Source organism: Gymnoscopelus braueri, assembly GCF_963280865.1.
Source record: "Gymnoscopelus braueri genome assembly, chromosome: 17".
Lineage (NCBI taxonomy): Eukaryota > Metazoa > Chordata > Actinopteri > Myctophiformes > Myctophidae > Gymnoscopelus > Gymnoscopelus braueri.
In genome coordinates this window covers 41,647,748-41,791,926 of record NC_137617.1, presented here as the reverse complement: position 1 = coordinate 41,791,926, position 144,179 = coordinate 41,647,748, and the positions used below count along the sequence as shown (strand labels likewise).

Sequence of the window (144,179 nt, the reverse complement as noted above, 5' to 3'; positions counted from 1 at the left end):
CGTTTGAGACTGAATGCAACAGCAACATCTACAAGCTGGACACCACCACAATGGTCTGGTCTTTGAGTAAGACCAGGGGCACTCCGCCACCTGCTTCATCGAGTCACTCTGCCACCATCATGGGAACAAAGATGTTTGTATTTGGGGGCTGGGGTGACCAGGAGGACTACAACATCAGAGTGTTTGACACAAAGACCAACTGCTGGCTGAGTGTGCCTTCCGCACCGCTTCTTCCAGAGCCACGCTTTGGCCAGTCAGCCTTTGTCTACAATGGAGAGCTGTACATATTTGGCGGCTGCACCTGGAAGCAGACCTTCAATGATCTGTGGAGATTCAACCCAAAGACCTTCATCTGGAAGAAGGTTGAGCCCAAGGGAAAAGGCCCGTCTCGGATGTATGGGATGTGCTGTTGCGTGGTGGGAGATCGTATCATCCTCTTTGGAGGATACAAGGGAGGATACACGGCGGCCGCCGCTGATGACCTGCACATCTTAGACTTCTGTACTGGTCTGAAGACGCTATGCAAGGTAGCTGTCATTCGGTTCCGTCTGAAGCGGTCGGAGCTCCCACACAACATCAGGTGGGAACTGGCGGCCATGACTAACAACAAGCGTGTGCTCGCTGCCAACAAGCCCGCTAATAAAAGGAAAAAGGAAACGGCAAGCCCACTGGACAACGTCGAGACCACTAAAAGACGAAGACTAAACTAGATGGGGTCTAATAATGACGTGGATTCCATGTGGATCTTGGACTTCCTGTGGCCAGGCTATGCCCTCAGTCCTGTACTGTATGGTCGGTACTATGATGTCTGTCATCTCCATAGCTGGGCAAAGTTTCAGCCCGACCCGACTGCCAGTGATTTCCAGTATTAAAGTTTTTAAAAGTATACTGTATATCCTTCTATAAATTACGCTCTTGGGCGTGTGAGTGAATGAGTGTGTCCCCAGCCCAGCGTACCTCGAGAACCGCCTGACTGATTGAGAAACTCAGTGTCCATATCACAAAGGACCTAATCTCTGAAGACTCTGTCAGCGCCACTGCCCTAAACATGTGTTGTTGTTAGTAGGAATAAACGCAGAAGCACCCGGGAGGAAGTGGAATACGAAAGGGGAAGAGCCAAACCGAATTCCTGTTTCTACACAAAAAAGGAGGTGGTGCCCCCAGAGGCAAAAACAAAGGGGAAACAATATTTCTTTCCTTTTTTTTTACCGAATGGGTTCCCAGATTGCAACGGACCAGAGGAGGGAGTGATACGCCTGATGGGAATTCGGTCAGAATCCTGATGTCATTAATAATATGATGTCATAGTACTGACCTCCATATATGGGCATAAAAGGGACACAGACAGACAAACGGGTATACACCAGGCATCGGCCTAGTCTATCTATAGTATAAATAAAATCTCTGTGTGTGCATACTTGTATCATATTACTGATGTCATAGACTGGTCTGGACTCCATATTTGGGCATGGCCAACAGAGCCCAGACATTTGCATAATATTGTTTGCTATACCCAACGATGAATATAGTATACACAGTAGGGCAGGGGGTTTCAACGTTTTCCAGGCCAAGGACCCCTTAGCTGAGAGAGACAAAGTAGGAAGCCCCACTATACAGTAAACATGTCATTACTTTTTTGTTTTTTAAAGCCTTACATGTTTTTAAGAACATGTCTGTTGACAGCTTGGACTTATTCCACTGTTTTTTCTTTTAAGTGACTATTGTCTCCAAGTGATGCTGCATCTTTGATGGCTTATAAAGTCGTTGACAGCTCTATCATCAGTGAGTGGTTTTTTTTGTTAGTTTCATTTAGTTAATGTGTATTTTCAGACATTCTCTTTTGGGAGGGGACAAAACAAAAGCCCCCTGTTGAGGACCCATGCTTTAGGGCTTCAATAGTTAGTTTTTTGCAGAAATCAATGCATTCACATACATGGTAAAAGTTAGCCTTTGTATATAGTGGATGGACTTACATCCTGCAGTATTACGTTTGAAGCAAGTGAATTTCCTTTGACTTTCTATCTCTTATAGATAGAATTGGTGTTCCATGTTGATATAGACTGGGCATGGGTTAAAGTTGAACTTTAGGTCTGTTTAACCGTTAAACAGACCTGATAATTGCAGTGCATTTCAGCCCATAAATCAGTGATGTTGAGAAGTTGAACCATGTAATTTATTTCTACACAAGAGTTTTAGGTAGAGAATGTGTTGATGATTCAGTTGGTACACTGACTGTACAATACTTGTAATGCTTGTTGGCATAAAAAGTAGCGCTTTTCAATCACACAATATTCTGACAGTTAAGATTACAGGTTATGTATTTTATTAGCGGGTCACACAAGCAGCCAGTAATCAACTTGTCACCGCCCTTGTCATTTGACTTCACACAAAGTGATGTTTGCAAATATCACTGATTTCAGTTCCCATCAAACAATTCAAACCACAAAGATTCATTCATTCAGAATCATTCATTAACCATATGGAAGATCCTGAGATTTTGCACAAGGCTTCCTTCAACCTTTTTTTTCACCAACGATGGCAAATTATCATGGTGTGCCATCATTAACCACTTTTTTGTTGTGTGGAGAATTGTATTATTTAGCACTTCCGTGCTACTCCTCAACATTCCCCGACAGGTGCCACCCCAGCCCGTTGGTGTATGTGCAGCGACAAAGATCTTTAGAAAACTCGGCATAAACAACCGCTGCTATGCAAATTAGAGTCTTCTGGTTGGTGGTCGGTCAGGGATCAATCAGAAGGCTGGCAGACAATGGGTCAATTGTGTTCGTTTTCAACCTTTTTCATATCAAGGTCCATTATTTATTTGGCATTGGAGCCACGGACCACCGTTTGATGAGATTTATCCTCTCAGAACCCAAAACGTAGAATATTTTGTTGTCGTTGGATACGATTTTGTCCACAATTCCATGCTGTATTGATGTTGGTACCATAGGAGAGATAACAGGAAAACGTTGATCAAAATAACAATTATTCTATATTCTCTAATTGTGTAGACGTCTTGTAAATTAAGTAATGCAGATGTTTAACAATTTATGGACCCTTACGGGTCCATTTGGTTTCATTTTACGCTCTCAAGAGTTAAAGATCTATAAGGGTCCATTTGGTTTCCAACTGCCCATCATTTAGTTGGGGACCACCTGGAACCCCCTCAAGGACCACCGGTGGTCCCGGACCACTGGTTGAATAGACGCTTGGCAAGCCAGATGTGTCCGTGGTGCATCATTAAGCCCTATTTTATACTTCGTCGTACGATTGTGTCCTTCCTTAAATGGACATTTTCCCCTATAGTGACATCTATGTTGCCAAAAATAGGGACGTCAGGTTGAAATCAGTTTTAAAGGGAGAAGAACTGTAATTCTTGCTCTGCACCTGTAAAAGAGCGTATGATGCAGGCACACCTGGAGAGCCCTGAAACCAGGTGAGCATGCAGGTTTTCTGTTCATCCCACACTATCACCATCACCACCCATTTCTTCCCTCCTTGCACTGTCCCGTGAGCTACGGCTGGAATTTGGGAGCGGGGGGTGTGAGCATAGGTTTGAGGGGCGTGCATATTTTTTTTTTAAATTATGTTTTTTTTTACTGAGAGCAGCCGAAGTCCTTGTCATGTCTATCTGTCTATCAGTCCCTCCTGGTACTATTATTAAAGAGGTGGTGCCATGGTTTTGCACTTTTTCTGTTTTTCATGTGTCTATTACATTACATTACATTACAGTCATTTAGCAGACGCTTTTATCCAAAGCGACTTACAATAAGTGTATTCAACATAGGTAGGGAACGAAAACTACTAATCACCAGAAGTCTTTAGTGCATTATCTGCAAAAACAAGCAACCAAGAGTATACCTAGCGCTAAGGTAAAAGTGCAATATATCAGCTACCTATTTCCTTAAACAGATGAGACAAAATAGCTAAATCAAATGAGCATGAGCTAAAACAAATAAGTGAATCGACTAAACAAGATCCAATAAACAATCCAATAATCCAATAAACAATACAGCAATAGAAAACAAGCGTTCTATGAGGTCTATGAGGTTGATAGAACTTCATTAAGCCCCCCTGGTGGTGTTTTTATGGTGTTTTATGTCTTCTCTGACTATATTGAGTTTCTTCCTGGAGGCTGAAACCTTGAGGGTCAAACGTGCCAATAGAAAAACAGCACTTTAATGACACAGTTAAAATATACCCTCCCCCTCATTATCATAACACAACAGGTGTGGGCATGAGGAGGAGGAGGGACTAGGACAGGTGGGTGGTGCTAAGGTGGTGCTAAGGTGAGAACCAGGTATACTTAGGGCGCGTTCGAAAATACAGCACTGAGCGCACTGGCCAATACAAACTAATAGGCGAGTGTGCTCCGGTGCGTAATTTCCGAACGCACCCATAATGAACTGGAGGCATGTCCACATAAAACATAATTTTAACACTTTATGTACACTTTTTTTGAAAAAAATCTTCCTCCTAGTATAACCATAATACCTGATGATTATGTTTTAGGGGGGGGGGGGGGGGATCACTGAAAATCACGGCACCCCGTCTTTAATTATTATTAATAGTACCGCTATTAATTAAAAAGTACCAGAAGGTTTGTTTTTTAACTGGCAGTCTTGCCTTAGGGGGCGAGATGGTCCGGTTTGAAGGGGTGACGCCCCGTCATGCACCCCCGTGATGCCGGGCCTGCCCTGTTAATGGCGGCCAATAAAAAACCTCCCATAAAGCAGTGATTCTCAAATTGGGGTCCTTGACGGGGTTCCAGGTGGTCCCCAGCAAAATCATCGATAGTTTGGAACAAAATGCACACGCTTGTAACTCTGACAGTACAATTGGAATGACAGCATAAAGGAAAAAAATCTAAAATCTTCATCACTTTTGAATGAAGATCACAGAGACAGATAGTTTTGATTCAGTTGACTGTGATTGTGATCTTTTTCTCCAATGCAAAATCTTTTTTTTAAAATAGCCCATCTACAAGCACACAGCACCAAGCATTGCCGCGGCTCGTTGGGAGCTTGTAAAGCGGCTATTTTTGGACCAGCCAAAGCATAAAACAGGACTTAGGTGGTTATGCCGTACTGTACTTTCAAGGCTGTCACAATTCCCTCATCCTAGATTTAAAAAATATATAAAATAAAACTATTGTCCATTGACCTTCGATGCTCCGTGTACGTCGACACCACAGTGGCCTAAATTAGAGAGCAATGAAAGCCCTCATCTAGAAGTGACTACGGTAACTCCCAGATGAGCCGGAGAGAGCAGAGAGAGAGAAAGAAAGAGAGAATCACAATGCAATTGTCAACTGGCCACCGTGCGTTTGACATGGCACCGAGTGTAGGCTCAATAAACTCACAGTCTTAAAATAAATGTAAAATTAGAGGGTTATAGACTGAGAAAAAAAAAGCCAGTGGGTTTGGTTCTTGGCCTCTCTCTCTCTCTCTCTCTCTCTCTCTCTCTCTCCCTCTCTTATTATTCCTGGTTCCCTGCCAGGTAGAGCTGAGACACAAAGACAGACAGACAGAGAGACGGAGAGTAGAGAAAGAGAAGAGAGGTGGAAATGAGAGGGCTCACTCTCTCTCTTATTTCCACCAAGGAAGAAGAAAGCGAGGGGGGGTGTAGTGGGAAGGTAGGTAAAAAGAGAGAGAGAGAGAGAGAGAGGTAAAGAGAGAGAGGGTGAGAGAGTGAGAGAGGGAGAGAGAGAGAGAGAGAGATAAAATAGTGGCACACATTGAGTGGGAGACAGACAGACAGACAGACAGACAGACAGACAGACAGACAAAAAGAGAGACAGACAAAAAGAGAGACAGACAAAAAGAGAGACAGACAAAAAGAGAGAGTGAGCAAGAGATTTGTCTGTGGGTGTCTCTGACTCTCTGATCCCATGCTAGTGTTTAAACAGGGAGTTGGATGACAGGGCTTATGTAGGAAATTTGGGAGGTGCAGTACTCCCCTGGTTGAAAGCACAGCCATTTTGTGAGATCTGTATTTGCAAATCTCTGCCTGACAGATCTTTAGCCTTTATAAAGACGGGTTTGATCTGCCTTTCCATCCTTGGAGATGGGAGATGCTGCAGAGATGCTGATGTGAGATCGTTTTTGCAGTTTTTTCCGCTCGAGTTTAACCACATGAACCAACCTAACATGCCTATATATAAGAGATTTGGTGTAGAGGGGAAAAAAGGACCGGACAACTACAGAGCCCTGGGGGACCCCGACCGCGGTAAACTAATAGCTATAGGGTTTAAGTGGTAAAGCATCATAGGGAGCAAAGCTGAGGGAAGCTGATCCCTGCCAGTCTAACATATTAGTTTCATTTGTAAACGTATTACAAATATACGTTATAGAGTTATAATAAATGCGGAAGACCTGAGCACCGAGCAGGCGCACTAGGGTTTCAAACAGTAGATGCACGCACAGTAGCGTTTTAAATGCGGAAGTCTTGGAATCCCAGATTTGACCACCAGGCGACGGCAGCTTCACTGTTCTACCACGGTTCTGGGGGCTCGGGTACAATCCGTGACCGAACCCTTACTTCCTGTTTTTTTAGCTGCTATAACCCTCAGTGGCTGTGACATTGTCCTTATGTTCACTGTGTTTACATCTTTATCTTGATTTCAGAATGAATCACATTGATGTAATGGCAGCCATAGATAGAATTGTAGGCCGGTGCTCTCCCCTCTCACCCCCACCCCGCCCCCAGCGCTCATCATGACCATCTGAGCAGCTATCAGCTGGGTGAGGCTGAAACTCAAATTCCCCGAGTGGGATTTATGGAGGTCTCCCCCTTACCTAGGAACTGGCACTGTGACAGCACGGGAAAAAGGAATTGTCTCTACCAATATGGTTTGTATTGTCAATATTGTTTTTTTGTACTTAAACCAACTTACGCAAACCATCAACAATGAACTGAAAAGCACACCAACAGCGACAATGTTTCCCTTTGAGGCAAACAACCAAACCACCTCCACATTGAGGCCCACACTGAACTTCAACAGCATAAAGTGTCTCTCTCCCTCACATTGGACATGGTGTGCACATAAGGAAATCCTCTCTCGGCGTGTAACTGTTCCAAAACCAGGAGGCAACCCTTCTGACTTAATTTCTTTTCCAGTCACATTCTAGCAAGAGGAGTGAGTGCGCTGGCTGAAGCTCCAAAAAGTGTCCAACAGTGACAAAACCAGATGGCTGTTGGACGCCGGTACTGCAACCTGAGCGAACATCGTCTCTGAGGACCGCAGCCTAGAAATATGATCAATATTCAGGCTGTAACAAGCGTGTGAAGAGATATCTTCTTCTGCTGAGGGAGATACACCTTGTTCAAGTGTGGTGCCGACTAAAGTTTTAGATCAATACTGTGTGTTTCTATCTTAATTGCAGTGTGATGACTGTCTGATCTCTTGCTTAGATATTAGTACAAAGCTGGCAAGAAGTGAATCAACAACGGAAACTTGACTCTGGCATTTGATTTTAAAGACTATTTTCCAACATTTCTGCTTTATTGTGATAGAGGAAAAAGGGCTGGAGAGGGAGGGTTGACATGCATGTGAGCAAAGGGCCTTGAGTTGGTTTTGAAGCTGGAATTTAGACTCAACAGTCCTTTCACATCTGGAGTCTTTACTTTGTGCGATTAATTTGCATTAATTTAAACTGGTGTATGTGTCAAGAGTATATCCACACAGAGCGTAAATATTTCACAGTGACAAAGCTACATAATAATGTTCGAAACAAGGTTGATTTAAAAAATAAAATAAAAGCACCAACCTGTATGAATGAGGCATCACCAAATTAATAGATTGATGTGGAATATTTTTTTATTGTTTATTCATCACGCTCCCATTGACCTTTATTTACTGTATGCGCTCTTACCAGGCGAACCCCACATTTGACTATTTTAAACACGATCACACAATTACCATCATCACACATTACGATCGAATCCTCAACATCCTATATCTGAGAGTTCCGCCATTTTTATCCCTGATCATAAAAATGTATTCTTGTACCTTCGCCATCACAGAGTCCGATCAAACACCTGGCCCTGTTTCTGATTTCCACAGCCGTTTATGAGAGCTGGTTTTAGAGTGGTTGGCCAGGGTCCTCACAGTAGCAGGTCCACCATTAGAGGAGCTAGTTTTGTTCCTTAGTTAGAAGATCAAGGTGTTTTTATTGTGTTCTTGTTGGCGTTCCCTTCGTAGGCCTATTTTACAATAGCCGTTGGTAGCTGTGTTTTAAAACGGAGACAGAAGCAAGCTCGAGGTCCTTGCCAAAAGGCTGAGGTACCCAAAGGCCTCCACAGAGGAAGATATTGAATGTTGAATCACTTTGCTGTCCCGGTGTGTCATGATACTGACCATGATACTGACCATGATACTGACCATGATACTGACATGATACTGACATGTAACTGACCATGACACTGACCATGATACTGAGTATGATACTGACATGATACTCACCATGATACTGACATGATACTCACCATGATACTGACATGATACTGACATGATACTGACCATGATACTGACATGATACTGACCATGATATTGACATGATACTGACCATGATACTGGCCATGATACTGACATGATACTGACATGATACTGACCATGATAATTACATGATACTGACATGATACTGACCATGATACTGACCATGATACTGGCATGTCATGATACTGGTATGATACTGACCATGATACTTGCATGATACTGACCATGATACTGACCATGATACTGACCACGATAGCAGACAGACAAACCAGAGCACCCATGGTCAAATCTCAACTCATTGTTGAGGATGAGAAAGGGTTCAAATATTTTCCCATTTGTTTATTACTGTGTTTTCTGTTTTGCTGATTTGATTGCGTATTTTTGGGTGTATAGGCTTTGTATAGCGTAGTGGTTCTAGTTACATGGAGATGTACCTTTACTTTTTTTTGTTGTATTTTTAAAAAGCAATTACTTTTGTACTTTTTGGACTTGTTGAGTAATATTTGACCAGGAGTGTCTACTTTGACTCAAGTACTGGGGTTGAGTACATCGTCCACCACTGTATTTCAGTAGGCCTACGTATGAAAATCAACTTGCAGACTTAAAACTGCCTAGAGATAGGTAATGCAAACACACAAAAGTTAGTTTTGTCAAAGTTTTGTTATCTTTGCCTTTTAATGCAAAAAAGTGTGGATTGATTTGAAAAGTATATCTGCAGTCCATGGATTAAAAACCAGGTTTGAACTTCACATGTCCATGACTTCATGCCGATTTGGTCCTGTAAGTGTTGAACGTGTAAATATCATAACATAATGTGATTTTCAATCTTACACTGTAAAACAGATTATCCGGAAAACACCACAGGGCACCCTTCGTAGTTCTATGGAACCGACATCCATATTTTTTGCTGTGCCACACATTTAAAATGCAGGAACTCTGACCTTACTGGCATGAAACGTGCTGAAGTGGCTCCGTTAATTGCGGAAGAAGGTGAATACAAGAGGGGCCTTTCTTTACTACCTGGAGCTAAAGTGTTGATTGTAGCCACGGGGGCATTTGCAGGTAGGTATACTGAGGAGATTTGCCCATAACCCATAGGCCTGGCTCCCTGGCGATATAGGGCTCCATAAAGCAGGTCTGTTTCCCCGTAGCTAATGGATAGCATACGGCAGGTGGAGAGCATTTTATGTACCTGTGTGATGGCGTGGCAGGTCTTACGTATAGCTTCAGAGACTGGCAGACGCCGCGTTTCTCAGTGAAAACTCGATTCTGTAAACTGCACCCCGGCCCCCGCCACCTTTGAGGAACATCTGAGCTAGGAACACCTGCAGAGCACGGTAAACCCTTATTGGCTATTAGTGTTTAATGCTGACAAGACTGCACCTTTACAACCCGTGGATATGAGCTGGTTGGACGAGTGGCTCTCAAAGTGATGTCCGGGGACCCCCAGGGGTCCTTGAGGGAGTTCCAGCTAAATCAATCAATCCTTTTAACCACTTTAACCATTTGAAAATAGCCAATATACAAGATCACAACGCGCCTCGATGTGTAGCATTGTGAGCTTGTAGATCTGCTATTTTCAAAACATCTTGAATTTTTTTTTGAAGCATTTTAATCCCAACACAAGTCTTGTATGGAGGCCCCTGGCCTCACATTTTCTTCAGATGGGCGGTCTGTGGCCAAATACATATTAATTCGGGGGTCTATGACATGAAATTGTTTTGAGAACCACTGCAGTAGCTACTGCAGGGATTTCAATTTCTAACAGAAAAAAATAATCCTGATTTACCGTATTTGCTTGGACGGCCGGGCCGTTCAACTTAATATAAATCAGCCTTGAGGATGAAACATGATCGAAACTATGGTTGGAGGATTAGGCGATATGGCAGGTGGGACGGTTCCTGAAACATGCATAGTTTGAAACAGATGCACACTCTCTCTCTTTCCCTGTGCTGCAGCACTCATTCCAAGAGCTGGCAGTACAGAACAATCTGATGATCAAGTACTGTATGTTGATGCTGGAATTCAGCTGAGCTCACTATAGAGAGGGGCAGAGAGAGAGCGAGAGAGAGAGAGAGAGAGAGAGAGGTGTACACAGTAGAGACAGAATGGGAGGATCTACAGTATGTGAGAGAGAGTTAGGGAGAGGGAGAAGACTTTATTTGGTTTCTCCACGAAACTTGTCCCCCGTCCAAACGAATAAACATTTGAGCAAGTTGAAAGTTCGAAACGCCTTCTGTCGGCGCAGAAGGGTAATACACATGGCTCACGTGCTGAAAGCAGTCAGGGGGTGGGCTCTGAGCATCAGCTGGTTAGATTGCACACATTAGAATGCACACATTCAGAAGAAGGTTAGAATCCACGTCATAGTTTTTTCTTGTTTGTTTGTTTTCTTCAAAGCACACTGATATTATAAGGGTTTGTTTGGCTGGGAAGGCGACCTCTGAGCTTAATTGTTTCAAGAAATCTGGTGCCGCTACGTTTCTGTCTCCGCGCAGGAGACACTTCTTCAGTGACTCACTGAAAAAAATTACTACCGTGGCTGGATGAGGGAAAGAATGAGTGTGAAACTTAGTTCAGGTGCAAGAGACTGAGGATTTCTGTGTATTTTCCATTTCACTTCAGGTCGTTGTAACCTTGAGACAACAAGAGATGTATTTCTAGGTCAGTGTCATTGCGACCAGAGCCTGCATGCGGTATACTTTTGTTTCGATGTTGTACTTTCACGATTGCACCTGTTCGTCAGGGATTGCGAACATCTCTCTCTCTCTCTTTGTACACATGCAGGAGCGCTGCACGGTGAACCATTTCTCTGTTCCCGTAAAACCAGCCAGCTTCAGCCTCCAGTGTGTTTCAGCCAGCCAGGGGAACAGAGCGTTGTTCACGGCCTCTTCAGAGGAAATACCAAGGAAGAGATACAGAATCCAGGAGGAGGAGAGAACAGAACTCTGCTCAGCCAAGGGGGAAAGGGCATTTGGTAAGGAGAAACAGCAGTCTCCACGTAACGTTTTCTCTACAATAACGGAACACAGTGGAGGTGGGGGTGGCGGGGTGTTAGTCATCAGCCATGAATCGGGTGTAGGCGGGCTGAACGGATGTCAGGGCTGAGCTCTCATTCGCTCGGCCATATTTAGATAAACCGTTTGTCCCTCCCTACTTGGGTTGTGTTGAGCTATGCTTCGGGATGGAAGGATGATTTCTGGTTCTCTCTCTCTCTCTCTCTCTCTCTCTCTCTCTCTCTCAATGTTTAATTCTCTTTTTTTCCTCTGTCTGCCTCTCTCTGTATCTGCCTGCCTAACCCCCCTCCCCTCCCTGTCTCACTCTATCATTATGTCTTTCCACATCACCTCATGGAAAGTGTTTGACTTTTCCTGCCGGTCCATCCAGAGTACCTCGTTCAGCCATTTAGAATCTGGCTCCCTGTGACAGATTCACATGCTGGACCAATCTGTTTTGAGATAGTGGGTCATGAAATGTTGGAGCACACACCTTGACTAAGGGTGAGAAATTGCTTTGGCTCCTGATGGAGCTGAGAAAAACAACAACGTAACCAGCTGATTTTGGTATCAAGATGTGTGTTTTGTTTTTCTTTTATAAATCACAGCTTGGGCTCCAATTTTGCACAAAATGTTTATCTTTTGAAACACTAAAACTTCAATAGACATGCTGTATAGGTTAGACATGGCGGAATGCAGCATGCTCTGATGCTGGGCTATAGCAACAAAGAGATGCAACTCATCACGCTAGCTAGCCCCATGACTTCAGCTGAATGTCATTCGCTCTGTCTCCCCCATAGTTCTTCCCAGTTTCCAGTAATAAATGTAAAAGAAATCAGTGAAACACATTTCACATTGTTCATTTAACCATCTTTAACTATGGAACCATTTGGTGAGTTAAATCAACACTCATTTTACAGAAGACCTCCTGACAGACAGACACGCACGCACGCACGCACGCGCGCGCGCACACACACACACACACACACACACACACACACACACACACACACACACACACACACACACACACACACACACACACACACACACACACACACACACACACACACACACACACACACACACACACACACACACACACACACACACACACACACACACACACACACACACACACACACACGTGTCAGTCTGCACACACACACACACACACACACATCCTTTGACTTCTTTGAACCATGCTGAAGAAGTCCAGTTTCGTGGACACCTCTCTCTTGAAATGTTGTGTCACTGTCCCATGAGTCACTGTCAGTAATCTCTGTCTGCCTTTGTCCACGTTTGCACACAAAAGATGAAAAAAGAGGAGGTTCTGTTTTCTCTCTCTCTCTCTCTCTCTCTCTCTCTCTTGCCTGACACAAGGCATCGAGCGCTCATTTCCCAGGCCTGCCACATCAACAGAGGGAGTATACTTGGCCGAGACGCAAAGAATACGAAACAACCATGTCCTCACTCCCGAACGAGAGAGGAAGAGAAAAGAGAACGTGAACAATCTACCACAGAGAGATGCAGGGAGAGGCTGTGCTTTGGCAAAACGTTTGAATGTAAATGGTGGATGCATACTGTACATACTGAACACGCACACACAAGCACACATGCACGTGCGCGTGTGCAGCCTACTAATAGTGACTGATATTCTTCTTCTTATTGAGAATCACTCCACTGTGGCCAAGTTAATTTGCTCAAAGAAAGATTTGTGTGTGTGTGACTGTGTGACTGCGTATAAAGCTTACAGTACGTGGCAGTACCTGTGCCATAACTCAGGCGTTATGCTTTGTCTGTGTAAGATGAGGAAACCTGGATGAAAAACAGTAGATAGATGTCTTTATTTGTAAGGGGGGGGCAGTCACATTTTTGTGCAGCCCTGATTAAACAGAATGAGTCATCCGAGCCGTGTACCAGATATTCCCAGTGAATCCAAGCAAGATTCGCTGCGGGACTGAATTGTCTAGCCCAAACTTTTAAATGTCAAGGACCCCCATAACTCATAATGTATGATAATGTACAAATGGAACCAAATGGACCCTTACGGGTTCCATTTGTCCGTTAGTTACAGACCATTTGGAAACCCCTCAAGGAACCCTGAGGGTCCCTGGACCCCACTTTGAGAACCCCTGGCTTGTCCAGCGAGTTAAGAACGTGGAAGGTCAATAGGTTCAATCACATAAACACTTTATTGTCACATCATATGTTTACAGGTCTAACAAAAGAATAGGGGAAAAGAATGGAGAAAAAAAGAAACAAGTAAAACAGACTGTATGTCAAATATTCTAATATGATCGTCAATTATATACATAATGTGCATTTATTATATGCAACATTTAAATAGCAACAGATACAGAAAACTCAGTTCTTAGTGCGTAGGCCTAGTCTCATGTGCAGGTCGTGAGACATCTCTCACAGTAGCAGCAGATATCAAACATGTCAGTGTACATTAGCTATAAGTGACAGAACACAAATACACTAGCTGCAATAAAACTACCTGCTATGCTAACACGCTGACGGTGGTGTGTGTGAGTGGGAGGGGGGGGCTAGCAGACATCGCATACTGTATGTCATTGAGGTTGTCAAGCAGACCCAGCCCGTGACAGATGTTTTGGAGTCATTTCAGCGAGAGGGGAAACGCTCTCTATAGCTGGGGTGTGACGAGCAGTTAAGTCTAATTGTTATACTTGCGTACCTGACAATGACTGTGGTCGTCCACGTTTAAGGCACTTTCCTCACGCACACCCCCTCGCTCTACGATCCAAATAACTACAATTATAAACAGTGAGGCCCACAGACCTCCGCAGAGTCAAGTATAAGTGGATTAGAAATTAGAATATCACCTGTCAAAGAAATTTCATAGACTGCGGTTTCTTTGCAGTGACATAATAATACGGCCAGTTTATCTTATGAAGGACTTTGGCATGAGCACTAAAATAAAACATACAGCAGCATCCAAAAGTTACAAACATATGTGAATACAGAACTATTAAGCCAGATGAGTATTTACACTAAAGTATTACAGCTAATGACAAAGCATCTTTCTCACTAAAACCCAGTAATGTTTGTTTAGCCACAAAACTCTTGACTTCTGCATTTTAAAAGATCAGGGTTAAAACCACATTTAATGAGTTCTCCTGCCTACCAGCGCTCCCCAGAAATGCAGTGCTTTTTTTTAAAATTTTTTATCAACCCCATGCCTAACCACCACAAAGCATGGAATAAAATAATGGAAAGAATTACTCTGATCATAGCTTAGGTGACTCGCAAAGCGGAAAATGTCATTTCTTCCTTTAGTGTTGTTGGGGAATGTTTGTACCTCATGCTGTGTATCAAGTGAAGTAGTTTTCAGACACAGAAGAACCGAGATCACAGTCTCTCATCATGAATCATGAACTGCATGGATGGAGGACATTAAAAGGCTTCGGCGCTGGACTTCCCTCACAGCCCACCTCTCGCTCAACATGTTGAGACACTGAACAGACTGCATTCCTCATCAGAACTAGGCCCTTTTACAAGGTACCATTAGGAAGCAATCCCAAAGCTGATCACTATCTGCTACTGCCTTGACAATATAAAAATAACTATAGTGACTTTTGTAATGAAGGGGGAATTGGTTTGTGTATCTATCTAAGTATTCTTAGGCTCATCTGTTTTTCTGCACAGGCCCTGAGAGCTGCAATCATGACAGGCAGCTAAACATACCGCTAGATGTATTTATGCTCTCTCTCTCTCTCTCTCTCTCTCTCTCTCTCTCGCTCTCTCTCCTCTCTCTCTCTCTCTCGCTCTCTCTCCTCCCATTTACAGTATGTGCCACATCTTCACTCATCCCCCACTTCTTTGAACCCGTGTCTCTTTCCCTCTCCCCCTCTCTCTCTCTCTCGCTCTCTCTCTCTCCCCCCTCATCTCTCGCTGCTAATTTTGGTCCTGTCTCTACCTGTTTTGTGCATTGCTTAAGTTCTTCAATTCAACGAAAGCCCCCCCTACTCCTCCTCTCCTCTGATCCCCTTCCCAGTGGTGCATCCACACAGTGGGAGGGGGAAGCAGCTCCGCTAAAACACTTGAGGCATGCTGACAGTTCAGGGGGCTGGGGGTGCATGCTCTCCTCCAGTCTCCACCCTCTCCCACCCACCAAGCCCATAGACCAGCCCCTCTGGGCACGGCCCAATCCCACTCAGCCACACCCTGCACTTGCCTTGCCCTCGGGGATGTGATTTTTTTTTGTGAGGGGAGAAATCTGGGGCCGCCCCACGGAACTGTCTGTCTGTCAACAGGTTTTGTAGTGGCTACACGCGCGTGGGCACACTGTACTACTGAAGAATGGACACAGGATTCTTTGAATGGCCCGTTATTAACCACTTTAACCCTGGCGTCCCTATTTTGTGCATGTCAGACAGCATAGGTGAAAAATGACATCAAGAATGAGGTCAAGAATTTCAAGAAGCTCCAAAAATCTAACATTTAAAAAAATTCCCAAATTTCTATACATTTCATTAAATATTGAACAATGTTTTAAAAAATAATAATCGCGTCACATTGATATGTGTTGTGAGCTTGAAGATCGGATATACGTATATTTGTTATTTCTGAACTATAAAATGTAATTTTGTCCAATCTGTGTGGTAGAGTATGTTAATACAATATAACTTATACAATTGGGTTGGTTGTATTTTGTCTCCCTGCTCTTCTATTGAGACATTTAGATCGTGTCAAGGGTCATGTCTCACCTAGACACAGGATCTGACACGAATTTTGACCTGATGGGCAAGATTCGATTTATCCCCTGAGCAAGCAGGCCGGTGGTAAAAATGTCAGCACTTAAGCAGGAAACCGGGTTCAAATCCGGGGTAGAAGTGGAAAGTTACATAGTGCAGCTCTAAGTAATTTGTTTAATTGCTTCTATGTAATTAACTTAAACTAGTTTCATGTGTTTCCTATCAGTGTGAGTCCATGATGTCCAGTATTGTTGTTTGATTAAACATAAAACCATTGGATCACAGCAAAGCAACAGTAGAATATTACAATCCCAGCTCTTTTAAGGTACCACCCATTTTTCCAGCCATTGGCTGCCTTTTGCTCCAAATGTTCAACAAGCCACTGTGTCGAACGTTTTTCCACTCCGTTTTAAAGAAACTTGATATCTTTGGCTGGAGAGAATGCTTTTTTTTCACTTCTCTTCATGTCATGGCAGAGACAGCAGTACAGTACAGTAAAGGCCCTGCTGCATGGAGTTCTCAGTGTACCGTGCAAGCAGGTTACAGGAGTACAGTACAGTACTGGACAGCAAGCAGAGCAAGGATTGATGACTTGAAGCCTGATTTATACTTCGTCGTATGACAACGTCACAGACCGAAAATAGCAGATCTGTAAGCTCACAAGCAGTGGTGGAAAAAGTACTCAAATTCTTTGAGTAACGTCCTTTGTCTATCATGCACAGTATAAGTATAACATGCACAGTATACAATACATTGCTGCTATGCTCAGGCACCTTAGTTTAGTTTTTTAGTTTTTTTTATTATCTCAGGTAATTTGTAAATATGTAGATAACTTGTCTGGCCTTCTGTTGCTCTCTTGTTTTTGATCTCCTTCCCACCTGCCCCCCACCCTCTTCTTCTCCCCCCCCCCCTCTTCTTTCTATGGAAACTAACGTTGCGATGGGAACGATGTACAAAAAAGAATTTCACCCACTTTTTTACCTTGTAAACCTGTGATGTGACAATAAAACTGATTCTGATTCTGATTCTGATTTACTTACTGTAAGTAAAAGTACCAATACTGCAATGTAGAAGTACTCTGTTACAAGTAAAAGTCCGGAATTAAAAATGTACTTGAGTAAAAGTACAAAAGTATTGATATCAAAATGTACTTAAAGTACCAAAAGTAAAAGTACTAAAATGTTTGAAAATAGCAGATCTACAAGCTCACAACGCGTCGCATCGCGACGCGTTGTGAGCTTGTAGATCGGCTATTTTCAAATAGCCTAGGTATAAAATAGGGCTAAAGTGGTTACTGTATGTTTTATAATGTAATAATTTATATCTGCAAAGTAACTAGTAACTAAAGTTTTCAAATAATTGTAGTGGAGTAAAAAGTATAATATTTGCCTCTGAGATGTAGTGGAGTAGAAGTAAAAGTATTGGAAATTGTAAATACTCAAGTAAAGTACAACTATATCAAAATTGTACTTAAGTAAATGTATTTAGTTACTTTCCACCACTGGTGTACTGCAAGCAGGTTACAGGAGTACAGTACTACTGGACAGCAAGCAGAGCAAGGATTGATGACTTGAAGCCTGATTTATACTTGGTTGTATGACAACGTCACAAACCGAAAATAGCCGATCTGTAAGCTCACAACGTGTCGCATCCGCGATGCCTTGTGAGCTTATAGATCGGCCATTTTCGGTCTGCGACGCTGTCATACGACGACGGGGCATGCGTAAGGCATTAGAGAAAGGGGAAACATCTTTTTTTGTTCTCTTTCCTGCACACGAATTCAATTGCTAAAACATCTGGAGTCACTTATGAGGCTGTACTGCTGGGTCTGTGCTGCATTGCTACAGTGCTAACAGTCACTTCAACCTTGGTCACAAAACATTTACAGTACAGCTGAAAAACTGAAACAGAACTGAGTCTTTGTGAAGTATTGTTATTATTTTTTGTTTTTTTATAGGACATATAAACAACTGAAGTTGTCCATGTTCCGGAAAATCTAATAATGTTCCCATGGACATCAAGTTCCATTCAGCACTGTACATTCCAAACTGGAGCATTTTAATATGCTGTTCAATTCATTTGGATTGTCGGCATCCTCATGGAAAGATCAATGAATTCTCTCATCCGGTTGAACTCCAGACCAAAACCAGACCCGCCATCAGTAATAAATGACTTACAAATGTTTGTAATCGTGCAAGAAACAATCCTCAACACAGTACAGTGAGTACACTGTCAAATTTTGAGTTTTTCAGAAAAGCCTCCTGCGGACAGGTGTTGAAAATTATCACTTGTGCTATGTACACTTTTATGCATCTGGTTCGTCCAATGTGACTGATTTCCATTAAAAAAATAAAAATGACATAACATAACTTTGAGAGTGTACAAATGTAACCAATGGATAAATGAGGATTTACTGTGTACAAAATGAGGCCAGTTTGCTTCAACAGCCAGTCAGTTATTTTAGATTCACCTTATTCTATGTTTGAATGACTGATCATTTCTCACCTTATAATTCACAGATAACGTTAGCAATCATGTTTTTCTACTGAATTTGCTTGTTTGCTTGTTTTATTTGCCTTTCTAACCAATTTTTTACTTAGTGGTTTGGCTCGAGAGGTCCCTCTCTACTTCCAGAATCATAAAACACTCACAAAACAGATTATTAAACTATCATTGAGAGGTGGACCCTCATGCAATGGAACAATGTATTGTCTTTGATTCTGACTATAACAAAACCTTGTTTGTGTACAGCACAGTGTAGGACTTGAAATACAGTAGCCTATGTCTGACCCTCAGTCCACTGCTGTCCACTGGTATTTCTTTTGATAAATAGTATACTTAAAGTATACTATGTTAGTTCCATTGATTCAAGCTGGAATGCAATCAGTTGATTGATCATTACATTACATGTGATACTGATCATAATACTGACATAATACTGACATTATACTGACCATAATACTGACCATGATACTGACATGATACTGACATGATACTGACATGATACTCACATGATGCTGACCATGATACAGACCATGATACTGACCATGATACTGACACGGTACTGACCATGATACTGACGTGGTACTGACCATGATACTGACGGGGTACTGACCATGATACTGACTATTATACTGACATTGTGACATAACACTGACCATGATACTGACATGATACTGACCATGATACTGACCATGATACTGACTATTATACTGACATCATGACATGACACTGGCCATGATACTGACAATGATACTGATTGATATGATACTGACATGACAGTGACCATGATACTGACCATGATACAGTATCATGGTCAGTATCATGATACTGACATGACACACTGATCATGATATGACAGCATTTGAGCAGTTTTAGGCAGCAGTCACACTTACGTATTTTCCATGTCATGTACAATTAGGATGACAGTGAAGGGCTGTCGGAGAGTGAATGCTTGTGAATTGTATTTCCTCGAACACAACGCAAAATACTTTAGAAAGTAACTGCAATTCTGATCTCATACAGTATTTACTGCTTGCTTTAATATTGCCTCAAACATGACACAACAGCTAAATAAATTAATAAATTAAAAACAAAAACAAACGACCCACAAAGGTTTCCTCTGCAGTCATCTTCCTTTCCCACCCCCAGATGTTTGGTAAAGGAGAACCTCTTTACAAACATCTGTTTCTTGAAATCCTCTACCATTACTGTCTGTTCTTTTGCCCAAAAGCTGCTCTTTTGTCTACAGTCATTCCTGGTGGAGATCAACTGAGCGTAAAAGTTTCTATTCTTGGAGATCTTCTCCTTTGGTGTCCTGTCTTGTCCTGATGCAGTTCAGTTGTAGAGCTCTCTAGTCTCCTGTGTGATGCTGTTGACTTCCTGGTGGATATCACGGATCACATTCCTTTGCCCTGTTTTCTTTCCCATCGAAATGAAGTGAGCTGTAGTTTTCGCATTAATAAAAATCAAAATATATATTTTTAAATCTGCCTAACGATGACGTCACTGGCAGGCGGTTTTCTGAAGTTTCCACAGCCCTCCTATGAGACACAGACCAAGTAGGAAAAAAAAGGACCATTTTATCATGACTATTAGTGAGGACCAATTATATGAAGATAGGTTGAAAATGGGTGACGTCGTCCTTTAAGGTCACAGTCTTACTGCTATCAAAATAACTTGAGTACAGACTACTGGATTGTCATGAAACTTGGTGTGGATGATCAGTAGAATGCACTAAAGAGATGATTAAAAGTTTTTTGTTGAAAGTGTCAAAGGTCTCAATCGAGAAATGTAGCACACGAGAATAGGGCACGGTTTGCCCCCGAGGTGCATTAGTTGAATTAATGCAAAAGACGTGTGTGTGTGTGTGTGTGTGTGTGTGTGTGTGTGTGTGTGTGTGTGTGTGTGTGTGTGTGTGTGTGTGTGTGTGTGTGTGTGTGTGTGTGTGTGTGTGTGTGTGTGTGTGTGTGTGTGTGTGTGTGTGTGTGTGTGTGTGTGTGTGTGTGTGTGTGTGTGTGTGTGTGCTGACTCGTGTCAGGTGGGCGTGGTTTGTCTGTGTGTGAGGAGAGTGTCATTCCAGCACTTCTATCCACTTGTGAAGTTTTGTCTCCTGTGTATGTGTTTCATTGAATGTGTGTGTGTGTGTGTCATTCTTGCACTTCTCTCCAGAGGTGAAGTAGTGTCTCTCCAGTAACTTCAGGCTGGCACAAGCCATAACAAGTCAGGTAGTGTTTTTAACGTCGCCTGGGGCTATATTCCATCCACCTAAACTTTAACTATAGCCATACAGGAGGTACACACATCTGAAAGCATGCTTTCTCATGGCTTAATGAAGCACTGTGTTATATTACATACAGTATACGCCCACTCTTTAGCAGTGGTTCCCAAACTGGGGGTCGGGGAGATCCCAAAATTATTTTGAGGGGGGGGTCGCCAGATGATTAGCTTAATGTAAACTCAACAGTAAACAAACCAACATACAGTATAAGTGTACAGGGTATCTACACATTTCTAAAGTTCTAAAGAGGCAAACATTGTGAAAATTGCCGATTTACAAGCGTTGTGAGCTTGTAGATCGGCTATTTTCACAATATTTATCTGTGAAACAAGAGTCAAACATAACATAATGCCTCAAGTCCTACAATTCCAAGTGCTTATGCAGGGTGGGGGGTCCCCAGTTCAAATATTAGTATTTTGGGGGGTCGCGGTCAGAAAAGTTTGGGAGCCCTTGACATAATAAGTATACGCCCCCTCTACAGTACCATAACCATAACCACCAACATTTAAAATTAGCTTAAAGTCATTCTTCAGACACCACATAAGAGCCAACAAATAGCTTTTTTTGGCAAACCCGGCACTCCCAAACTCAATTAAAATGTGCTATTTTGGGAAAAGAACGTGAATATTTTTCAGATCATCAAAAGTCAACTTGAAAGTCGGAAAAAAGATGTGCAGTGAATTTATAAAACCATGAGAACAGCATCAGAGACTGTGAAAAGGGGGGAAAAACGGTCCTGAATAATTTTCCTTTGTTATTTTTATACAAATGAGCGGATATGAAGTGGAAGGCTGTTTCCTAGTGTTGGGGCAATAACAAAAAGCACCGCAATGGAAATAAGCTTTCAAGCTTTTAATGTGTTTTATAATTTTGTCGGTTATGTACAAATTATGTTTATGCAATATGGATATGCATTTTTTTTGTCAATAAAGATGTCAAACAATCAACCAATCGAACAACAAATACTCAATCCGATTGAGCCGGGCAGGCCTACAGTATATCAGGGGTCTTCAACGTTTTTCAGGCCAAGGACCCCTTAGCTGAGAGGGGGATGAAGCAGGGACCCCCACTACATATTGTATTCATGTTAAATGTGTGTTTTCAGACATTTAACCACTTAAACCTTCAATACTTTGTAAAGTTGACCGTTGGCTCTGTACTTGGTCTGCTCTTTTCCCCCTCTACACCAAAGCTCTTTGCCAAAAATAGCCGATCTACAAGCTTGCGCTGCGAGGCGTTGTGTGTCTGCTATTTTCGGCTAATGTTCACCTCAGAATAGAGATGATAGGGTTCAGTGTAAAAAAAAACAAACAAGATTTGGCGGCCCCCTGTAGTTACTCTGAGGACCCCCTAGGGGTCCCGGACCCCTTGTTGAAGACCCCTGGTATACTGTAGCTATATTGATAGGCGTGGGTCCATCTGCTCTCTTTGTGTGGCTCCTGTGGCTCGTCCCACTCACAGACAGGGGGCCTGTGAAGCACACTCACCCTGCTCCAAGCCCAAACACTGGAGAGTGGAAAGGGTGAATCATGAGGCTCACTGTCTGTTCCGACGGTTTGTGCTTCAACAATAACCACCCAATGGCCAACGTTTTTACTGCACTGAGTCTGGAAGAGAGAGGACAGAGTCTGGAAGAGAGAGGACAGAGCCTGAAGCGGGTAGACTAAAGAAAACACTTAACGAAAACTCCAGTTCAATGAGTGTCATTGTTAACAATGCCACAAATGGTCTGAAACCACTTTGACTTAAAGGTTCCACGCAAACCCTGTCTCTAGAACTTTTTCTTGTGAGGTAGGGGTGTAACTGTTAATCAAACTAATTGATTTCATCGATCATATATATTAGTTTTTTTTTATTTCTTTAAAAGGACAGGAAATAGCTCAATGTGTCGCAATGCTGCACGTTGTGAGCTTGTACATCCGTTGTACGACACGACAAAGTATAAATTAAGTCACATTTTAATAACTATACAGAGCATTATACAGTACATACAAATACAGTCAAATGCAACAAATAAAAATGTTCACTTATTAGTAACAAACCCCACCCTTCCCTGACTCTGCAGACTCAGTGTTTCGCTTCTAGAGGCTTTACTGTGACATTTGTGGCGGACATCTGCATGGCGGATCCACACATGGCGACTTTTCCGCACGTTGTTTGGTTGAATTCTTCTTGCTCTTCTCCATTCTACTCAGTCGTTTCACTTCCTGATATAGCTTGATATAGCCATAGACATATAAAGGTAGACGCCTCATTCGGCTCTGAAGCGTTTGTATCTCGGGCGCACTTCCTGCTTCCGCAGGGCTGCCGTGTGCGTCACAGACGCGGAAGTTCGGTAGGCCAATCAGAGGCAGGTGGGGGCGGGTCATTTTGTAACCCAGCTTTTAACCCTTTAAGAGGCAGCAGCTGTGCGCAGCATCTAGTTAGTTGGAACTTGGCAAACTCCACACTCTATTTGTGAAATTCAAATAAGAGACATGGTCCTTTTTCATATCAAGGTCCATTATTTATTCAGCATTTGAGTCACGGAACACCGTTTGATAAGCTTTAGCCTCTCACACCCAAAACTTAGAATATGTTATCGTTCGAAAGATGTTGTCAAAATAACAATTCTTTACGTTCTCTAATTGTGTACCTGTATAGTAAGTAATGCAGATGTTTAACAATTTGACTCTTGACAGTGTGAAATGTTATACTCAAGATTTAAAGATCTATAAGGGTCCATTTGGTTATCAACTCTCCATCATTTAGCTGGGTACCACCTGGAACCCCCTCAAGGACCACTGGTGGTTCCCGGACCACTGGTTGAGAACCATTGCACTGACAAGTCCCGGAAAAGACGCACTGTGATTGGCCAGTAGTCAACGCACTGTGAGCGCTGTGATTGGCCAGTAGTCACTTTGAGTGACAGGTTCCCTGCGGAAGACGGAAGAGCCGCCGTGTATTGCGATACAAGTCGCCCCAATGAACTGCAGAGGCCAATGAGGTATCTAGGTTTCTAATATCTATGGATATAGCCCCTATACGTGCTGATGTCACTTCCTGTGTGCCACAGCTTGATTGGCCAGATGCCTCCGCCAGTCGCCATTGGTCATACCCAGAGCCATTTAAGGAGAGTTGCGTCACCTCCTTTCACTTCATCGGGCCAGTCCGAGGAGCCGAATAGTGACAAAGCCCTGAACCGGAAGTCTTCGGAATGCACTGGAGTCTGTGAGCATTTGTCACTATTTCGGGTTTACATGAACCACTTGACCGGCGCTGTTTTCTGCCCCCGTGGTGACGCAACTTTCTAATACTGAGAGGCTGCAAGCAACATCCCAGGCCTGGCTCTGTTACAGCATCTGTTTGCATAGGGAGGAGGGCCTTACATCAAAGACCTTTTTCAATGTTTATGTTTATTATCTCCACTTCATAACTGTAGTCGTGTGAAATGTGAAATTCTTTATTATGTCCATTCACTCGAGGGGAGGAGGGTTCGAACAGCTCGTAACACAAATCTAGGGGTGAAATAACAAACAGTGGAGGCGGAGAAACCCCATCAGGGAACTGATTCTGCCACCTTCTGGTCAAACCCTTTTCCTCGTGTCTGAGTGCTAAGTCCTAAAATAAATACATGGGTTGACTGAAGATCAAGACCAACGCGTGTCTCAGCAGCACTGTGCAAGCTCTCTCTTTTCCAGGACTGACTGATCTAAGCCAGTGGTTCTCAACCTTTTCAGCCATGCGTGACCCCCCAAAATAATCATATTTGAACTGGGGACCCGCCACCCTGACAAGCACTTGGAATTGTAGTAACATTTAGTTTGACTCGGTTCCACAGATAAATATTGTGAAAATAGCCGATCTACAAGCTCACAACGCCTCGCACTTCGAGGCGTTGTGAGCTGGTAGATTGGCTATTTTAACAATGTTTGCCTCTTTCTTAGGTAATATTTGACAATTTGGCCAATGTTTGATTTTTTTAATGGTAGTATAGTTTGTTGGTTACTTTTTTTGACGTAGAGTGGTCTTATTATTATTTAGAGGCATTAAAAATGTCTTTATAAGTCCTTACATTGTCACTTTAGAAATGTGTGGATACCCTGTAGCCTATACACTTATACTGTATGACTGTTTAGTGAGAAAACAATGTTGCACATTAAGCTAGTCATCTGGGGACCAAAATCATGTGGACCCCCAGTTCTGGGAATCACTGGTCTTAAGCTATGGTGATGAGAAGAGGCCGTCGGTCAGGCAGACCTCGAGAAGACATGAAACAAAACTGTTGTTCATGTTAACAGACAAAACAGATGTTTTTCCACTCTGTTTCCATTCCGCCACTTTTTGTGTCACAGCCAGTTGTTAAGAAACGCTCAGTTTAAGCCCCGCAGAAACAGTGCTAACTCTTCCCAGCTATAGTTTTAGTTTTTTAGTTTGTCAGTGGATTTCTCTCTGCTCCGATGGGAAAGGACAATATTTTATTGCCTCTGAGGCAAATAAACTTAGCCAGTCTGGTCTCTCTACCAAAAACTGCACAAGAATGGCTCTCCATGCGAGGTTAGCTGGAATATCACTCCCACAGAAGCCCCTCCCTTGCATACTCTGTCTTCCCCTGCCAATAGTGGACTCGCCCCCAACTTCCCAAGCTGTGTTACCTTGTAAACATGAGCTCACACTAGATACGGACAGGAGGAAAATGATGAATGCGGGGGGTTACTGGGTGGGTGGCACCGCTTGGTGGAGGGGGAGGAGATCGGACGTCTGGGAACGACATCAACACTGAATAGTGAAATGTGAGACGATTCCCAAAATATATACAGTTTATTCAATTGTTGGGCATGAGTACAACCGTTTTGATATAAACACCAGTGTAATTCAGACATGACAGTAAAAGGTGCAACAGTTAACTGTATTGAACTTTATTGGCATTAATTGCATCGTGGTCATTGACAATTTCCTCACTGAATAAACATTTTAAAGAGTTACTGCCCTCACACCAGAATTAATTAAGACTTGATTCATTCACCTGGTTAATTCTGTCTCCCTACAAGATCCTCTTTTTTTAAGTGTTTATTACAGAATCAAGTTTTCCAATCTTCCTCTATATGTCACAAAGATTGCAAATTTGTCGTTTCAAAATGTTCAACTATACTGCATGAATGTCTTCAACACACAATGGTCTTCTGTGTAAAAACCGTGTCAGATAAAAACTCCCACGTATAATCTGCAGAGAACATGAAAATATTGTCCTATATACGCCAAAATCCTTTGAATATTCCCAGGGCTGGAATCGAGCCAGAGGTTCTTATCCTCCATGCAATCCTAAAATACAGTGTAAACTACCATCACACAATAGAGCACAGTTCTGTGGTTTTCCAGGTGGTGATTACTTTTGTTTGAATGATAAATATCTCCCTCTGGCATGAAAGTGGCGCTCCCTGCCATGCTGTCATACACGCCTTGCACCACAACTGTACCAACTGTAGCCTTGTTTATACTTAGTCGTACGATAGTGTCGTGAGCCAAAAATAGCAGATCTGCAAGCCATTTTCCAATAGCTGAAGTACGAAATGTGAGTGGTTAATACTGTGTATACCATAGGTTTTGCAAATTATCTAAATCTGCAAGTTAACTTGTAAGTAAAGTTTTCAAATAATTGTAGCGGAGTAAAAAGTATACAATGATTGCCTCTCTGAGTTGTAGTGGAGTAGAAGTATACATTTTAGAAAAAGTGGACAAACTCAAGCAATAAAAGTACCTCAAAATTGTACTCAAGTACAGAACTTGAGTAAACGTACGTTACTTTCTAGCACTGGGCTGAGGGTTATGAAAACTCATTCAAAACACATTGTATAATTTTCATGGTTGAAGATCTAAAAATAAGCCTGTGTTTCCCTGGTTGTGGCTTGTGTTTTGGTACTGGGTATCCAATTTCTACAAGTTCCAAATATGGGAGTTTGAGGTCACGCAATCTAAACCACAACCATAACTACTTAAGCCCTATGCACACATTTTCAAATGCAGCCGATCTACACGCTTGCATTGCATCGTGATGTGAGCCGTGTTTGAACATTTTCACCTATAATGACATACATGCCCTAAGATATGGATGCTAGGGTGAAAGTGTTTAACCACAGCACACCCACACCCACACCTAAAGACCACCTTTTTAACTTTATACCTGAATTTAGGTCAGCTCTGCTCTGGCTGTTTATGCAATGCATCGTGGGTACTGTATTATACTGCCCGTTCAGGAGCCACACTACCTTCCTCATTTCCGTTGTGAGCTTGTAGATCGTCTATTTTCACTATGGTTGAAAAAGGGCTTTAAGGGTACAGTCACACCGAACTTTGATTCTGTCTATGCGGCAGATTCTGCCAATGTTTTTCCATAGGAATGGAGCGGTTTGTTGCCCTTGCGCAGCTTTCCGTATGCGTTTTATGTGTTCTATGCACCAGGGCTCCTCAAGTAGAGAAAAGGTCTATTTGATGCTTGAGATAGTTACTGCTTTCCCCCTCTGTCCAATCGGATGAGTCGAAGACGGACCGGCCTGGCAACGGCAATGCAGAAGGCACTGCAAACTAGTCATTATTTTCTTTTTCATGGTTCTTGGGTGGGAGCAGTGATATGGGACTGCCATTCCATTCCTGGCATCTCTTTAGAAATGGAAGGTCACAGGTCAACTGTTGGTTGTTGCCAGGTGTCACCTGAGGAGACAATAAAAGCATCAGATAAGAACACACTCCACATTCTCCAGGAGTTGTCTGATACTTCTAGATAATACCCCCCCTCGTACATGGAGGTGTAACCCTTATACTACGCCCCCTCGTACATGGAGGTGTAACCCTAATACTACCCCTCTCGTACATGTTGCCCTAATACTACCCACCTTGTACGCCTACTTTCAAATGCCACTCCTATCAGAGACCACATGTACAAATGGAGCCAAATGGACTCTTAAGGGTCCATTTGGTTCCATTTATACGCTCTCAGAGTCAAAGACCCATATAAGATAGATAGATACTTTATTTGTCCTTGCGGAAATTCATTTTGTACCAAGCAGCCATCAGGATACAAAAAATCACAAAACATAACATAAATACACAATACATAGACAGATCGCACAATACATTGACAGTGCTACACAGCTCCTCTCTTACAGAGTGAAAACTAGAAAAGGCTACCAGTCATAATTCAAGAGGCATCACAATACATTTTATGCACAGAACTGAGATGGGGCCTGTTTGTTCAGGAGTCCTATACTTGTGGGGACAAATGATCAAATGATAAGAGTCCATTTGAACCCCTGGTGGTGACCTGACCCGACATTGAGACCCAGTTGAGTGACTCAAAGATAAAGGGCTATGAAAACGGATTCAACAAAATCCATATAAAAAAAATCGTTCTTGTTGTGAGACATCTACAAAAAGAGGTTGTCTCGGTTTACAGAGCACAAAGCCAAACTCCAAATGTTCTCCTCTTCGTGGGCCTCGCTCGATTCCATACTCTGTCTCTCTACCAAACTCTTACATGCAACATAATTTATAATCAAATGTGCAGAGCAGCCCTACAGGAAATATGGTACACAGCTGAAAAATGGAAAGTTGAACGCTTGCCATGACACATTCCACAAAGCTGAGTCAGCTATCGCACTGATGAAAAGTGTAACTAAGTAATAAGTAAGTATAACTAAGTAACTAAGTGCGTTTACTCAAGTATGCTGTACTTAAGTACAGTTCCAATGGACTTTTTACTTTACTTGAGTATTTCCATTTCTGTTCCACTACATCTCAGAGTTGAATTTTGTTATTTTTACTCCACTACACTTATTTGACAGCTTTAGTTGCTTTGCAAATTTAGATTATTAATACTAATTATGTAATTATTAATAAACAATCTACTAAATATTTCAGAAATAGCAGATCGGCTATTTTTGAATATCCGAAGTGGCTTAAGGGCTTAAAGAGGTTAATGAGCAATAATTACATGATATATTCTGAAACGGGCATTCTGCATAATGAGTACTTTTACTTTTTGTACCTTAGTTTGCTGCTAATACTTTTATACTTTGACTTAAGTAAGATTTTGACTGCAGGACGTTCACTTGTAACAAAGTATTTTTACTCCGTGGTATGGCTACTTGAGTACTTCAGATTCAGAGTCCTTCTTCCACCACTGAGCTATAGCATCGGGCACAGGAGGAGAGTCGCTGGTAATCCACTCCTCCAAGGTGGCAGCATGTCAATTACAGCTCTGTGACACCAGATCATGTTCAGATGTGCCAATAGGAAGAAGGAAAACTGCAGGACCTGGGGCTGAATTCTTATGTAATGTCACTAATCTGAAACAGGATTTCTATGAATGAAAAGTAGTTTCTAAGAATGAAAAGTTGTTGTAAGTTGAAAAAAGTTGGTTTATTGTTCTGTTTTGTATAGGGTGACCATATGTACTATACTATATACTGTACTATACATGTTCATGCACACACATGCACACTCACACACATGCATACGCACTACAGTCAGTGATATCCAAGGCATTTTCTTCAGGATGGGAGCCAATTATCTTCACACTTAGCACACATAGTGACTGCACCTTTCAACAGAACAGAACATGATAAATGTCAATTTAATGCTTTAAAAATTATTTATCTGGACTCTAGACACCCAGTTTGAAACAGTAGTTTTGTACAAAACTAACAAAAAAACATTTGCCCTCTAAAAAACTGAGCCCTGCAACTCATTCCCCAGAATCTCAGCATTCCCAATTGTGAAAGATATTTATAAGTGACTGGGTTTTTCTGGAAGCATGGGTGTAGACCAGACGTAAGGGTCTGCTGGCATGCACCTCCTTCCCAAGGTTTTTTAACAGGGAGTTAAATGGAATCTTCCGATTCCCAACAGCCTACCCCCCCCCCCCTCCAGACCAGAGCAGTAGAAGAGCCTTTGAACATACAAAAATACTTTATGAATTAATCAACTAAGATCTGCTGTTTTCACTACTTTTGAAACTTTCAAAACATTTGTGGAAAGAGTTTATGATGAAAAAAAAGTGAAAAAGGTGTGAAAAGTGTTTATTTTTTAGAAATGTTTGAAAAGCTTTTGAAATAATAATAAAACACACACACACACACACACACACACACACACACACACACACACACACACACACACACACACACTCACTGTATATATATAGGAAATTTGATTTACTCGCGACCCATACAAATGTATCAGTGAACCAAAAATGGGTCACACACACTGTTCTAGACCTAGAGATTCATGGTGAAGATATGGACTACTGGGGAAGGTGGGCGTTCAAGCTCTCTCTCTTTCACCCCAGCGTGTCATATGTTCCACTGATGCAGAACTAACCTAAACAACGTGTGGTAGCCCAAGTGCTGCTCCCATGGCCACATGTGCACACGGCCCTGTATAGACTTCAGGAAGTAATAGTCCACAGTGATTCATATTTTTGTACAAACGTTTGAAACGGGGAGAGAAAATGGTCAGTGAGTTTTCACTGGTATAGTTCTACTGTACTTTCCATTTAGCTAAACAGAAACGTAGCCTGAAGCGGGGCAGTTTTTGGCCAGCATTAAAGCTTTTTGGGGAAAGTCTTAGCGTCTGGTTTGGGGGGTTTAGTTGGCAGTTTATGGGGAAAAAACACTGAAATACTCGGGCACGCTTGGCACTGTGACTGCCACGGGATGCTCCCGAATCTTTTGATAGCGTTCTTTTTTTTGCTTGCGTCTGTAAACCCCATCTTCGTCCAGGTCTCTCCACACTCTCGCTAGACCGCGTCTTCCTCTCTCGCCGGCGCCGTGTACTGCTCGGACTCTCTGATGAGAGCCCTTTACTTTGCAGATTGGAAGCAGCTGTGGGCTGCTGGCGAGCTTCCACCGGTGGGAGGCTCTACAGCTGGGTTCCCCTGCCAAGCACCGGGCCCCATGCACACGGGGGGAGGGGCTCTCTACCACATCTGGAAAAGAAAGAAAGCTGCCTTAAAACAAAGAGTAGAGAGAGAGACCAGCAACACGCCTGGCCTGTCCTATAGCTTTTGTGATTTCAAGGACCCCCAGTTTGGTATGCATCAGCCAGCCCCCCCCCTTCTGACATAAGCTGAGACTAACTTTCACAATATAATGACAAAAAAATGCAAGCTATGATTTTGTTCAATAAAATGTTGGACTACCTCCAATAGCAGTCATGGTCTCACCTGTGGTTTTTGGCGACAGACCCCAGGCTGTGAAACACTGCACTAGGCCACGAGCACTGTCAGAGTTACAGACCTGTAAGGGTCCATTTCCTATAACTATCCATCATTTTGCTGGGGACCCCCTGGAACCAATTCAATTTGAGAGCCACTGTGCTACAGTATCTCTCAACCAATCAACGTGTTGTAGTGGCATTGGCTGGGAGTGGCTGGGGGGAGGGGGGTTCTTCTTCTGACCATTCTTAAAAACACATGTTTTTTTCTGTACGTTAATGTTGTTGGATTATGGAGTGCGGCAGATACCCAGCACACGCCTAATTGTAATTTAACATCCGGCCACACTGATCTACAGTAGGGGGTGTGGTTGGTGTTGAAAGGAAGACTCTAGTGATGAAGAGTAGTAAGGGTAGAGTGGAGTGGAGACAAAGCGAGAGAGATAGTTGAGAGTGGAGTCTGCTTTTAAGAGGCAGCCCTCTGGGCCTCTGCATGCTGACATAAGAGCGTGTGTTAGCATGCCTGAGAAAAGAAAGTGGTGTGTGTGTGTGTGTGTGTGAGTGAGTGTGTGAGTGTGTGTGTGTGTGTGTGTGTGTGTGTGGGGGGCGGGTGTGTGGGCGGGCGGGGGCAGAGTAAGGAGGAGTTTGTGCTGGTCAAAAGGAACTTATCTTCCTCCACAAATCTCCTTGTTGAGCCGAAACAACAAGGAGAAATGACATTGTTTCCTAATGACAAGCACAGAGGTTCCCAACATTTTTCTGGATCAGGGCTCACTTTAAAATCGATTGCGACCCAACCCATCTTGACCACTTAACACTGATCAGATGGGGTGGGCACGCAATTATTTGCGGGCCGACTTGCAATATCCTCACGGCCCTTCAGTAACTCTCCTCACTCACACATATTTTTCTGTCCCTGAGCTTGTGTGTGGGAAAAAAACAACGTAAATAAATCATTCTCTACAAAGTTGATTACTTTTACAGGAGTCTGTAGAAATGTAAAAATTAGTCGCATAGACCAGGTGTTCCCAAGCTTTTTTCAGCTCGAGACCAAAAAGAGAAACAAATACATTATGAATTAACCACTTAAAACCTATTTAATGGTGAAAATAGCACGTCGCATTGCGAGCTTGTAGATTGGCAATTTTCATTGTTTCTTAATTTGTTTTTATTTATTTTGTACATTTATGGAATTGCTTTTTATTTGCTTGACAATTGGGGGGGTCGTAATTAAAAACAAAATGGGTCTGTGAAAAATGGGTCCCAACCCATCGTTTGGCAACCACTGGCATAGACTACACAGCCATGGTGTCTTCATGGCTCTCTGTGAGTCAGTCGGACGGCGGGGCAGGGTAGGAAAGTAAGAGTTAGAAGCTGTGCTGACCTCTATTTTTAGTGGAGTGGTGCACATTATCGAGCCACCGTAATTACATGCTTTGGTCCAGAGAATTTCTAGCCAGGCAGAGTCGGTGTAATTAACTCTCCTCTTCTCTGAAACCAACTTCAGTCTGGCCTTTTTTTTCCTCCATTCCTAACAGGTGCTGCAGTTAACGGTTTAGCAGAGCTATAACTGTTATACTTAAACAAGGCTAAGGTCTGAAAGCCACGCTAGCAGCTCCTTCAGTCTGTGCTGCTGGAAAGTGGCCAAAGTGTGGAGTTTGAGGAAAGGCCATGGGGTTCATCCCCGGAAGCTGCCTATTCGATTACAAGATTATGTGAAAAAGTTGTCATTTTGGCCTTGAGGATGGCGCTAGATAGATGGTGGTCATGAGTAAAATAGTGTTAATTCCAGGGGGCGTAACTGCACTCAGCAAGTTTCATGGCAATACGCTTGTGTGAAAGTGGAAATGGTGGCCTAATGGTGGCGCTATAGAAGAAAGGCCATTGAGTCACCAAAATCAGAGGCCATCCTCTGGGTTTCATTATAGGACATGTCATGGCAATCCAGTCAGCAGCAGTTTTTGAGTTGTGGTGTTTGGGTGAAAGTTTACAGACAGATGGACCAACCAACTGACCAAAACAGCCATCCTGAGATTACTAAACTAAATGAACTAAATTGATTCAAAGGGTCTAACGCTGGGTTCACACTAGATGTTCAAAGCATCATGAATTGCTGTGAAGCGCCAGACGAGTCAGACAGACAGTAGCCTATCCTTTCTACGCCCATGTTAGCCAATTCATCTATTCATACCGCTTGCAACGGCTCCTGGTGTTCAGCAATCGTTTCAGCGTCTGGTCTATTTTTACCGTGGCACTTCTGTAAACCCAGCATAAGAGTTTTTACTTTTGAGGCCAAATTCTGCCATGGATGCACACACTATGGTTGAGTATATCTGTCCTGTGGTATCAACGAAAGGCATGTTTGTTGGTTGTTTCCTTTCTCCTCATTCTGCATTCAACTTTTCAATTCCAAGCAGGGCTTTTTTTTAAATAAAACCTCCAAAGAATTTGATTAGACAGCTCATATTAAACAAGCCTTGTTATCGTCCCATCTGGGAAGCCACTCCTGTGCCAGGAAATAAGAAAAACGCATCAAAGGGGAATCTACTTTCAGTCCTTTAATTTCACCCAGGCTTGTCATTTGAATTTAAGTATAAGTACAAATAAAAAGTGGATATTTTATTACTCACATAAGCTCACTGTGCACCACCAGTGGTGGAAGAAGTACTCTTTCTTTACTTAGGTAAAAGTCTGAGATGTACAAGGCAAGCTCACTACGCGTTGTGAGGCGTCAAATGAACCTCTACTGTAGATCTGCAATTTTCGGATCGAAAGTATAAAATGGGGCTTAATTGGTAAATGTATGTTTTGTTATAATAATCTAAATCTTTAAACAAACTTGTAACTAAAGTTTTCAAATAATTGTGGTAGTACAACATTTGCCTCTGAGATGTAGTGTAGTAAAAGTAAAAAGTAAAAGTACCTCAAAGTTGCACTTCAGTACAGTACTTCAGTAAATATCGTCTCTGTCGGGTGGAAACCTCATGTCCAAAACGCTTCCTGTCCGTGTTTCAAGCTTGTAGATCTGCTATTTTTGATACTTTTGTGTGACGCTGCAGTATGATCAAGCAGGGCATTAATTTACAAAAGAGAAGAGGTTTCTGCCCGACAGCAACGATAGCACTTAGTTACTTTCCACCACTGTGCGCTTTACTGCATTGGTTCTCAAAGTGGGGTCCGGGGACTCCCAGGGGTCCTTGGGGGGACACCAGGGGGTCCCCAGCAAAATTAGTTAATAAAGCATCACAATCATTTTAACCCCTTTATCCATATTTTATACTTTGGCTATTCAAAAATAGCAGATCTACAAGCTCATAGTGCGGCACCGAGTGCGGCACTATGAGCTTGTAGATCTGCTATTTTTGAAAAATCTTGAAAATGTGTGCAAACTTTGAATATATATCTTTTTAAGCGAACATTTGTAACTCAAATCTTTGCTTCTGGGGGTCCCTGGAACAAAATATTTTGAGATGGGGGTCCGCGGCCAAATACATATAATTTTGGGGGTCCTTGACATGAAAAAGTTTGAGAACCACTGCTTTACTGCACAGCAGAACATGCACAGCAGCAGCAGCAGCAGCAGCAGCGGGCCTTCGCAGTAGTGACACACAGAGGGCTTGTACAGGGCTAGTAGTGGTAACACACACACACAGCATCCCACCACCGTGGGCCTGGGAGAGGCTGGGACAGAGGGGGCATTCTTCTCTGCAGATCCCCCTGGTCGTCCCGTTTTAGACCACAGCCCCCGCCAGCCAATCTGTTCGCCGCTTACTGAGGAAATGTTCACTTAGCGCAGGAAGTCTGAGGTTTCCCCCGCTTTACCTTTTGATGCCAGTGCTTAGCCAAACAACACGGGGGTTATTAGCCGGGTCAGAACAACATAGGTGGGAACCGAAGGCCCCGGGAGAGTCTACAAGGTCAATTTAACATAATATAATATTTAAAGAGCTCTAATATTTTTAAGAGTAATGTTTAAAATGCCTATAGGGACTTCTCTGTGGTTTGAGTCCCTCCCTAAGGCATTAGATCAGTGATTCTCACCTGAAAATCTCTACAGCGTTTGTGGCCCACCCATCTGACCACTTAACACGGTAGCCGACATGCTGCCGTGTTAAAGGAGAATTCCGGACTAGCCTTTTTCTTACCTTTATATGATGTTATTATATCCTAGGACGAATGGTACAGTAGAACATTTTCATAACTCCATCCCGAGTCCACCGCAGATAAAAACGTGAGCGGTCCTGGTCCGTGCGCTAAAATATTTTTATTAGATGCGCCCCTCCGGAAGTCTCCGGAGATTTCACCCATGATTTCATCCAAGGCGCTTGTAAACACTACAGTATCATGGTCAGTATATTGTCAGTATAATGGTCAGTATATTATCAGTATCATGGTCAGTATATTGTCAGTATAATGGTCAGTAGCATGGTCAGTATCATGGTCAGTATCGTGGTCAGTATATTGTCAGTATCATGGTCAGTATCATGTCAGTATCATGTCAGTATCATGGTCAGTATCATCTCAGTATCATGGTCAGTATCATGTCAGTATCATGGTCAGTATCATCTCAGTATCATGGTCAGTATCATGTCAGTATCATGTCAGTATCATGTCAGTATCATGGTCAGTATCATGGTCAGTATCATGTCAGTATCATGGTCAGTATCATGTCAGTATATTGTCAGTATATTGTCAGTATCATGTCAGTATCATGTCAGTATCATGGTCAGTATCATGTCAGTATCATGTCAGTATCATGGTCAGTATCATGGTCAGTATCATGTCAGTATCATGTCAGTATCATGGTCAGTATCATGGTCAGTATCATGGTCAGTATCATGGTCAGTATCATGTCAGTATCATGTCAGTATCATGTCAGTATCATGGTCAGTATCATGGTCAGTATCATGGTCAGTATCATGTCAGTATCATGGTCAGTATCATGGTCAGTATCATGGTCAGTATCATGTCAGTATCATGTCAGTATCATGGTCAGTATCATGGTCAGTATCATGGTCAGTATCATGTCAGTATCATGGTCAGTATCATGGTCAGTATCATGTCAGTATCATGGTCAGTATCATGTCAGTATCATGGTCAGTATCATGTCAGTATCATGGTCAGTATCATGGTCAGTATCATGTCAGTATCATGTCAGTATCATGGTCAGTATCATGTCAGTATCATGTCAGTATCATGTCAGTATCATGTCAGTATCATGGTCAGTATATTATCAGTATCATGGTCAGTATATTATCAGTATCATGGTCAGTATCATGGTCAGTATCATGTCAGTATCATGGTCAGTATATTATCAGTATCATGGTCAGTATATTATCAGTATCATGGTCAGTATCATGGTCAGTATCATGGTCAGTAGCATGGTCAGTATCATGTCAGTATCATGGTCAGTATATTATCAGTATCATGTCAGTATCATGTCAGTATCATGGTCAGTAGCATGGTCAGTATCATGGCAGTATCATGGTCAGTATCATGTCAGTATCATGGTCAGTATATTCTCAGTATCATGGTCAGTATATTGTCAGTATCATGGTCAGTAGCATGGTCAGTATCATGTCAGTATCATGGTCAGTATCATGTCAGTATCATGGTCAGTATCATGTCAGTATCATGGTCAGTATATTATCAGTATCATGTCAGTATCATGTCAGTATCATGGTCAGTATCATGTCAGTATCATGGTCAGTAGCATGGTCAGTAGCATGGTCAGTATCATGTCAGTATCATGGTCAGTAGCATGGTCAGTATCATGTCAGTGTCATGGTCAGTATCATGTCAGTATATTGTCAGTATCATGTCAGTATCATGGTCAGCATATTCTCAGTATCATGGTCAGTATATTGTCAGTATCATGGACCAAACAGTCCATTTGGTTCCATTTGTACAGTTTCGGAGTTATGGGAGTCCTACTGATCTAACTTCTCAAAAATGAGATTTTTTATGTTGAACTTGCTCAACTCTGACCTATGTGCTAATACTGAGGAGAAGAATTTGGCCACGTGATTTATTTTCTCCAGTTTCATCAAGACGTCACTGATAGAGAAAAATAACACATTGTTCTGTGAAGTACACTTTGAATGTTGGAAAGGCCAGTTTTAATTTCCCAAATACCTCCTTGTGTTTAAGTTTCTTTGGCAGTATTGTGTAAATTAAGAAAGATTATTTTGCAGCTAGACTCTCATATTCTCATATTTTCAGCACATTTGACAAACCCGTTACTGTTTTAATGGTCATTGAGTTTATTTGGTTTATGCAACAAGATCACAAATCCACATCTGGCTTAACACAAAACCAAACCATAAAATGTGACCGCACAAATATATTCTGTACATTGTGCAGAATGTTGGTAAAAATAAGATGATATAATTCTATGACTGTCAACCAATTGATCATCATCACTAATGTTCATTACAGGATGACACCATTTCTGTCTACTCACTGAAATACGCTATTGTTCTTGCATCAATTAAAAAACAAAAACAATTTAAATATTGTTTGAAATGACCAAACCTGCCTACAGATGATGTCACTAGTAGGCAGGTTTCTGAACTGTCCACAGCCCTCCTCTGAGACACAGAACGAGTAGACAGAAATGGTGACATCTTATAATGAGCATAGGTTGAAAGTGGGTGAAAGACTCCTTTAAACAATAGGCCTACAGCTGTAATATATACGACTAAGACCAAGTGGTGTCTAACTTTCATTGTTATAACAGAATAACACAATCTATTGCATCAATAGATTGTTAATCTAAAATATTCTGCATTGTTTTGCTTTGTTTTGTGAGGCATATACAATTAATAGGCTCCCAACTTTTCAACTTAAAATACTGACACACTCATTATGTGCCAGTAGTACCAGTACTATTGATTTGCCATATCCTCTATTCGACATTTACAAATCAATCTATCATTCATGATTTAATAACAAATTGCACTGCCCCAAAATTTGAAGTTATACTATCTACATTCACTTCCGGTTCTTAAGTTAGACACGTGGAAGCAAAACAAGGGTTGAGATAAAAGAAATAGAAATGTCAACAAGGTACATATAAGTACATTACAGTACAATGTTCTTTCACTTAAAACTAAATATAACGCCTTATATCTCAGTATTCCTCTCAAAGCCAGCAGGCTCAGATACAGCAGACGGCTCTCTGTGTATTTGACCAAAGCTCAAGTACATGATAAATGTCCCCTATCTGTCTACAGATTACACGTCAGGCCAGGGTACCTCCTTGTAATCAAGGGTGCTGTTGCACCATTCTTTCAGAATTCAAAACATTAGCGTGCAGTCCACCACCATTGTCCACCAGGGGGGCTTAAAGAGCTGCGGTTTGGGTTTTCCCCGCCTCACAGCAGCTTCTTCTTGGCCATCTCAGCCAGTTGCTGGGCCTTCCTCCTCTTCAGTTTCTTCTTCAGAAACAGCAGGTCGATGTAGACGATGTGATCCAGCACGGTGGAGGCACACAGCAGACCTCCGTGCAGAGCTCCTGCTATCCCACAGCTGAACACGTCTTGTCCTGGAACAGACACGCACACATATAGGGTTGAACAACCACCTGAAATTCAAATAAGGGACACCCGGCCGGGCGATCTTTGTTTCTAAGAAAGATGAGGGACGCCCAGAAAAAGATCAAATCTCACTGCATATACAGTTGTTTTTTTTGTAATTATTTTAACCACTTGAACCCCAGCATCCACCACCCATTATTTTGGGGGGAACATTAGCCAAAAATAGCAGATCTACAAGCTCAAAAAAGCGACCCAAGTAGCCTACAGAAACAACTCAGGTCCAGTTTACTAAGTCTAGAGGGTTTAAGTGGTTACAACCTGTACTAGTATATGCTGTTTGAACTTGTAAGATGTGTGTCATTGATTGTGTCCTTTATCAGTTCAAAAAGGGGTGGTGGTGGTTCCTGAATTTCTATGAGATGTGCCGAATCTCATTGGCTAACGGCCTATGTTACCTGCATCTCACAGAAACGTCAAGGATAAAAAGACAATAAAGTCAGCGACTTTTCTCCATTGTGATCCTTGGTTTTAGACAAACAACACAATACAATTTTGTTGGGCCATGTCATGCGCTGAAAATAACGTATGTGCAAGCTTACAACGTGTCATATTATCAATTAAGCCTAATTGAATGAATCTGAAGATTTATCTAATCATCTTCTAAGCCCAACTTCACTGAATTGGGATCCACAAAACATTGATTCTGGTGATGTATTTCCACCATACGAGTTGCTGGTCCTGGAGGCAGGCTGTCTTACCAGAGATGTAGAGGTTTTTGACCGGAGTGTCACACCTGTTCTTGGCCACGGCCTCAGCGTGGAAGCGGTCCAGGTTGTGTTCTGCAGAGTACATGGCTCCACGCTGGGCTCCCAGGTAGTGCATGTTGGTGAGAGGGGTGGCTACCTCCTGGAACACCAGCTGAGGACAAGAAGAAAACGAGACTGTGGATGTCTGACACCATGTGGCCAGCCTATGAAGTCAGTATTGTGACTTCAGTACAAACCAATCAGGATAGAAAATGGGAGACCCCTGTTACTGAAGAAACACTCTATTCTAGTCTATAGCAATGATTATTATTCTGAATATCGAGTATTTTGCACTTATTTTAACGATTATACACACACACACACACACACACACACACACACACACACACACACACACACACACACACACACACACACACACACACACACACACACACACACACACACACACACACGGATGAGTTTACAGAGCATGCAACAGAGAAAAGCCTATTCATTTATGACTTAAAACCTCTATTCCAGGGGTCTTCAACATTTTTCAGGTCAAGGACCCCTCTTTTCTAAATATGTTGGATTCATGTTAATGTGTATTTTCAGACATTTCACCATTTAAACCCTCAATATTTAAATATATTTAATATATTTAAACTTGACCTTTGGCTCTGTACTTGGTCTGCGTACGTGTCATGTTGCGACACGTTGTGAGCTTGTAGATGTGCTATTGTTGGTGAAGGTTCTCCACCCACAATAGTGGAAGCTGGGGTTCAAGTGGTTAAATTGGACTGTTGCCTTTGTGAGGGAGAGTTAAGTCAAGTTACCTTGTCTTTGATTTTAGGGAATATAGTGCAGGCCCAGTTGAAGACGTTGTTTGCGAATCTCATCTTGTAGTCGTGGTATTCATCGCCCCTCTTACGCACTGTGGTGTCCGTCCACTCCTCAAACCACTCATAGTTCACCATGGTCAGTATGGTCATGCAAGACTTTCCTGTGGACAGAGAAGACACGAGGTACAGGCTGTATTAGTTTGCCACTAAACACACATGCATGCATGGCACGCACGCACACACACACGCACCCGCGCACACACACACACCAATTTCTATGTTATTTTATAAAGAGCCAGCATGGCTCTTATTATAGGATCTGGTTTACGGTATACAAGTATGTCAATATATATACACTACAAGAGAGTAGTGTAGGCAACAGTGATGGCCTTACTGGGTAATTTAAGCTCAGAACAACATGCATGTGTCTGTGTCTGCCTGGGTATCTAAAGTTGGCCGCCATTTTCGTATTAATTCAAGTTCGTAGGCAGTTTGTAGCTTAAAACAAAGCCTGGTGCAGTTATAGGGTGTGTAGTAGCAGCAGTAGTAGTAGTAGTTGTTGGAATAGTAGTACACAGTAAAATGTGTTCACTGAACTCTAGAAGTGTCAGGTGGTGTTATTAGGGGTGTGTGTGTGTGTGTGTGTGTGTGTGTGTGTGTGTGTGTGTGTGTGTGTGTGTGTGTGTGTGTGTGTGTGTGTGTGTGTGTGTGTGTGTGTGTGTGTGTGTGTGTGTGTGTGTGTGTGTGTGTGTGTGTGTGTGTGTGTGTGTGTGTGTGTGTGTGTGTGCACGCGTGTGCGCGTGTGTGTGTGTGTGTACCTGGGTGTCTGATCTTGGCCTCGGGGTCTTTAGCAGAAGGCATGGTGATGAACATCATGGGAATGTTATCAGGCGCTTCCTCTTTGCTCAGAGCAAAGTAGTCCTCCATCCTGCAAACACAGGAGTTACATCTTGGTCAACAGAGATTTTCACAAGAGTATTATAGTATTTGTTGCTGTTATTATTATTATTATTATTAATATTATTTTGTCTCTTCTGGCAAGATGATACATGTGTGACTCATTTTCATTCTCCAAGCAGAGGCAACAAACAGCAGAGACTGCTCTCTGCCTGTGTAAACGGTTCTTACTATTACTGTTACGTTATACGCTGGCACCACCTTGTGGGCTCTGAGAGCAGCACATTGATGTTAAATTGGCAAATGTTCCTAAAATGTTTTCAAAATACATATACGGTATATTTGTAAAATGGTGTCAAGTAATGTAAAGTACATGATTAGGACATGTTTGAACATTCAACAATTAAGGCCCAATATTTCTACAATTACTACAAATTGCTATAAAACCTGTATAGTCAGTCATAAACAGGAAGTAGAAGGGTAAATTTAGGTCTGATAATGATGCAACCGTGCATGTTCAAATCTGTATAATTTACATTAAGACCATTTTCCAAATTCTTATTTTTTCCTTTTTACATTATGTGCCCACTCTTCCTGCATCCCATTCCCATGTGTGTTGCCATGCTTACGATTGATCCAGATCGTTGTTTTTGAAGAGCCAGAAGTTGGTGGACACCAGGCCCAGCTCCTCCTGGGTCCCCTCAAACCCGGAGAACACCAGGAAGGACCCCCTGCCGTGTTTCATCATGTCCAGCCTCTGTTGAACATCTGTGAGGGAGTAAAAGTAACACATTTACTAAACGGTTAACCTATTAAAACCTGAGGCCGATTCTACAAATGCCCTCTGAATCAGTAGTTCTCAAACTTTCTCGTGCCAAGAACCCCCAAATTGTTATGTATTTGGCCGCGGCCCGCGGACACCCATCTGAAATGGTTTGTGCTGCTTGCTCAGGGGAAAACTTCCCGCATTAAAAAATGCGTGTCAAACCAGAAACAGTATTGTGCGAAAAGTTTGTGTCCAACCTACTGTAGACACAGGATCTAAATGTCTCAATAGAAGAGCAGGGAGACCAAACTGATTAAGTTATATTGTATTAATATACTCTACCATACATATTGGACAGAATAACATTTTATTCACAAAAAAAACTTTAATACTTAAGCAAGAGCTCTACATGGTGTCAGAGGTGAACATAACCAATCTACAAGCTCACTGTCTGTAATGACATGAATTAACTCCTTCCATAACAATTATTATTAAACTAGTCTTGCATAGCCAGAACCGGGCCCGAATTGGGCTGGCCCGAACCATTACCATAATTTTTGGCCCGAGCAGAATTTGTGAACTCCAAGTGTATTAGTATAGTGTACCTACCTGGCTTGTATGTGGCATGAGGAGTATTAGTATAGTGTACCCACACCCATAGAGAGAGAGAGTTACGTCACTAGCATAGACTCCCATAGTAAGAATGGGATGCGGAAGATCTCTTTCTCAATGAGGAAGTTCCAATGTTTGGAACTACAGGAGGTGAATTAGTATAGTACCTACCAGGCTTTGTTCTGACGTGAGGTGGGACCAGTTTCTGGAAGGTGGTGAAGAGGCCACAGTTGGAGACGATGATGGGAGCGTGAATCTCCACTTCCTCGGAGAGGCCCTTCCTCACCTTCACACCTTCATAAACACAACACACAACAGAGACAATTCATACAAGAATGTCGCCCTAATTTAATACCTAGGCTACTAAATAAAAAGAGTGAAACGGGCAATTTACTGTAAGAATATATTTTGATGCCAACAATACTTTTGTACTTTGACTCAAGTGAAAGTTTGAATGCAGAGTAGACCTGTTACTTGTACATTGTGGTAATGCTACTTGTATTTAAGTAAAATACAAAATAAGTAAAAACTAAATGGACCCTTACGGGTCTGTAACTCTGAACTCTGACAGTGTACACATTTGTACATTAAATAAACACTGAGAATTTTTATGTAGTGTAGATTGGGGCGTGGCCTATAATGCATATCAAACTGGGGAAAGTTTGAGAAGCACTGTATTAAACTTATTTTCTTGTATTAAACTGGTCCTGTGCCATAATGAACTGGAGTCAGTCCTTACCGTAGGCCGTGTTGTTGTCGTTGACCAGGATCTTGGTGACGGGGGCCCTGACCAGACAGGTGCCTCCGTGGTTCTGGATGGTACGGATGATGTGATAGGCAATCTCACTGGCGCCCCCCTTGGGATAGTAGGCGCCACGCTTGTAGTGATGAATCAGCAGGGCATTGATGACGATACTGGAGTCCTTTGGTGGCACACCTGGAAGTATACACATAATGTCATATTCACATAATAGTTGTTATTTTAAACATTTGAAATTGAATACATTAAGTATATATGTTAGAACCATGGATTAGTTTTGTTTGTTTGTTTGTTGGTTTTTGTTTATATCCCCCCCTATGGAGATTAATATTTATGTTGTATCCCTACTTCTGGTATACATACACCATACATTAAATACATATACATATATAAGCAGAGCTCAGGAGGAGCAGTTAGGCAGGGACACCTCCACACATCGCTGGGGCCGGGAGTCGAACCTGGGACCTTGTCATATGATTTTTAAGTATATAAATTGAACCCTGTCTTGTACTCTTAGAGGTGTTATGAAGACTTTGGAGACATTGGTAATGTCCAGGCGAACTGACCATAAAACAGATAGGAGAAGATGACGTGGAGGTCCTTGTTGGAGGTCAAGGTGTCGACCAGGCCAGTGGCACCCGTGCCAGTGAGGGTGAAGATTTCTGACACAAAGTGTGCGATGCGGGTCTTGAGCAGGAACAGAGAGAACCAGCGTGGGATCAGCTTCAGGGTTGCCAGGTAGTGGGTCTTCTTGGCAGAGACCTGTTGGAAAACAAAAGGACTTCAGGAATTCACATTAAAATTAACATTTTTGCGAATCGCCATAAAGCTGCAATCCGGAACTTAATATGTTAATGAATAACATTTTATTTCATCCAATCTGTATGGTAGAGCAGTGGTTCTCAACCTTATCTGGCTCAGGGCCCAAAAATCTTGTAAGTTAAGCGGTCAGATGGGTGGGCCACGTGCCTTTTCAGAGCATGTTTATTTTTATGATCAATCAATTGATTATGTTACTGCTTGGATCAATGGCAAAGGTCCTATTTATCTTTATAATAATGAAAACCTAGGCCGATCTATTTTTGGCATGTCATTATACAGTAGCCGATAATAGTAGGCGTTTAAAGATAGCCGATATACAACTTTCGTAGATCGTCTATTTTCACTATTATTGCATGACACTGTTGTGGGACAAAGTATAAAATAACGCTAGGCTAATACCAGATTCAGGGTTTTTTTAAAACCACGTTTCTCTATTAATCGATTAAAAGTAATCGATGGATTAATCGCTAAGAAAATAATGGATAGTTGCAGCGGCCCCAGTCCGTTGTGTACCTTCATGATTTTGAAGAACGTCTCAATGGCGGCCGTGTCGTCTGGGAACTGCTTCTTCAGGTGAGCTTCCATCTCGGTCTTGCCGGTGTAGATGGTGTACTCACGCTTCTCCTCGCCCAGGCCGATCTGGATGGTGTCAAAGTGCTGGGCCAGCTCATGGAACTCCAGCTGGCCCTCGCTGATCTGGTCAAAGGCGATGCGGAGAAGGCTGTTCTCGTGGAGCTGGCCAATGTAGTGAAGCCCTGCGTGATGAATGAGAAGGAACTGATTGAACTCAAGTCAGAAAAAAGAAAATGCATACGTACTGTATGTACTTTTACACTATAGCCAGAAAGCTTGGTTAATTGCCTTCCAGATTCAAATGATGCAACACTCTTACTGTCCCTTTCGGGATTCGGAGACAAATATGCATCATCATCTTACATTATCTTGGAAATATAATTCAGGGAAGGGAAATGGCTTGAGACAAGCTTTCACATGCAGCCACTCTCATCCTAGCCTGGAAACCAGACAAATCTGCCACAGCAAAAAAATGTTTTACCCTGGGCAGATTGGTCTGGCACTCCTCGGTTTGAATAACACTTCGCTCACCCCATAGTTGTGAGTAACCAATCAGAGCCCACTATTCAAAGTGGGAATTGTTTTTTGCTGTGACGTTTGAATCTGTTTATAACCTCCTCTTGGAAATGAATCTTCCACACCGAAGTTCCAGACTAATAACTAGGCAGTGATATTCGTCTGGCCATGCCAGGCTACTCTCATCCTTCTATGATGGATAGTTCAGGAGTTATGCACACTGGCCAATGGCCATTGAGCCCCAAATTCCTCCACATATTAGATATTGAGTTGGAGGAGGTGAAGGTCTAATAATATTAGGCTTCATGCTCTTGTGTTGTAATTTGACAATGATACTGCATTGAGTCATTGCAGGCAGAGAGACTTGCATACAAAGACAGCCAATGTTATTTTTTTATTTTTTTACCTCAACTACATTACATATAACAAGGCATTCCACAAACATGGTTAGTGGAATGTATCCCTTTAGATGATTAGGCGATTTCACCCACACGCCAACACGCCAGTGTTGTGCTCATCAAAATCTACCAGCTCACAACAACGGCTTGTGATGCAACACGTTATGTGAGCTTGTAGATCGGCTATTTCTTTGATATCTGCTGGCTTTAAATAAATTCCCACAGGTTCTCTTACCGACATCAAACTCGAAGCCTTTCTCTATGAAGGTGTGGCAGCAGCCTCCAGCCTGCTCGTGCTGTTCCAGCAGCAGGACCTTCTTGCCCGCCTTGGCCAGTACGGCTGCAGCCGTCAGGCCTCCGATGCCGCTGCCGATGACGATGACGTCCAGGTTCTGGGGCACCTTGTCAACGCTGAAACCTGGACACAGATCATTGGCACACATGCTCATGAACATACATCTATACCAGTGTTTATCAAACGTTTTCATTTCAAGGACCCCCAGTTTCATATTCATCAGGTCACAGACCTAGCCTGACACTCAGCCTGAATTTTCATTTCGTTTCACTTCATTATTCAGTCTGAAAGCCCTCTCAGTGCAGCCGTTTTCTGAGATGGGGGCGCGGGGACTCTTCGTTCATACTGGATTATCCCGATCCTAGATTTTCACCCGAGAAAACCCCGCCTTTGACAGCGTCACCAGACCCTGAATGCGAGGCTATCGATTCAGGGACTGGTGCCAGGCTATCACGGACCACCAATTGATATGATTTATTTCTTTTTTCTTTTTATTAATCTCTGGGACCCCAATTTACGCTGTCATCAGTGTTAATTTAACTCTGACAGTGTACAAATGGAACCGATCTCTTTCTACTCTAAAAATGTTGTAAAACCATTATCATTCTTTGTTTCAATACATTCAAAAGTTATAACTTACAAAACATCAAAACACACACATAAAGTGCATGGTGTCCAAGAGTAGGTGATCTTATTGTGATCATTTAATAGTTTTAACCTCTTTCAAACCGGCTGTCCCTATCTTGGGCATGTCATTAAAAGGCAAACACTTCTTTTCAAAAGTTTCAAAACAATTCCCCCCAAAAACTAAAATAACGGATCCACAGTAAAAGCTCACAATGCGTTGTGATGCAACATTTTGTGAGAAGGTAGATCGCCTATGGGCTTAACAGGATGCACAATACTTTGCAACTTGTCTCGACATAACGTGAGGAATAGAAAAATAAATGTGTTATATGATTTACTGTTGATAAGATTAAAGTCTGAAGGTTGTCTTGCTCGAGTCTGTCGATTGTAAACGCGTAGTTCCTGAACAGGGTTTTCTATTTCGGCAATAAATAGCAGATTAGGGTGTCCCTACAATCTCATGGTCATAATTTAATTAAGATAAACTGCACACATGAAAGATAGCACTCCTAGTACAGTCACTGGTGCATAATTGTATATCTATTGCTGCCTACCTCTTATCTCCAATGTTTCAAAATGTTTATTTTTAATTTTTAATTAATGCCCTTCTAGAGTGTCACACAAAAGCAGTGAAAACCGATCTACAAGCTCACAACACGTTGCACCATAATAATAAAGGAACGGTTTTGGACATACAAGGTTTCCACCTGACAGCAACGCTATGTTATGACACATGGGGAAACTCGTATAATAAAGTCTGAATTACATTAAACTACAACAATTAAAGATAAAACTATTATGTCAGGGCAGCTTGACATAGAAGGGTCCTTTGATTCAACTGATGTGGTCTCTAGTTTCCAAGTGAAGTGTGTGTGTGTGTGTGTGTGTGTGTGTGTGTGTGTGTGTGTGTGTGTGTGTGTGTGTGTGTGTGTGTGTGTGTGTGTGTGTGTGTGTGTGTGTGTGTGTGTGTGTGTGTGTGTGTGTGTGTGTGTGTGTGTGTGTGTGTGTGTGTGTGAGTGTGATTATGGTTATGAAAACATTGTTATGAAACCGCATAGCCACATAATTAAGGACTGTTTTAATCAAATTGGGATTACGCTTTGAAATGTTTCTCCTGCTATTGGATGAAGTGGTTTGGGTGCAGAATAGTAATGGCTTCAACAACAAGTATTGTACAAGTCTCCATGCAGAATATTACATACTGTACTGTTCAGCTCATGTCCTATCTTCAGCTGTAGATATTATGACTGTACTTCACCCATTAAGAGTGGATTGTTAGATTATGTATACTTATGACATCATCAGTGGTAGGGTATCATCAGGGCCGGATTAACCATTTGTGGTGCTATTTATCAACTATATTTCCCTCTGCGAAATTGAAGGTAATGGTCTTTCAGTATTTCTCATTGTTGCCCTTACAGGATAAAACAAACAAACTGACCTACTCATGGCTCAATCAAGTGATGCTTGAGGGTCCATTTGGTTCAATTTGAACACTCTCAGAGTTAAAGTAACACTCCGGATTTTAAAGTGTAATTTTGTATTAGGAAAACAGCAACTGCGTCGACTTTACCACACTGGGTCTCAACGTGGGGTCCGTCGGGGCCGGGGGAACCCCAGGGGTCCGTTAGGGCGTTCGAATGGGTCCCCAGTTGCACGATTGATAGTTTAGTAACCAAATGGTATCCTGAGGGGGTCTGATCATTGTAAAACACTGATTGTCCAGTGTAGATTCAGCTCAGTGGTTGTGTGTGGTCTAATTCAGATCAAACTGGGGGTCCTAGAGCAGTGGTTCTCAACCTTTTCAGGCCGCGACCCCCCAAAATAATCGTATATTTGAACTGGAGACCCCCCCCCCCCACCCTGACAAGCACTTGGAATTGTAGGAGTTGAGGCATTACATTTAGTTTGATTCTGTTCCACAGCAGATAAATATTGTGAAAATAGAAGATCTACAAGCTCACATCGCGAGGCGTTGTGAGCTTGTAGATCGGCTATAAAAAAAAAAAATCCTCTTCCTTATATTATTTGACAATTTGGCCAATGTTTGACCAGTTTTTATAGTATAGTTTGTTGGTTACTTTTGATGCAGTAATGGTCTTTTTTCTTTTCATTTTGTGAGTTATTAAAAAGGTCTTAAAAGTCCTTAAATTGTCACTTCACTGTCATCTGGGGACCCCCCTCCAAAAAAAATCATTTGCCGACCCACAGGTTAAGAACTAGAAAATCTAAAACGGTTGAGAATCACTGCTTTTATTTACCGTTCTTGATGACTTTGTCCCTCTTCCTCTGGTCAAGCTCGCGAGGGGCAGGCGGCCTCACTGACTCCAGCGAGAAGGGACTCTTCTTCCCAAACAGATACCAGTAAGATCCACCGGCCCATACCGCCAGCCACACCAGGAAAATCAACAGCCACATGACGGCAAAAATAAGCCACTACTATACTGTCAGAGTTGGTTGGTTAGCTGTTACTGAAAGATGCTCCCTTGGCCAACTCTCTTTTATACTGCACCCTGTCAATAAGGTCTGTGGGCAAACAGGGGCAAGAGTCAGACATGTAATTCTACTCTTGTTATGACAAGCAGTAAAGATAAAGACGGAGGGTGAAAGACCTTATTTTTCCAGGAGATTATACAGTCAAATAAGTGTTGGCACCATATTCTGTTTCCGGCCTGTAGGTGTCGATCTTTTTTCTGTAGTGTACACTACACACAGTCACATCTGCCGTGTTTGTTTGATTCTGAGTGTAAAATGGACTCAAAAGGGTCCATTGTTACATCATGAGAGTATTAAATAAAATAAAATGACCGGCACACCGTCTACACTTGCACCACAGGGACAACTTTATTTAAGCAACGTTTCGGTCAATAGACCTTCCTCAGGCATCCAAGGTCAGGCAAGGTCTATTGACCGAAACGTTGCTTAAATAAAGTTGTCCCTATTGTGCAAGTGTAGACGGTGTGCGGGTCATTTTATTTTATTATATACGTCTGATCCCTGCCTACGCACCCGTCTCTGAGCTGATCAGGTGTGCATAAGATTGTACAACCTGAGAATAAAAATGCAGATATGACATTATGTACATTGTAGATATGACATCGCAGAGCCTGTTGAGGACACTGATGAGCTTCAGGTCTGACATGCAGCAATGTGGTGATTGTCCTCAAAAGTAACCATCTTTTAACCACTGTGTGTGTGTGTGTGCGCGTGTGTGTGTGTGCGCGTGCGTGCGTGTGTATGTGTGTGTGTGTGTGTGTTTGTGTTTGTTTTTCATAATAGGTTGAAAGTGGTTCATTATCTGTACTGTAGTAAAGACATAAAAGTGCACCACATTATGTTTAAAGTCTACTGTGAATTAGCCACAACATATCCCTTATCTTAATTACCTTATCAGATAAGAGTAAATGAGATATCCCATCCATGCAGCTTGCTGATAAGCTTTCTGAAATGTATGTACTGTATATTGTGTGTGTGCCGTATGCTGCACCTCAGAAAAACAGAATGTCGCAACCTATTATATTAAATACTATACTTACAATACATTATATTTACTACATTATATTATACTACATTATATTATATTATACTACATTATATTATACATTTGATAAGACTGAGACTAAACAAGCTAACTAATTGGATGCTCCTCAAAGCTCAAAAAGCTGTGGAGAAATGAGCTTAAAGTCTTTGACACGGGAAGCTGCAGTGTGTCAGCGGACCAAAGAGCATGGCTAAATAATCCTATTATGAATGATGACTCTATAAGCAGCACCTGACCTGGCACACGACTCAAACGACTTTGTGTCACCGTGCTCTCGTGTCGTAACAGATTGACCCCCCTGCTCTGTGCAGAGATGGCCTATACTGTACAATACTGCTTCTCAATGTTATTCAATATTGTAAAGTTGCATATTTCTGAAAGTTGTTTTATTTTCTTTATTGTACCCGATTCTAGTTTGTATATCGTTTAACTTATTGTCTGTTTGTTGTTGTGTCTATTGTATTGTATGTTGATGTGTATGAGTTGTATCGTGGGTGTGAAGAATAGCCATGCTTAGACAAGTGCTAATGGTGGATCCGTATTAGACTTAAGTAAATGTGGGGTCTTGGGACAGCCAGGGGTCCTTGAGGGGGTCCCCAGATTGATAGCTACTCCAAACTCCGAATGGACCCTTAGGGGGTCTGAGAGCTATAGGTCTCAGAGTTAGATTAACACTGAAGATTTTACCACGTCAATTGGGGTCCCACCGTCCCAGAGATAAAAATGCTATCAAATTCATCCGTGATCTAATGCATATCAAACTGTGTGTGTGTGTGTGTGTGTGTGTGTGTGTGTGTGTGTGTGTGTGTGTGTGTGTGTGTGTGTGTGTGTGTGTGTGTGTGTGTGTGTGTGTGTGTGTGTGTGTGTGTGTGTGTGTGTGTGTGTGTGTGTGTGTGTGTGTGTGTCTGTGTGTGTGTGTCTGTGTGTGTATGACAACAAGCGATCATAAAGTATAAATCAGGTATACTGTACAGCTGTGGTAGGCAACAGGCGGCCCGTGGGCCAGAACTGGCCCGCCATGTTGAATGTTATGTTTTCACTGTCAACTTTCCTTGAGACTTTTGGATGAAAAAATCTCTCACGTTTAAAAAACAAACCAAAGCTGTGTTTCACATGCCTTGAATGATCCATTGTTTCTCTCCATTCTAAGAGACCTTGAACCATGAAAGAGCTCTTGTTCGAAAAGGAGTATGACTCTCTGTCTCCAGATAAAATGAACAAAATATCCTCTAAGTGAAACATTCAAGGATGACGCCTGCACAACAAGGATTACATAAGCATTTCTGTGTGCACCTGTAACATTTGATTCCACATGCTTTTCTATCAATTGTTATACCACATCTTTATGTAGTATCTTTTAAAACAATATAATTATTATTGTATATACGGTTGTTCCAGGTCCTAAATTAGCCATTGATTGTGTTCTAGCCCACAATCTAATGTCTTTGAAAAAGTTTGACCCGAGGCCAAACTTACTTGCCGACCCCTGCTGTACAGACTAACAATAACATCAAACAGCCAGACCCAGGTCAAAGCTTTGTACATCTATTTGTGTTTAATTACAAATTGACCAAGGTACATATCCATATCCATATCAATACACAGTATATAATACAGTGATAGGGGGGAACAGGGAGGTTCTGTGGTTGTACCAATACAACATCACACCAAACAGTCTCCAAGCCTCTTCAAGGCTCTTCCACATGGATTCTACAGGATGGGAGTGACTGATAAAAAAAAAATCCCAAAACGACAACAGCGGACTCTTCCTGTTGCGTCGTTTGTGTGTGTGTTATGTTATCATACAGCCTCCCTTGTCTCCCTTGTAGGGGTTCTTGTCATCTGGAACACCTTTGATCAGGGGGTCATCTGCTGCCAGACCCTCCACAAAGTCAATAGTATCTTGACAGTTTGTACCGACCTGTTAGTCAGAAGAGAAGGGTAGAAAACAACCTTGTATGTTACAGTCAGTTTTTTTAAAGTTTAATATGAGGTTTGGAGAGATTTATATTAAAAAAGAAAAAAGAGAACATATTGCAATTGATTATAATTAAGATAATGACTACTGGTAGGTTAACAGAAATACAATATACTTATTTTTCATTCATAATGCACAGTCTACACTTAATTCAAGCTGTGGAAAGCTGATATTGGAAGGGTTTGTTTTTTCATTGTGTTCTAGTGTCTTTTCTGTTTTCTGTTTTTGTGGGGAAAGCTTTTGCTGAAAATAGCAGATCGACAAATAGCTTGTCGATCTGCTATTTTCTGCGTGGTGGATTTTTTCCACTTAAGTATAAATATCAATATTTCAATGTAGAAATACTCTGTTACAAGTAAAAGTGCGGAATTCTAAATTGACGTAAAAGTACAAAAGTATTGGTATCAAAATGTACTTAAAGTACCAAAAGTAGTGGTCATTATGCAGAATGTCCCGTTTCACACGTTTTCAAATGTATAAATTGTATAAAAATCTTTTGAAGATAGCCGATCTACAAGCTCACAATGCGTCGCATTGTGAGCTTGTAGATCAGCTATTTTCAAATGGCTGAAATATATGTAGGGTTGAAGTGGTTAATGTATGTTTTGTAATAATAATCAAAATCTACAAAGTAACTAAAGTTTTCAAATAATTGAAGTGGAGTAAAAGTACATTATTTGCCTCTGAGATGTGGTGGAGTAGAAGTAAAAGTACTGGAAAATTAAGTGGATTAAGTGGTTAAGAAGAGCAGAGCTTTGAACTCACTGCTGTGCGTGGGGTGTCAACCTCTTTCTTCAACTGCTCCAACTCCATTTGCAGGATTTCCTTATCAGACATGTCCCGAGCCATCCTGGCTGTGGGAGCAAAGACAACATAGTTTGAATTACTACCTGATCATACAACATGCTTAATTACCACCTGATATACAACATGATAAATTACCACCTGATATGCAACATGATAGATTACCACCTGCACACAATGGTTCATAACCCTGAGCCTAACCCAACAAATGCTGGCAAATACTATTATAGAATACTATATTATAGTATTCTATATAGTACAATACTACATTATTAAATATCATAGTATGGTATTCTACAGTATGTAGTATAGCTCTATATTATACTATTCTATATAGTATAATACCACATTATCATTATATTATAGTTTTCAACAGTATGTAGTATAGCTCTATATTATAGTATTCCACATAGTAAATTATTATATTATTATATACAGCATAATATGATACTAAATTCTATTATATTTTTCTATATGGTAAAATACTAGCCTATATTAAAGTGTTCTATAGTAAATTACTGTGTAGCATTCTAGGTAGTATAAAACAATACAATATTCTATTTAGTATAATTCTATATTATAGTATTCTATAGAGTACTATATCAAATAATGTAAACTCTTATTGAGCATTATCTCTCCATGGCATCCTTCCAGTGCACGATGCCACTTGTATTCTGCTGCATTTCATTCAAATTCAGCCTGTGCTTGTCTTGGTGGCTGTATAGTGTGAAGTAAGAAATACCTACTTAATGTAAGACAATGAGACAAACGTCTCCCTTACCTGTTGAATGGTGGGATGCCCCGCTAAACCAGAGAAATGTGTTGAGTTGACGTCTTGGCTTCCCTCACACTGACTGAGGAGCTGATGTGCGCTGTCCGCTCTGCTGCTCTTCGCCAGGGCTGATCCCTGCACGCTCCTTGGCTTTGGGGAAGGGGGGGAGGAGGAGGGGGGGTCGGCACAGGATTTGGCCTCCGGATGTCACCAATCCCCCCCTGATCAGATTAAACAATCAAGAGCCATAATTCCCACAAGCCTCACCTGAGCAAGGAATGGAGGCCAGCACACATACAGTACACACAGCTCTGTGCCATGGCTCTCGTACTTGTGAAGACTAGCTATGCAACAGTTAATCGAACTCATCGATTTAATAATAAGAAGAAGAAATCGAAGATTTAATAAAATAATCGATTATTAATTTATCCCTAATTTGGGTATGTCATTATAGGCGAAAAGTTTCAACAAGTTTCAAAAAGGGTGAAAATCGACTATTTATTATGGGTAAAGATAATAATACTGTGAATTAATAATAATAACGTTTTGTCAGTAGACTAGTGTTTTTTGTTGTTTTTCATGATGTGACCGGCCAGCTTTGTATTTGTTTTAAAATACAGTTGATAAGGATAGGTAGATGGAGAGAGAGAACGGTTTCACCCCCCGGGTTCACTTTTCCTGACCTAGTGATCAGTAAAAGTGAACTTGTCTTCCGACCAGGAGGAAGGAGTCCAATCAATCAGGTGATTGTTTAATCCCCATGTCTATCCAATCAACATGCTGTAAGCCTTCCAACGTCACTCTAGTCACGGGCTTCTCAAAGTGGGTGCCGTGGCACCCTTGGGTGCCTTGACGCAAGTCCAGGGGTGCCTCAGTCAGAATACTTAATAATAATAATATTTGGAATTTATCAATGTCACTTCAGTTTAACCACTTAGACCCTCTATACTTAGTAAAACGGACCTGAGCTAAACTGTACTTTGTGCGTTTTTTTTTTCAGCCTACAGAACACCAAGTCTCTTCACGAAAAATAGCAGCTCTACAAGCTCACAACACGTCACAACGTGACTTTAGTTTACTTTGAAGATTTTGAGTAACATTACAAAACATACACTAACCACTTCAACCCTATATATACTTTGGCTATTTTAAAATAGCCGAACTTCAAGCTTGTAGATCTGCTATTTTCAAAAGATTTTTCTACTAACAAACTTGTGAAATGGGACACACTGCATAACGAGTACTTTACTTTTGGTGCATTAAGTATATTTTGATGCCAATACTTTTGCACTTTTACTCAAGTACATTTTGAATACCAAACTTGTACTTGAACTTGTTCCATCACTGCTCCATATTAAAACGACAGAGCCCCACTACCCTAGTTCCCTTTCAGTGCTACACACACACACACACACACACTCACTCATAAGTGACATTTGCTGTGGGACAGGACATGTTATTGATCCTGTGTTAAGCCCTATTCACACTCGCTTCACCGCTAAGCCATTTTCAGGATCTGGGCTAGTCTCATCTACTCCAGATTAACCCCAGACACGTGACGTCACTGTGGATTAACAGCGGGCAGCGTAGAAAACACAAGAGACAGTTAAAGGGGTAGTTCTACCAAATAAATGCTCTTTTCCCCTATCGATTAGTCACCCCATGGAGACTAGAATTCATGGATTTGTTTTTGTTTTTGTCGCATTCCTAAGCCAATTAAGTTGATGACCAGCAGACCGGTAGGCAGTGGTTCCGGTAGGAGACACAAAGGAGACTCTTTGTGTCTCCTACTGGAACCGCTGTCGGTCATCAAATTATTGGCTTCGGAATGCGTCAAAAACTAAAAAACTATCCATGAATTCAAGTCTCCATGGGGTGACTAATCGATAGAAAAAAAGGTCATTTTGGGAGTGAACTATCCCTTTAAAGTCAAGTAGCAAAACAGACAGAATCACCACAGTTATGTACAGTGGTGGAAAGTAACATTAAGTAAGTACATTTAACTCAAGTACTGTACTTAAGTACACCTTTGAGGCTGTTTTTTTGTTTACTGTACTGTACTATTTCTTTTTTTTTTTAAATCAATACCGGTACTTTAACTTCTACTCCAATACATTTCGGAGTCAAATATTGTACTTTTACTCCACTACATTTATTTACTTTGTGGATTTTCATTATTTTTACAAAACATATATATTAACACTTCTTCAGCCTTCATATATACTTTGGCTTTTCGAAAATAGCCGATCTACAAGCGTATGTGGGTTTGTAGATCTACTATTTTCAAAATATTTTTTGAGGGACAGCGTGAGGGACAGCATGCCGCTGGCGGAAAATGCACTTGAAATGCATTTTGAAAACTTGTGAAATGGGGTCATCCTGCACAATTTTACTTGTAAGAGACAATTTTTTAATTTATTTTTTTTAACAGGGGACCAACTGAGATTTATTTGTGTGTAGAACGGCTTTTACAACGTTAAAAAGAGGACTAACAGTAAGTGCACTGGTGGTTCAGTAGCTCACACACAGTGTTGTCACATTTCACTCACTACTAGGGCTGCTGGGTTGGGATGATGACAAATTGTTCCTCTACTCCTTACATGAATTACTTGAACAAGCCGTTTTGGCATGAGGTCCAACTCCCTCCGTAAATTGCAGAGCTTTACGTTTTATTCCTTTACATTGACAGAAAGTGCTGGTTTCCTTCACAGCTCAATAGACATCGGTCATCAGGACACAACAGTGCTTAGAGTGTAGGATTAAATCTCGAAAACAAATGAAATAACAGGCCACGCCTCTAGAAAGGCTGCAATCCCGCAGAAGGCAAAGGGAGATACGGCCCAAAATCTCTTTCACAGGCCAGAAATAGAACTACTAGTGGTGCCACAGCAAACAGGAGTGTTGTGATATAAATGGTAAATATCAAAAGGAGATGGGTTCAGGCGCACTCCTCAAGGACAATGCATTCTTGTAGGATCCATGCCTAGTGTTACACTCTACAACACATTACAAGTGACAATACTCTCTCCCTTTAGCGCCATAAGTCTCTGCTGCCATAACTGAAGGCAGCAGGGTGATGACATCACAGGAAGCGAATTCCTGCTCCGAACTGGACACCGTCACATATCCTGTCTCCACTCTGCACTCCCATGGGGATACAGTAGTTCAGCTCCAGTCTGGCGATGTTTCCGAGGCGCAGCACAATGCCTGCGCCGTATGACCAGCGAATGCACTCTGCTAGTTTCTGAAGGTGTGCCTGGGGACCATCACCGTAGTTTAGGTTGCAGAGGTTGCCGGCATTGAGGAAGAAATGTGTTCTGAAGAGGTCTCCAAAGCCTCCCTTGCCTGGTCGGAAGGGCAGAGGGGTGTATAAATGGAGTCCACCTGCCCAATACGCCTCCCCACCAAGGTAGTCACCTTCACTCTGTGGGCCAATGCTGTACATCCCAAAGCCTCGGACACTGGTGGGACCCCCAAGGTAGAACCTGTCAGCGATGCAAGAGGGCTGTTCTCCAATGGGGTAGAGCATTCCACCCCAGAGAGAGGCAGATAAGACCGAGTCCCAGAACAGCCGTTTGTTGAGCTGTAGCTCAAAGTCCTCCTTCAGAAAATTAGCGTCTCCACCAGTGTATCCAGCCAGCTCCTGATTGATTCTAAGTAAGGCACCTTTCTTGGGGAAGATTGCAGAATTCCTTGTGTCGATCGACATGGTGTGCGAGAGTGCCGACTTCAGTGAGTGTCCACTCTCCTCTCGCACTGCGAAGGAGGCACTGCGTGCTAGACAGCCCAGTTCCCTCCAGACCCCCTCCCACTTTAACATATGGTTGGTCATCCCTAGAGGAAAGTTTAGCTCTGCTGACATTCCTCTGTCAGTCTCTTTCAGGGAGCTCCATGGAAACTGGCCGGTGACTTTGTACGTGTTGAGAGTGAGGTTGCGTTCAAAGTGTCCAGGCTGAGGCTTGAAGAAGGACAGGCCATAGGACGTCTCCTTGGTCCCATTAGAGAATTGGAAGGTGAGCTTCTCAGCACGACCCAACATGTTAGGTAGCTTCACGCCCAGTACCATACTCCCTTCGTTGTTGCCAACCATGGCGTCATAGCTTCCAGTCAGCCTCTTAACCTCCGTCACCTCAAAAGTTACATCGAGACCGTTGGGCAAAGCATCTGCACCTTCAGATGTATCGATGAGCACCTCCACCTCTTTGAAGATACCCATGCGGAGCAGCCTCTGCCTGGCCACGTGAGACTTCTTCATGACGTCAATGAGGCTTTTGGCGTGGAAGACCTCAGAGATCTCATAGCCGAGCAGATCCTCTTTAGTTCTTCCAAGGCCTTGGATGTTGACGTGTTGGACAACAACATCTTTTTTTTCCAGTATCTCCTGTTTAGTCTGTTGCTCTGTTTCCGGAACCATGTCAACCATGTCATCTGGGTTGACTCCCAAGTTGCGGCCATGCATCGGGAGAGGATCCAAACTCTTGGCATGGACGGCACCCATGGTCTTGCTGTTAGAAGGTCTGTTTTGTTGCAATTAGGGTTTACTTTTTTATTTACTGGTCCTGTTACAACAAATAAATAAATAAATGGCAATGACTCTTAAGAGACTATTTTTACATTGTGGTATTAATGTATTTATATTATTTTCAACCTGCAATTTCTTATTTGGGCAAGGCTGATGTCAGCAATGACCTCATCGAGGCTTGCTAAGTATATAACATATTTGCTGTTTGCTATTATTCATTTTGAGCTACGCACAGTGGAATCACCGAAGCCTCTTTAGACATCATGGCAAAGAAAAAGGAAAAGGGCAAGAAGGGGGGAGGAGGTAAGGGTAAGAAGGTAAGTGGACCCACAACCGAGGAGAAGGTCCAGCAACTTATGGCAAAGTTGCACGAGGAAGAGAAGCTGAGCATTCTCAGCATACAGAAACTGAACTACGATTGGATGGGTGTTCTTCGCAAACAGCTCAAGCTCGATCTGCGCAAAGACATCGATCTATCCAAGGTGATCTTTGAAAAAGTGCTCAAGATTAAGGATAATATTATCCAGTCTTTGGCGGACGACCTCAACAATTCAGAGAAGCAGGCGGCCCAGGCCCAGGTCTCTCACCTGCAGTTTCAAGACAAACTGCAGGACCTGCAGGTGGAAAGACTGGCAGCTCTGGACCAAGACTGGAAAGGCGGTCAGCAAGAGCTGAGCGTCGAGTTGAACTCCGAGAGAGATGAGATGTTGGTGCAGCATCGGGAAGAGATTGACTACTTGAAGGATGTATCTGTGGTGATGCGCAAGCGCGATTGTGACATGAGATTTGATGCCAGCCTGAACTACCAAAGCCTTTGCAACGCGTTGCAAAGGCTGCAGATCACAAAGAGGGACCTCGCGGCGAAGCACCTCGAGGAGCAGAAGAAGAGAGACGAGAGGGACGAGCTCAAGCAGGACGAGGACACTTACGAAAAGGCAGAGGCAGAATTTAAGGTCTCTTTGAAGGCCATGGAAGACCGTTGCTGCACCAAAGGGATTTTAGCTACGGGGAGGAGGCTGCGGGGGCTGCAGAAGATGCGGGACACGATGGTGCTACAGCTACAAGCGGGATCGGGCGATAACGGCAATCAGAGGGAGCGGGAGACCGCGGAAATGAGAGCCACCGTCGGAAAGGTGGCCATGAAGGCGACCAGGGTCAAGGTGAGGATGAGTCGTGAGCGCACCGTGGCAAAGCGGCGGCTTACCAAGCTCGTCATGAACACCAGCTCTGCCGAAAAGAAGCTGCGGGACACTCGCACAAAGGGGGAGAGACTTCTGTTTCGAGCCCAGATGTGTGCCAAGATAGACGGCGAGCAGGTAAAAGTCCTGCAGTCAAGCTCAAAGGAGGAGGGAGCTCACGCAACGGAGCCACCGCCCAGAGCAATAGCAGAGGAAATGGCGGAATATAGGGAATTGGAGCAATTCTGGCAGCGCTATAATAAGGTTCGACTGGAGCAGCTGTATCTGAAGCAGCAGCAAATTGCTCTGACACGAGAGAACAAGCACCTGCATGCTCTTGTGGGGAATTACTTTTGATTAATTCCACTAAAGGCACTAAACCTTTTGAGGGGTTTAGTGCTGCGTCAGTACACAGTATATACAGTATATAAGGCACTAGTTTTCCACGTTGTGTCCGGTGACCGTGACCCCCATGGTCCAAAAGGACTACCCTTACACCGGGCTGTAAACTCAGAGAGTTTACAAAATGGAACCGGCTCCACTCAGATTTACATGATCCGTAAGGGACCATTTGGTTGCTATTCATATTTTAGCTGTGGACCCCCTGGAACGGCCTCAATTACCCCAGGTTTTGAGAGCCACTGGTGCTGATGGATTCCGTCTATTTTCATCCCCACCAGGCAGCTAGCTTTGCACAAGCCTCAAATGTGGTAGAATGAATTCTGCAGAACAGTGCTTCTGAAATGTTTATATATATATATTTCAACTACCCCCATAACTTGATGCTATAAGCAACTGCAAATGTCTGTATTTTATGTAGCTGAGCATAGGGGTGCTAAAAATTAATCAAACTAATCGATTTAATACATTATTAAAAAGATCATCGATAATCAATAATTTAACAAAATAATAGATTAATAATCAATCCCTATTTTGGGTTTGTAATTATATAAGCGAAAATGATGAAAAAATAAATACAAAAAGAAAATAGCAGATTTACAAACTTACAACACGTTGCATCGCGACAAACGTTAAACGTTTATTTTAATGATCAATCTTGCATCAGTGGAAATAACATAGTATACTTTAAGTTTGTATTTATTGGTATCACAAAGAAAACTATTTTTTTTCAAGGTTTTAAATAATAAATACCGTTATAATTTTTTTCACATTATTTTTTTACATTAGTGTTATATTATCATTAACTTCTTAGTGTTTTGCCAATTATTTTGGGTCCCACATACTGTAGGTTGGAAATCGCTGCTCTAGAGGAAGGGCCAGAGCAATCTGTTCTTCCTGAGGAGGCTCAGGTCCTTTGGCATTTGAAGCGTCTGTTGCGGCCAGTCACATCAACACAAGCGCCAACATTGGCGTTACCCATATTCACCTTATACCACCACGGAGGACCCATGGGACTCGGTCAGTCCTTGCAGGTAGCTATGAACCTGTACAATGATGGCGATTGTCGCTCCACTACCAGGTGTTCCGCCTGGTTAGCATGATAATGACAAAGGTATATTTATAATTACATTTGTTTTTATTTTACTTCGTTTTGACTTCATGTTCATCCATTTCAGTAGATAGTTTTCAAACAGGTTTGCTAGTTTAGTTTTTGTTCATTTTTGTGTTACTTTGAGAAAAAATAGTGAACATAGTAGATATTTTCTCTATTTTTTAAGAAACATATTGGATACTGGCGAGACTAAAACTAAGGTGTTTGTAGACACACAATACAGTTTCAGTTATGGGTTTTAATTTTTTTTGCTTAACTAAAATGTTTCTTCAATTCTGGTTTTAGTTATTCTTTAGTTTTAGTTAACTATAATAACCCTAATGACCAATGTGAATCTTGCTCTCGCTTACATTTTTGGCCCTCCTTTTTTTACCTGGCTTGCTATTGATTCTTATCTGCTGTGTTTCTATTATCTGTTCTTGTATTTTTATGATTGTTACAATAGCCATGGCAACTGACTTTCCCTCGTGGGAGCAATAATTATCTATCTATATACACTGTAGCCCCTCTGGTTCTCAAACCTTTTCATGCCATGGACTCCCAAATTAATATGTACTGTATGTGGCTGTGGACCCCCTTACGAAAAGATTTTGCGTCAGGGACCCCCATACAAGATCTGTGTTGTTAAAATGTTTCAAGAATATTCAAATGTTCTCACCTTTTTTTCCAAGATTTTTTTAAAATAGCATCTACAAGCTCACAACGTGGACGCCCAATTGGGTCTCCTAACGCAGCTGACACCGGGTAATTGAATTATTGGCTTAGGAATGCGACAAAAACAAAAACATCCATGAATTCAAGGCTTCATGGGGTGTGTAATTGATCGAAAATAAGCCATTATTTTCAACCTGTAATTCCGTATTTGGGCAAGGCTGAGGTCAGCAATGACCTCATCAAGGTTGGCCATATATTACATTTATATTACATTTACCATTTAATTATTATTCATTAGCTAAGCACAGTGGGATCACTCATACAAATTTATACATTATGCCAAAGGCCAAAAAAGGCCCTGCTGGACCCTCGGCTGAGGAGAAAGTCCAGCTACTTTTGGAAAAACTGAAACAGGAAGAGGAACTCGGCGTTGAGAGCATGCGGAAAGTGAACTTCGACTGGCTGGATGTATTTCGCAGCTCGATCAAGGAGGATCTGCGTCAAGACATTGACCTGTCCAGGCAAGTCTTTGATAAGGTGATCATGAGCAAGAGCAGAATAATAAAGTCCTTGGCGAGTGACCTCAGCGATGCACAGCAGCAGGCAGCCCAGGCCCAGATCTGTCACCTGCAGTTCCAAGACAAGCTGCAGGCTCTGCAGGTGGAAAGACTAAAGGCTGTGGACCAGCTGTGGACAGGCGGTCAGCAAGAGCTGAGCGCCGAGTTCAACTCCGAGAGAGACGAGAGGTTGGAACAGCACTGGGAAGAGATTGACTACTTGAAGGACGTATACGAGGCGATGCGCAAGCGCGATTTTGACTTGAAATACTATGCCAATCTGGACTACGAAAGTGTTAATGACGCATTGGAGAGGATGCAGATCGCAAAGAGGGACTTTGCAACGAGGGACATGATCGCACACCAGAAGAAGTTAGACGAGAAAGCCGCACTCATGCAGGAGGACGAGGATAGTTACCAAAAAGCAATAGTAGAATTTAAGGCCGCTTTGAAGGCTATGGAAGACGTATCAAGTATCAAAAAGATTATAAAGCAGGCGAAGAAGCTGCGGAAGCTGCAGAAGTTACGGGACGTGATGGTGCTTCAGGCGAACTCGGAGGATGTTGGCAATCAGAGGGAGCGTGAGTTCACAGACCTGAGAGTCAACACGGACAAGGTGAAGGTGAAGGGTCGCCAGGTCAAGGTGAAGATGGGTCGTGAGCGCACGGAAACGAAGGATCGGCTCACTAGACTCGTCATGAACACCAGCGCTGCCGAAAAGAAGCTGCGCGACATTCGTACGAAGGGGGAGAGACTTCTGTTTCGCGCCGAGATGTGTGTCAAGCTAGCAAGTGATCAGGGAAGAGTCACGCCCTCGAGCACAACGGAGGAAGGAGTGCATGCAACTGAGCCACTGCCCAGAGAAATAGCAGAGGCAATGGCGGAATATAGGGAAATGGAGCGATTCTGGCAGCGCTATAATAAGGTTCGACTGGAGCAGCTGAATCTGAAGAGGCAGGAAACTGCTCTGACACGAGAGAACCAGTACCTGAATTCTGTTGTGCGGCATTACACAGACTTTTGAGGGGTTTAGTACTACGTCAGTAAACAGCAGTAGTATATAAGGAATTGGTTCTCAACGTCAGGTCCTGGGACCACCATGGGTCCAAAAGAGAGTGCACAAATTGGTTCCATTTGTACACTCTCTGAGTTAAATTAACACTGAGGATTTTACAGAGCAGATTGATGTTCCAACCTATTTCTGTTTGTAAATATTTTTTCAGTGGGCGTGGCGTAAGTAGAGGCAAAACATTAACTGAACACAGTAGGCACGCAATGCATCCATACCAACGCTGCCTATCAATTTAGTTTGTTTTTTTGCCATCCTACCCATAGACATATAAAGGTAGACGCCTCCTTCGGCTCTGAAGCGTTCGTATCTCGGGCGCGCTTCCTTGTTCCGCAGGGCTAGCCCATATAAGGCTTGGGCTAGCCTTCCACTTCCTTCCGCTTCAGCAGGGCAAGCTGGAAACTTCCGTGTGCGTCACAGAAGGGGGCGTTCGGTAGAGGCAGGTGGGGCGGGTCTTTTCTTAAGAGGCAGCCGCGCAGCAACTAGTCAGTTAGACGCGCTGTGATTGGCCAGTAGTTAACACGATGTGATTGGTCAGTAGTCAAACAGCCCTGCGAAAGAGCCTTGTATTGAGATACCAGTGGCTACAATGAACTGCAGAGGCCAATGAGGTATCTAGGTTTCTATATCTATGATCCTCCCATCCATAAGAAAACAATACAGGAAGTCTTGAACACACATGACTCTCATCATGTGCTAATGGGCTGAGTTAAAAGCTTTTCTTACCAGTTCCCCAATCTGTTTCATACAGATTGGGCATGACAAACCTTTAGACATGATACTTTATTTTACCTTAAAACTGATTTGAAGAGTGCGCAAGGAACACAAGAATGTTTGATGATCGCCTCATTCCAATCATTTCGTATTATTACTCGTCTTCATATAGATTTTATTTGAATGGCAGTGGCAGCTGTTATGTGAGTAACAGTGGGATCAATTGGCTTTGCCGGTTGCTGATCTGGTCTGGGTCTATAGCGGATACGGAAACGGTGTGTGCGTATATATGTGTGCGCAAATTACCGAATATACTGATTACTAAATACTGACTACTGCCTCATGGTGCCTTTTTACTGACTCCCTACAGCCTTATGCTGCTTTATTACTGACTCTACTGCCTTATGCTCCATTATTACTGACTCCCTACTGCTTTATGCTGCCTTATTATTGACTCCCTATTGCCTCATGACTCCCTATTACCTTATGATGCCTTACCACTGACTCCCTACTGCCTTATGCTGCCTTATTACTGACTCACTATTGCCTTAGGCTGCCTTATTACTGACTCCCTACTGCCTTATGCTGCCTTATTATTGACTCCTTACTGCCTTATGCTGCCTTATTATTGACTCCTTACTGCCTTATGCTGCCTTAATTACTGACTCCCCACTGCCTTATGCTGCCTTATTGACTCCCTACTGCCTTCTGCTCCCTTATTATTGACTCCCTACTGCCTTATGCTCCCTTATTACTGATTCCCTACTGAATTATGCAGCTTTATTACTGACTCCCTACTGCCTTCTGCTCCCTTATTATTGACTCCCTACTGCCTTATGCTGCCTTATTATTGACTCCCTACTGCCTTCTGCTCCCTTATTACTAACTCCCTACTGCCTTATGCTCCTTATTACTGACTCCCAACTGCTGTATGCTGCCTTATTACTGACTCCCTACTGCCTTATTCAGCTTTATTACTGACTCCCTACTGTCTCATTACTGACTCCCTACTGCTTTATAACTGACTCCCTACTGCCTTAGGCTCCCATAATACTGACTCCCTACTGCCTTATGCTGCCTTACTACTGACTCCCTACTGCCTTATGTTTCCTTATTACTGACACCCAGCCTTATGCTGCCTTATTACCGATTCCCTGCTGCTTATGCTCCCTTATTGTCAAGTGGTACTGCCATCCTGTTTGTGTTCTAATCAGTTGCAGGTGGGGCCTGAGGGGCCCCCCTTGTTTGTTTGTGCATGTGCATGTGCATGTGCATGTGCATGTGCATGTGCATGTGCATGTGCATGTGTGTGTCATGCACACAACGTATTTATGTGGCACGTGTGTGAGGGGTGCACTGTGCCTCCTGTTTGTGTTAAATTCCCTACTGCCTTAGGCTGCCTTATTACTGACTCCCTACTGCCTTATGCTGCCTTATTATTGACTCCTTACTGCCTTATGCTGCCTTAATTACTGAATCCCCACTGCCTTATGCTGCCTTAATTACCGACTCCCTACTGCCTTATGCTGCCTTATTACTGACTCCCTACGGCCTTATTCAGCTTTATTACTGATTACTGACTCCCTGCTGCCTTATGCTGCCTTATTACTGACTCCCTACTGCCTTATTCAGCTTTATTACTGATTACTGACTCCCTACTGCCTTATGCTGCCTCATTACTGACTCCCTACTGCCTCATGCTGCCTCATTACAGACTCCCTACTGCCTCATGCTGCCTCATTACTGACTCCCTACTGCCTCATGCTCCCTTATTACTGACTCCCTACTGCCTCATGCTCCCTTATTACTGACTCCCTACTGCCTTAGGCTCCCTTATTACTGACTCCATACTGCCTTATGCTGCCTTATTACCGATTCCCTGCTGCTTATGCTCCCTTGTTGTCAAGTGGTACTGCCGTTCTGTTTGTGTTGTAATCAGTTGCAGGTGGGGCCTGTGGGGCTCCCCTTGTTTGCATGTGCATGTGCATGTGCATGTGCATGTGCATGTGCATGTGCATGTGCATGTGCATGTGTGTGTCACGCACACAACGTATTTATGTGGCACGTGTGTGAGTGCACTGTGCCTCCTGTTTGTGTTCAATTTGTGTCATTATTTGCAGCTTTGTCTCGCATGCATTCAGTCACAGCTGTTCATGCCGTACTCATACAGACACACAAACATACATACATGCTGTACTTTCGTTTTATTACTTGTCTTCATAGATTTTATTTGACTGTTATGTGAGTAGACTCCCTACTGCCTCATGCTCCCTTATTACTGACTCCCTACTGCATTATGCAGCTTTATTACTGACTGCCTATTGCCTTATGCTGCCTTATTATTGTCTCCCTACTGCCGTATGCTACCTTATTGGTGGTGCCGCGCTATGAGCTTGTATATCTGCTAGTTTTTTGAATAGCCAAAGAGATCTAAAATGACACAGATGTGTTCCCGGATTGAATGGGCTAAACTCCCCTGTGTAGTCAGTTCCTTGTCAGACTGTCATTTAGTGTGAGTTTAGTAGTGTCTGTATTTGAGTTCTTGTTGGTTATTAAACCTTTCTGAGTTGAACCTCGCCTGCCTGCTCGTTCTGCATTTGGGTCCTACTTCACACTCTTACCCTGACAAATATAGGAATGACACAAGTCTCAAATGTGGTTGAATTGAATTCTGCAGAACAGTGATTCTCAAACGTTTTAATTTGAAGGACCCCCCCATAACTCTGAGAGTGTACATCATTTGGTTCCATTTGAACACTCTCAGACTTACAGACCTGTAAGGGTCCATTTAGAACCCCTGAGGGTCCCTGGACCCCACTTTGAGAACCACTGTTGTAGAACAACCGTTTTCCTTTTTTAAACGCCATTCAGCCAAGCAACGTGTCTCACTCATGTTTCCCTTTTTCCCCTCTTTTTTTTTTACAGACGAGGGAAAAGGGGATTTGAGCCCTTCTCCATGTTGGAAGCCACTCCAACATGGAGTGGCCTCTTACTTTACTAGAGTTTGTCAATTTTATCAACACTTTATACTTTTACTACTGTACATCTGTACAAAAACTACATTAATTAAAGGGATATTTCACCTTCAAACATGTTTGGGGTGTATTTTCAATAACCTTTTTCATTTCTTTTTTAGAAAATGTAATAATTAATTTAAAAATAAATGAAAACATTTATTGAAAAACCATGGCCCTCTCACGTATTAGCAGGACAATATCAGTCAGTTGAACCAAGGACTGGTGTTTTCTATTTTGCACACAAGTAAATGTACTTGTGTGCAACACCTTCATGTGATATTATTGTCTCCGCCGGAGGCGGAGAGTATGTTTTCGCTTCGTCCCGCCGTGTGTTCACCTCCCTCCTAGCCAAGCTAACATTGGTCAAACTTCACGTGACACGTGACAATATGTTGTCACCAATGCTTTTGATTGGCTAGCGAGACGCATGACGAAATAAAATCCTATAAATAGGTGTGTCACTTCAAAAAGCCATTTATTTTTTTGGAAGTGAGGTAAGACAGGATCAATCAGTCTTGATTGGAACAGTACCTTCCAGTACAAATCACCCGTCCGTCCGTGCGTGTGTTAGAACACCTAACATTGGTCAAGCAAAGGCGCAGAAGGCCAAAGCTAAGAAAGCATACTCATCTACAACAGTAACACAGAAGAGGACTATAGAGTTGAATTGATCCCACAACAAGGCCGAAGTCTTAATACTGTAACAATTGGCCACCTTGATCAAATACATTATGTAGCACTAGAGAAAACTGACATAGATCAAACACACCAATCAACTGCTGAAACTGTTCAAGACAATGAAGATGAAGAAGACAGACAAGCATTTGAACAAACCAGTCAATTACGAGGACTCCCATATGACACATTGCTTCAAGAAGAACATCTTTTAGATGCAGACACTACATATTCAGTCGCCCCTGCAGAACACCAAAAACCACGCGCATTCTACCAAGACGACCCGTTCTACCAAGACGACCCGTGCTATTAAAATAGCACGGGTCTGCTGGTGGAGACTTGTGCTCCGAGGAGCACATTTTCTACTTACAATTGTTTTTGTTAGGAACACTTTCCATCTGACTCTAGTGAGAGGGAGGATGCTCTTTCACACACAGTGCCTCACATTGCAGTCTACTATCAATGTCACTAGAGGGCAGCAGAGATTTAACTAGCAGAGATTTAACTAGCTCTCTCTTCATCTATGGAATTGGTTCTCAAAGTTTAACCCACTTTAACCCTATTTTATACATCAGTTGTTCAATAACGGCCAATTGAAAAGTCATTAATCATAGTGAAGAATATGGAATAATCTTTTTTTAGGATATCAAGGTTCAAGGTTCAAGGTTCAAGTTTATTAATGTCCCAGAAGAGCAACACAAATCTTCTTTTATGGGGTCCCCAGCACAAAATATGTTCAGATGGGGGTCTGTGGTGGGCACTGGGTGTCTTTTACCTCTCTCTCTCTCTCTCTCTCTCTCTCTCTCTGTGTCCTCTCCTCCATAGATATATATAAAGGCTAGATGGCTCAAGGGGACGGCGCAAGCGTAGCTCAACCGCGGCCATCTTGAAACAGTCATTCATAACATTATGTCTATGGTGCATATACTTTGAAATAACCATAGCGTGCTCAATTTTCATCCGATTTTCAAACGGTTTGGTGTGTTGTAAACACCAAAGATGTAGTTATTATACTGCATACTTATAATTATAATCACGGTTTTTTTTTTTATATAATTTTATAATTTTATTACATCTTTGGTGTTTACAACACACCAAACCGTTTGAAAATCGGATGAAAATTGAGCACGCTATGGTTATTTTAAAGTATATGCACCATAGACATAATGTTATGAATGACTGTTTCAAGATGGCCGCGATCATGTGGCAACGTCGTACTCCATTGGCCAGCAGCGCGGGTGAGTCATCTAGCCTTTATATATATCTATGCTCTCCTCTGTGTGTCTCAAGTTCAGGGTGAACTGCCTCTTCCTGTCTGCAATGAGGAAGAAGCACAATCATGCATTATGTACACATATACTTTTTAAAGTCACACAAACAGGGATTGATCCCCCAGGAATTTATACTTTTTAAAGTCACACAAACAGGGATTGATCCCCCAGGATTTTATAAATGATGTATACTTTTTCAATTTATACTGTGTGTGTGTGTGTGTGTGTGTGTGTGTGTGTACTATAAAGAAGCACAATTATGATATTGATTGAATACATCTGCCAATCAATTAACCACAGCACTGCTCTGATTTGGCCCGCCATGGCCCCACCCACAGCAGTCTTAATTGAGTGAGAGTTCACAACAAATGCAATTGCTTAACACTTTGACAAATTAATCACACTAAAACCATAGTTACTTAACCAACCTTTCACAGTGGTGTCCGGTTCTGGCTTTAATCGCCTCATGGCTGCAGCTGAACCAAGATGTGTGCTGAAAACTGAAAAAGTAACTAGTTACCCATAGCATCTTCATCCAACTGCTGAACACACTGAGCCAGACAACACTTCAATGGGGTCACGAACAGAACACACACACACACACACACACACACACACACACACACACACACACACACACACACACACACACACACACACACACACACACACACACACACACACGACTGTCAGTTTAAATGTTTTTAGGAAAATAATATACTCAAAACTTACACATAGGTCATTACAGTAAGATCCTCACCTCATGTTGTAATTTTACATATTGAAAATGAAATGTCCAAAGCAAAAACAAGCAGATCGACAGTCATCTGCTGTCAGCTATTCTTCTGCCTACACATACGGCATGTCCTAGTATAATAGTCAGGGGATATTAGCAGAAAAAAATCCAATCTTGGAATAAATTCCTTACCAAAAAAAATCTTCACCAATGTGTTTGTAAAAGTGTCTAGTAACACATCTCAAAAGACTGAAATGCAGTTTCCCTAGGGTAATTTTTGACAGCTGCTGAAAGTTGGGGTACCCACCATAACCTTATGCAGGGGAAAAAATCAAAATTGAATTCTGTTTTAAGTAGCATGTGAGGGGGCAAACTAGGGTGCTTTTATGATTCTGAATCCATTGCAAGCATTTGTTTTGCACCAAAACCACTCCTTGGGCTAAAAACGGCCCAATCTCAATGGGCTTTTTACACAAAAAGTATACCTGGAAAAGGATGGCTATGGCCGTTTTTAGCCCAAGGAGTGGTTTTGGTTTCCCGCATAAGGTTATGGTGGGTACCCCAACTTTCAGGAGCTGTCACAAATTCTCCTAGGGAAACTGCATTTCAGTCTTTGTGAGATGTGTTACTAGACACCTTTACAAACACATTGGTGAAGATTTTTTTTGGTAAGGAATTTATTCCAAGATTTTTTTAATATCCCCTGACTATAAGCGAATAGGGCAAGGGGATCAACGTCATGTGATTCCCTTATTTGACCCGGCAAAAACTCGGATGTATCTCTCAAAGAATATGATTATTGGCAGAATCGCGGAAAGTCTAGAATATTTGGCGGTCCTCTTTTAGTTTTTCACATGACCTGCGCTTCAATACTTCACCATATGTTGGCTATGACGAAATAAACCCATAAAATGTGTGTTGTTTTACCAGTTGAAGGAATGTCGGATTTGGCCACGCCCCGAAATACCTGTATGTGTGTCTCAAAGAATAAACTTTATTTGACCAAGTTCAATTACTTTGAGAAATAAAATATACACCCCATGAACTTAAAAAAAAAAAACCATGACACCCATTAACAAAGCAAGAGGAACTAAACATATGCTGCTTTTCATAACAAAAATAACCAGTACAAGAACTAAATAAAACGTTTATTTATAACAAGTTTTATTTGCACAAGTTCAAATTACATATGAATAGGTGCATGTGACACAGTCTAAAACCCTCCGTTGATGTTCATCCCACACTACTGGAGTTCCTCACAGTCTTATTTCTTTTTTTATGAGGACTGTCAGTGTCCACTTGTTGCGGTTGTGGGGTCTTTTGACCCGGAGATTCCTCCTTGCAAAAAGAAAACACCTGATGAGAGAGTCATGCCCACTAAAAATAATCAGATCAGCCAGATCTGACAAATGGGAAAAGGAGTGGATTTGGCAATGACATGATGACACCAGTGCAACGACAAACTCAAAAAACATATCTGTCTTCTTCTAGCTGGAAGTGATCAATCTGTCAATCTATTGATAAAAAAATAATAATTAATGATATTTCACTGTGTGAAGAAACTATTGGTTGTTCCAAGACGAAGATTTTAAACAAAATTTGAAACAACAAAAAACATAAAATGGTGGTTATTCTGTGTCACTAACAAGACTCGGTCAGCCTGACACAAACAGCATTTTGAAAATCCTGTGAACAAACAGAACATGAGACATGGACAAAAAGACTGCACAAAAGCAAGAGGTAACTAAACAAATGCAGCTTTTCATAACAAAAATAAACAGTGAAATAAATAAATAAAAAGTTTCTTTATAAAAATGGAATGACTTCATAACACGTCACCTTCCTAAAATAATGGCTTATTTTTCCAAAAACAGGATAAACTGAACCAAATATATAATATATTTCTTAACCATTTCAACATCAAATGTTTATGACAATATATGAATATTGACATACAAATAACACTGAATGTCAATTCTGTAACATAAGAGGATTAAATTACTTGGGCCAATTTACGACCAAGTGACTTAGGTAAAACAGTGCAAGTTATAAAATTGCCTAAGTCACATTGCCTTGTGGCTTAGGCTAAATAAAATGGCCTAGGTCACACTCTTCACTTAGGCCATTATACTGCTGGGGTGGGAACAACATGATCTTTTCAATAAGGATGTAGGCGATTTTACCAGAGGTGGCCAGCATCATAAAGAGATGATTTTGTGGATGATAAAAAGAACGCTCCTCAAAAAATGACATAGGCCATTATTTTAGGATTTATATTTTATTAATTTTTTATCAACGAATCGACACGAAAAAGTTCTAATACATGTTTATATTCGCTTAATTTATACTCTGTGTAGAACGAATGTACTGCTTGCCGACAGGAACAGATTTTCACAACTTGAGAATGAGAACTTGACGGCACTGTTGTGCGAACCGGGAAACCCATTAGAACCCGGAAAACAGCCGTGTCATTTTAGATTTTAGCGTTGGCTATTCAAAAATAGCAGATATACAAGCTCACAGCGCGTCACCTCGTGCCATGCTACAAGCTTGTACATCTGCTATTTTTGAACACTTTTGAAAAATCTTTGAAAGTGTGAGAACTACTGGTTTAGAAGGCATTTTGTAGAATCGGCCTCAGGTCTTAATGGGGTATAAATAAACCTTAGATGGAGTAAAGTTTGAGCTGCTGTTCCATGTCTCCTTCTGACACCTCCCCGAATGTCTCCTGGTTGTCCCTCAGCAGCTGGAAGATGGCCGCCAGCTGCTCCCGTTGAACTCTGGGGAAGGAAGCAAACATCAAATCAACCATGTGTATGTACATTTGATCAATGGTGCCTATATCACATAGGGCTGCAACTATCCATTATCTTAGCATTTATTCTATCGATTACTTTTTCAATTAATCAAATAATCGAGAGGCGCATGTTTTGGGATTTTTTTATATAGCAGTGAATCGAAATGAAACAATTTCATTATTTTGGCTAATTAGCAAAAAATGGTTCGCAAAAGTCACAACCCGTCGCCAGGTGACACGTTGATTGGCTATTTGCGACCTTGTAGATCGGCTATTTTCACTATTTTTTGTACAATGAAGTATAGGGCATATAGGACATGTAGGTTTAAATTCACTCAAAGACTCCCAAAATATTGTTATTAAATAGTTTTCCACTTAGAACTTGCATTCTTTCATGGGCCTTGTAAATACATACAGGTAAGCGTGTGCAAGATTTGAAATATTTGCAGCTTGACAAAATGCACGGCGAAAGCTTAGAATCCATAACAATGTTGCAGTAAAACAAAAAGGACAACAGACAAGCCAAACCAAGCAAATTTAAATGCCTTTAAATGAGTGATAAAAGTTCAACTTGTATCACTCTGAAAAGGACCCATTTACTAAATTATTACCGTACAACTGAAAAGTCTCATGAGCCAGTTGTTTAGGGTGACAGGGTGATACACGAACAGTGATTAAATAATATACTGTATGTAGACGCTGCATTGGCCACTAGATGGTACGTCAACGTTGTCGCCATATTGGTACAAGAAACCTACCATAACTCCACTGCAGGAGATATTAGGGGTGGGACGATGTGGGTATCTCACGATACGATATCTGTGGCGATATTAGGCCCTCGATAACAATAATATCACGATATTCTATATATTGCTATATCACGATATATTGCATGAAATTTCACCAACAATATATCACGATAGTTCTTGTATTCAATTCATAAACACATAAAATAGCACCAAACAGTTCAAAATCATCATTACACAAATACAGAGTCAGATTTTTTTATAGATATTTTTCGGCAGTATATCGATTATTTATCGCGGGAGAAAGTATCACGATATATCGCGATATCGATATATCGTCCCACCCCTAGGAGATATGCCTGAGTTGTAGTACCTGAGACAAAAGCTTTATTTGTCCTGTTTTATGATCATTATTGTTACTATCTAGGTAAGATATGGTATTTTGGTATGAAAACCCACATTTTTAATTTAACCATTATCCTGTATCACCATTCAGTGAGTGATGCTTATAATTGTGGAGACGAGACCCCCTGCTTCAAAAGACAGACATGCATTATGAGGAGCAGCCAATATCTGTATAATGCTGCCAAAGTGTGCAGCACTGCACATTAATTTCACATTGGGAGCATTCCATACAGTGTGTGGATTCCATCTACTTTCTCTTCTATATGCTGTCTATGGATGACAAACCATAGTTTGGTGAGGCCCCCTAGTGGTGGAATAGAGGAGAGGCCTTGGAGGATTAACAGCACACTGACTAGTCTGACCTTCAGCCAGAGTTAAGTACACAATCATGCAGGCTTGTTTTCAATCAACACCTCCACTCACTGCTATTATACTCTTGAGAAATGGAAAGCTAACTCAGAATAATGGCATAGATAATTGGTTGGAAATGGAAAATCTAAACCAGAATAATGGTTTAGATAATTGGGATGGGTGGGGTGGGGGAGGGGGTGTTAAAAGCCATACGTGAGGGAGGTGAAAAGCCTCTCAGATTACTGCGATGGGACTGTATATGCAGGTCGCTTCCTGGCCACTCTGGGATGAAATTTTACCTAACGGAACAGCTTAAATGCTACAAGTCGGAGCTCATTGGTCAAGATTTGTTTTTTTGTTACATGAGCTTGTTTTTCTTGACCACAATGTTAAAAATGTAATTTAAATGTTATTTAGATGTTATTTAAACAGATGCTAAGTTCATTGTTTACTAGCTCCATTAAGAACCTCTCACTCTGCTATACAGCTCCGAGAAGAGGTTCTATGTCGAGGTCTCCCAGAATTGGTGGAACGGTCGCAAAGGCTCCGCTGTTTACCCTTTTATCTACATCGTATCCAAAAACTACTGGTAGATTCCAGAGCGCACAGATGTTTAAGGTTTGGTCGGGGACAAAATATTTTAGGTCGGAGACGAAACTACCCGTTTAAATCGCTTATTTAGTCAGCCTGTGGCCATGTTTCCCATTCAACCCGGAAAACCCCCCTACGTCCGGTGCCAGTACTGCTCCCGGTTTGGCTACAATGGGAAACATGGCCACAGGCTGACTAAATAAGCGATTTAAACGGGTTAGGGTTAACCCGTTTAAACCGACCTAAGATTTTTTGACAACATCCGTGCGCTCTGGAATCTATCATTAGTTTTTGGATACGATGTAGATAAAAGGGTAAACAGCGGAGCCTTTGCGGCCGTTCCACCGATTCTGGGAGACCTCGACATAGAACCTCCTCTCGGAGCTGTTTTGCGGAGTGAGAGGTTCTTAATGGAGCTAATTGTTTACCTGGTATCCTATAGTTTCAATGTACAGATTATTATTTTGATCGTAAATTGTTTAGACTGACGCTATAGGTTCTTGGTTTACCTGTGATCCTGGTTTACTGAGGCACTACACTGTCTCTCTGCGTTTGATGTATGTGTTTACCTTGCTTAGTCGCTCTGGATAAAAGTGTCTGCTAAATGCCTAAACTGTAAATTGTAAGATTGAACGGATAGATTGCCCTGGAACACTCTTTGTTCAGTGGCCAGAAAGTGACCCACCCTGGGGGATGATGATGGGGGACAATGGTGACTCATACTTTACCACACATGTGCTCCACTCTCTCTGCCAGCCTGTCACAAGGCTCACAGAGAGGTAAAGTCTTTGGTGAATTCTATTCTGCAAGGATGAGAGCAGGATATAATTACAATATAAAATATATTTACTGTATTATTAACCACTTTGAACATGGGAATGCATCCCTATTCTGGGCATGTCTTTGTACTGAAATTTCACAATTATCAGAAATAGCAGATCTACAAGCTTATAGATTTTTGCTGCACGACGCCCTCGTACGACAAGGTATAAAATAGGGCACAATGGTTCTCAAAGTGGGGTCTGGTCACCCCAAGAGGTCCTTGAAGCGGTTCAAGGGGGTCCCCAGCTAAATTAGGTGTGAACAACACACCTTTAGGAGGAGTTTGAGATAATTTTTTTGCTCAGACTTACCTTTGTTCCTCCTCCAACTCGTCTTTAGACATCGTCGTCTGCATCTGTTGGGTTCGCACCGCCCCCGGGCCGTACTTGAATTCTGTGTCATCTGTGAAAATAAAGGAAAAAAATAATGGAAATACTTTAATTATGAATCACTGCCTTACGTTTTAGGACCATAATCCATTAACCTGAGGCCAATTCTACAAATGCCTTCTAAATCAGTAGACCCCCAAAATTATATAAATTTGACCCCCATCTGAAAATGTTTTGTGCCAGGGACCCCCAGAAGAGAAGATTTGTGTTGAGTTTGATGGATTCTGTACTCACTCGATACACTAATGATAATTAATTTATTTGTATAGCACTTTTCCAAACAAGGTCGCAAAGAGCTTTACAGGACACGGTAAAAGAGCAGCATGATAACCCTAAGAATTAAAACAACAAATACAATCAATGGGTAAAATAATTAAAACGAGGATAACAGAGAATAAACACACAAAAAAATGAACAACACAATATAACTGATGAGGCAAAACTAGAGATAATATCAACCCCCCCCTAAAAGGTCTGCATATAGATTGATATCGGAATCGTAAATTAAGTGTATCGGGAAATCGGATATCGGGAAAATAAAGCCAACATCGGACATCCCTAGGCAAAACCACTAAGAGAAGGCCTTGACATAAAAGTATGTTTTCAGAAGTGATTTAAAAGAAGACACAGATTTTAGCCTCAGAGCTTCAGGCAGGGCATTCCAAAGCCTGGGCGCCCGCCCGGAACCGTAAAAGCCTGTTCGTCACGAGTAACAAGGCGAGACTTTAGGGACTACCAGGAGTACTCACCTAGGATGCCCAGGCTCTCTGGGGGTCCGTCGGCCTGGGAGTGAGAGAAAGCACATTTTAGGAGCTCCGAATCAGACAGCCCAATGTATGACCTGTGACCCCTCCCTGACGACGAGGCCCCGGACGGCGGCGAGTCTACGTCTAAACTAGATGCAGGCTCGTGGCCGGAGAGTGTCGATGTGGACTTTTCAACTGTTGTTGTTCCCAATTCTTCAGTGTGAGGGTCGAGATGTGACTCCTTCTGTCAGAGAATTAAGGGTGAGATTGGGAGGGGATTGGGATGTTTTTTTAAGTTTTTTTTTTGGCTTGTTTTTGACTTCTCTTAGTGCCCCTGGTGTCAAAAGCACCAACCTCCTAGTCTCGTGTAGCCAGACGTATCACATCTCCGCTTAGGCGCCTACCAATACTACGTCTGGTGACATTTTTCAATTCCATGTAAGGGGCTAGAACAGCGGAGACAACGGCTGCAAACGAATCTAGTCCCACTGCTTTGAAAACCAATCCTGATAACAACCCAATATGAAGGACTGTCCTAAACCTAAAGTCTTAGCAATGATCCTGCAGTGTACTGTTATTTCTTAAATCTCGTTCACCCAGTTCAAGTACATTAAATTTAAAGATGTGACTCACACCAGACGTATTGGTAGGCGGAGATCTCTAAAATGCCTATAGTACCAACATCCCAAAGTTTCCAATCAAAGGGCTTGCCAACGTTTGAATGGTGTTTCAATTCAGCCCTGCCCTGACCCACATACAGGTTGCAATGCAGTGATTTGATGCCAGGGAAAAGGTAAATCAATGTGTTGTTAGCTCAGGTTACATTTTCATCCCCCATATCTCCTGATGCTGATGTTGCACACGGCTGTGTGGGCAGACCTAGGTCACCTCTCCCTTCCACACACACTCCCCTGGGTGATGATTTGACACCCCGGCCGTGCCAGTGATGTAAAAGAAACTAAGTGCATGTACTCAAGTACTTCACAATTTTGAGGTATTTTTACTTTCTTCAGAATTCTTAAGAAAGTAAAATTGTGATCTACAAGCTCACAATGCGTCGCGATGCGACGCATTGTGAGCTTGTAGATCGGCTATTTTCAAAAGATTTTGATGAGTGCTTTGCTGATACTTTTGTACTTTTACTCAAGTACATTTTGAATATGGGACTTGTAACAGAGTATTATCTACATTGCAGTATTGATACTTTTACTTAAGTAAAAACATGCGAGTACTTCTTCCATCACTGATGATTTGACACCCCCTGCCCTGCACACACCTTCATGGCCCTTACTACTTACTCTCTCGTTGTCTTCTCTTGGCAATGGCAGCCAGCTGTACAATGCTGTATAACTATGTAATATATAATGGGGTATTTGATTACTGAAATGGAGCTAAATTACTTAAAGATTTCTACTTAACAACTTTTAGTACATTACATTACATTACATTACAGTCATTTAGCAGACGCTTTTATCCAAAGCGACTTACAATAAGTGTATTCAACATAGGTAGGGAATGAAAACTACTAATCACCAGAAGTCTTTAGTGCATTTTCTGCAAAAACAAGCAACCAAGAGTATACCTAGCGCTAAGGTAAAAGTGCAATATATCAGCTACCTATTTCCTTAAACAGATGAGACAAAATAGCTAAATCAAATGAGCATGAGCTAAAACAAATAAGTGTATCGACTAAACAAGATCCAATAAACAATCCAATAATCCAATAAACAATACAGCAATAGAAAACAAGCGTTCGTACAACTAGTTAACAACAAGTAGGTCAGGCAGAGAGGAAGGGTAGTGTTTCCTGAAGAGGTGGGTTTTCAGTCTGCGGCGAAATATGGGCAGTGACTCTGCTGTCCTAACATCAGTGGGAAGTTCATTCCACCACTGTGGGGCCAGAACAGAAAAGAGTCGTGACCGTGTGGATCGGCCAGAAGGACCCTTGAGTGAGTACTTTAGGTTATACAAAAAAAATACTTTTCAATGAAATGTTGAAAATGTAAACAGACACATACAGTTAGGGTGTAGTGTACTGAGTATTATAAATGTACCAAGTATCTGTGAGAAAGGGTAGGCTACATTTCAGTCATTGTGTACAGGAGTAGCCTATATGAGTTATTATTATAGCATAATAACCAGGCAGTCAAACCTATATAAACCACACAGATACAGGATAGGTGGGCCTTAGGGACATCTGGGCACCTCGATGTAAAATTGGCTATTTTGTCCAAAGTGTATTAAAAAATGGTCTTTAAGTAATGTAAAGTATACATGATGTGAACATGCAGGTTCATCATATCAGACTTAATTTTATCCTTCAACTTCTTGTTTATGCCCCAAAATGACTGGATATACAGGTATTGTAGCAATTTGTAGCAATTATAGAGATATTAGACCTTAATTGTCAAATGTTTAAGCATGATCTAATCACGTATACTTTACATTACTTACTACTACTTTTCCAAATATTTCATTTTGGACAAAATTGCCAATGTTACATCGATGTGCCCAGATGTCCCTATAAGTGCCCAGCCCACCTACACAACAGACTGACTATACTTACAGACAGATGCTCTTGGGAGGATCTAGCAGTACTTAGTGCTGTACAGTCTTCCACTGTCTGCGCCTTCTTGCCTGGTCGATCTAATCCTCCAGCTTTAGTTTCTCTCGTGGAAGAAGAACCAACATTATAACTCTTTGCAAATAACGATGTTGCCACGACGATGGCGAGGAGAGTGAAGACGATGGCTGACAATATAAAAGTTACATCCATTATTCTATTGTTTCTAGTCGCCGCAGTACGCTGTTGACTTATCTTACATACAGGCCTACAATGCAACCTTTAAATAACATTACAAAAGCGAGTTTTTTTTTTTAAAGGTTTCTCCGCTATTCTTCCAGTGTGTTTATCTTTATAATAGTGCATTCATTCAAGCACAGCTACAGCGCTGCATCCTGCACTTTGTCCTCCTGCAGATAACATCAACACACAGACAGCACACTACTGTATTAGGTGTATGTGTCCCATAGGCTGGACGGACTGCTGCTTGCGCTGTGATTGGATAGCTGGTCGTCAAGGCCCTGCCAAGCCAAAGTGCAGTAACTACGTTTTTGGACATACCGACTTATTTGTGTATCCCAAAGGTCAAATTAGCCTTTGCCTTTGTGATTTTGGGGGATAAACAATTACCTCAAGAACAGATGTACAATTAGTGTAATATCACTTATATGCCGATATCTCATTTGGCTGACCAGTTGAATCATTTTTCAGTGATTCTTTTTTTCGTAGTTACTGCACTTTGCCTTGGCACAAATAATCATATTTGAACTGGGGACCCCCCCCCCCCCCTCCCCAATTTTTTTTTTATCATATTTGAACTGGGAACCCCCCAAAATCATCATATTTGAACTGTGGATGCCCCCACCCTGACAAGCACTTGGACTTAGATCTACAAGCTCACAACGCCTCGCTGCTATTTTCACAAATTTTGCCTCTTTCTTATATTATTTGACAATTTGGCCAATGTTTGACCAGTTTTTAATAGTAGTTTGTTTATTACTTTTGATGCAGTAATGGTCTTTTTCCTTATTTTGTATGAGGTATTAGGTCTTAAAAGTCCTTAAATTGTCACTTCACTGTCATCTGGGGACCCCCCAAAGTTATGTCCCGACCCACAGATTGAGAACCACTGGTCAAGGCAATCTGATTTTGGGACCATAATAATATCAACATATCTCCTTATTGCTTTATTTGTTCATTTACATTTAGGTCTCAAAGCTAAGTCAAGTATGTGGTATTATTTGGTTAGAATAAAACTATATTTACAGGGTCCCCACACATTTTTAGCAATGAATTTCCAAAACTTTTCCAAAACTTTTCCAGAATATTTAGCCCAATTTCCAGGCCTATATAACAATCATTCAGCGCAATAATGTGTCTCTTACTCCTATGTAGAATGCCCAAAGATAGGCAGTGTAGCAAAAATAAAGCATAGAATATAGAATAGTACAATTTCATTCAAAATTTCGTGCAAAATTAGGGCATAGCTCACTGGAAGACTCATTATGGCATCCGTATGACTTATTTTATTTAAATAATATATGCCATCACACAGCCCGTTCGGCAAAAAACTACTTATGTCACATATTTCGTGTAATGTTATACATGTTTATGAAAATGTTTTGTATTAACAAAATCAATAGCCAAAAACAATGCATAGCCAAATATTTTTCCAGGACCCTTGATAAATTCCAGGACCTTTGATCAATTCCCAAACTTTTCCAGTACTGGATTATTTTTTTTTCAATTTCAAAATATTTCCAGGAATTTCATGACCGTGGGGACCCTGTATTTAAGGGTATATTTGTGTTTGTTCATGTGGGACACCAATTAAATTCAATTAGGACTCGAGGGAACCCACTACTTATCAAATTCAAATTTATAGAGTTCGACTGTTCCAATTTTGTGTTTGGATCGCTTCCAATTTCACGTGTAAATAATCTTCTGCTATTGTGCACAACATATTACAACAGTGTCTAATATCTCTCATCGAACTATGCAACTATCTGATGTATTCATATCGATATGTATCAATTTCTTCTTTTTCCATGCGTTGTCCCTGCCAACTATAACAAACCAATCACAGCTCGAGTGTCCCTTCAGGCCATGGCATCTTGGATCTTGGATGCAGGACGTCACATCCTTAAGTTTGGACACACCCCTACAGTCCACCTAACTGCTGTGATCCATCTTCAGTCACGTCCAGTATCCACTGCTAATCTCATCAGTGGGCAATCTGCTGGATGTATTGGTGGACAAGTGTGTGTGCACCAACAGAGATTTAAAGGGTCTAGGACAGCATTATGTTCCTGTAAATAAGATCAAGGCTTTGAGTCGCTGCATGCATTGCATAGGGTTGGGATCCTTTTTAGGACGTTAACGATTCCGGTTCTATAACGCTTCCCTCTTCTCGCTCCGATTCCGTAAGGTTCCTAGGGGTGTCCAAAAGGACACCTTACAGGTCTGTAACTCTGAGTGTACACATGGCACCAAATGAACCCATACGGGTCCTTTTGGTTCCATTTGTACACTCTCAGAATTATGGTTTGAGAAGAACCACCGGTATTGTAATTGTATAGGAGACGTGAAGTCCAAATACCAGCTCTGACAGTGTGGCAACACTGGTTCCGGAAACGGTTCCGGTTCCTCAATGTTGGATCCGGTTCCAACCCTAGAGCGTGCCAAAAATCCTGAATGGGGCGTCAACAAGTGTCTTTTGGTAGCGACGGACATCTTTGAGGGGTAAAAACCAGGTTGACTTAACATCGCCCAATGCCACGCCCAATGCCACGCCTCCCCGTGGTGACGACACGTTGGCACGCTCTATATGCATGCGCTGAGCAGAGCGTTGTTCACTTTTTTACAGACACGTACACTTCTAAAACACATGTCTACACCACAGACAAAACAAATCAAATAACTGGACATGGCTTGGCAATAATCTAACATTAACCGAAACATTTTTTTTTTAAATTACCATACGAATGTACACATTTATAATGGCTACCACAAAAAGAAACCTGAATGAACTGAGATTAACCACACTTTCTGGACCCAAAAGTCAAACATCACACATGTGCCATTAATTTATATAGCAGATTTCCCAAAAGTCATTAGTAAATCCACACAGGCCAAACCTTTACCACAAACAATATTTTATTGGCATTCACATGAAGCGATTAGAGGACATCCTAGGGGGTAAACAGGGTAATGCAATACACAGATTCATTCATTCATTAAGCAGCTGGAACTGCCCTTTTTTCAATCACCAAGTCATAACTAGACTACTTCAACAAATGGGCAGAAACCAGCTCAGCAGCGGACAAACCAGAGGAAAGACAGTAAGACCAATTTATACTTCGTCGAGTGCCATGTCGCTCACCGAAAATAGCAGATCTACAAGCTCACAACACGTAGCATTATGACATGTTGTGAGCTTGTAGATCGGCTATTTTCTGTGTGCAATCAAGTATAAATGACCCGTGAGGAGGGGGGGGGGGTTGGGGTGGGAGAGCATTTGAATAGAACAGTGGTTCTCGAAGTGGGGTCCGGGGATACCCAGGAGTCCTTGGAGGGGTTCCCCCGCAAAATGCGTTACCGTAGCAGATATACAAGCTCACAGCGGGCCACTTCGTGACACGCTGTGAGCTTGTACATCTGCTGGATTTGGAAAATGTTTAATAATTTTGTATTTTAACATAAATCTTCTCTTCTGGGGGGTCCCTGGCACAATGGGGGGTCGGCGGCCAAATGCATATCAATTTGGGGTTCCTTGACGTGAAAAAGTTTTGAGAACCACTGGTATAGAACATGGAGGGGGGAGGGAGAGGGGGGAGTAGTCACAACACATGAAAGGATGAATGATCTGCCACACCTGTGATTATTTTTTTTTACAAACCGGCAAACGGCAGCGGAGGGTCGAGCCCCGGACCAGCACCGGGCGCTCAGCACCGCAACACGCCACACCATCTCACCACCGCACTGCACCGCATCTTAACAGCTAACCAGCATTACTCAACAGCTACACAACTGCGCCTAGTGCACAAAAGATAACACAGGAAAGAGGGTTAGAGTCATAGGGAAAGCAAATTTAACCAGACACAAAGAGGGGGAAAAATGTTTTTGGCTGTTATATGGCTACAAAATGGCTACAATGCCAAATTAAGAAGTTGCTTTCTGAGAATACTCTTTAGAACATTTTGCGCTTATACATTATACACTGTACATTATGCCATATTTGCCTAGAACATTGAGACACATTTATGCAAGGCTGTGTGCACTTCCAAACATGACAATTTTCTACTACGATGACAATTTTCAAATAGTCTCATATAACCTTGATACACGAGTGTCAAAACAAGGGATTTCAATATACATATATAAAGTGGGAAAAAAAAATTCTACATGAATTTACTGAGCAATACAAATGTGCATGCAATTAACTCAAAAGATAGAAGATAAAAGGTAGAAAAGCCTTACAAATCCCTTTCAACATGCTCACCCAAGCATACAATAATACCACATATACAAGCAAGCATACAGAATTAGCTTGGGTACGCAAAGTCAAGGAAGCATTTTCTTTCTTTTTAGACTTCCAATTCCAATAACCTTTTGGTCTGTAATCTGTGGTGGATGTCACGTGGCGTCCACTTCCTCAAAGTTAGCCTCTTCCTGATGACCTCTGCAAAGGTTCAAGCATCTGAGATCTGGAAGGAGAGACAAGACAACGAGTTAACTTACAGCTCAACCACTAGCTGGCTAACCATCTCTTTAGCTGACCTGCATGGTTATGCGTTTCATTTGAATAACATACTTTTTTTCCTGAGACTAAAAGCCTTTATACGTATACTTTGTTGCGGGTGGTGGCGCGCACTGAATAAAAGCAGATATACAAACTCAAAACACGTCGTGCAGCGACGCTCAGTTAACTTCTGTGAGCTTGTAGAGCCGCTATTTTCAGCATGCGACACTGTGCGCAATTAAGTATAAATCAGGGTTATTAAGGAACTATATTTTTCAGATTGTTGGATTGTCCATCATCGGGAATTACCAACTTCCTAGCAGAGGTGGTAATGTAGACTTCACACATTATCCCTCCCAAACCCTAGCGCTAACAAACGTAACTTTTTTTAAAACCTGGGCATTATTTGGAAAAACAAACCTTGGGTCCAACTCCAATCCCCTTTGCGAGAGGCTGGGAGAAAAGCACAGACACAGGCGGGTACAGACAGAGCTCTGTGCGTCTGTGGTCCTGTGAACGTACCTCACCACACCACCTCATACACCAACTGACAGCCCCGCACCAACCGCCATCATGACGACCTGCTTCCATAGCACACACCGTTGCCTTGGTGACCTGCTCCTTAGCAACTGCCATCGCACGCCCAGCAACAGGCAGGTCACATGGGCGGGTCACACACTAACTGCTCTCATACTGCCACACCCCAAACTGCTCCTCTCTTTGCAAACAGGACTCCGCAGCTTGGAGGAAAAGATTCCACATTTAGGTGAACGTTTCGAGTCAAGCAGCCCTCCCCCCACCCCACAAATGCAGTCCCCAGTATGAATTAAAAAATATATTAAGCTATTAATCACTTGAGCTATTAATCACACCACCCATTTCTTATTTGATAAAGCAAAGCAATTGAAAAGAGATCCCCATCCATGTGTGCTCTTAAAAAAATAACATAGGCTCTCAACTCTAGTCCTTGGGGGTCCCTAGCACTGCTGGTCTTCCAACCTACCTGGAGTTAAATGCATTGACATGAATGATGATGATCTGACTGACCGGGGACTAGATGAACCCGGGCAGCATAGTAAATGCAATTAACAACCTGGTAATAGAAAAAAGCAGTACTATGGCTGCTAGGACTGTAGTCGATAGCCAACGCTCACACTGCACTGGATTGTAGGCTACATCAAACCCATCCATGAACCCCATTTGGTACATCTTTTAATACATCTAAACCTCCCTTCTTATCCAAAAGTTGCAGAGTCAGAATTCTGCAGCCTATGTTGCCATCGGTCGTTGAATTTAGTGTATTCAAGACGGCAGAATACGACTCCTTGAAAAAACTACCAATAACAAAACCTAAGTATCACCCGTCCTAAAGGCACTGAAGAGCCCACCCTCCCTCTTATACCGTCTCAGCGTGTCCGGGTTAAGGCTCTGCTTCATGGTCCACTGGGGATTTGGGCCGGCTCTTGGATCTGGACCTGGATTTGGACCCTCTGTTGGAAGGCGGGGTTCGACTCCGGGACTTGTTGGACTTTGACCGGGACCTTGACCTGGAGGGGGACTTGGTTTTGCTCCTCCGGGGGCTCCTGGACTTGGACCTGGAATAGGACCGGGACCTGGAACGGCTGTAGCGGGAACGGCTCCGGGACCGGGAACGACTCCTGCTCCTGGAACGACTGCGCCTGCCGCGTCGACGGGGACTTCCCGAACGACTAGTGGGAGAGAGGGGGGAGATAAATATGAACTCAATTACTCATAAGGACGTGTACGCCAAATAGCTGTTCCTTTGCCTCGCACGAAATCCATCACATGGTTCTCAAACATTTTCATGTCAAGAGCACCCAATTAACACATATTATCTGCCCCTTTGAAAAGATAGTGCCAGGGACTGCCATTAAGAGCAGACTTTTGTTTTTATATTAGATTTAATGCAGAATCGTCTATAGCTAGATAGGTGGGGATTTAACAGTGGGGAGACTGACATCTTAATAGGAATTATTATACATTAAAGATGGTATTGCTACATCCCATGTGCAGCTTGCAGAAGGTATACAAGAGTCAAGTTCTTAGTTTTGATCATACATTCTCTCATTTGGGTTAGCTTCTAGCTCAGTGTGGTGGTGGTGTGAAATGAAGCCCCACTGAGGACCCCTGGGACTGGGAGTATCTGATCAAGATAAAGAACACCCCCCCCCCCCCCCCCATGCAGAGGCATCTCTCGAATGCTGTACGTTTCCAGTGAAAGTCACACCCACGTGCCTATAGAACTACATTTTGCATAATCTTCAAACATTTTGGGAAAACGCCCATGTACTACAAGCTTTTCGCTGCGCAACATCGTCATACGACACTGTTTCTTCAACGTGGGGCCCGGGGACGAACCGGGGACCACCAGGGGTCCAGAATCAGAATTGTGGGCGTGTAACTCAAGAGCGCACAAATGGAACCATTGATTCCACACCATTCACTCTCAGAGTTAAATAAACACTAAGGAGTGTACAATGTAGATTGGGGATCATTAAACACTGTGCCAAATAAATGGGTGGTCCGTTGCCTAAATAAATGCATATGGTCTTTGTTTTGGTGAGTAGCGAAAGTGTATTTATTTTAAATGTTTACTACAGACGAGAGGCTGCGCTACTGCGGGAAACGGCTCTAAAGTAACATAGCATTAAGGAGAACTCCTATGGACCAGATCTAGGGGGGTCCTAGCCTTGGATCAAGACCATCATAGATATATTTTGTATCTTATCTGTCTGTCTGACTTACTTGATATACAAATGTAAACACCGATAAAATACATAATCGATAGTCTTGATCCAAGATTCTAGATATCAAAAAGGTCGAGGATCATTGTCATGCGCAGTGGTGTAAAGTAACTAAGTACATTTACTCAAGTACTGTACTTAAGTACAATTTTTAGGTATTTGTACTTTACTTGAGTATTTCCAATTTCCAAACAAATATTGTACTTTTATTCCACTACAATTATTTGAAAACTTTAGTTACTAGTTACTTTTCAGATATAAACTATGATATAATGAAACATACATTAACCACTTTAGCCCTATTTTATACATAGGCTATTTGAAAATAGCAGATCTACAAGCTCACAACGCGTCGCATCGCGACGCGTTGTGAGCTTGTAGATCGGCTATTTTCAAATATTTAGTACTTCTACTTTTGGTACTTTAAGTACATTTTGATGCCAATACTTTTGTTCTTTTACTCAAGTACTTTTTTTATTTTGGACTTTTACTTGTAACAGAGTATTTTTATATTGCAGTATTGGCACTTTTACTTAAGTAAAGCATTTGAGTACTTTTTCCACCACTGTTGTCATGTGACGTGCGAATATATAATAATATCAATTCACATACCTTCTGCTCCTCCGTCCTCCTCCACCTCCGTACCCTCCGTACCTCCGCGGCGGTCCCCCGCCGCCGCCGCCGCCGCCTCCTCCTCCTCCGCCTCCGCCTCCACCTCCTCCGCCGCCGCCGCCGCTGCCTCCCCTGCGGCCGTAGTGGGAGTCCGGCGGGCGGCCGTAGCGGGCCATCTGCACGCGGAGCTCCCGGCCGTCCAGCAGCGCGCCGTCCATCGCGTCCATGGCGTCCTCGGCGTCGCGCTTGTCGTGGAAGCGCACGAAGGCGAAGCCGCGGCTCTCCTTGGTGTAGCGGTCGCGCGGGATGTACACGTCGCCCACGCGGCCGTACTTCTCGAACACCCGGCGCAGGGTCTCCGGGGAGGTGCGGTACGTCAGGTTGTCCACTTTGAGGGAGGTCATCCCCTCCACGTCGGGCGGAGGCCGTCCGTAGCTCATTTTAAATGAGCTTTCGACTTAAATTACAAACAGCAAATCACTCCCTGTTAACAAAACTACTCCTATATTTGTCCTATAATTTATCTATTTCGTTATAAGTGTGAAAATTCAGGTGGTTTCGGTGAGATCCTCGCTTCTCTCTCTCTTGTGAAATGGCGGCAGAAGAAACAACTCTCCCTTTTTGTTGTTTTCCTCCTCCCCCCAGACTAGTGTTGCCAGATCTTGCGAGAGAAACAAGGAACCAGGCCTATGAAAACAATCCCAAAAGAAGCAACTTAGGCCACATCACATGAGCACTTTTAGACCAAAGCTCACATTGTGACGACGCGTTGTGTGCTTGTAGATCTGCTATTTTTTTTACAATAAAATGTGGAATATTTTTTGAAACATTCTAACAACACAAATGCTCCCTGGCTGGCACAAGACATTTTCATGAACATATTTGAGAACCACTGGTTTAATATTTTAGTAAAAAAAAATTGGGAAGCAAGCCTAAATAAGCAACTACACGTTAGAAACCAGCCCGAAAAACCGCAACCCGCAAAACTACCAATATTGACCAATATTTATTTAAGCAACTTCACAGAAAAACAAGCCCAAAGTCGCTTATAATAAGTGGACATGGCAACCCTGCAACTCTCCCTTTTTGTTTGTCTCCTCCTCCTCCTCCTCGAGCGCCCTCGCTCCAGGCCACACTGCCCCCTGTGTGGCCTGGAGGAGCAATAATAATAAAAAAAATCATAATCATAATAATGATGATGATGATCATAATCATCATCATCATAATCATAGTCATAATCATCATAATAATAATGATGATGATGTTAATAATAATGATAATAATATTCAAAGACGCTTTACAAAAAAAAGTTATTAGAGTAAAAATAAATACATGAAAATAAATCGGAGCTACAATCACAGTAATTCTCTTATAATCGCTGTCCCATTCAGCTCTGTTTGCAAACCCACGTGAAGTCATTATAGTGAGAACGAGCCTCCTCAAAATAATCACTTCAGTAAAGTTTCTCAAAAATAAGTTGACCCTAACTATTACAGTAAAGAAACATTTGGACATTTGTGGAACTTATTCAACAATCTAGTCTGACATATTTATTTTGCTGATTGTACTTCTTCAGAGCCAGTAGGTGGCGCTCGCGCTGCACTGCACTGACTCGACTGCAGTCGGCGCCGTTCACTCGTAGCAAGGTCACGTTCAGGAGTAGTGTCGATCGATCCCATGGCCTAGAAGGTCATGTACATATATACTTGTATATTGCTCCTAATGTTGATGATTTATTGTATGTTATTGTAGGTTTTTAAAAGTCTTGATGAATTGAATATATAGGGCCCACAACGGAAACAAGCCCTCCCCTTGGGGCTTTTTGTGTCCTTATAGCATTATTGTTTAATCGCACTGCCTACTACTACTACAGCCTACTACTGTATTTTCCAATGGTTCACATTTTCATGAAATTGTTCTGTTTTTGTGTTTGCTATTTATGTTTAGCCTAGGATTACAAAAATCCATACTTGGCTCTCCAATAACAAACTGTTATTGCACCTTGGTAAAACAGAATCCATTATTTTTGGGTCCAAACATTCCCTCAGTATATAAGGTAAATGCAAATGATTTCAAGGTCAGAGTTGATAATATAGTAATCTCAAGCAAAGAAGGTTACCTATTTGGCTGTGTTCTTGACAACAAACTGACAGGTCAAAGTATGGCATCAAAGGTGTGATCAAAAAAGTAAATCAAAGAACAAGATTTTTGAGTAGAATTTCCTCTTTTGTCAACAAAAGTGCTCTCAGGACTCTTGCCCGAGCCCTCATTCAATGCCACTTTGGCACCTCTTCCAACATCTAAATGTCACTAAAAGACTAAGCTTCATTAGACTTCCCAAAACAAACTGATTTCGACTACTTCTCGGCCTGGGGCCCACGACCCATCTATTCCCCACACATTTTGCTAGTCTAGGATGGCTCAGGGTAGAAGACAGGGTTAAGCAATAAAAAATGGGATTGGCTTTCAAGATAGTCAAAGGGGCTCTGCCCTCAATGCCCTTAATAATACCCTCATCTGACTAACTGCCTAAAAAAAAGTGAGTGACACCCACAGCCACAATACCAGAGGGAGCGACAACAACGATCTAGTAACACTACCCACAACAAACATGGGTAAATTATCTTTCTAATGCACTGCCACCAAAGTGTGGAATGCCCTGACACAATCCCTCAAAACATGTGGATCTCTGGCTTCCTTCAAAACAGGCCTGAGAATCCATCTTTCAGTAGGCCAAAGGGGGGGGGGGTAAACTCACCTCTCCCATTAGGAAGATGATGGCATACACTGCCAACATTCCCCGAACCCCTTCGCCATCCCCCACACTTTTTTTCCCTTCCCTACTCTGTAGATATAGTGTTTTATATTTGTTGATGATATTGTATTTTGGTGTTATTTTTTATGCTATGATGAATTGAATACATAGGATCTAAGGACCACAATGGAAACAAGTCCCCAGGACTTTTTTGTATTATCCTTTTAGCCTTAATGTGTGATTGTACGCACTGTCCGTGCCGTTTACATTTCTGACTAATAAAGTATTCAATCAATCAATCAATCAATCAATCAATCAATACTGTGAATCCCTTGACTGTATTTTATTTTAACTGTAAAACAATGAGCAGTTGCCCTGGCAACAACAGCCAGACAGAAGACCACCCAATGGCAGCGAGGCGACAGTCAGATCATCCTTCTGGGCTATAGCATCTAAATTGATCTCGCGAGAGCGCCGTTTGACCAAAAAAACAGCAATCGCACAACAACACAGATCTACAAGCTGGTAGCACAGGGAAGCGCTACCTGCTGCAAGCTGGAAGTCTCGCCTAAGCTTGTAGATCTGTGCTCTTTGAGGGGGCGGGGCGAGGAGCGACACCGTGGTACTGCGGACCATATAGACAACACGGCTTTAGGAGATTCTATGGGAGGACTGCGCAAAACCCAGGGTTGCCGTGTCCGTTTATTATAAGTTACTTTTGGCTTGTTTTTCCTAAAATCGCTTGTACATTTTGTTGTTTGGAGGTTGCGGTTTTTTAGAGGCTGGTTTCTAACGTGTAGTTGTTTATTTGGGCTCGTTTCCTAAATCATAATGTTGTTTAAACAGTGGTTCTCAAACATTTACATATAGGACCCCCAAATTAATATTTATTTGTCCACGGCACGGACGGACCCCCATCTAAATATATTTCGTGCCAGGGACCCCATTATACAATATTTGTGTTGTTAAAATTATTTTAAAATTGTCTACATTTAAAAAAAAATAATAGAATATGTATTAGGTTTAAAAGTGTGGCCTATCATAATAGTAGCTTCTTTTGGGCAATGTTTTCATAGGCCCTGTTGCTTGTTTCTCTCACGGAATCTGGCAACACTGTCCGGGATTTATGGCTGACGTCATCATGGGGGAGCGATAGAGTCTGACAGCAGCATCCCGACCCAAACTGGACGCTAAAAGATGCCGCCGATCGGCGTATTATTCTGTGTCATTTACTAGATAACAGGCAAGTCTATAATAACACATCATAACATATGTTGTTGCATCGACCACAACGGTCACAGAGAGAGAGAGGAGAGGAGAGAGAGTCGACGCATCATCATCATCATGAACGCCTCTCAGTATTAAAACGAGTGGTCGCTGCTGGTTAGGTTACTTGGGGTTGTTGTTGCGTTTTTGATCTGCATCAGAACATAAGGATCTTTGTCGATCTGTTTTTGCTTGTGTGTTTTTTTTCCCACCAGAGCAAACAAACGACAATCTAATCCGATCACAAGTACGTTCACAACAACAACAACAGCAAGAAGAGGAAGATATAAAGGCCTTGTTGTGCAGCAAGCAGCAACACATAAATGGACTGTGTGGGATTATAGATGAGAATGACTGTCACTGAGGGGACGTTGTTGAACATGAGCAACAGCAACATACAGTGTTATGTTCTGTAGGGACTCTAATTCTTCTTATTGGGTTTTTTTATCATCGTTATTATTGTTATTATTTTGTATTGTTGGAGATGGGAGCTCTGACCAGCAGGCAGAATGTAGGCGTGGAAGAGGTGGACATCCCGTCCAGTTCTGTGTACCGTTATCCACCCAAATCTGGTGAGTTATGAGGACACGCACACACACACACACACACACACACACACACACACACACACACACACACACACACACACACACACACACACACACACACACACACACACACACACACACACACTGTCACTCACTGTCACTCACTGAGCTGCAGCAGCAGGTCATGGACATGTCACTATACTCACTACAACTGTACATCACTTCACACTGACTGAATATGGGGCTTTATCACAATATGTCTGCGTTTCTGTCTTATGGGAAATAGTAGCCTTGGATCAAGTCTTGATCCATAAAATACATAGATGATGTCAGTTTTGATCATTCAGACCAGTGGTTTTCAACCTTTTTCGCGTCAAGGACCCTCAAATTGACACATATTAGCCCACGGACCCCCATTTGAAAAGATATGCCAGGGACTCAACCATTCTGATTTCTTGGGGGTCCCAGTCTACACTGTATCATCATCATCATTAGTGTTCATTTAACTCTGAGAGTGTACAAATGGAACCAAATGGACCCGTTCCATTTGTACACTCTCAGAGTTACAGACACATGAGGGTCCATTTGGTTCCTAACTATTAATTTGGCTGGGGACTCCCTGGAACCCCCTCAAGGACCACTGGTGGTCCCCGGACCACTGGTTGAGAACCACTGATCCAGACTATCATATCATTTCTTTTATCGATTTTGACATTTGCAGATACGAAAGTAAAAGTCAGACTCGATACAAATACATCTATGATGGTCAGTCTTGATCCAAGGATAAGAAAATATGTCTTTTAAATCACTGGTTCTCAATGTCGGGTCCATGCAGGGAACCACCAGGAGTCCAAATACATGGACCCTTATTATAGGGTCTCACTCTCGACTCTGAGAGAGTGTATACTACATAAATAAACACGAGAACACAGGATTTGTACTGTGTAAATTGGGAGTCCCAGTGATACATGTATACAAAGACAGCAATAAGAATGTTATCAAATCAGGCCAGGGTCTATGTGGCCTAAAAATCTAAATGCATATCAAACTGGGAGCTCCTTGAAATGAAATGGGGAGACAATCACTGGCTTAAAATGAATTAAACTTAAACATCATCATCATCATCATTATCATTGTCATAGTGACATCATCATCATGATGACAAGACATTGTCTGGTGGTGTCCGACTCAGAGGAGTAGAGCCACCTACCTGTGGACAGAGAGAGAGGGGGGGGGGGGCTCCACACTGGAACTGACATAGTGTAAAAAATCCTCATTGTTTATTTTAGCTCAGAGTGTACAAATGGGACCAAATGGACCCATAAGACATTGGTTCTCAAAGTGGTGTCCACTTGGGGGGGTACCAGGGCCCCCCCAGCAAAATATGTTAATACAGCATGACAATTCTAACCACTTCATGATCCATGTTTTATACGTTGGCTATTCAAAAATAGAGACGAGCTAGTATCTGCTATTTTTGGACATTTAAAAGACGTTTTGGAAAATGTTGAATAATTTTGAATATACATGTACATATCAATTATGCACCAAATACATATCAATTTAGGGGTCATTCTTGACATGAAAAAGTTTGAGGGGCACGGCCATAAGGCTCATTTGTTTGTTCACTCAACACTAAGGACTTTGACTGCACAGCCATTTTGGGGGTGGGCGGGCTCCTTAATGTCGAACCCCAGTGAAAGGGTAGTTCAGATTTATTTAAGTTGATTGTCACCAGTGGTTTTCAAAGTGGGGCCCGAGAACCCCCAGGCCAGGGGTCCTTCAGGGGGTTTCCAGGAAAACGAGGAACAGTTAACACTCGAAGCCCTATTTAGTTTTTTCGGCTATTCGAACTGTACTGCAAGCTCGCGATGCATTGTGAGCTTGTAGATCTGTTGCAAAATCTTGACAAATCTTCCCTTATGGAGTAGACTAGGTACAAACAGGTTGATGGACTCTATAGGGCTGAAACTATAATTTCTTAGCGATTACTCTATCGATTAAATTATCGATGAATCAAATAGACCAGATGCTATGGATAATTTTACACAATAAACGAATGTGTCCAGAACATTAGCTGTGTCTAGTTTGTCAACCTGTGGATATTTAGATCAAAATAATATATTTCTAATAGTCAATAACAATGTTATAAGTGTTCTGTTCTTCTAGAAATAAGGTTAATGAATTATATTGCACTAATGTGATGCTGCTCGCGTTACCTACCCGGAAATACAGTTTTGGTTGTGGTGATGTGATGATGATTTGGTATATAATAGTCGAGAAGCGTTTAAAATATATATAGTTTTTATATCAAGGAATCGAGTAACCACTTAGGTGCTATTTTATACTTTGTCACACAACTGTGGCGTGCAGAAATAGTGAAAATAGCAGATCTACAGATCGGCTATTGTCATTATTCGTGAAATTGTTTTTTGCATGCTCAAAATAGGGATCGATTATTTTACGAAATTATTGATGATTTATTGTAACCAATTAAAATCGATTAGTTTGTTTAACTGTTGCACCCCTAGAGGACTCCCCTGTGTCAAATAGCAATTAGGTTTGACTGGTAGCCTGTCATGACCAGTGTTTGCACCGTCGGTTGGCCCTATAACTGCTCTGTCAGCACAGCCATCAATCTGTTTTATGTTTCTTCGAAGAGTGAGTGTGTGTCTGAGATGGGATGGGATGCGTCCTTAATGGACCTTTTCGCGGATGGGTAAATGCAGCTGAAGGTAATTTTGTGTAAAAAAAAATCAGTATATATCATCCTTATCATCAGAGATGATTCCTCTGTGGAAGTTCACCGTAGTTATTTTTATGTCTCAACCCGTTTAGTCCTGAAAAGTTTTCTGAAAAACCTCAAATATTTTATTCAAAAATTACAACAAATGTATGTTGCTATATACTGTACATAGCAACAAGAACCACAAAAGGAGTTCCCGTCCTGAAAGGTGTAGTTACAAATGGGGTTCCCGCCCAAAATGGGTTAAAGGAGTAGTTCACCCAAAACATTACTTATTTTCTATCAATTACACACCTCATGAAGCCTTGAATTCATGGAGATTTCGTTTTTATTTTTGCATTCCTGAGCCAATAATTCGATGATGGTGTGGCTAGTCAGTAGGAGACTCAATTGAGACTCCGCTGTTCAACTACTCCTTTAAAGGAGAAATCCGGACATTTTAAGTGTTATCTTTGATGTGTCGTTACTCACCTACCGACGTAAAAAGTGGCATTGTTTATTTCCAGAGATTCCCCTGTCGTCATATTTTCAACCCCCTCCGTTGTCATAATGGGAGCGCGTGGCATAGGGAAATTCGTCTATTATAACCGATGCAAAGTTATTTTTTTCTCTACTACTACTCATTGTGGAGTCTCATGATAGTCAAACATGCAGTGAAAGTTCCTGAGAGGCTACCGCTAATGACGAACGAGCTAACGCTAGTTGCTTGTTTCTCAACATGGCAACACCAAGTTGCCAGGTTCTGGGAGAGAAACAAGCAACTAGCGTTAGCTCGTTCATCAAATATGACGACAGGGGAATCTCTGGAAATAAACAATGCCACTTTTTACGTCGGTAGGTGAGTAACGACACATCAAAGATAACACTTAAAATGTCCGGATTTCTCCTTTAAGAACTGCATCAGGGATACGAGTGTGAGGCTACTTTTTAGGTCTGTGAAGAAATCTGTGAAATAGTGTTTGCTGCATACAATCATGCAGAGACCAGCCTTTCCAGGGTGGTGAGGTTGAGAACAGAACAGAACAGAACATTCTAATGTTGATTTCACAGTAGCTACTGGCTAGGCCTATAGACTGGTTATATGAAGGCTTACATGTAGAGTTTACAAGAGATGTGCTCATAATTTTTCAAGAAATAATTCATTCAGCACAAAAAAGCATACAAACGCGTAATTAATCAGCTAGCAAAGTCTGAGACCAAACCAACCGAGTAATCAACTCTTAAGCTATGTGGTGACAGCCTTAGTGTGCGGCTTGCTTTGATATATTAAAAAATTCATAACCAGTATCAAATGGCCATTAATGAAGAAAGATCCCCCACACTGCTCTTGCTCAGCAGCATCAAACCGAATCGTCGCCGAAACGTCGGTGTACTTTGAATACATTTCAATGCTGCTGAGCAAGAGTAGTACGTGTGCAGAATTTTTCTTCATTCAAAGTTCACAGTGAAACCATGTTTGATGAGGACGTTTCATTGCCCCCACCCCTCGTCTAGTCACGTCTCAGCTCACCTGACTCAGACCCTTAAAAGGCCTACCCCCCCCCCCCACAAAAAAACGATGTGTCAGCAATTTCCCCTTAAACCATGCAGTCAGCCAGTGGCACTCTGTAAGTCTGTACTGTATATGCTGTCAAAACTGTCATTTTACTTGACGATTTTAATTGCGATTAACGATTCATGCGTTGCTGTCGTTGAACATTGGAACATTATGAATAAAAATTACATTTCTGTTTGGCGTTTTCACAAAAGGTGCACAGGGCAGATGTGACACGTCACTTAAATAATTTAATAGCTTTATACTTTAAGAAAAAAAAACAAAAAAACATGGATAGTGGAAATGGCCAATATACAAGCTCAAAACACGTTTTGAGCTTGTAGACATTTTTTGTTTGTTTTTTTATAACCACAAATTGCAAAGGGCATATATGACGTATAACTTAAAATTATTTACATATTTAATCATTTTATACATGTAAAAATAGCAGAAGTAGCTGATCTACAAACTTACAACGCGTCACTTTGTGACGCATTGTAAGCTTGTAGATCTGCTATTTCTGCTTTTTTTTTAATATTTGAAAATGTGTGAAATTCTTTCAACATGGAAACGATTATGATGATTATGCAAAAAGGCTATTATTTCATAATTGTGACAGCCCTATACATGCAGTCTGTGGACAGAGCAGCACATACTGTCATCATAGCAATGTGTTCAGCTCATTGCCCTGTTTGGACCGGTGACATAACACCATGCTCTAAAAACACAGTCATGCCCTTTAACGCTCACATCCTGAAGGAGACATGAAGGAAGAGTAATGAAGAAGAAGGGTAGAGCTCTGGTCCATGAGCTAGAACAGATGGTTCTCAACCTTTTCAGACTGCGATCTACAAGCTCACAACGACTTTGCACTGCGTTGTGATCTTGCAGATCTGCTATTTTCACTATAGTCCGGGTCCCGGGAAAACGTCTAATTTGTCCTTTTTGGGTCTCGAGCTAAAAAGTTTGGGAACCACTGAGCTAGAAGAAGGGTTTGCACACTGTAACAATGGTGAGTCTCAAGTTCAAAACCCAAGGTGCCTGTCTGTGACCAGGCGAACAAAAAACAACAAAAGGAGCCAAAATATCAACCTTTTCTTCTTCTGGTGGCTATGGGCTACGTTCCAATGCATTGACCCTAATAGCTTCCACCTTGCCTTCACACCACCGGACTCTTTCTTTTCCCGGTGTTTCGCCCAGGTCGACATGGTTTTGAGGTTAGAGTTAAGGTTAGGGTTAGGCATTGTCTTTGTGAGGTTAGGGTTAAGGTTAGGATTAGGCATAGTCTTTGTGAGGTTAGGTTTAAGGTTAGGATTAGGCATAGTCTTTGTGAGGTTAGGGTTAAGGTTAGGATTAGGCATAGTTTCTGTGAGGTTAGGGTTAGGCATAGTGTTTGTGAGGTTAGGGTTAGGGTTAGCTTTAGGCATAGTTTAAAGGTCAGGCTTCAGGCGCCACCTGGGCGACACACCAAAGGAAGAGGAAGTTCCTTCACACCCCACCGGTGACCATCAGTGTTACACAAATCTCCCCTCTGATCAAATGAATCAAAATAAATGAATAAATACAAGGTCAGTTAGAAAAAGCGTGTTAGTTTGATAACAACCTCTCCTACACGTTAAAATCCTGATTGTCAACTTTAACCGAGAGAGTAGAAATGGAACAGATTTGGTACAAATGGTGCAAAATGTGGTTCCATTTGGCACTATAGCTGCTGTTGTCACCCGAGGTGGAAGGAAGGAAGGAGAGGTGGTAGGATGGGAAGGACAGGGCTGACTGGTATTAAAAGTGTTGGCCCTTAAAGGCCGTATTGTGGTGGTGAACCTGATCTGCCAGCCCTTGGTTCCTGTCCCTGAGTCCCTGGGATCTGGTGACACACAGAGCCAGGGCTCAACTCACCTGTCACACCAGCTGTAAGTAATAATAAGGTGGCGAAAGAAGGGAGCCCAGTCATTGAGCTAGTGTCTGCGTGTGTCTATGTACAGTATGTATGTACATATATTTATTTACTCTAGTCTATGTACACACCTATGCACTTATGTAATGTATATGTATGTGTATGTGTGTGTGCCCCCTATATCATCAGTGTTGTTTTGACGGATGCATTATTTGACACAATCTGAATCAGAGTGATGACCCTGCCTGGGTAATATATGGTTGAAGTTATTCCCTTGTTCACTGGCCCATTATTATAGTCTCAGGATAACGGCCAACACTGTGATTACACCCAGAACTTCTAGTTTTATTTAGTCCTGTTGTCCTCAACGCCTTGGTCTCTTCGGTTGAACAAGCACGCAGTCCTTCACGTCACTAACAATCCGAACCGGTCGTCAGTTAGTACTTGGACAAAAGGAAATGCTTTGTTTCAGCTTATGTGGGTGGGGGTTGTGCCTTAGAACAATACAAAGTGTCTGCTGTAACGATTCAATGATATAGATCAAAGGTTTAAAACGGTATAACAAGACAAGATTGAGGAACAAAATAGGATAACACAAAAAGATTGATTGATTTGTTTACTTGGACATTATGTTAAAAGAGAGAAATTACAAGTCAATGTAATGCAATGCAATGCAATCGCTGAAATAACACGTCAAGGATAAAAAGACACAATAGTGTCAAAGACTTATTCCATTGTGGTCCTCAGTCTAGTAGTACAGATAGACATAACAACAGAGCAGACATTGATCCCCAAGCCACTATAAAAACTATATAACTATATCAATCAATCATTCAATCAACTTTATTGTCACAACACAGTTACAGGTAAAAGTGAGGTGAAACTCTTGTTTATGCTGGCTTTCACGTTTGCAGTTCAATATAAACTTTAAAACTGAGACCTTATTCACAGCATAGATAAATGAATTAAACCGACAACCGTGCTAAACTGCAACACTATCTCGAAGCCATGATTTGACCTATTGTATTTACTTATTGTTATGACTACTAAATGCTCTTTATGGACAATGGTAGCATGTTCCAATTAAATGCTCCACTGTGTCTAAAGAAGCATTTACCCCATATTAGTTTTGAACTTTGTCAGTTTCCATTATGGTTCGCTCTATAGACAAAGGCAATGATTCATAGTTGCAGCAGCAGCGCTGTGTCTCAAGCTCATTGTGCAGCGTTTGCAGTGGTTTTTCAGATCTTTGTTATCTGAACAACACGTCTTGTTCTCCTCTGTTCACAGGAAGCTACTTCGCCAGCCATTTCATCATGGGGGGAGAGAAGTTTGATTCGACCCACCCAGAGGGCTACCTGTTTGGGGAGAACACAGACCTCAACTTCCTGGGCACCAGACCAGTAGCGGTAGGTATTCTCACCTGGACAGCTGTCGGGGAGGACTAATGTGTTATTCAAATATTTACACAGAGGAGGTTCTGATTTAGTCACGTCATGTACCGTAGCAGATAAATTAATCAAACAAAAAATGGCGTTAACCACTTGGGGTCTGCATTTGGTCCCCTCCTTTTTGCCCTCTACACCAAAGCTCCTCACCGACAATTGCCGTATGGAATTTAAACTGATTCCAAAGAGGTTTGCAGCTGTATTATGAGTGTTACATAATTTCTGTTGGTCTCGTAGCAGATGGCACAGTAGAGCCATAATAACCCCCCCAGCTAGTGCTACAGTGGTAGCTTCTCTCCAGTGATGGAATGAGTACTCTGATTTAGTAGCAATACCACATTAAAATACTCTTGTTACAAGTACAAGGCCTGCATTTCCTGCCAATGCCGAGAATCAATGTCAACATTGCTGTCATGGTCGATAACCGATATTTACCGATGTCGAATATCTGTATGAAAACAAGTTCAAATGTTGTCCTTTCTGAAAAAGGCATATAAACACTGAATTTGAAAAAGCAATGCCTCTTTATTCCAAGACTAGGGATGCACCGATATTGAAATATTGGCCCATATCCCAACATAAACAACTTGAATGTAGTAATTTTTATTTCAAAATGTTCCAAATTGTTCACCCCTTTGATTGGGTGCTCCTTTGAGTTGTCTGACAGAACTAGCTCTGCAGGCTTCGCATCATAAAATAAAATATCGGCTAAAACTGATTTATTATTTTGATATCGGTTCGATGCCGATATTGCATTTTAAGGCCAACATGACCGAATAATTTCGTACAAAAAGTATTGGCATTAAAATATACTTAAAGTACCAAAGTCAAAGTACTAAAATGTGTCCAAATCTTTCGAAGATAGCAGATCTACAAGCTCTGCTATTTTCGGGTATAAAATAGGGCTTAATTAGTAAATGTATGTTTTGTAATAATAATCTAAATCTACAAAGTAAATAATTGTAGTGGAGTAAAAAGTTAGGGATGGTCTAATTTATTGGATTCTTTCTTTCAGAAATTGCTGGCTGTAGCAAAGGGATGCACCAAATTATTATTTGTTCATTTACTCAAGGACAGTTAGAGTTCAATGCTTTCGATTCATTAAAAAAAAAATCTTTCCAGTTTTTTTCCTCTTTTATTTTTTTTTCGCTTATTGAGTGTGGGGTGTGAGGTGTGTCGGGGGATGTGATAGTGTGCGTGCGTGTGTGTGTGTGTGTGTAGTGTAGATGCAGTCATACTAAGTACAGAGGCTGGTAATAACATGGATTTAAGCCAACAGCTTACCATTCCTGTAACACACAGAATCACTCTCAACCTAGAGGGCTGAGGAGGGGGAGGGGAGGAGAGGAGAAGAGAGCACGGACAGACAGACAGACAGACAGACAGACAGACAGACAGACAGACAGACAGAAAACCAAGTAGAAATCAGGCATAACTCCAACCATAACCCCTGGCCTGAACCTAAACGTTTATTGTCTAATCCTACCCCTGACCCCAACCAAAAACACAAAATGTAAGTGAAAGTGGTTAAGTGTGTCTGTGGGTTTGATAAACGTTGACCTGATGAAAATTATTAACAAGAGCTTTGACGGTCATTGACTAAATAATAACTAGATTGGATCAATTGGTTCTCTTTTTTTTCATCTCCTGAAAAGTAAGGGTTTCCACCCGACATATGAAACAATTTAAAATGTGTGAACCTGGACTGAAGTGTCTCCAGTGTACCTGGGCTGGGTGAGGCTTGGATGTATTGGTTCACAGCTTTACAAGAGCCACACTGTTTGACCCCAGCACTGCTAATGAATGCTGTGTGTGTGTGTGTGTGTGTGTGTGTGTGTGTGTGTGTGTGTGTGTGTGTGTGTGTGTGTGTGTGTGTGTGTGTGTGTGTGTGTGTGTGTGTGTGTGTGTGTGTGTTACCCAGGCAAAACTCCTGCGACGCCCACATGTTTAATGTACTGAATACTGTTCCAATCACTGGTCCATTCATACACACACACCTACCGTGGGGCCAAAATTCCTGTGTGCCCGCTCCTCCCAGCTCAGATGGGGGGGGGGGGGGGGTATCTTTTAACCACATCCTCCTCCCAGGCAGGGAGTAAGTAAAGTAAATGTACCTCAAAATTGTACCTATGGTACTTTCTACCACTGGGTAGTGGTGTGGAGGTACGCATCGTAACCACATCCTCTTCTTCGGGCGGTGTCCTCCTCGCTGCGTTCAAAATCCCAAAACTCAGTGGTAGAGGAAGAAGTGCTTTGATTCTTTTTTTTGTGTTCAGAACCCAAAACCAGCCGGTCTCCCCTTTCACACGGTCAGCAATAGACCTTTTTTTCAAAATGCAGCACAAAGAGCAGCTGGGAACACCACCCTATGGGTTCGAAGGTCGTCGTGCGGTCGCACTGAACTTCGTCAGGTACCTGACGAAGGTCAGTGCGAACAAAACGTTGTATTCTCATTCAATATTTTTGGCTGTAAGGTCATGCAGGTCCTTGATATATAAAAATGTTTGAGGACCACAGATTTAAGCAATATGACCTGCTGTATTGCCCTTTAACATGGCTGTGATTCTGTCCTATAAGCACGAGGCTGCAGGCCGAGCCGTAGGGCTGTCAAGATTACACATTTAAGTTGATGATTAATTGTCACTCAAAGAATTGCGATTAACGATTTAATTTTGTGTTTGTATTGAACTTTGGAACCAACCTTTTAGGCTTCGTAATAAAAAATTGCACACAGCAGATTTATATTACATATATAAAAAAAATAAAGCAGAAATAGCTGATCTACAAGCTCACAGCGCGTCACAAAGAGCTTGTAGATCTGCTATTTCTGCTTTTTTTTTACATTTGAAAATGTGTGAAAATCTTTCAACATGGAAACGATTATGACGATTATGCAAAGAAAATTGACGATTATGTAATAATTGTGACAGGCCTACAGAGTCGCGGCAAAGATGATTTGCCCGTTTGACCCTGCTCTTTTATTTGTACACTCTGTGGTCCATATTATGCGCACAAGAAGCACCAGCAGACACAGACAGTGTGACTGAAGTGTCAGCCCCATTGGCACCAGAAAGGCCCTGGCCGAGCACTTTTTTAGATCCATGCTCAGCACTCGTCAGCAACGGTCTGATACACTGATGTGTTAATGAACCCGGGCCAAGGCCACAGTGTGCAGACCGGCACTTTCTCTGTGGCCAGGAGAGTTCTTTTTTGGGCTTTGTATGCCTTTTATTGATAGTGTAAGTCAGGGGTATTCAACAGGGGGTCCGGGACCACTAGGGGGTCCTCAGAGTTACTACAGGGTGGCCGACAAATCTTTGTGTGATTAGATTTTTTTTTTTTACATTAACCACTTGAACCCTAGCATCCCTTTTCTGAGGAAAACTTTAGCCAAAAATAGCAGATCTACAAGTTCACAACGCCTCGCACTGCGAGGTGTTGTGAACTTGTAGATTGGCTATTTTTGGCAAAGAGGTATAGGAGTAGAGGGAAAAAAGAGCAGAACAAGTAAAACATTTATTTTAATCTGAAACACAATTTTATACAATATAGAGGGTTTCCCTGCTTATCTCTCTCTCAGCTAGGGGGTCCTCCTTGGCCCGAAAACGTTGAAGACTCCTGGCTTGTGTCTATTGTATGTTGATTAAAATGGCCATTTTTTCCTTCAGACAAACAGTAAAGTACTATATATATGTTCTATAATCATATAACATATCTGACCCTGTGCCATTGTTTGCCTTTACAGTTCCCGTATGCGGCCCCACCCCCCCACGAACCAGTGAAGACGCTACGAAGCCTTATAAACATCCGTAAGGACACGCTACGGCTCGTACGGTACGTACCACTAACTCTCCATAGGGCTGGGCTGATATCAAATCAAGTATCACTTGTAGAACGTCTATTTTCGAAACGTTCCGAAAAATCTTGAAAAATCCTGGAAAATTCTGAAAGATTTTGAATAATTCTTCACAAGTCTTCTTTTACAATTTACAATTTAGGCATTTAGCTGACGCTCTTAATCCAGAGCGATTTACAGTAAGCAAGGTAAACACTCTCTCTATTCAAATTCAATTCAAGGGGCTGTATTGACATCAGAAAACATACGATTACTTTGCCAAAGCAAAAGTTCAACAAAACAATCAAAACAAAATAATGTATGTACAATTAAAAGAAAATGAAGAAATGTTAGCTGTGTTACATTGCAACTTAGAAAAAACTATCTTATACAAAACCATAAGAATTGTGCGTTTTCAGTCAGTAATAGTTATACATACACATGGGATAGGTGAGCTTGGGATACACTTTTGAAACTCTCTCTCTCTCTCTCTCTGTCTCTCTCTGTCTCTCTCTGCTGCTCCCTCGCTCCTGCAGGGTCAGTGAGGACCTGAAGTTACCGGTTGATGGTGATGGTGATGATGGTGAGGAGGAGGAGGAGGAGGAGGTGGAAGCAAAGACCAGGGCTTGCTACAACATCGAGTTCACCTTCGACGCGGACACACAGGTGGCCATCACCATTTACTACCAGGCCACCGAAGAGTTCCACAACGGCGTGCCAATGTAAGTGTGTGTGTGTGTGTGTGTGTATATACAGTACATAGGGCATAATTTGATACAAAATTAATGTTATTAAATGATACATTTTCAATTACCGTATCATTTTTTTAATGATTGGATTGACTGTTTTCCCCCTCCATGCAGTTACCATCCCCAGGACAGCTCGCTGCAGTCAGAGACGGTGCACTTCAAGAGAGGAGTGTGCCAGCAGTTCTGTCTGAGCTCACACTCTGTCAACCTGAGCGAGTGGGCCGATGACGAGGTAGGAGGACCAGAAACCATCTCCATATTTCAACTTTTTATGTTTGTTTTTTTTACTTGCCACCGTTCATTGCACAAGAGTGTTACAAAAGTGACAAAAAATAGCCAATCTACATGCTCAACGCGTCGAGCTTTTAGATTGGCTATTTTTTTAATAATAATTATAAAGTAATGACTTTGAACATACAAGGTTTCTACCCGATTTTCAGGATATGAAATCAAAAGTAGCAGATCTACAAGCTCTTTGCGCCGTGTTTCGAGCTTGTAGATCTGCTACTTTTGTGTGACACTGTAGCATGATGATCAAGTAGGGCATTGATTTACGGGACACACACACACACAAAAAGATAAAATATGGACATAAGAAGTTTCTGTCTACTATAGTGATTGTGATTGTTCCTTGTAGCTACTGTTCGACATGGACAAGGAGGTGTTCCCCATGGTGGTGCAGGCTGTGGTCGATGAGGGAGAGGGTGAGTTACTTTCATAAGACCTTTCTGTTTGACTCAAGGTCAAGGCAAAATGACAAATCTTTTATACAAGGCTGTACCCAATGTGTCCTTACCTTGACCTCTCTCTCTCCTCAGACCATATGGGACACTCTCATGTGCTGCTGGCTACATTTGAGAAGGTACGGAACACGCTAACTTCAATAAGCAACTGCAAATGTGTAAATGTACTGGGAATTTGTCAATTGACTGAAATCATTTAAAATACTAACGTGTGTGTGTGTGTGTGTGTGTGTGTGTGTGTGTGTGTGTGCGTGTGTTGTTTTTGACAGCATATGGACGGGAGCTACTGTGTGAAACCTCTGAAGCAAAAACAAGTGGTAACTATAATTACACCTGTCACGTTCTCAAACGACCCCATTTTATCTGGGAAATATTTTGGCGGCCCCACACTTTATTTACACGCAATTTCAACGTGGAAATAAAGAACATCAAAATAAAAGCAGAGATTGTTGACCTTGAATTGGAATATTTATTAGAAAATGAAATTATAGCACTATCTTATCAAGGAAATGCAATATTATCAACAAAAACAAAAAGTCAGTGCCGAAAATCCGGCTTCACAAAGGTACGTCGACGCGAAGGGGACAAGCTTTGTCAGCACAGCATTACTCAACTCTGGGTACTGGTTCCGGACTGATATCCAGAACTTTGCGAGGGACTGTCCAGTGAACTTGACTTCCAACAGCCCGTCACATGAAAGATCAATGAGCGCCTCCTGCTCAGACAGTGGGAGGCTTGGTGCGTCGTGCGTAACAAAAGGATTGCGGATCCAATTGTTGTCCGTGCTCTCTCTTTCGGGGAAATAGTTCCTAAATTGCAAAGTACCGTTCCTCAAGCAGGGTAAATGCCCCAAAATCTCCGCTGATTATCCTGGAGTGCCACAAGCGGAGTTTCTTAATCCAGCTCTCCATTTTATCTGTGAGTCCGAACACGTCTGTTGTCCCGACCTTGTAGTCCCAGATTCAACGTATTGAGGCGGTCAAAGATATCGGCTAGATATACCAGCTGCGCCAGCCATTCATTATCGGTACATCTGTGTGCCAATGGGTTGTTTCTGTCTGCGAGGAAACTGCGCACTTCTTCTCTGAATACAAAAAGGCGATATAATACCCTGCCTTGAGATAAGCACATATGCGGGAAGTGGTTGTGCTAGTTTTCACTGCATTGACAATACAGACTGCATCATCAAGCACCTGTTTAAGACTGGGTGACATTTTGTTCACCATTAGGGCTTGTCGGTGAATGATGTTGTGAGTCCAAACTGCGTGTGGGGCAACAGACTGAACCCCAGCAACCAACCCACTGTTCTTTCCTGTCATTGCACGGGCACCGTCACTGCAGATCCCTACACAGCGCTGCCAGTCCAGACCATTATCAGCCATAAACAAATCCAGTTTTATAAATAGTTCCTCCCCGGTTGCACGATCAGGTAACGCCTGACGAAACAGAAAGTCCTCCTGAAGTTGTCCGTCATGCTCATATCTCACATATGTTAGTAGCTGAGCATCAGAGGAGATGGCCGTCGTCTCGTCAAGTTTAATAGCAAAAAACGGGCTCTGCTTAAGTTTCTCTACTACTTGGCTCTTAACATTGTCAGCCATGCAGTCTATTCGTCTTGAGACATTGTCATCTGACAGCAGTTTTGTACGGAGCTGCTGATCTGCAGAACTTTGTCCAAAAACAACAGATATTACATCCTTGGTACAAGCCTGTAGTCCTTTTTCGTTTACTGTTGTTGCAGTTTTGAGGACAGTTTTCTGTGTTCCCAAATAGTCCCGAAAGAAATCAAGTGGTTGCGTTTTAAATTCACCATGTTTAGTTTCCAAGTGCCGCTGTAATTTATTTGGCTTAAAGCTCTCGTTAGCAAGGATTGCATGACACAGAACACACTTCGGTTTGGGGTCATCTTCGTGGCCGGTCCACGTAAATCCATACGCAAGGAATTTAGGCTCATAAGTTCTTTTGCTCCTTTTCATTTTAGTTGTGCTGGAGTGGCTACTACTAGATTCTGCCTTTCTTTTGCCAGCGTTCGGAACGAGCGCAGGACCGCTTCTGACAACAAACGTATCCATTGCGAGTCTCCAGGTTACAATACCTGACCTGAATGAATCACATCAAATTTATATGCTAGGCCTTGAAAGTAGCCCCTCCACCCCCTCCCTGCGGAAGTGCTTTAGTTACGAGATCATTCAACATGCAACAGGCAGCCAGACACCCATCACACACATCTGAATACACATTGGAACTCACAAAAGACCAGGCGCCTGCAGGTGTCGGCCTCCGCAATTATACATGCAGCAGGATGGAGTGAGAGGTGTATTGTCTGTCTGTTTACCCAGTAAAAAAATACTTACTTTACAAGTATGCACTGCGTAACATTTGTATGCAAGACTGAACAGACATACACACTGACTACCAGATACAAATCAAATGGAAATACCTAAGCTTAAAATCTGAATAAAAACATTAACTGTACAAAACCGAGTAAGTACAATACAATCATATAAATACTATACAACCCTGAAAACGCAAATAAAACCACTCTATGAGCTAAACATCGGCATGCAGGTGCAGCAATTGGTAAGCATCGACTTTACAAATCCAGCATTTTGAGTCTGGATTGAAGGTTGCTCCAAGCCCACGGTCGGAAATATCAAAGGCTTCGTTTGCCAGCCTCAGTGCCCACAGAGGGCACAGGGTGGCGCAGCCAGGCATTGGATCTGAGGTTGTGTGAATTATTGATCAAGATAAACTTGGTTTACAGAGGATAGCTTTATAAATGAACATGTAACCAATGCTGCAGTCGACGTGAAGCTGAAGAAGACCACCCAGCTAGGGCATACACAATTGCAATGGTGGCTCCTGAAAGCAGAATTGGAGATAAATCTCAGAGCAGCATGATAGAGCTGGGGATCCAATTTGGCCAATACTGTGGGGCAAGCAAACCTATACACAATCTCACCATAATCCAGCTGAGATAAGAACAAGCATTGGATCGGAAATTGGGGTCGTCGTTTCCTCCTTTTCCCCCCCTCTTTTCTCATATGTATGATTTTGCTGCCAGTGTAAACATAGTCTTATTCTCTCCATCTCTTGTGTGTGTTTTCCCAGGTGGATGGAGTGAGTTACCTACTGCAGGAGATCTACGGCATTGAGAACAAATACAACAGCCAAGAATCAAAGGTAAAAAATAGACACACACACACACACACACACACACACACACACACACACACACACACACACACACACACACACACACACACACACACACACAGACACACTTAGTACACAGTCAGACACGGTAACCCTCGCACTACCACGCTATTTTCGGCAGAATCTTTCCCCACAATAACAGAAAACAGAAAAGACACTAGTACAGAGAGCCCTGATGGTCAACCATATAGGGTTTAAGTGGTTAATTGTTGTGTTTGTGTGTGTGTGTGCCAGGTGGCGGACGACGAGATCAGCGACAACAGCGCGGAGTGTGTGGTCTGTCTGTCTGACGTGCGGGACACCCTCATCCTGCCCTGCAGACACCTGTGTCTGTGCAACGCCTGTGCAGACACTCTGCGTTACCAGGCCAACTGCTGCCCCATCTGCAGACTGCGTGAGTACTGAAGGGGCTGTCAGGTTTAACCGGAGATTCACGAGCCAAAGTACCCAAATGGACACTTTGCATAACAGGTTTTCAAGTGAGTGTGAGAATGCAGCACAGCATCTTGGCTTCATTAGCCGACTGCTGCCAGTATCCTATCTGCACACAACAGTGCCTCAGCCACCGTCGAAGAAGAGAAAGCAAACTTTTAATTTCAGCTCTATGATTCATGGCATTCCTTGAATTTGTATTAGTTTAAAAAGACTCAAACTAAGCTAAACATTTCCTATACAAACATGTTTCCTACTTTTAAGGTAAAATAAAATGCGCGCGGTGTGCGTGTGCGTGCTTGTGACGTCATTAAAATACCGTCCTGCTGGGACCGTATTCGTTTTACTGGGGTTAAGGTTAGGAATAAGGTTAGGTTCAGGCATAGTTTTTAGGAATAAGGTTAGGTTTATAGGTGTAGTTTTACTGAGGTTAAGGTTAGGAATAAGGTTAGGTTTAGGCATAGTTTTTACTGAGGTTAGGTTAGGAATAAGGTTAGGTTTAGGCATAGTTTTACTGAGGTTAGGTTTAGGAATAAGGTTAGGTTTTAGACATAGTTTTACTGAGGTTAAGTTTAGGAATTAGGTTAAGTTTATTATAGGCATAGTTTTACTGAGGTTGAGTTAAGGAATAACGTTAGGTTTATAGGCATAGTTTTACTGAGGTTAAGTTTAGGAATTAGGTTAGGTTTATAGACATAGTTTTACTGAGCTTAAGTTAAGGAATAAGGTTAGGTTTATAGGCATAGTTTTACTGAGGTTAAGTTAAGGAATAAGGTTAGGTTTATAGGCATAGTTTTACTGAGGTTACGTTTAGGAATACCTGGTGGCGACCGTTGTTATAGCAATATTAATAATAATATTCCATTCAGGTGAAGTTTCAGATCATTTATTAGGAAGATGTCAGCAGAGCGCAACAGCATACACAGATCGGTAGAGCCAGGCCTCCTGGCCTGACCAACAGCCCATTCGGGGCACAAGCCTCCCAAACCTCCTCTACCACAGTTCTTTATACTCCACATTGTACCAAAGAGGCTTTTCTAAATGGTCTTATAAGGTATGGACTAAAGATAAGATAGACACAACCATAGCTACACAAATACACATAGCTGACACAGTGAGAGTAGCATGAAGGATTCAGATCAGCTGTTCCATTTACAGCTGTAGGTGAGTTACATTTAGCACATTCATGTGTAGAGTGGTTGACTAAAGACCCCTGCTGTGAGTTTAAACCTTCTTAGTTCAGATAAAGTTAGATAGTACAGAAATGATAGAAGAACAGGTTGGCATTCTAATTTATCCATTACACCGTTCTGCGGTCGCCGGATTTGACCCGGGGCGAGCGTGCCAATGGGGGTCCGCGGCCCTAATATGTATCATTATGGGGGTATACTTGACATGAAAATGTTTGAGAACCACAGATATAAATAGGGATATAGTCCTCACAGCTGAACCTGCATAGAATTTGACCCGAGGCGCTTTACTCCATGCCACCCCCCTCTCTCTCCTGTCTTTCCTCTCTCTTTCAGTGTATCTGAAACCATTAAATGAGAAAAAACCTAAATAAAACAAACAGACAGACTATTCCACTGTAATTAATTAGGGGTGTCGGAAAAAATCGATTCGAATACGAATCGCGATTCTACTGTTGGACGATTCAGAATCGATTCTCATTTTAAAAAAATCGATAAAAAAAAAAAAAAAAAATTGATCTTGGATTTACCTTTGTGTGTTTACATTATTATCAGTTGATAAAACCTTTACAATTATAAAAGCTACATACATGTACTCTGTTCTCATGCCAGCAGATTGGAGTAGATCCTGATATCCTATGTTTTGAATCAAGAATCGTTTTGAATCGAGAATCGTTTTGAATCGAAAATCGTTTGAATCGAGAATTGTTTGTTTTGAAAAAATCGATAAAAATCGGAATCGTGACCCCAAGAATCGGAATCGAATCGATTCGTGAGATAGCAGACGATTCACAGCCCTATAATTAATATGCCAAATGTTCAAACAGATGGTGATTATTCCACATGAGTAAGCAGCCATAGCAACAAGCAACTGACACGCACACTAACATCAGTTGAAGTTGAAATATGCATGTTCATAATGTAATATTGGCAAGCTTATGCATGACATGTTGTTTGCTGTATAAATACGAATAGCACTGCAAACTGAAGAGTTTAGTGTCAAATTGTGGTTGTGACCAGATTTTAGTTGTTGCGTTGTATCATAAGTTTAATTATTTTTGTGAACCTCTACATACCTCAGGTCTTAAAAACCATTCATACTTGTGAGCTAAAATGCTGGCTTTTCTCCCCCAAAGGAGAATTGTCATTATTGTAAGAATTCCTTCCTTTGTCACAGGTTAGCTGAGAGGAGTGAGCGCAATAATATCAATAACTTGTAGTAGCTTGTAGACCTGCTATTTTCGCTACTCTTCAAAAAAAAATACTTTTATTTTTTATTTCGTTATTTCTGTTGTTTTTATCAGGATAGAGGAGAAGTATTTTAACTGCACCTTTCAACAGAACATAACATGATAAACATCTATGTAAGCACTCAAAACAAGTAGGCCTATATTATTATCTTAATTGTGGTGAAAACTGGGACTCAATTTGGTAGTGAATTTAGAAAAATGGGACATTTTAGGGTTTCAGAGATATTTTGTCAGGACTTGGGACACCTGGTCAGCGTAGAGATACACGATACAGGTAGCAAGCTGCTTGATTTGAGAGTCAAATCACTGATGTCTTTGAATAGAGAGAAGTGTCGAATGAAAGCACATTGTCTCCACTGTTGAGTTTTGATTGCTAGACTATTCTCATGCAAAACTCCTCTCCTACTCCCTCAGTGACTGTAAAAAACATTATCAAGTGAATAGGCAGGTTTCTGGGAGGAAGAAACCAAGGTATGTACAGCTTAGTGGTGCTGCCATTGACACCATAGTGGCTTTCACACATGCACTGAAACCTGGAAGTTAATCCAGACAATAACCGGTGTGTGTGAATAATGCAAATAATCGACTCGGTAGGACCCGGCATGAAACAGATCTCATGCTGCCAGCTTGATTGAATACTTTATTAACAGTTTGCAAAGACAAGCACAGGGAAGTAAAGTTCAATACAAGGTCTGTTAAGATAATTTTAAACCCAAGAAAGCACTATGGCTTGTTTCCATTGGGGTCCTTTGTACTCAATTCATTGAAACATTTAATGACAGACAAATATACACTAGTATGGAAAAACATTATATAAACGGGTAGAAATCGAGCCTAAATCCACCCTAAATCAGATTTTCGTCACATCCAGATTGGAATCAGTCTGAACAGAAAAAAGTCACATGGAATCAGATTTTTACAAATCCTGGTACAGGTGTCACAAAATACTTGGGGGTCTGTCGACAAGTACATATTAATTTGTGGGTCCTTGACATGAAAATGATTGAGAACCACTGGTTTAAATAACATTTTGAAAGCAAGCCCAAAATAAGCAACTACACTTTAAAAACAAGCCCCGAAAAAAACACAACCTTCATCTACCAATATTTACAAGCAACTTTACTGAAGAACAAGCCCAAAGTCACTTATAATAAGCAGACCTGCCAACACTGATCAAAACCAGAAGTGTGGAAACCCCCCACCCCAGCAAATCCAACCCTCCATAAGCCTTTGTCAGCATGTGATTTGATTGCAATTCCTTTGACAGTTGAAAAGGAAGCCTCGGGCTGATTGTCTTGTCCATTATTTTTAAATGATAATAACGAACTGCAGAGCAAACTGCAGAGCAAGTCAAACAAATTAATTGGGTTACAAAGTAGATAGCCCCAGGCCCACATGCAAGCACGCTTCCTTTTTGTAAATTAATTTCATAGTCTTCTGAAGGCTTATTTAAAATAATAATAAAAGAGTCTTAATAAGTGGACAAAGTACTCAATACTCCTGGTCAAATATTACTCAACTACAAGCGATTGTTGCTCTGTCAAATTTGTATTTGTAGATCGGTCCACAATCTTTAGGATTTTTGAGATATTCCCTCCCAACTAGGGACATCACCTTGGTACCATTTTGAATTTGGCTATAAATAATTAACTGATGGTAATTTGACTGATTCAGTCACATTCCTTGAGTAATGAATGAGATATGGCCATTTTAAGCTCCCAGCAGCCATCGCAGACATCATCTTGAAAATGATGCCTTTCCACACTATGATTATTATTTTTTTAGCATGCCCAATAGTAACAGAATCCATTGCAAAATATGTTCTATCAATTATTTGAGGTTTCAGTCACCAAGTGCACAATGTGCTATAAAGAAGGGATGTGACTGTCTGTGAGTATACCAGTAGATGAATCTTTGCGCCATCTAGTGGTGTAAGTAAGTAAGTGGTGTAGTGGTTGGGAGATGAGCCAGTTGGAATAACACAGAAACAGCATAGTATGCAGACAGGGATGGGCTGAAAATCTATTCCTCTGCTTTTGATATCGCCCCCTCCCAGTCATTTATTTTTATGGCCAGTGGGGATATGTTTTATCCCTGCTTGTGGTCTGACTGAACTAAATACATGCATAAATACATGTGATGCCAGAGTGCAGACTAGCCAACACCCACTCGGGACTCCTGAATCACTGCCCTCCACACCCTCCTGTCTAGCATCAGGGTCTTGAGCTCTGCAGTGTTGTCGGCTCCATTGCGCCGCAGTGTATCTACATATTTATAACCACAGCAACACTGGCGTCCCTATTTTGGGGCTTTTTATTTATTTATTCAACAATAGCACAAATGGCAAATCTACCAGCTCTCAACGCGTCACAATGCTACACGCTCTGAGCTTGTAGGATCTGCTATTTTTGTTAGTTGTTAGTTAGAATAGATTTTTCTCCTCTCAAATCTAACTCTGCATAGGCCCACAAAGAAGAAAATAATAGTTTTAACATTGAAATTCTGAAATTCTTTCTATGTGGCCATATCAAAAACATTTAGTGAAGAGTTACAGGAAACAGGGAGAGAGAGACGGGGAGCGACACGCAGCAAAGGTCGACGGGCTCGGGAATTGAACTTGCAACTTGCTGTCGGGCTGCATTAGAGCCTACTAGTGATGTGCGGGTCGGGTTTTTTCATGACCCGCCCCGCCCCGCCCCGCCACGGAACCAAACCCGCCTCAACCCGCCCCGCGAACCCATATATAAATCTATGGCTCAACCCGCCCCGCAACCCGCGGTAAAAAAAAAAATCGGTAAAATCATGAAGGAAAATAATCTTCAAGTATACACCCCAAGTGTATTCAAACTGTTTTATTGTTATTATTCTTATTCTTATTAGAAATAAAGACAAAACAAGAGCATGTGATTTTTCATTTTTTTTGCGTGTGAGAGCGGCTGACCCGCTCACCGGCAGCCCGCATAATTTCCTCTGAAATCCTGACTCGACCCACCCGCGCTGCGGGTTGACCCGCGGGTTACGGGTCGGCCCGCTCATCACTAGAGCCTACTGTATATGTTGAGGCCATCAGCGCCCGTGGAAATTTCTAAGTCCCACTAAAGTGTCTGCGTATGTCAAATGTCTCAAATGTTTGGTTGTTGATGTACTAACGCAGTGGTTCTCAAACCTTTCCATGTCAAGGACCCCCACAATTATATGTATTTTGCTGCGGACCCCCATCTGAAAAATATTTTGTGCCAGGGACTTCTAGAAGCAAAGAAGCAAAAAATTAAACGGGGGGAAAAAAAATTAATATATATATATATATATATATCCAAAGATTTGCACACATTTTCAAGATTTTGTAATAGCCTAAGTATAAAATATGGATAAAGTGGTTAAAATGATTGTGATGATATATTAACTTATTTTGCTGGGGACCCCCTGGTGTCCTCGTCCCAAGGACGCTTGGGGGTCCCCGGACCCCACTTTGAGAACCAATGCACTAACGTATCATGTCCTCTTTTTTTTTTACCTCTTTCCCTTTCTCTTTGTTCATGTCCTTGCGTTCCGACAGCGTTCAGAGCTCTGCTGCAGATCCGAGCCATGAGGAAGAAACTGAGCCCTCTGTCCCCTTCCACCTTCAACCCTGTCATCACCTCACAGACCTCCGACTCAGAGGAACACTCGGTACGGACCACCGCACAGACACACAAAACTCTGTTTAACCCATGAAGACCTGAGGCTGATTCTACAAATGTCTTCTAAATCCTAACAGTTTTCTGAAAAAAAACGTATGTTGCTACAATATCAGTGTTGCTCGCACTTTTTCATGTCAAGGATGTATTTGGCCCGCCAACCCCCAACTCAAAATATGTCTTTCCAGGCACCCCCTGAAGATTTGAGTTAAAAAATATGTATATATATTAAAAGAAGAGACGCGCTATGAGCTTGTAGATCTGCTATTTTTGAATAGCCAACCAATTTGCTATATATATATATAGCTAAAATCTAAAATGACACAAGATGCTTTCCCATTTTTTTATGGGTTAAATCGCCACTGTCGGGTGGGAACCGTGTTTGCTATGTCCAAAAAACATAACTTTTCAGGAATGTTACAATGGACGCCCTTAGGGGTCCCAGACCCACTATTGAAGACCCATGCACTTAAAGTTGTACAATGCAGATTCACAAATAACGATTTTTAGCAACCTCTGCTGGTCACTACCGTCACTGCATACAATTTCCGTAGTCCTCGATTACCCAGAATTCACCGGAAGCCGGAAGCGTTTCAAAAAGCGTTCTTTTAATTGTTTTATACTATCTGCGGATCGTTTCTCTTAGCCAGTGGAGCATTAGTTACCATGAGCTGTGCTTTCTTTTTCTGTTCTTTTTCGATCTTCCAATCCTACATTCTCTTAAAATCAGCGTGAGGTTCCTTTTTGTTATTAGCGCGGTAGTTCCTGGCCAAACAGGAAACCGTTGCGGTAGTTCCTGGCCAAACAGGAAACCAGTGCATTTCCGCCTCCGTTTTCCGGCCAGATGACGTCATTTTCCCGGGGAAAGTCCCCCCCTACACCGTTCAATAGAAAATATATAAATAAAAGGCTTCCGGGGGTGAAATTCATGGAGTGGGTGTTGTGAAACTTTTGCCACTCACAAAAGATATACAATTTAACTTTAGTTTTGTTGAAAACGTTACCTAGTATTACTTTAAAACAGACTTTCTCTCATGTCTTGGTGTCAAAAAGGCGTCGGAGCACATCCCCCCGGGCTACGAGGCGGTGTCTCTGCTGGAGGCGTTGAACGGACCCCTGAGCGCGTCCCTGGTGAACCCGCCCGCGCTCAACTCGGGTCCCAGTCACAACACGGGAGCCCTGCCCCCCTACAGCGGCGAGACCCACCCGGCCCCGGCGCGCTCCATGTCCCCGCTGGACCACTCCAACAACTCCAGCCAGGGACTCAAACTCAAGAAGAGTGGATCCAAGTAAGTTAAAAAATATTAAAGAAAATAAAACTTTGTTTGATTGATTGATTGAATACTGTATTAACACACTCACCGCCAAAGGGGAGAATTCTCCCCTTTTCAGTCAATGGTGTTTACCGCCAAAGGGGAGAATTCTCCCCTTTAAAAACAAAGTTTTAATTTTATTTTTGAATTTCTAAAAGGTTTCTAAATTTTTTTAGTATTTTTTTAGTAATTAATAAAAAGGAAAAAAAAATCCATTCACTTCAATGTTAAAAAATAAACGGACAAATAATTCTATTTTTTTCAACAAAAAAAAATGATTAAAAACCCTGGCAGTGGGTGAGTACATTATGAATAAACTTTGGCAGAAGAGCACAGGAAAGTACGGTTCAATACAAGGTCTGCTAAGAGGATTTTAAACCCAAGAAAGCCTATGGCTTGTTTCCTTTGGGGTCCTTTGTACTCAATTCATCGAAACATTTCATGACAGACAAATATACAATACTATGCAAAACATCATATTAACAGAAAAATATGTACAGTAAACAGTTCAGTGATCTACAAGCTTGTACGAGCTTGTAAATCTGCATTTTTTTGGGCTATATTTAAGCAACAGCATTGTATGACAAAGTATAATATAGAGCAGAGGTCTTCAACAAGGGGTCCGGGACCCCTAGGGGATCCTCAGAGTTACTACTACCAAATCGGCTATTTCCGGCAAAGAGGTTTGGGTCTGTTCTTTTTCCCCCCTAAACTTTAGGGGGGGAAAAGAACAGACCAAGTACAAGTTTTAAGTATATTGAGGTTTTAAGTGGTTAACTGTTTGAAAATACACAACATTAATCCAACACAACACAACACACGGATAGTGCTGTAAGACAAGTCTATGCAGCTATCTATGAAATCATTAAAAAGTTTAATCTGCAACACAATTTTATACAATATGTAGTGGGGGGGTCCCTGCTTCATCTCTCTCTCAGCGAAGGGGTCTTTGGCCTGAAAAACGTTGAAGACCCCTGACCCCTTAAGTAGTTGAATCTGCACTGGAGACCATTCATACTCTGTGTGTTGGCGGCCCCAAGTGGCAGCAAGAGGTAACTGTTTTGTGCGCCACAAAGTAGGACAACAGGTCGGATTCTCAGATATTCAAATATTCCTGATATGAGTAGAGTGAAAAACGCTTACTGTTGTCAGATAACCTACACACAGCTTTGATGAAGCTCATCACTATACTATAAAATGAGGAGACCTCTCAACCTCTGTCTGGCTGTCTGTCTGTCTGTCTGTCTGGCTGGCTGGCTGTCTACATCAATGGTTCTCCTCAGTGGTTTAACCGATCAATCTGAACGTGCACACGGCCGCTGGCCATTGGCCACATGGCATATGAAGAGAGTGACGAAGACCATTTTTCACTTTCACATTTTTCACTTGTTTGTTTATTTGTATTTTCTGCCACAGCCTATTGGCCCTGTCGTCAGGGTTGTGGTCCCCACAGGCTATAGGATCTGTAGTCGCGGTTGTGGTCCCATAACCCAGCCAGACGGTGGGTGGGCCTAGCTTTGGGGCTATAGTACAAACACCAGACAGAATGGCAGCACCGAGAGCTTTATGAGCAGAGGAGTGCTTTGGTCTATTTTGCTCACACAGAGCGTTTATTGAAACCCGTTCGCACCGATCAACCGTTGCTGTGCTTGAATGTGAGTCTCATCCGTGTTATTATTAGTACAAATAGCTTAGCTGAAGAAAAAAAAAACATGCTTGTGGTCACACGCAGCCAGTAGCATCAAATGAGCGGCACTACTCTCCAAACTCTCTACTCTCAGTTGTCTTCTGTATCTATAGTTTTTTTCTCATCCCAGTACATTTTTTTCTAATTTCAGGTCGCTTTCCCAGAATTCCTCTGTGCTCCCTGAAGAGGAGGATGAGAAGACGTGTAGCGAGTCAGAGGTTCAACCCTGCCGCCGCAAACCTAGTGCTGCGGACCAGCAGCAGGAGGTAAAATGTACAATTCAGGCATTTAGCAGTACGCTCTTCTTATCCAGAGCGACTTACAGTAAGCAAGGTAAACACACACTGTTCATAGAATGCAGAGAAACCGTGTAGTGCCTCAGTAAAGTAGGATCCCAGGCGAACCAGAAGAAGATCGGCATACTCACCGATACCAGCATTTTAGGCATTATCGGCAGCTTTTCCGAGACAGGTATCGGTATCATGACAACTGGTTTTGACTTTGGGTCTCGGTTTTTTTTTTACAGTGCGGCGTGACCCCAGAGAGTGAGAACCTGACCCTGTCATCGTCTGGAGCCATAGAGCAGTCCTCCTGCACGGGGACCCCACTGTCCTCCACCATAACCTCCCCCGAAGGTAGACACACACACCCCACTGTCCTCCACCATTACCTCCCCTGAAGGTAGACACACACACCCCACTGTCCTCCACCATTACCTCCCCCGAAGGTAGACACACACCCCACTGTCCTCCTCCATCACCTCCCCCGAAGGTAGACACACACCCCAATGTCCTCCACCATTACCTCCCCCGAAGGTAGACACACACCCCACTGTCCTCCACCATTACCTCCCCCGAAGGTAGACACACGCACCACACTGTCCTCCACCATTTCCCCCCCCCCCCGAAGGTAGACAGTAGACACACACACATCATCGCTGCCGGGTGGAAACCTCATAATGTCCGCCACAACAGTTAACTTTTCAGAAAACTGGGGGGGGGGAAAAAACATATGGATCCAATGTAGTTATTATTTAGTCACAAGCTCATTGCTTCAGTATTTATAAAACCCACAGACACACGTATAACCTCTTTACTGACTTATTCTTCCTCAAAAATAGCAGAGTGTCGCATCGTGACACGTTGCAGGCTTGAAGATCGGCCTTTTTTGCTACTTTTGTGTGTCACTGTAGTATGACGAAGTAGGGCGTTAATTTATGAAAGAAAAACATAAAAAGTTTAAATACAAGGTTTCTGCCCGACAGCAACGATATGCTGTATCTTCCCCATATTCTCTCCGACTAAAAAGCGCAACTAACTACTGTCACGAAAACAAATGGGGGCTTTTCTTTTATTGTATACAAGTAGTCAGCTTGCCCGGGGGGGTTGCCGGGGTTATTCGTAATGCGTGGATCAGCATGTTCAGGTGTCAGTATAGAGTATTGACCAATTATTTGTTTACAAACATTGAGACTGCACACGCAGGTGCTGCGGTTTCATGTAATCAATTACCAACAGATCCCCAAACCTGTAGTTTTTTTGGGGAGTGCTGGTTTCAGTTCATTCAACATCCTCCCGTGTGTTGGCTGGTATATACTTCGTCCCGATTATAGCCGATGTACAAGCTCACAACGCGCTGCGGATGCGACCGTTGTGAGCTCGTATAGGTGTGCTATTCTTGGCCGTTCTCGGCGCGTGACGCCATCTGCTGCAGTGGTCATGGGGTGCGCGCCCCCTGTACGCCCTCGCGTCTTAATGACAGTAATCTCTCAAGAACAGATTCTGCTCTCCGCTTGAATCTGTCGGGGGGGTTCGTCATAACGTGTACGCACTGGCCTATAAGTGGCCTTCAGATCAGGAAGCAGGCCACGCTTTACCCAATCAAATGTAGTGGGCGGGATTTATTGTCTGTGCTCTCGCTTCCCACTAAAAACATAGTCGCACCACCGGAAGTGAAAGGCTGAAGGCAGACCAAAACCCCGGTTTCCTTGCGCACGGGTTCTACGTTGAGCCCCCCCCAGAGCCAAGTGAAAGAGTAAAAAACAGCAGAGGGCGCTGTTTTTCCTTTTTTATTTGGCGATGGGTTCCCAGATTGTAATGACAGCGACTGGAGGCAGGGTTTTGAGAATCATTATTATTGTTTACACACAACAAGGAGTATATATTTCAAGAGGGAGCGATCACAGTAAAACATCCTGTAGCCTTCTTCCTCCACCCTGGGAGGAAAACTGCCTCTGAAAGTTTGATGGAATGCATTTTTACACGTGTGATTGTTGTGACCACTTTTCCATTGCATCTTATATGAGCGGTCGGGTTCCATACTGTCTCTTATCAGTGTGACGTTGTGCCTGATACAAGGGGTCTATAACCCAGCACTGGCCAGGTTAGTCCCTCCCTCCCTCTCTCCTCTGCCTGTTCCCTATCCCTCTGTCTCTCTGTCTTTGCATATTGGAAAGAAATTGGGCCTCACATTTCTCACTTACCAATTATACTAATGAAGGCTCTGTCTGTTCCATTCTTGTCAAGCAGAGTCAGGGTGCTGATATTGTGCATGTTGGCTCTCTGGAAACCCGCCATTGGGTCTCAAAGTGTGGTCCAGGTACCCTCCTGGTTCCTTTAGGGGGTTCCTTCCAAATGGACCCTTACGGGTGTGTAACTCAGAGAGAGTGTACAAATGGTGTTCCATTTGTACACTCTCAGAGTTATGGGGGTCCACAGAACCACTGTGCTACACTAAATGGAACCGAGTCTTAATTATTTTCATTGGTAAGACCTGTGAGGGAAGTAAGGAAGAGGCCCAATTTCTTTCCAATATGGCTGCGGTGCTCTTGTCTATCTTTCTCTCTCTAAAACATACTCACATACTTGGGGGGTTTTCTGCTTGAAGAGCCCAGGGTGCTGCACCCAAAAAAAAGGCCGGCCATCGAGAGCGCGAAAGCGCGAGTCTTTACCATAGAAAAAATACATGGAAGACTGGCGCTGGCAACGCAAAAAGGTGTTCTCTGTGGGCCCCTAATTTGGCATACTAAATGGTGTGTGAGTACGTGATTTCGGACAGGGCCCTTGATGTCATCTAAGTCAGTGGTTCCCAAACTTTTTAGCTCAAGACCCAAAAGAGAAATTAGATGTTTGCCCGGGACAACAGCTGTCACAACGGGTGTAACGGGTCTCGTTGCGAGCTTGTGGATCTGCTATTTCACTACTACTTAAATGTCGTTTTTTTAAATCTATTTATGGAAATTATTAGATTTATATATTATTTATTAAATACTTTGTTTTTAATTGCTGAAAAGTTTTTTTGTTGAAACTTTTTTAATCTTTTAAAATAACATATAGGATATATATATAAATATAGCTGATATTTACTTGCGACCCACAAATGGGTCCTGACCCACTGTTTGGGAAACAGTGATCTAAGTGACAGTGGTGCCAGTCAGTGAACGTCACTGTCTCTCTCTCTGTGGAGCCGGCTGCGTTCGCACTGGCAGATACAAAATATACAAAGATACAAGGTGCTACCAGGCATAATATATCTGTTGCAGTTTGTACCCTTTGTACCTTTTGTATCTGAAGTTGAAGCCAGCTCAACTCATTTACGTAGCTTTGTAGCGGTCGTAGCTTTCGTTGCAGCTACAAACGTCGGATTTATCTTCACGTCGCTGTCGCTTCCATTGAAAATGAACGGTAGCCTGCAGCTTTGTCGCTGCCGGTGTGAACGCTGCAGCTTTGTCGCTGCCGGTGTGAACAGCTGCAGTAAGCAGCAGGCCTGGTTGCCAGGTCAGTGAATGTCAAGTGTCTCCGTGTAGAGCCGGTAAGCAGCAGCCTGGCCCAGTCAGTGATGTCCATGGCGTCCTCACACTCCCAGCACTCCCACATCAGCGCTGACACCATGTCGTCCATGTCAGGGTCCTACCTGGCCGCCGCGGAGGAAGGGGAGGAGCCAGAGGAGGAGGAGGAGGAAGAGGAGGAGGAGGAGGAGGAAGAGGAGGAGGACGGCAGGGGAGACGCGGGGGAAGGGGAGGAGGAGGAAGAGGAGGAGGAGAAAGACGGCGAGGAGAAGCGGGAGGACGCCCGCACGCAGAGCCGAGGGCCCTCGCAGCAGGACGGGGTGAGGATGATGGGGACAGAGGGCGTGTCGGTATACATGTCAGTGGTGGACGGTAACGAAGTATATTTACTAGAGTACTGTACTTAAAGGGATAGTTCACCCCCGAAATGACTTTTCTTCTATCGATTAGTCACCCCATGGAGACTTGAATTCATGGATATGGGTTCCGGTAGGAGACACAAAGGAGACTCTTTGTGGCTCAATTAGCTCAATGGTAAAAATGTCAGCACTTGCGCAGGAAACCGGGTTCAAATCCGGGGTAGAAGAGGAAAGTTACATAGTGTAGCTTTAAGTACATATTTATCTGTATCTGTACTTTACTTGAGTGTTTGTATTGTGGATAATTTTTTTCTCACTCATTTCTCTGTCATACAGGAAGTTGCCAAGGAGCCAAAGGACCATAAATACGAAGGACAGGATTCTGAGGTGATTACAACAGACTGGTGGACTGTTTTTCTTTCTTTAGTTTTAATTAAACATTTTTCCACAGTTTCTCCACAATGTAGTTCTCTCAAATTTCCCATAATTAATGATAATAATAATAATTTGGTCCCCACTCCTTGGGGGGGGGGGGGTGTGTTTTTTGTCACTGTATATTTGCACATAGAGTACGTGAAAATTGTCCTCTGCATTTAGCCATCCTATAACTACTAGGAGCAGTGAGACTCATGTGGACCAGCCATCTGTCCAACATCTGTAAACGCACTGCGTAAGCTGATGCTAAAGGCAGAGCCGACATCTACAAAACCCAGGTCAGGAGTATTATGGAGTCCTCCTGCCTAGCCTGGATGAATGCCTCTCAGACCACTCTTATAGGCAGCTATAGAAATTATCCAAAACATGTCTTTAAAAATCATTGGGGTGGATGAGGACTTAGCCCTGCAGCAGTATGCCATCATCAGTAAGCATCAGTCATCGTTAACTATACCCCGAGCTCACATGCCAGGTCCAATCACCCGGAGCCGGTACCACCAAGCCACGCCCTGGAAACAGGGTTGCCAGATCTGCTTATTATAATTTCCGCGCACGATTTTATTTGAAAATAGCCGATCTACAAGCTCGTTGTAAGCTTGTAGATCCGCTATTTTCAAATAACTGATGTATATGTTAAAGTGCTCATGTGGCCCATAGTCGCTTCTTTTGGGCTGGTTTTCCTAGACCTGGTTGCTTGTTTCGTTCACAGAATCTGGCAACACTGCCCTGGAAATCCTCAAGTCAAACACCAAATGCCTTGATAGGAGCTTTCTCCACTCTGCTATAACAACATGGAACAGCCTCCCCCTGCAACGCATTACATCATCAAATGGTGTTCATGCCTTTAAGAAGAGGCTGGACAAACACCTCCTCATGTGACTGTAATCCCATAAAGCTCAAGGACATGTAATCATCCAACATTCAGTTTATATACTCCTGACTGAGTACGTACAGTAGCTGCAGATCAGTGATAGGTTCTTTGAATGTTGTTCATAAAGCCTGTATCTGCCCAAAGCTTAATTTAAAAAAAGAAAAATAAAATAAATAAATCCCATCGTTCTGATGTGAGGAGATTCTATAAATCCATTCGGTTCCATTTTGCTCAGAATGAAATAAACACTGAGGATCTTGGGGTCCCAAAGAGATATATATATATATATACTTTATTTCCGTGGCCTAATGCATATCAAACTGGGGGTCCGTCAAATGAAAAAGGTTCAGAATCACTAATAAGCAGGTGAGTATTTCACCTCTATATGCCACCCAGACACCCCCTGGTGGAGTGTACTGTTAATGTCACACAATAAAAAAGTGTAGTAGAATCAATCTGTTAAGCCTGGTTCAGACTAAAGATTTGTTAAGGTAACGAGACGAAAGCGCTTTGAGCCCAATTTATATTTCCTTGTACGACGGTGTCGCTCACCAAAAATAGCAGGTCTACAAGCTTGCGTGCATTATGAGCTTGTAGATCGGCTATTTCCGTCATACGACAATAGAGCAAATGAAGCATTCGAACGTTGCAGAGAAAAATCGCTGCCGTCTGAATTCACCCTTACTCTCTTTCTCTCCATCCGTCCGTCTGTCCATCTGTCTGTCTGTCTGTCTGTCCCTTGTCGTGCCACCAGGGAAATGACGTCACAGAAGACGATCGCCGCTCTCCGTCTCACGATAAGGGTAACTATGGAAACCAGCACTCACCTTTCACCCTTGAACTGTCACCTTTCCTTGTCCCTCTTTGTCACTCTTTGGGCCATGTGAGGGAGAAAAAAAAAAGACTGAACATTGCTTTCCTTCCTGAGCCAAGGCTTCATAAGAGTGATTATCATTTTGGAATAGGCATTCGTTTTAGTGCATAAAACTAAACTGCATTAGTTTTAGTGCATAAAACTAAACTGCATTAGTTTTAGTGCATACAACTAAACTGCATTAGTTTTAGTGCATAAAACTAAACTGCATTTGTTTGCAGTTTAGTTTGAGTTAGTTTTTACTGTGTGCATAAGTAGTTTTAGGAACTTGTTTTTATGTAGTTTTAGTTTTATTTGTATTATGAGGAAAGCCTTGATTTATAGAAGCTGATGAAAGAAAGCATGACATCAGACATGATGGCGGTAAAAAATTAAATGAAGATGATTTTACATGAAATTCTATTCAGTTTTAGATCTTTTTAGTTTATTGTTCATTTGAGTTTTTATACAGATTTTAGGTCATTACACACATTAGCTCAAATTACAATTTACTAATGTGCACCATGCGCTGAGGAGTGATTTATACTTTGTTACGTGCCTGTATTGCGCACCACGCTGAGCGACCGCGTATAAATCAGGCACACACACACACACACACAGCTGTGATTGGTACAGCTCATGCAATCAGTTGTGCTCAATTATTCCTGCAGGACTCAGTTGTTGTTTTTTTTCTCCCAACATGGCCGTCTAACGCTAACCCATACATTGGACAAAGTCCTCTCTAACATGCCTTTCAAAATGCTTCAGCTTGGGCTGAAAATATGCAGAATAGCAATATGCACAGACATATCGCCGCTGTCGGTTGGAAACCTTGTATGTCTAAAAAACGGTTACTTTTTCAATTGTTTTATGGAGATGCAAGGTTTATGCCCGACTGCGACGATAGGAAACTGAAATGAAGGCTTTCTCATGTCCCTGCACTAGAGCCTTGTTTATCATGAACACCTTTCAGTGGAGGTCGAGACATTTGCTTTGTGAAAAATAGGATATACATCATGATTTATTGGGAGAAACCAATAGTATATGTTAAATCAGACACTAAGAACCCCTACAGCCCAAATGGAATGTTCCTCTATTGCATAACGTATTTTTTGCATGATTTGACTGAGAGATTGGCAGTCGACTATTGGCAATTAGTCGCCAATCAGATTCGACTATACAAATCCCTAGTCGGGGACAGGCCTGCTACTAACTAACTAACTAACTAACTAACTAACTAACAAATCTAGAAAGATTTTTGAAACTTTAACAACACAAATCTTGTATGGGTGTCCCCTGGCACAAAATATATTCAGATGACGGTCCGCCGCCAAATACATATTTATTTGGTGGTCCTTGACTTTGAAAATAATTTAGAACCACTCGACGACTTGGTTTAGGATGTTGGAGCCAAGGTGTGCTTTCAATAAACAAGGTTCTCTTGCATGCAGCATCATGCTTATTACAATTTGTTGCACCGCAATAAGCATTGCGGTGCAACAATGCTGTTGCACCGCTTTATAAATAACTTGTGTGCATTTGTGTATTTGTTTGTGTGAGGTTTAGCCTTTCTTATTTGCGCTCGCGGCGTTCCGCAGCCCGCATGCGCTTTTTGAACTGTCGCATTCTGAAAAGAACGTGCTTACATGCACCATCCGCAGTGCTGCGTGCGTCACTTCTCTGTATGTTAGCGTGTGTCCATGTATGTGTGTGTGAGAGTGTATGTATGTATGTGTGTGTGTGTGTGTGTGTGTGTGTGTGTGTGTGTGTGTGTGTGTGTGTGTGTGTGTGTGCGTGCTTGTGTTGAGGGGCTGAGTAAACTGCTGTGTATTTGGTTGTGTGTTTTCTGTGTTGCGGTACAGTACGTGTGAATGAGAGAGGGAGAGACAGAGAGAACTACTGACAGTGCTGGTTGCTAGTTGAAAACCCTTCCTCTGTGTCACGTCCCAAAGAGGACGTGAAGCTGCCATCACCCATGGGCGTAATTTGGGGTCCCTGGGGAATGGCAATTGTCACCCCGTAAGCGTTCGCATTGAACCTCAAATTCAGTTGTTTCATGTATATTTTCACCACTTTTATTTTGCAGATTAATCTGCATGTCAATCCACGCCCATCCACCTATTTGTGACACACGTAGACACCTGCACTGTAGTCTGTAGTCACACTGTAGTCGCACCGCACCTCTATGGGCAACTGGAACAGTGGGCACCTGAGAGCTCTTTTTTAATGCATTATTATTTTAATATTTTATTATTTCATATTTCATATTTATTTTAGAAAATTGGGGGTTAAATACATATAATCATTTAAAAATAACATTGAAAGAAAGTGGAAGAAGTGGAAGGATAAAATTAGGTCTGATAATGATTTACTGTGAATGTTCAAATCATGTATACTTTTTGCATTATTTCCGACCATTTTCCAAAGCCTACATTTATTCTTCTTTTTCTTTCATAATAAAAAAGTGATTTAAAAAAAAATGTTAAGTTGCCCACTCAACCTGCTGTCTTTGTCTGTGCTGAGCTGCCGGCTTTTCACTCATCTTTTCCCGTCATGAGCACGCACGTGGAAGCACGCACGTGGAAGCACGCACGTGGAAGCACGCAGTGCACGCAAGCGTAACGCCTGCCACTACATCATGCTAGAAAAGGCAGCAATGATGGTAGCGTTTTATTTTATTTTATGGGCTAGTACCATCACGGGTACTTTGGGGTACTCCTATCTATACTCGGAACATTTCAATATTATTTTGTCTGATATTGGTGATGAAAAATTCATCCCACGTCCATAAATCCAGTTAAACCTGGAAACTAACATATGACACACGTTGCCAGCTAGCTTGCTGCCTCAATAGTTTTTACCTAGCCTGAGTTTTATTTATTTATATATATATATATATATATTAATTCTAGCCAAACAAAATAAATGAGAAGGTTTTGTGCCGTTGAAAGAAGTGGATACTGAGCTGAACAAATATTCTAGCAGGGGTACACTAGTACATTAAGTTTGAGAAGCAGTGCATTAGAGGAGCACTGTTCTAACGCAATAATGTGCTGTTATTGCCGTTCCAGCATGGCCGCCCCGGTTACCACCAACCCCACCCCCCATCCCCCCACATCCAACCCCTACCCCAGTGGTTCTCAAACCTTTTTATATCAAGGACCCCCAAAATTAGCATTTGGTCACAGAACCCCATCTGAACATATTTTGTGCCAGGGACCCCCACACAAGATTTGCGTAAATATTCCAGATCTCTTTGAAAGTAGCCGATCTACAAGCTCACTTCACGTTGCAGCAGTGCACGGTTGATGCCAATACTGTTATGTGTGATATTGTAGATCAGCTATTTTCAAATAGCTAATGTATGTAGGTGTAAGTGGTTAAACTGATCTTTATGCTACTTTATGCTATATTAACTAATTGTGCTGGGGACCCCCTGGAACCCCCTCAAGAACCCCTGGGGGTCCCTGGACCCAACTTTGAGAACCACTGCCTCTCCTCCCCCCCACCCCCCTGCTGTGCCTGGCTGCTCTTGTTTGACCTTTGCCCTCGCTTGCAGGTGGGCGGAGCAGGTGTCCAGAGTTGGCCAATAACAATCAGGGCGTCGCCCTCTGTGACACGCCCTCTTTGGGGCTGGATAATGAGCAGGCTCCCGACAGCCGATTCGCCGGTGAGTGGCAAACCTTACCGAACATGGACCAATGAGGGCTGAGGAGAGAAAGATTGGGGAAAGTAACAGCATAGGATAATTACTGCATGAGTGCAACCGTCAGTAATGCCAGGCAGAAATAAGAGAGGTTTTAGTTTGGTGTTCCAGAAAGGTGGATGTAAGCAGATGTGGCAACCATCTCCCCCCCAGCATGGGCAGTTAGCTGGAAGGGAGTGCAGCAGGGAAAACAGAATAGGTTCCTTGAACTTCCTTCCAATCAATAGCTACAGAGTCCAGAGACTTGAGCCTAATTTAGGCTTTCCTCGTTCGTCATTCCCCTTACCCTTTGGTGTTGTGGTGCTTCGGTGTTGTTGTTGTTATTGTTGTTGCTGTGCTTTCACTCGTGGGTAGTTGTGCACTCTCCTCTCCTGCCCCCAGTGAAAGCTGTGGTGTGTGTGTGTGTGTGTGTGTGCGTGTGTGAGTGAGTACAGTATGTGTGCGTCTGTGTATTATTTTGGTGTATGTGCTTCTGTTTGCATGATGTTTTGAGTGATTGTGTGTGTGTGTGTGTGTGTGCGTGCTGACGTGAGAGAGACCGGGCCATATCCTGGGGTTCGAGTTCATGTTCAGTGTCTTGTCAGCTCCGAGCCGCTTTGCCAAACATCTGCAACCCTTTCTTCCATCCATCCATCCATCCATCCCTCTATAACTCCCCCCGCTCCCCCCCCACACCCCCCCTCTCTTTGTAGTCATACACTGCTGGATGGGCTACTGCGATGAGAGCGAAGGGCGTTGGTCTGTTCAGCATTTAACTAGAGCAACGAAACAATTATTGGAACTACTGCTCATCATCGGATTACAATTGTTTTTAAAGGTGCTGCAGGTGATATTCTTCTGGTTATAACAAAACATTTCGTGTTAAGAAGTTAAAGCTTGACTATTAAAGCACTATATCTATATTATGATCAGTAACAGGGGGCCTCCCTGTCTCTCCTGCTCTTTAGTAAACAAACAGAAAATATAACTTCAGGTGGGTTACACATTTCATCCAGTAAGTAAGTAATTAAGTACACATTTCATCCAATCAGGAGAGAGAAAACCCCACAAACATTATTTATCAGCTTGTGTTCCACTTTTGTCTGCTCATGAAAAAAGAATTCCATCACTTACGGTACAACTTGTTTATCCTGTATGAGCTATCTTCCCTGATTGGATTAAATCGGTATCCCTACTTAAAAAATATATTGACTATTTACTGAATACAAGCTGGAGAGATGGGGCGACCTGAGCTGAGAATTACTGAGCTATTTATTGCATTTATTTTGAAGAAAGAAAACATCACTTACTGAACTATTAAAGGTAGTGTAACTTACACTGTGTAAGTGATATTTCTTAGTTAAAACAAATAATTTTTTGTTATGTTAAAGCTCCATATTCTGATAGTAATCATTGCTATAGAGTGTTTGTTATAGCAGGATTCTCCCTGTCTCTCCAGCTCTTTAATAAACAGAAAATAAATTTTCAGGTGGGTTGCCAATTTCATCTACATTAACCCATTAAGACCTGAGGCGATTCTTAAAAATGTTTTCTAAATCCTAACAGTTTCCCCCCCCCCCCCCCCCAAGATTAAAAAAAATTAGCAGATCTACAAGCTCATAGCTTGTATATCTGCTATTTTTGAATAGCCAAAGAAATCTAAAGTCACACAGATGCGTTCCGGGTCTTAATGGGTTAATCAGGAGAGAGTTCCAGTTCCAATTTTGTCTGCTCATTTCTTTGTGTCACAATAATCTCATTTATCCTGTATCTTGTATGAGTTCTCTCTCTCTCTCCTGATTGGATAAAATTGGTATCCCATTTAACCTGAACATTTTGAAGTCGAGCTAATTTGGGGTTCAAACGTCGGGACGTCACCCCAGGAAGCCAGCGCTCAGCATCGTTCATGTAGCCCCCCCCCCCTGTCCCCAACCCTCCTGTACCCCTCAAAATCCCCTCATGCCCCCTAACAGGGCATAGCAGTGGCGGCCATTTTGTGGTGCCACAGAACAGATATAAAACCCATTCATTTCCCGCGTAGAGATCCATCCAGGCTCCTGGTGAATCATGACCATAAACATTTAATTATGTGCCTAAAAAAAATATGAAAATTGCACAAAAAAAAGGGTATTATTAAATATGGTATATCGTATAATTAAATATTCAAATATTTTTTTTACACAGAATCAAATGTTTTATGGTCATGATTCACCAGGAGCCTGAATGGATGGCTTGGTTCCAAGATTAAAATAATTTATCTAAATATATTTGGAAATCTCTATGGGGAAAATGAATGGATTTTCTATCTGTGGCACGACCACAAAATGGCCGCCACTGCTGTGCCCAACACCACCCCTCTCAACCTGTGACATTCTGTGCTGGATGTCGTGTGATGTACAGTATTCTCTTTGTGAGCCGTAAAACAGGGATTCTCAATCATTTCCATGTCAAGGACCCCCAGATTTACTGTATATTGTTGCTGTCGGGGCAGAAACCTCTTAATTAACACAAAAGTGTAAAAAAAAAAGCAGATCGACAAGCTTGAAACGCGCCACGAATCCTGGAAAAGTACGGTTTTGGACATATGAGGTTTCCACCCGACAGAGACGATATGTATTTGGCCGCGGACCCCCTGTCTGAAAAGACTTTGTACCCCCATAAGAGAACATTTGTCAAGATTTTTCAGAACTTTAAAAAAATAAGCAGATATCTGCAAGCTCAAAACAGGTCACATAATTTGAGCTCGTAGATCTGCAGTTTTTTTCTTCTTCGAAAAGCCAAAATATAAAGTAGTGTTTAAAGCTGTTTCTGATTTTGCTGGGGACCCCCTTGAACCAACCTCCAAGGAGGAGGACACCTGGGGGGTCCCCAACACAGACCCCACTTTGAGAAACTGCTGTAAAAAAGTGTTGTGTTATCTCTCCTTCCCTCCTCCTCCCCATCACTTCATACTGTGTGTCTTCTCCCTGGATGTTGTCCTTGTTGTGCGTTCTCTCCCTCCTCCTCCTCCTCCTCCTCCTCCTCCTCTTCCTCCTCCCCCTGGGTTTGTGCTCTCTCTCTCTCTTTTGGATGGACAGATGAGGACTCGTGTCCGGTCAACATTGAGGAATAGGTATGATGGAGACAGATAGAGTTAGCTGATAGCTGATAGATTAGGTTTTGCCTAAAAGTGGGTACTAATGACTAATGATTCTCTTCCTAACTTCCTTTTTTCTTTTGTCTTTAATGATGCGCTTTAACCACTAGTGCTAATATAATCGTCACTGTCGGGTAGAAACCTTGTATGTCCAAAACGTTTTAACTTTTTTAACTTTTTAAACCCATTTAGACTTGAGGCCGATTTAAAAAACGCCTTCTAAATCCTAACCTATGTTTTCTGAAGAACTTAAATTCTTTATACATTTAAAAAAAAAAAAAATTCATGTTGCTATATACATAGCAATATCTAAAATGAAATGATTGAAAGGTATAACAACGCATATACTAGTATGATCAAGTAGGGCATTCATTTACGAAAAGAATATAAAAAGTTGAAATATGGACATATGAGGTTTCTGCACGACAGTGATGATATACTTGTGTCCTATGATGGTGTCAAGCAAGAATAGCTGATCTACAATGCTGACAGGAGCTCACAACGTGTCATGATACGTTGTGAAAAATAGCTATTTTTGCTATGTGATTGTGATTGGGTACAGCATAAGATTATTTTAAAATAAGGTAATATGGTGCAATTTATTTATTTATTTTCCCTTTGTTTTGCTAATATTTGATTGGATTAATTTCTTATTGATCGGTTATAGGATTTAAGGGATATTTCACTTTCAAAAAAACCTTGGGTCATTTTATCGTCTACTCAGGCTTTTGTAAGCTTTGGTGACTCACCCTGCCCTCTTAATACGTGAGGGGCCATGTTTTTTCAATTACATTTTGCATTTATTTAATTTAATGTTTATATTGTATAATCTTTTTTTCATTTTCCAAAGAAAATATAAAAAATAAATGAAAACAGTAATTGAAAAAACACGGTCCCCTTCTACGTTATAGAAGGACAATATCAGTCACCAGAACCAAGGACGGGTGTTTCTGATGAATCTAACATGGTTAAAATGGAGTTACAATGGGTTTGTATAGGAAGGGGGCGTGTCTGATAAAATGAATATCAAATATCTAAATACTGAATCAAGCAAGTTAAAAACTGTCTGGGGTGCTCCCAAAAGCCTGAGTAGACGATAAAATTACACAATAAAAAAAAAAAGGAAGTGAAATATCCCTTTAATAATTTCACCCCTACTTACAAGCAACATTAAAAATTGTAAAGTATTAGAAGAAGAATTGTAGTTGCTTTTCCTTTGCAGTTTAACATCCTGCTTTGGCTAGTCTGTAGCATTAAATACTTTAATGCTACAGCATTAATAGCATGGGTTTGAATTACAACTCCATTCTTCCACAATACCAAAACATTTTGATTTGAAAATAAATACATATTTTATTAGACTAGACAACTTGTTTTATTGTCCACTTACCATTCAGACCTTTTGATTTGGCTAGACCAGCAGTTCCCAACCTTTTCTGGATCAAGGCCCACTTCAAAATCTCCAAAGCTTTAATGACCCAGTTTGGCCCACCCATCTGACCACTTAAAGGGGAAGACCACTCATTTTCAACATTGAACTATGTCTTTAATACACCTTAGAGCTGTTGTGTGGAAATAAGAAAAAAGTCCCCCCCCCCCTTCTGTGTTGCCTAGAAAAGGATAATTGATTGAGGTCATGTGATCAGTGACATACGCAGGGTGTACTTTTGGCTGAGGGGGCGGAGCCAAAAGTACACCCTGCGTATGACTTTTTTCTTATTTCCACACAACAGCTCTAAGGTGTATTAAAGACATAGTTCAATGTTGAAAATGAGTGGTCTTCCCCTTTAACAGGATGCAGTTTGTTGTGGTCCGAAGCCGGACTACTTATTCGCTTGATGCCGTTAAGTGGTCATATGGGTGGGCTGTGTGCATTTTAATGATCAATATATCGATTGTGTTCCGACTTGGATCAATGGAAATATCATAGTATACTCTTGTTCCCATGTTTATCGGTATCACAATGAAAATGTATTGTTTGTCAAGGTGTTCAAAAATAAATACCATATCTTTTAAATATATATTAATGTTATTTTATCATTAAAATCTTAATGTTTTGACAATTCTTTGTGGCCAACTATCCTCACCAGGTTGGGAATTGCTGAGCTAGATAAATAGCCCACATGTGCACAGTGTCAGAATGGAGAGGTATTCCTCATAGCTTCTAAATATCAGCTCATAGCGGCTCTAATAACAGCATCATATTCTTACAATGTGGGAGCAGCCATTTACCCTCTTAAAAAAAAAAAGAATTAGCAGATCTTCAAGCTCACTATGTTTTGCGACACAATGCGTTGTGAGCTTGAAGATCAGCTTTTTTTTTTTACTTTTGAAAAAAATCTAACATTTTAGAAAATTTGAATATTTTACAAAATTGTAGAAAACTTTGGGAAACGTTATGTCTAATCTAAAAGCTACTAACCTGCTAGTCATACTGTCCTGAAAGCTGACTTCAATGGAAATATGTTTTCCTCCTTAATTTTATTGTGTTAGGCTCAAAATGTTCAATAAAAAAGGACAGTATTTGCCACAGTGAGACTTTATATGATCGGTTATATCCAGTAAATGAAATCAAATCATAAAAAGACCCATGCTGAACCCATGACCTATTGATTGATTGATCGATCAATATTTTTGCTGACAGAAATGCATATACATGAACATTTTTACATGATCTATGAAAAAAAGGACACAAGCTAGAGTGCTTATTTCCATTGTCGGTCCTTTTGAGCGTTAATGTGTGTGTAAACTGAGAGCCATGTGTTTTGGGGATCTAAAAGCGCTTTAGATCGGCTATTTTAGAGCAGCTTAAGTATAAAATAAGGGATTAAGTGTTTAATGTATGTTTTGTAATAATAATCTAAATCTGCAAGGTACCTTTATAGAAACTAAAGCTGTCAAATAATATAGAACCGAAGTCCTGACATCACTCCCACTTCTCCTGGGTCACGCCGTAATTTTGTCTCTTGAAAATTCCACAGAGAAATCGAGTGCTGCGCTATGAGCTTGTAGATCTGCTATTTTAGAAAAATCGTGAACATTTCTGCAAATATTTGAATATATATATATGTTTAAAGTTAACATTTGTAACTCAAATCTTTGCTTCTGAGGGGGGTCCCTCAGAAGGTTTGAGAACCACTGATTATAGCAACAACAAAAAAATGGATTTAGAAGACATTTGTAGAATCCCCAAAGCAAAGATTTGAGTTACAAAATATATATATTCAAAGATTTTCACAAATTTTCATGATTTTTCCAGAATAGCAGATCTACAAGCTCATAGCACGGCACTTATATGACACAATCTTAGATTGTGTCATATAAGAACTGTGTTCCAAAAATAAACGAATCATCCCGGGGATTTTGTCAGGTATGTGACTGTGTGTCGTTTATGATATTGAGTTACATTTGATAACGTCTGTGTTTGGAGAAAAACATTTTCTTACCCTTTGGATAAATTAGTGCTTTTTCACCATCATGCTTCACATCCATATGAATAAAATCGCCCGGCTGATTCTTTTATTTCTGTAACGCAGTTCTCATATGACATAATCTAAGATTCTCCAATGGGATTTTTTCAAGAGAAAAAATAACGCTGTGACCCAGGGGGATATAGCGCCCTCTAGCGGCAGTGATGTCAGAGTTAGAAAGTAAAATATTTCACTCTTGTCGGGTGGAAACCTCATATGTTCAAAAACTGTTACTTTTCATGATTCAAGTTAAAAAATAGCAAAAGTAGCAGATCTACACGCTCGTGGATCTGCTACTTTTGATGCTGTAGTATGATCAAGTATAGGGCGTTAATTTACGGAAAAACACAAAAAGTTTAAATATGGAGATAAGAGGTTTCTGCCCGACAGCGACCAAATGTACTTACAGTTACTTTCCATCACTGGTGATGAAGGACCTTCCATGTTAGTGAGCATGGAACCTGTAAGGGTCCGTTCTGTTCCATTTGGTTCCATTTGTACACTCTCAGAGTAGGTACAGACCTTTAAGTGTCCATTTGGAACCCCCTCAAGGAACCCAGAGGGGTCCCTGGGCTGGACCCCATTTGAGAACCTCAAATGTCCCCTAGAGGGCGACAGTACAACACAGTGCAATGGTCCAGTACAAATAGCAAGCAGAGAGATGTATTCTGTATCTCTCTTTCTGACTTTCTCTTGCATTCTTTCTCTCTCTCTGTCATCTCGTTCTCCCTCTCTTGCTTGCTCTCTCTCCCTCTCCTCCTTTTTCGTGTCACCCTCCACTCTCTCTCTCTCTCTCTCTCTCTCTCTCTCTCTGGTCCAGGTCTGATGTACGTCGGGGGTTACAGGCCTGTTTTGGAGCCCCTCCCCCATCACGTCTCCACCAGTAATATCAACCTGGAGGAGCAGGGGGCGGAGTCGAGGGACGGCCAGAGTCCCAAACATCCCCGTCGCGGACCACTCATTGTGTAACCCGCCACGCAAACGCGCCGGTATACACGCACACGCGCAACACACGCACACACACTCACACACACACTCACACACACACACGCACACACTCTCAACCCGCCCAGGGCCAGGTCCGTAACCTGCCATATTGCTGCATCGCTGATGACCTGGGAAAAAGGCTCGTTTGGCTTTGTTCCTCCCCTCTCCCTAAAAAACAAAGCATCTCCCCCAAGACATGAACACCATGGCTGCCGCCGAAAACCGCTCTCACCCACAGAAAGCAAGGAGAGCGCAACGGAAGGGTGTCTCTTAAAAAAACCCAACCAATCGTACTCTGTGCATTCGTGACGCGGGCAGGACTCTCCCTTTCGCTTCCGTTTTTGTGTCGTGACTGACGGCTGCCGTCCGACAAGAGGTGGCGTGACTCTTGTAAATCTGTTGCGTTTACTTAATCCGCAAAAAAAAACACCTAATTGGTTTGACCAACGACAGCTGTGTTTTTTGCGGGCAGTACCTTTTTCGATGAGACATGCTGCTCTCCTCTCCTGTCCTGCCCTTTCTCTTTTCTTCTCCTTCTCTTTGTGTATTAGCAGCCCAACAGTCTACAGGGGCTACTGTGATTGGCAATCGGATTTAATATGAAATATATCTCTGTGTCTGTGATGTGTTGATTGAATGGTGGCGCAAACGGTGAGTGAGTCAGCTACGCCAGAACTACCAAACGCCTGATTTTAGTTGCGCGCCGGTGTCGCGCAATCGGAAATCGCCCGATCTACAAGCTTTTGTAGCTTGTAGATGGTCTGTTTCCGGTGTGCGCGGCGCGACGCGTTGCATGCAGCTTTTTTCTGCCGTTCTCACTCCACCCCATGTTCTACTGACGAACTCTTCTTCATCGCCGCGGTCGTTTTACCCAAACCCATGCCAACCCGCTCTGAAACGGTGGACTTATAAACTCTTAAATGGGGGCGGGGGACCTGGCCAAAATATGGCCAAAATGTTCAGTAAAAGGAGAGGGGGCGGTCAACGAGGATTGTGAACGTGGAACTCAAGGAGATGGGGAATGTACCGACAACATGCGTTGTTTGTTTTTTCTGTTACCCATATTAAAATACCCCCCCCCACCGACCCCTCTCAGAACAATGAACTTTTATTAAAGACGTCATGAAATGGCTCTTTTTTTTTTGCGTCCTTTATTGTGAAAATTCCAGTCAAACGGTGGCTGGTTGTATCTCAGCCAATCACAGTCTACCATCCCCTCGGGCTATGGAATGTAAAAACGACGCTACCTTGTGTCCGCAGTGCCAGAGGATGTTTATGTTACAGCATTGCCTATTTTGTCACCTCAGATGTTTTCAGATACATGTTTTAGTGTGCTATTTAAGTTTGAAATGGGAACGTTAGTAATGCACCGTCCGGCCCAACAGTGTCTCCATAATGAGAATCAGCTGCGTGAGGAGGAACATGAGCTATGGGAATCACACAGGTGAATGAAATCACGATTAATGGATTTATTCATATTAATTTGGCAACTATTGTTAATTATTTCTCCATTAGATATGCTCTAAAAAGTGTCGTTTCATGATGTCTTTAAACTTATCTGATCCTCAAACACACCATCAGGGGTGTAGTGGAGGGGGAGCGCATGGGAGCGACACTCCCCACACTTATATTAATTTTCTTTTCAGTTTTGGTCAATTGATTAACCTCTTGAACCCCAGCATCTGTATTCTGGGGGGAACATTAGCCAAAAATAGCAGATCTACAAGCTGACTAGCCTGCTGCAACCCTCCTGATTTCGTGTATAAAGGGGCGTGTGTATAGAGCCGGCGAGAGACGGCGCCTGATCCCATTGGTTCACCGATCTGTCCGTCAACTCCCGCCCCGTTAACACAACATTACGAGCGACGCCCACTGCACTCTGGTTGGTTGGGAAATGAAACACTTCCTCATACCCAGTACAGGCTATAGTTGGGCCAGGCTTTTATTTTTTAGCAAAACTAAGCAATAAAAGCCTGGAGATCGAGGCTACAAGCTGACAAACTTGTCTGCTTGTAGATCGGCTTTTTTTTGGTGAAGAGATTTAGTGTAGAGGGTAAAAAGCCGTATAAGATGCGCTCTCCCACTTCTGAAAGTAGCACTACACCCCTGCTTAGCATGCCAGTATTATCTCAGCCCGGCTTGAAGTCCACATCATTAAACAAAAACAAAAAAAAGCAATAACCACGCCTATGGTGCATTCTGTGATGTGATGTTTTTTTTTTTTTTTTTTTTTTTACGCTCAAATCTCCGGATAAAAACTTTGATCAACCATGGATTTGCATTGGCTGGTTACGTTGCTATCTATGTGATAATGTGTGATTGCTATTGTGAGGGACCATCCATCCAGTGGATTTGTAAAGTCACACTGTGACATGATTTTATAGGGCATTGCAATGTTGTGCCACAGGTAGAAAACCCATACATTTTTTTCCCATTGAGAAAATATTCATATACATTATTCTCAGCTTGGAACCACGCCCCTCCAGTCTCCTGGTGAATTGTCACCATAAAACATTTGATTCTGTATTTAAAAAAATATTTGAATATTTAATTATATTGTATGTTATATTTAATAAATACCCTTTTTTGACACCGAATCAAATGTTTTATGGCAGGGGTCTTCAACAGGGGGTCCGGGACCCCTAGGGGGTCCTCAGAGTTACTACAGGGGGTCCGCCGAATCTTTGTGTGATTTTTACATTAACCACTTACACCTAGCATCCCTATTCTAAGGAGAACTTTAGCCAAAAAATAGCAGATCTACAAGCACACAACGCCTCGCGCTGCGAGGCGTTGTGTGCTTGTAGATCTGCTATTTTCGGCAAAGTGGTTTGGTATGGGGGGGAAAAGAGTGAAAGTACGGAAAGTACAGAGTGAAAGGTCAGGTTTACTAAGTATTGTTTAAGTGCATGGTTAAATGTCTGGAAATACACATTAACATGAATCCAACATGATAGTGCTGTGAAACAAGTCTATGAAGCTGCCTATGAAATCTATCAAAAAAGGAAAATGTATACAATATATAATGGGGGTCCCTGCTTTCTCTCTCTTTCAGCCAAGGGGTCCTTGGCCTGAAAACGTTGAAGACCCCTGTTTTATGGTCATGATTCACCAGTAGCCTATGGCTTGGTTCCAGGCTTAATATAATTTATACAAATATTTTCGGAAATCTCTTTGGGAAAAATGGCACCACATCACGTCACTGCACGTCACTGCTACGCCCTAATAGGCCAATGGTTCCCAGCCTGGGGTCCGGGCCCCAAGTATTTATCTTACTAGAAGTACAGTATATAGGGCTTAAACCAGGGGTCTTCAACAGGGGGTCCGGGACCCCTAGGGGGTCCTCAGAGTTACTACAGGGGGTCCGCCAAAATCTTTGTGCGATATATTTTATTTCTTACCTTAACCACTTGAACCCTAGCATCCCTATTCTGAAGAGAACTTGAGCCAAAAATAGCAGATCTACAACTTAGCTCACAACGCCTCGCACTGCGTTGTACATCTGCTATTTTCGGCAATTATTAGGTGCAGAAGGAAAAAGGAGCAGACCAAGTAAACAAAAAAAGTTTAATCTGAAACTACATTTTATACAATATAGAGGGGGTCCCTGCTTCATCTCTCCCACAGCTAGGGGGTCCTTGGGCTGAAGACGTTGAAGACCCCCTGGCTTAAACCATTAAGACCTGTGGCCGATTCTACAGCTGCCTTCTAAATCAGTAGTTCTCACACTTTCAAGATTTTTTTGGGCGGTGAAACCGCCCCTATAAGTGAGATTTGGAAAAATGTACAAATATCTTGCGCTGTGATCTGGGCCCAGGAAATTTGTACAATTATCCTGCGCTGTGATTGGCCAATCACAGTCTATTCAGGACTGTGATTGGCCAGTGTCACATGACACATGTGCATAGCCCTATATAAGAAACCATAACTTGAAAAAAACCATAAATTTGTTTTTTTCAAGTTATGGTTCCGTCCATCATAAAGAGTGTTTCAATAAATGTATTTATTTTTTGTACATGATTGGTTGACTCCATTCAGTATTGTGATTAGCTAGCAAGACACCGCCCACTTCACACAGGGTGTGATTTTATTTAAACAATGTTCAAACATAGCAGATGTACAAGTATGCAGCGTGGCACGAAGTGACACGCTGTGAGCTTGTATATCTGCTATTTTTTGTTTTGTTTTGTGACAGCCCAGGCTTAACCCTTTTGTTCTCCTCGTTTTGTGAATTTAGTTGAGGGTTTTGTTTTTGTATCATTTACCGGGTATTATTGGCTCACCTTGTCGTCGATGTTCTATGTTTTATTTGTTGTGTTGTTTACTATAAAGTGGATGATATCGATATGTTAAGATTAGTTCATGGTTTACACACACATGCGTGCGTACAGGCACACGTGCGTGCGTGCGTGCACGCGCACGCGCACACACACATACACACATATGTATTACTATGCTTGTGAGGACCTCAACATTTTAGGTCTGTGATTTTATGAATTCCATTTTCAATTTGGTTTTTAAGCCTAACCCCGAAGCCAAAAATAGTAGATCTACACGTTTGTAGATCTACTACTGTAGGTGCACGACACAACTAACAACGAATTACGTCTAATTTCTCAACTTCTACTATACTTCTGGGGACATTTGGCCCTTACAAGTATAGTGATAAAAGCACACACACACACACACACACACACACACACACACACACACACACACACACACACACACACACACACACACACACACACACACACACACACACAAAGGCATTACCTTTAAAAGGGAGGATATCAACAGTGAATGCATTACTACAGTAGCTGCAGTTCAACTAGGCGGTGCATGAGGCGATAATAGAGTAAGCATGTTAGTCTATAGCTCAGTCTGCACCCCTCTAGAATACCAGCAAATGGAACACTCCACACATACCTGTTGATTAACTTAAAAAATGGTACGCTCCCATCCACGTCGTTCTGCAAAACCTTGCTGTCAGGCGGTAAACCTGTCCAAATCCGTTCCTTTTTTGTTGTTGTTGTTTTAAAACGTTTTAAAATATCATGCCTTTTTGTTGGCATGCAACACCGGGCTTAAAACGGTTTAGTCTAATCATGACTCTGAGCCAGGCTTTAAATTCTAGGAAGTAATGGTATAGGGCAGTGGTTCTCAAATTGGGGTCCAGGGACCCCCAGAGTTCCTTGAGGGGGGTGCTAAATGGACCTTTACAGGTCTGTAACTCTGAGAGTGTACAAATGGGACCGAATGGACCCATTTGTACTCTTTCAGAGTTATGGGGATCCTTTAATAAAACATTTAAAGAGTTTGAGAACCACTGAACTAAGGTAACTCTGAAAGAGTACAAATGGGACCAAATGGATCCCTACGGGTCCATTTGGTCCCATTTGTACTCTTTCAGAGTTATGGGGGTCCTTTAATAAAACGTTTCAAAGTTTGAGAACCACTGTACCAAGGTGTTTTGCACCAAACAATAATAACGCTAATTTATCTATACGTGATTAATCTGTCATTGTTCACAGCAGCATACGGTCTCCCACATTTCATCACTAAAGAGTGTTTAGATGAATCTGTTCTCTTATCATTACGTTACAGTATATCATTATAGACGGTCCCTTTATCCTCCCAATGTTTGTTTTCTTTTCATTCAGGTTGAAAACAAAAATGTCAGTGACACATGAATAGAACAATAAAAGTTTTTTTTTGCAACTAAGTCACTACTTTTGCGTGAAGTTGATTGATGTATATCTGTGTGGGATTATGGTGACATTGATGATGGGCACAACAATGTAATTTGTATAATAAATCTAATATGTATTATAATATAATAATGTATTTGGCAGCGGACCCCCATCTGAAAATGTTTTGTGCCAGCGAAGTGTTTGAAAAAATAGCAGATGAACAAGCTCGCTGTGAGCTTGTACATCTGCTATTTTTGAATAGCCAACGTATAAATGGATAAAGTGGTTAAAGGTTCACCCAAAAAATTACTTAATTTATATAAATTGCACGCCCCATGAAGCCTTGAATTCATGGATTTATTTGTGTTTTTGTCGCATTCCTAAGCCAACAATTTGATGACCGTGTGTATTTACGGTAGGAGACACGAAGAATCTACTTTGTGTCTCCTACCGGATACATTAGTCGGTAGGAGACGGGAATCAAATTATTAGCTTAGGAATGCAACAAAAACAAAAACAAATCCATGAATTCAAGGCTTCATGGGGTGTGCAATTGATAGAAAATAAGTCATTTTTTGGGTGAACTACTCCTTTAAAATGATTGCGATGCTATATTAACACATTTAGCTGGGGACCCGGACCCCAGTTTGAGAACCACTGAACTAAAGTACTACAAATTTTGAGGTAATTTTACTTTACTTGAGATTGTATTTATTTTTTACCCCTTTTTCTCCCCAATTTAGTCGTTATGCCAATTGATTCGATTCCTCCCCACACACACACGTGTGTTGTCACAGCTGTTGCACCCTACTGACTCACTTGCCAGTGAGGAGGAGCCCCCAGCGGGAGGATATAGAGCCTTTGCTCGTCCTACTCTTCCCGCCCAACACTCCATGCTGACAGGTGCCGCCCCCATCCCGTAGGAGTACAGTATGTGTGCAGTAATCTCTCAAGAACAGATTCTGCTCTCCGCTTGAATCTGTCGGGGGGGTTCGCCTTCAGATCAGGAATCAGGCCGCGCTTTACCCAATCTAATGTAGTGGGCGGGATTTACTGTCTGCTCTCGCTTCCCACTGAAAACAAACCGAAACTCATTTAACAATAGCATCCTCGGAGCAGACAAAGCCACGGAAAGATATTCACCTTTTAACTTGCTCTTTCATCATAGAAACAAGTTGGCTTATAACCAAAACGATCCATGTTCTCTGGAAGAAGTGGTGTTAGTGTTCCGTGTAGAAATATTGGGAATGGAAAAACAGTCGCACCACCGGAAGTGGAGCGCTGAGGGCAGACCAAAAACCCCGGTTTCCTTGTGCACGGGTGCTCCATTTAGCTCCCCCCAGAGCCAAGTGAAAGAGTAAAAAACAGCAGAGGGCGCTGTTTTTCCTTTTTATTTGGCGATGGGTTCCCAGATTGTGTGTGCAGTGACACATATAGAGGTGTGTCAGGAATCTTATAGGTAGGCTGCATATGGAGGAGGAGTGAAGGTGTTTTGACCAATGATGCACTGTGTCCATCATACCAGTGGTTCTCAAACCTTTTCATGTCAAGGACCCCCAAAATGATATGTATTTGGCTGCGGACCCCCCACCTGAAAATATGTTGTGCGATTTGAGTTCAAAATGTAAAAAAAAAAAAAAAAGGATTTAAAGATTTGCACACATTTTCGAGATTTTTCAAAAATAGCAGACCTACAAGCTCGTAGCGCGGCACTCGGTGCCGTGCTATGAGCTTGCAGATCTGCTATTTTTGAATAGCCAAAGTATAAAATATGGATTAAGGGGTTAAAATGATTGTGACGATTTATTAACAAATTTAGCTGGCGACCCCCTGGTACCCCCCATGGACCCCACTTTGAGAACCGATGCATCACACACTCCAACCCCTGGACACCTAAATGGTCAGTTTAGCAGCGATCACATAATGACACAGTTTGTGTTGCATGACCGCCATCTACTGGACTGTGGTAGCCTCACAGTGCAAACTAATTTATAACCAGTGTCCACCCAAAGTCATCCCATTCACACAAACTATTCCACAACCCAGACTCCATTGTCTCTGAGTTGGTGTGAATCCTAACCTCAGTGTATTAACCAGATCTTCTCCACTTATAGCATGTCTACAATTTCCCTTGTATTTCAACAGTACGATTTAAAACCATGGCAATGAATGACAGAAATCATCTCTTGTCCATACGAACACTGTGTACACTTTTGTTCCCTCCATTTCCTGTTGTTGAAACCTTAAATTTCCCCCCCTCCAATCTCTTCACAGCTTTCAGCATAGATTAATCCCCTTTCTGCTCTCATCTTGATTCACCTGGACCTCCCTCCTTTATTCTTTTAGGACACAGTGCTGATCGTGCATAATGATTTCCACTGCAGTGTATGACTCTTTGGTTCTATACAGATCTCATGGCCTTATATCCTTCCCATCAGTGGTTCTCAACCAGTGGTCCGGGGACCTCCAGTAGTCCTTGAGGGGGTTCCAGGGGGTCCCCAGCAAAAGGTGTTAATACATTTTCACCCCTTTATCCATACTGTATACGTTGGCTATTAAAAAATAGCAGATATACAAGCTCGCAGCGTGTCACTTAGTGCCGCGCTGCGAGCTTGTACATCTGCTATTTTTGAACATTTTCAAAGAATTTTGGAGAATTTTGCATTTTTCAACACAAAGGTTCTCTTCTGGGGGTCCCTGCCTGGCACAAAACATTTTCAGATGGGGGTCCGCGGCCAAATGTATATCATTTTAGGGGTCCTTGGCATGAAAAAGGTTGAAAACTACTAAATGCTTCCCATGCCTCCCACATCTTCTTATTCCTTTACATACTGCAGCAACATGTCCATAGTCCTGACCACAGTAGCACATGAGAGGAGCAGTCTAATAACACCTGACTACATGACTTGCATGAATCCACAAACACCCTTCCTGGCATCAATTCCCCTTCAAACGTTAAGACACTCAGGTTCACTGTTCTCTTTCACCACTTCAGCTTATCAATCATCTTGCTCCCATTATTCCTTTGTAATGTACGTACAAATGACTCCTGCCTCTGGTGATATAGTAGTGGCACAGCACGTCTCACTCCCCATCTCTTCATTGTTCCTCCAAGTTTATTTCTGGAGCATTTCCGTTCCACTTCTGTTTATTCTAACCGGTTTTACCGCTCCAACCTTTTCTCCAGTGGTGGGAGAAGTACTCAATGGCTTTACTTAAGTAAAAGTATCAATACGTGCAATGTAGAAGTACTCCGTTACAAGTAAAAGTCCGGAATTCAAAATTTACTTGAGTAAAAGTACAAAAGTATTGGTAACAGTATGTACTTAAAGTGCCAAAAATAAAAGTACAAAAATGTTTCAAAATAGCAGATCCACAAGCTCACAATGCGTCACGATGCGACGCGTTGTGAGCTTGTAGATCTGCTATTTTTGGTGTGTGACCAAGTATAAATCAGGCTTTATTGTCTATTCCAGAAGAATGTGAATGCAGTTATACTAGTTAACACTGT

At 42.1% G+C, this 144,179-nt stretch overlaps 9 protein-coding genes across 18 annotated transcripts in view; 4 read left to right on the top strand and 5 right to left on the bottom strand.

Annotated features, from left to right (window-relative positions):
* LOC308105153 (kelch domain-containing protein 3-like) overlaps window positions 1-710 on the top strand; it is a gene marked incomplete at both ends in the record, with an annotated part of 1,164 nt that extends 454 nt beyond the window's left edge. Inside the window, 2 exons of the mRNA XM_080455785.1 lie at window positions 1-53; window positions 162-710. The exon at window positions 1-53 is cut by the window's left edge and continues 454 nt beyond it. Of these exons, the coding sequence (XP_080311911.1) occupies window positions 1-53; window positions 162-710 (602 nt within the window). The remainder of the gene's footprint in view (window positions 54-161) is intronic.
* Window positions 711-38,561: 37,851 nt separating this feature from the next.
* LOC308105152 (inactive all-trans-retinol 13,14-reductase) lies at window positions 38,562-48,998 on the bottom strand (the record flags this gene model as incomplete). Its single annotated transcript, XM_080455784.1, has 11 exons — window positions 38,562-38,731; window positions 39,482-39,641; window positions 40,309-40,475; window positions 41,133-41,242; window positions 41,841-41,979; window positions 42,761-42,883; window positions 43,329-43,526; window positions 43,916-44,111; window positions 44,685-44,926; window positions 45,894-46,076; window positions 48,842-48,998. 11 exons carry the CDS (start codon window positions 48,996-48,998, stop codon window positions 38,562-38,564), a joined length of 1,845 nt encoding a protein of 614 aa, XP_080311910.1.
* Window positions 48,999-51,913: 2,915 nt separating this feature from the next.
* On the bottom strand, window positions 51,914-52,948 carry gngt2b (guanine nucleotide binding protein (G protein), gamma transducing activity polypeptide 2b; the record flags this gene model as incomplete). The annotated part of the gene is made up of 2 exons (XM_080455783.1): window positions 51,914-52,042; window positions 52,865-52,948. 2 exons carry the CDS (start codon window positions 52,946-52,948, stop codon window positions 51,914-51,916), a joined length of 213 nt encoding a protein of 70 aa, XP_080311909.1.
* A 3,159-nt stretch (window positions 52,949-56,107) lies between these two features.
* On the bottom strand, window positions 56,108-58,264 carry LOC308104836 (sorting and assembly machinery component 50 homolog B-like). The gene has a single exon (XM_080455394.1). The coding sequence runs from the start codon at window positions 58,171-58,173 to the stop codon at window positions 56,758-56,760; it is 1,416 nt and encodes a 471-aa protein (XP_080311520.1). The 5' UTR covers window positions 58,174-58,264; the 3' UTR covers window positions 56,108-56,757.
* Window positions 58,265-58,460: 196 nt separating this feature from the next.
* Window positions 58,461-59,732, top strand: LOC308105150 (dynein regulatory complex subunit 2-like; the record flags this gene model as incomplete). Its single annotated transcript, XM_080455782.1, has 1 exon — window positions 58,461-59,732. One exon carries the CDS (start codon window positions 58,461-58,463, stop codon window positions 59,730-59,732), a length of 1,272 nt encoding a protein of 423 aa, XP_080311908.1.
* A 2,146-nt stretch (window positions 59,733-61,878) lies between these two features.
* Window positions 61,879-63,123, top strand: LOC308105149 (dynein regulatory complex subunit 2-like; the record flags this gene model as incomplete). The annotated part of the gene is made up of 1 exon (XM_080455781.1): window positions 61,879-63,123. One exon carries the CDS (start codon window positions 61,879-61,881, stop codon window positions 63,121-63,123), a length of 1,245 nt encoding a protein of 414 aa, XP_080311907.1.
* Window positions 63,124-70,765: 7,642 nt separating this feature from the next.
* Window positions 70,766-79,445, bottom strand: mxra7 (matrix-remodelling associated 7). 3 transcript variants are annotated; one of them, XM_080455406.1, is made up of 5 exons: window positions 78,995-79,445; window positions 76,586-76,672; window positions 76,432-76,537; window positions 75,605-75,695; window positions 70,766-72,361 (listed from the first exon to the last, which is right to left on the bottom strand). In XM_080455406.1, exons 1-5 carry the CDS (start codon window positions 79,202-79,204, stop codon window positions 72,247-72,249), a joined length of 609 nt encoding a protein of 202 aa, XP_080311532.1. In that variant the 5' UTR covers window positions 79,205-79,445; the 3' UTR covers window positions 70,766-72,246. The 3 variants fall into 3 exon arrangements, with proteins under 3 accessions (XP_080311532.1, XP_080311531.1, XP_080311533.1); XM_080455405.1 differs by having other exon boundaries at window positions 76,432-76,672; XM_080455407.1 differs by lacking the exon at window positions 76,586-76,672 and having other exon boundaries at window positions 76,432-76,465.
* Window positions 79,446-82,010: 2,565 nt separating this feature from the next.
* srsf2a (serine and arginine rich splicing factor 2a) lies at window positions 82,011-87,711 on the bottom strand. Of its 4 annotated transcripts, none has more exons than XR_013934861.1 (4): window positions 87,110-87,711; window positions 84,153-85,441; window positions 83,600-83,697; window positions 82,011-83,026 (listed from the first exon to the last, which is right to left on the bottom strand). XR_013934861.1 is itself a non-coding variant. In XM_080455402.1 (3 exons), exons 1-2 carry the CDS (start codon window positions 87,547-87,549, stop codon window positions 85,153-85,155), a joined length of 729 nt encoding a protein of 242 aa, XP_080311528.1. In that variant the 5' UTR covers window positions 87,550-87,711; the 3' UTR covers window positions 83,594-83,697; window positions 85,135-85,152. The 4 variants fall into 4 exon arrangements, 1 of the variants encoding a protein (XP_080311528.1); XR_013934862.1 differs by having other exon boundaries at window positions 84,255-85,441; XR_013934860.1 differs by having other exon boundaries at window positions 83,600-85,441.
* Window positions 87,712-91,012: 3,301 nt separating this feature from the next.
* On the top strand, window positions 91,013-136,818 carry rnf157 (ring finger protein 157). 5 transcript variants are annotated; one of them, XM_080455358.1, is made up of 20 exons: window positions 91,013-91,702; window positions 99,143-99,261; window positions 103,046-103,134; window positions 103,672-103,857; window positions 103,999-104,116; window positions 104,522-104,588; window positions 104,703-104,746; window positions 104,897-104,944; window positions 107,739-107,810; window positions 108,078-108,237; window positions 114,272-114,384; window positions 115,446-115,681; window positions 117,544-117,658; window positions 117,919-118,027; window positions 121,198-121,499; window positions 121,875-121,925; window positions 123,599-123,647; window positions 127,257-127,367; window positions 130,460-130,494; window positions 134,809-134,943. In XM_080455358.1, the coding sequence occupies exons 1-19, from the start codon at window positions 91,615-91,617 to the stop codon at window positions 130,492-130,494; spliced, it is 2,112 nt and encodes a 703-aa protein (XP_080311484.1). In that variant the 5' UTR covers window positions 91,013-91,614; the 3' UTR covers window positions 134,809-134,943. The 5 variants fall into 5 exon arrangements, with proteins under 5 accessions (XP_080311484.1, XP_080311482.1, XP_080311481.1 ...); XM_080455356.1 differs by lacking the exon at window positions 130,460-130,494 and having other exon boundaries at window positions 121,297-121,499; window positions 134,809-136,818; XM_080455355.1 differs by lacking the exon at window positions 130,460-130,494 and having other exon boundaries at window positions 134,809-136,817.
* Window positions 136,819-144,179: the final 7,361 nt, after the last annotated feature.

What these genes read in the sequence shown, in the direction of transcription:
- rnf157 (XM_080455355.1), top strand. Translation starts at nt 91,615, where the DNA reads ATGGGAGCTCTGACCAGCAGGCAGAATGTAGGCGTGGAAGAGGTGGAC. An exon ending in TGTGGTCGATGAGGGAGAGG is followed by an intron (nt 104,589 to 104,702) that starts GTGAGTTACTTT and finishes CTCTCTCCTCAG; the next exon opens with ACCATATGGGACACTCTCAT. An exon ending in GGCCCTCGCAGCAGGACGGG is followed by an intron (nt 121,500 to 121,874) that starts GTGAGGATGATG and finishes TCTGTCATACAG; the next exon opens with GAAGTTGCCAAGGAGCCAAA.
- LOC308104836 (XM_080455394.1), bottom strand. Translation starts at nt 58,173, where the DNA reads ATGGGTGCCGTCCATGCCAAGAGTTTGGATCCTCTCCCGATGCATGGC.
- mxra7 (XM_080455405.1), bottom strand. Translation starts at nt 79,204, where the DNA reads ATGGATGTAACTTTTATATTGTCAGCCATCGTCTTCACTCTCCTCGCC. An exon ending in CCTCCCAAGAGCATCTGTCT is followed by an intron (nt 76,673 to 78,994) that starts GTAAGTATAGTC and finishes ATTCTCTGACAG; the next exon opens with AAGGAGTCACATCTCGACCC. An exon ending in AGAGAGCCTGGGCATCCTAG is followed by an intron (nt 75,696 to 76,431) that starts GTGAGTACTCCT and finishes TTATTTTCACAG; the next exon opens with ATGACACAGAATTCAAGTAC.
- srsf2a (XM_080455402.1), bottom strand. Translation starts at nt 87,549, where the DNA reads ATGAGCTACGGACGGCCTCCGCCCGACGTGGAGGGGATGACCTCCCTC. An exon ending in GGAGGACGGAGGAGCAGAAG is followed by an intron (nt 85,442 to 87,109) that starts GTATGTGAATTG and finishes CTCTCCCACTAG; the next exon opens with TCGTTCGGGAAGTCCCCGTC.